Source organism: Panthera tigris, chromosome B1, assembly GCF_018350195.1.
Source record: "Panthera tigris isolate Pti1 chromosome B1, P.tigris_Pti1_mat1.1, whole genome shotgun sequence".
Taxonomy (NCBI): Eukaryota; Metazoa; Chordata; class Mammalia; order Carnivora; family Felidae; genus Panthera; species Panthera tigris.
The window spans coordinates 87,264,363-87,408,541 of NC_056663.1; the positions used below are offsets into that span (position 1 = coordinate 87,264,363).

Consider the following 144,179-nt stretch of genomic DNA (forward strand, 5'->3'; position numbering starts at 1 on the left):
GGGGAGGGGCAGAGGGAGAGGGAGACACAGAATCTGAAACAGGCTCCAGGCTCCTAGCTGTCAACACAGAGCTCCACTTGGGGCTCGAACCCACAAACCACGAGATTATGACCTGAGCTGAAGTCGAACTTTTAACCAACTAAGCCACCCAAGCGGCCCGTATAACCCTGAATTTAAAAGTGTTTATCATTTCCTTGCTTTTTTAGGAATTGTGTATTTGTATGTGTGTGTGTGTGTGTGTGTGTGTGTGTGCGCGCGCATATGTGTGTTGTGTGTTTGCTTTTTGAACTTCACGAAGACAGTATCATATTGAGTGATTGTGGAGACTTTATTTTACTTAACATTATGTAAGCTTCATCCATGTTGCAAGCAGTTTATAGTCTCATCATAATCACAGTCCGTTGTGTGAAGAAAACATAGTTTTTAAAATATTCTCCAGCAAAAGGAATTTGAATTGGTTTGTGATGTTTTGCTTTCTGATTGTTCTTGTGGACATCTCATGGTGCACGTCTGTAAGCCTTTCTCTTAGCTAAATTGCTATGAGTCGAATTGGTGGGTTGTAAGGTGTGCAAATTGGCAGCTGTACTAATCTTTGAAAGCTTTTGTAAGACTCACCTGGAAAACCATGTTGATCTGCGTTACTTTGTTATGCTTTTGCAGCTCTCCAATTTCTTTAGTAGTTACAGTGCCATTCAGACATTTTGTCTTCACAGGTGAGTTTTGTTAAGTTGACCTTCTCGAAAAACTTGTCGCCTAGGTTTTCATTAAGTTTGAATAAAGTTGTTGATAATAGTCACTTACTTTAAAATTTCAATTGCATTATTAGTATTTTGTCTTCTTTATCATCCATATTATTTACGTATTCCCTGTCTCTTTTTATGCCTCAGTATTCCTGGAAATTTGCTTTTATTTTGTCACCCTTCAAAGATCTGACTTTCGGTTTATGGAAGTTCACAATTACATGGTCGTATTCGATTTCATTATTTTAATGATCTTCTTTACTTTCTTTGGGCTTGTTGTTTGTTTCTAATTCTTTATATTAGACACTTTTTAATTTTGTAGTCCTCTTTTCCAACATGAGCTGTTAAGGCCATACATTCTTTTCAGTGAGGCCTTAACCCCTGTGTCTAAATTTAAATACAGCATTTTGATTTTTATTAATCTCTACAAAGTTTAAAATTTCATACCATGCATTTTGTGACCAATGAGTTCTTTTTTTTTTTTTTTTTTAATTTTTTTTTGTCAACGTTTTTTATTTATTTTTGGGACAGAGAGAGACAGAGCATGAACGGGGGAGGGGCAGAGAGAGAGGGAGACACAGAATCGGAAACAGGCTCCAGGCTCCGAGCCATCAGCCCAGAGCCTGATGTGGGGCTCGAACTCACGGACCGCGAGATCGTGACCTAGCTGAAGTCGGACGCTTAACCGACTGCGCCACCCAGGCGCCCCGACCAATGAGTTCTTAATGGGGATTTTATTTTTTCCTGCTTTCAGCTTCTAACTTAATTTTGTTGTGGGCAGAGAACATGACCTGTATGATGCCTTTCATCTGAAAAGTTGTGGGGTTTGTTTTATGGCCTAGTGTGTGGTCAACTGTGGTAACCCTTTCACATGTATTCAAGAATAATGTGTTTTTCTTCTGACTCTATTTTGAATGAGACTATGTTAGCCTAGGGTGGGTGAGGAAGTTGGGTGAAGTTTCTTCATGTCTAGGCATAATGTAGGTAAATTGCAATCAAATTGTAGATTGTATACTTCTGAGATAAACCTGGCCCAGATGTGGTGGTTTTGGCACTTACCCAGATTAGTTACATGTAGAATTACTCAGGATTATTTAGGTCAGGTGAGGTCTGGAGAGTAGATGTCATGCTAACAGAAAGTCAGGGGGACCTCACTCATTTATATGTTATGTTCTGCAACCGGGCAACTAGAACCTCCATTGGTGCTGGAGAATATAGCTGAGATCTCTAAGGAATGTCTTGAGTATACTTGCTTCCTCCTCTATGCTTCAGGTAGGTAAACCTCATTTGATTCTTCCAAATGGTGCTGGAAGTGGCAAATTTCTTACTGCCATTTGTCAGTAAAGTAGTCATGTACCTAAGGTGGTACACATTTTCATGTTTCTTGCCAGTTAGATTTTCTTTTCTGTGTATAGTTTGATTAAATCATACCTTTGTTTTCCTTTTCTTATAGATTTGCACATATCTTTATATATTCTGACCTTGAAGTCTTTCTCTGATGGGGAATATAAAAGATCTTTCAGATATGGCCTATTTCTACATTTGTGAAGACTTCTACAGAAAAATTTCAACTCACTGTGGTAAATTTAGAAATCTTTTTCTTAATTTTTAAATAAGTTTTGTAATTCTACAAATGTTATTGAGAGAATACTATGTGCTAGGTACCTGATCTTAGGTAGAGAGGAGTGAACACAATAAAGTCCCTACTCACATTTTAGCAGTGGTATAATTTCTATGATGACAAATAAAGCAGGGTAATAATATAGAGAATATCAAGCATCAAGTATGAGGACTAGTACTCTATATCTGGTGGACAACGATGGCCTTAACGATAAGGTGACATTAGAGCAGAGACCTTATTAGGTGAGAAAACAAATCATGTAGATATCTGTATTGTGTAAGAAATCTGTCACTAACTGGTGATACAAAATTTACTTCTATATATTCTTATAAAAAAGATATATATTTTAAATTTGCTTTTCATTATTTAGGGATTTATCTGTCTATGTGTGTGTGTGTGTGGGGGGGGGGGTGTGAGGTAGGGGTATCATTTAAACTTTTTCTGCACGGACATCTTTTCCTACACTGTGCCTTAAATAGGCCATTCTGTCTCCGCTCTTCTGTAATGCTGGCTGCCATATGCCAGTAGCTCCATATATAATTAAGTCTTTTTTATAAACTCTTTGTTCTCTTCCATTGGTCTACTTATTATTATTATTATTTTTTTTTTTGGAACTAACATCACATGAATCGAATTACCTTGTTATTGTAATAAGTCATGATTTCCAGTTGGTTGAATCCTCTTCTTACTAACACTTTTATTGATTGTTCACTAGATGGAAACAATATATTTTTCCATATATTAGCTTATTTAGTTCTCTGCCGCAGAGCCATCATTTAGCAAGTTTCAATTAATGATACTATTTAAAAGATTATATTTTATAATTCTTTATGCTTAGAAATGTAAACTTTTTATATAATGGTTTCCTATACAGCAACCTTACTAAAACATTCGTATTACTTTTAATATATTTATTGGTAGGTTCTCTTGGGCTTTCTATTTATATAATAATGTCATCTGTGAATAACAAAGATTTAAAAAAAAATAATTCTTATACTTTTAATTTCTTTTTCTGTCCTTTTCTTGTTGGTTAGAAATTCCAATAAAACATTGAATAGAATATGTATGTGTTTATTTTACTATATATGCATATGTAAAAATAACATATATAAAGGAAATGAAATTTACAATTTTTAGCATCCACTAATTACATAATTTAATCATTGCACTGATTTTTCATTGTTAAACTAACTTTATATTACTGGGATAGCATGACTTGATTATTATGAATTATTAAATACATTGTTGACTATAGTTTAATAATATTTTTATGATTAATGTGAATACTTTAGCATGCACTTACCTGTTTCAAGTAAAACTGGACTCTCATCTTCTTTATTTTTACTGTCTATTTTTTGATATCAAGACTGCACTAACTTATAAGAAGAGTTGAGATTTTTTTTCTTTTTTGCTACTTTGGGTAACAGTTTGCTTAAGACAGAAAATGTGTTCTTTGAATGTAGATTTTCCTACAAAATTACCTTATATTTTCTGTTCATTTCTCATATGTGAGTTTTCAAGCTGTTGATTAGTTTCTAACTCTTAAAGAGGTCAAAATTTCTATTCTTGAGTCATTTTGGTAATATTATAAATAATATTTGGAAACATAATTCAAGATCATGTGAATATTCTCTTTCTCAACACGGTTTCACCCAGTGGTGATCTTTATCTGAATCAATTACTGCATTGAATTGAAAAATAATTGATTTTCTAATTCTTCACTCTTTTTACATATTTTAGCTGTGAGTTGTTAAAGAAAAACTTTCCTTTTTTTCTCCTCCCTCTTCTCTCTTTCTCTCCTAGGAAAGCTATACCATCATTTTTTTTTTAATGATTTAAAAATTATTTAAAAATTTATTTTTTCTTGCCATCATTATCTTTCCTGATGCTCAAATTATTCCAAGTTTGGCCAATAAGAGCTGCTTCAAGAAAGCTTCTCTTTTTGATCAGCTCTACTTATCATTGAATACATCCTTGATTTATGGAACTGCATTTCTCTCAATATGAGTAAGCTTGAGCATCTTTTCATATGTATGGAGGCATTTGTATTTCCTTTTCTGTGAATAATTTATTAATAGCCTTTGCTAATTTTCTGTTGCATTGGATATCTTATTTTCCTATTGATTTGTATAAAATTATTAAGTTTAAAGAGATTAGATCTTTAGCTGTAATATTAAATATATCATACCCATTTTAGTTTTTGACTTTTTGATTTTTTTGTGACATGGATTTTAAAATTTGTATCTTCTTAATATCATCATTTTATGGCTTCTGAATTCTGTGTCTGTTAGATAAACTTTCTGCACTCTTAGATTCTATAGGAATTATACTATGTTTTGTTACAAGACTTCTGTGATTTCATTTTTACATTCACATACACCCTGGGACTATTAGGATTTTATTTCTGTTTATGGTGTGTAGAACTGATTCAACTTTATGTTTTTCTAAATAGGTATCTAGCTTTCTTTGCATCATTATTGAATTGTTCATATTTTCCTCTCTGGTTTGAGATGACGTTTTTATCATGTGATAAAGCTCTGAATGTATTTAGGACAATTTCTGTGTTTTATATTCTGTTCTATCACTGTATTTTTAAAGTACTGATGCCTCATTTTTTTAAATTTATTTATTTATTTTGAGAGGGGCAGAGAGGGAGGGAAAATCCCAATATCTTTTTATTTGATCAAGCTGATTTTTTTAAATATAGGTTTTACCAATTTCTTGTTAATTTCATTATTTGGTTTTAAACTCGTTATCATAAATGACATAAGTACTTTGGTTATTTTATATAATTGTTTACATATATACATATATATGAAATCTGCTTTTCTATGGATTTATTTTTATTCATTACCTTACATGTACTTTGATTATAGTAGGGATTTTTCATTGTTGTTAAACATTTTGTTTTTTCCAGTAATTATAAAATAGTGAGAAATTTTCCTTTTGATTTTTCATGTTTTTAATGTATAAGTTCTTTTTTCTTATCTAATTGCAGTGGCTAACAGATAATGGCCAAACAGATAATGTTGCAGTGGCCAAACAGATAATGTTAAATGATAACAGTGACAGTGAATTTCTTTGTTTTATTCCTGACATTAAGGGGAATGCTTCTAGTGTTGTCAAATACCAAAGAGTTTGTGCAAGGCAGTGCATCCCTTTCCAACTGGTTTTATCCCAGTTCATCTCAGATGAAAGTCTTAGTAATTGCAATACAGCAGCCTGATAGGGGCTATTAGGACTCTACTTGCCACTAGTCTTGGGGTCCTTACTGCCATTTGACAGGTGAGTGAGTAAACTACAAACCTCTTTCTTAGAGTTTGCATTATAGACTACTTTCAATACCCACCATCTTAGGTCAGATTCTCCATAAAAATACTGTAAGGTAAAGAATCATATGCAAGTGATCTACTAAAGAATGTTTTAATGACTACTTGTAAGGGAATACAGAAAGCAGGTCAGAGAGAGAAAAGAAAACAAAGATACAATTTCATGTAAAGTTCCAGCCTGATCCTACAGGAAGAACTCTTAAGACTCTTAAATAACTTCTCTAAGGAAGGATTACTTATTTTTTGAAATTTTGGTAGGTTTTACATGTAAAACAAAGGCCTAGTTTTTTCATTTTTGTTTGTTTGTTTTTTGGTGTTTTTTTTGAGTCAAGTATATCCTTGAGTACCACTTTTAATTGTTATTCAAATTTTCAATTTTTTTATTTACTCAATTTTTATATTTTTTCTAGTGCCATTTCAGAGTCCAATATTTGTTTTCCAGAAATATGTCCATTTATACTAGGTTTTCATATTATTTGGCACATAGTAATTATATCTCTTTATTATTTAAAAACTCTCTAGCTCTCTAAGATAGTTTCTCTTTTTCATTATAGATTTAATTAATTCCCTAATTTTTCCTTGCTCACTTTTGTTAGACTTTTATCTGTATTAGTCTTTACAAATAATTAAAATTTGCTGGTGGAAATGTTTCCTATTGCCTTTTTATTCTTACCTCCATGCCTCCTAGAATTATCATTTTTCTTCTTTGAATATAGTCTTTTTCTCTCAAATTTCGTGTTGGATAATTGGCTTATTTGCCTAAATCTTTCTTTTTAATTTTTAAAATTTTATTTTTTATTAAAAATGTTTTCATGTTTATTTTTAAGAAAGAGAGACAGAGTGTGAGCAGGGGAGGGGCAGAGAGAGAGGGAGACAAAGAATCCAAAGCAGCCTCCAGGCTCTGAGCTATCAGCATACAGCCTGACACAGGGCTTGAACCCATGAACCGAGAGATCATGACCTGAGCTGAAGTCAGATGCTTAACTGACTGAGCCTCCCAGCCGCCCTTAATTTTTAAAAATTTTTAAACATTTTAATCCCAGTATAGTTAACATACAGTATTGTATTACTTGTAAGTGTACAATATAGTGATCCAATAATTCCATACATCACTCAGTGCTCATCCTGGTAAGTGTAATCCCTTTCACCTATTTCACCCATCCCCCCTTCCACCTCCCCTATGGTAATAATAAGTTTGTTCTCTATAGTTAGGAGTCTGGTTTTTGGCCTATCTCTTTTTTCTTTCTTCCATTGTTTTGTTTCTTAAATTCTGCATATGAGTGAAATCATCTGGTATTTGTCATTCTCTTATTTCGCATAGCATAATACTCTCCAGATCCATCCCATGGTGTTGCAAATGGCCCAATTTCATTCTTTTTTATGGCTGAGTAATATTCCATTGTGTGTACATATTATCTCTTCTTTATCCGTCTACTGATGGGCACTTGGGTTGCTTCCATAATTTGGTTAATGTAAATAATGCTGCAATAAACATAGAGATCCATATATCTTTTTTGGATTAGTGTTTTCATATTCTTTTTCAAAAATTTTTAAAAATATTTATTTATTTTTGAGAGAGAGACAGACACAGTATGAGTAGGGGAGGTGCAGAGAGAGAAGGAGACACAGAATCCAAAGCAGGCTCCAGGCCCTGAGCTGTGGAGCACTGAGCCCAGCATGGGGCTCGAACTCATGGACCATGAGATCATGACTTGAACTGAAGTCAGACGCTCAACCGACTGAGCCACCCAGGCGCCCCTAGTGTATCCATATTCTTTGAGTTAATACCCAGTAGTGGAATTACTGGATCATATGGTAATTCTATTTTTAATTTTTTAAGGAACCTCCATACTGTTTTCCACAGTGGCTGTGGAAATTTGCATTCCCACTAACAGTGCATGATGGTTTCTTAATATTTTGATTAATGCAACGTACAGCTTTAAATTTTCTTCTTATAATTTTTTACTGAGTCTCACAAATTTGAACATATATCTATTATTTAATTTTAAGTATTTTGTGATTTTTTATGTTTCTTTTTTAATGTAATGATAAATTGATAATATATATACACACACACATATAATATAAAGGTAAATTGATAATATATGTATACACACACACATATAATACACACATATATGTGTGTGTGTGTGTGTGTGTGTGTGTATTTTTAATTTCAAGACATGCAAGATGTATTTTTTTTAGTTTTACAATTGTTATTTTTAATTTTGTTGCATTATGGCAAGGGTGTATAGTATGCATGTTAATTCTTTGGAACTTATTAGGATTTCCCATGTATCTTAGACATGGTTTTTTTTATGAAAGCTTTATATATACTTCAAAATGATCTGTATTTTCTATTTGGTGGACAGGAAGTTCTCTATAGAGCTACTGTCCTAAGGTTGTTAATCATATTCTTCATATTTTCTGTAGTTATGCTTATTTGTCTGCTTGGTGTGCTTTTGAGAGGATATCATAAAATTTCAACTAAAATGTTTGTTTTAATAAATTGAATTTTTATATAAATAAAGTACAAAAATATATGTGTACAGTCCAGTGAATTATCTCAAAGTTAAAAAATGAATGTAATCACTCCACAGGTTAAGTAGCACATTACCAGGACCCTAGAACTGCTTTTGTGCCCTCTCTCAATCACTAGAATCCACTTATCTACAAAGAAAATCATAAGAGTTCTTACCCATAGAGTAATTTGCTTGTTTTTAAATATGTAAATTAAATCATATAGTATGTATCTTATTTTGCATGTCTCCTAACATTATATGAGAGTTATCTATATTGTTGTACACAGCCATTGTTCCTCTTTTATTGTTGTCTTGTATTTTGCTGAATAAGTAAAGGGATACATCTATCCATTCTACCCTTTATGGACATTGGTGTTATTTTTATTATTGGCTATTATAAATAAAGCTACTATGAATATTTTCATCTATGTCTTTTTGCACATGGATATCCTGAATTTGGGAAATGGAATTTATTGGTCAAAGAATACATGTATGTTTAACTTTAGTAGATTATACTAAACGATTTTGCATAATGAATGCAACAGTTTGTACTCCCACCAGCAGATTATTGCACCACACTCTTAACACTCTGGCTGTTGTCACTCTTTCTTATGTGAGCCACTATGATGATAGGAATTAATATCACATTGTGATTTTAGTTTTAATTCCCCTAATGAGTAGTATGGTTTTGCAGTTTTTTTAAAAATACATTGACCATTTTATCAACTGTCTGTTCATATTTCTTGACCATTTTCTATTGGGTTGTCTGTCTTTTCCCTATTAATTTGTAGGTAGGAATTTATTATTTATTCTGAACATGAGATCTTTGCCAGTTGCAAATACTTTCTCTTATTTTGTGGTTTGCTTTTTTACTCATTTAATCATGTCTTTTGATGAACTGAAATTCTTAATTTTACTATATTTAAATATATCTTTCTTTTATGATTAGTACTTTGTATGTCCCTTTTAAGAAATCCCTGCTTACACCCATTGAAGAATATGTTTTATATTTTCTTTTAGATCAGCAGTGTCTATTAGAACCATAATGTGAGCAAGAAATTTATACCACATATATATTTTTAATTTTAAGTAGCCACATTAAAAAATAGAAAGAAACAGGTGAAATTAATATGAATAATACAATTATTAAGGAGATTATTTTGTTCTTTTTTTTTAAAAATAAGATTTCAAATTCTAGTGGATATTTTACACTTACAGCACATCCCAGTTGGACTAGCCACATTTCAGATGCTGATAACCACATGTGTCTAATGACTATCATATATCATATACCAACCCAGTTTAGAAGCTTTAATGATATGCCATTGCCATTTACATTTAGCTACACCATTCCTGTTGCTGTGTGTGTGTGTGTGTGTGTGTGTGTGTGTGTGTGTGTGTCATGAAGTAGCTTATCTAACAAGGAAACTATGTAGCTTATAGGATTGAAGAAAGATCTTCAGGATCTAGAGCCAATCTGGGTCCCTTAGGAACTATACCTGGCCTTGATGATGCTGGGATTTTGTAAGTGTCTCTTATCTCTGCATATTCTCTTTTATGTCATGAGGATTTACTAAACATGGCAGGACACATGGCCACCAGTTGTTCTGGGTCATATCTTTACAACTTCCAATAGTTGAGAAAAGATAAATCTAATTTTGTTTAATAATATCCTGGCTCAGGTCACATTCCTAAACCCTCCAACCAGGAAGGGTATTTTTTTAACTTTTTTTTTTTTGAACGTTTATTTATTATTGAGACACAGAAAGAGAGAGAGACAGAGCATGAGCATGGGAGGGGCACAGAGAGGAGGAGGCACAGACTCTGAAGTAGGCTCCAGGTTCTGAGCTGTCAGCACAGAGCCCAACGTGGGGCTCGAACTCACACACCACGAGATCATGACCTAAGCCAAAGTCGGACGTTTAAGTGACTGAGCCACCCAGGCGCCCCTAGGATTATTTTTGGCCAAGTCATTACGTGTCCATATTTATAATCATGAGACAGAAATTATTACCAGAAAAGGGAAGCTACCACAGTATATCACATCTGCTTCTTATATAAGATAATTTAGAGATCTGGGGTTATCCATTGTATACAAAAAGCACTAAATAAATATTTGTAAATAGGGATAACCTGGGATAACCTCCTGATTTGACAGGAATGCTTAAAATAAGGACTGAAGCAGGTAGAAGAATATAAATGCATTTGCTTGGAATTCGTTTTTATGATACACACATATTTGAAGACTATAAATTTTTAGTTTATAAGTTTAGGACTGTTGATTATAAGGGTTTGTTAATATTGAAGATAACTTAAAATTTACTGTGTAAATTTTCTGCAAATTTGTGGGTGGCTGGAAGAGGTATGCTCATGTCTGCAGCTTTGCAGAATTTTTGAATATGACTTTCTTACATGACAGTAATAATCCTTTTGGCCATTAGTCTGGCTTCAAGTTTTCTCTGTACATATGTTTAAAATACTGAAAAGGAGGAGAATGTTATTTAATATTGAAAAAAACATTTTTTCTTCTTTTAGAATTTATCTAACTTCCTGTCTCAGTGGGATCTTAGTCTCAGCTTATTAATTCAGTCATTTAGCACAAAATTTAAAATTGAAGTGTGGTTTGGTGTGAGGTACAGATAAAAAGTTATTCTCTGGGATTTCCAGTGTTCTACTTTTAAGTCCTATTTCTTCAGCACTAACCTATTCTCCTTTTGGGGAAACAAAAGCCTCTCCCTTCACTTGTGTGAGGGGAAAAAAGGTAGGGAGGAGGAGGAGGAGGAGGGGGGGGAGGGGGAGGATTTTCCTTTAGCTGTCTCTTTTAGGGATATCAACAAGGTTAAAAGAGGGAAACTACCCATTTTTACTTTATGAAAGGCATAACGACAGGGAAAAACTATTTGGGCTGTATAAAAACCCTGACTTGGGATACCTAAAGCAAATTATATAGGAATTAGGTGGAAAATATGAAAAGGAAATGATACAGCTGCATTTATTTGGATGGTAGAACACTGACATGGTATAATTTTCTCAGGTGCCAAAATAACAGAAAATGGTTCTGACCTTCTTTCTCCACGCTGCTTTCCTAGTGGCTATTTCTTTCTTGCATCCTCTGGACCTCCCACCCACCTCATCCCCCACCTCTTGCACACAAGTTTTTTTGTTTGTTATTCTTGTTCAGACATTTTGAAGTATATTTAATGGTGTTTGTAAACGTAGCTTCAGGATAATGATAAAGTCAAATTCTTTCCACTGCATCTAAAACCACCTACAACTACAGCCAAAAGTGATATCTAGAATGAAATCTGGCCATTTGCAACAATATGGACAGAACTGGAGGGTATTATGCTAAGCAAATTAAGTCAGTCAGAGAAAGACAGATACCACATGATTTCACTCATATGTGGAATTTGAGAAACTTGATGGATGATCATAGGGGAAGGTAGAATTCCTTTTCTGTTGGTATTTGTTTTAGGGACACTAGATTCAGAAAGTTAGTAGGGTTTTAAAGTGTTTTGCCTTTCTTACCATTTTAAGTAAACATTTTAATCTCAGCTTATATTTTCAATTCATTTTAAATTTATAATCATGATATAACAATACTTCATACATGTTAGAAAAAAAATCATACCTAATATCATCACCTTCCCAAACTATTATTCTATGTGTTCCTTTTTAAGTTTTTGCTATATGCATAGTTTTATGTCATTGTAACTACTGCTTAATTTTAAAATTACTTTTTTTTTTTGGTAATTCAATGAAACAACATGCAAATGAAGAATATGTATCTTTTACTTTAGGACGACACCTAGAGCTGATGAGAATCAGAAAACAGCTGTTTTCTGGAGTCACTGTGATTTTTAAATTTGTCACACTCAGGTAGTGACTTTAAATACAAGTTTACTACTGGTAGCAAGAAATAATTTTTCTCTTTTAATGTTGAGTAAGTCTCACAGTTGTATGTCTGACAGCAACCATACAGAATCAGTCTCGCTTGACTGTATTGTTCAGAAACCCAAAGTAAAAAAATAAAATAAAATAAAATAAGCAGAAAACATGAAATCTCAAAATGTTTTGTTATAAAGAATGCAGCTTTGGGTTACGCTCTATTATCAAGACAGCTGCGCGTGACATGTCTTTATACGTAAGTTAAAAAAGAAACTCCTCGCAAAGCAGTGATCATTTCCTGTTTCATTTTTCATTTTCTTTTCGCGCGAAGAGCTTTTGTCCCTCACTAGGAGTTGCTTTAAATCTCTGGGAAGGTCTGTTCCGAATTTACTCCTCCTGGATTGGTTAAGATCCCTTTTAAGTGTGTGCTTTGTTCTCTGAAAAGCTGAGGTCAGTTGAGCAACATGCTGCTAATGTTTGGGGGGGAAAAAAAAAGAGCTGAGTAATGCTGGAGCCTTCTCATGTGGCTGATGCAAACCTGGAGAATTTGCATCATCATTAAGCTGGAATAAGTTGGTGTGACAGGCAGGAGCTTAAATACCAGCCCACGAGGAAGCTGAGCTGGTCTGTAATGATAGGGCGGTAGCAGCAGCCGCAGCCGCAGAGGTAGAGTCGGAGGTGGTGGAGGAGCGAGAGCACCATGAACACACAGGTGTTTCTGAGGAGTAATCAGAGAGCTGTGAAGGAGAAAAAGGCACCTTTGAGTTTTTACCTGTGAACACAATAGCCCTGAGAGAGACAATCTGAAAGCAAAGAGGAAGAGATTTGGTCAGTCACACCAAGAGAGACCAAAGTGGAAAGTTTTGGGTTTTGTTCTTGTTTTTGTTTGGTTTTGTTTGGTTTTGTTGTTGTTGTTTTTTTTTTTTTTTCCTGTGTTTCCTTTTTCCCCGCGTGTCACTACAATGGTCAAAAAGCCTGTTGTGTCCACCATCTCCAGTGGAGGTTACCTGCAGGGGAATGTTAATGGGAAGCTGCCTTCTTTGGGTGGCAAGGAGCCACCTGGGCAGGAGAAAGTGGTGCTGAAGAAGAAAATCACTTTGCTGAGGGGCATCTCCATCATCATTGGCACGATCATTGGAGCAGGAATCTTCATCTCTCCTAAGGGCGTGCTCCAGAACACGGGCAGCGTGGGCATGTCTCTGATTATCTGGACAGTCTGTGGGGTCCTGTCTCTGTTTGGTGAGTGCAGCTTCTTCTCTGGGGGGTATGTCTGTGGAGCCGGGCAGTTTGCTCTCTGGGAAAGCAAAGAGTACTTTTTAAGGAGTGAATGAATGGCAAAGGCTACGCCAGAGGCTCTGATTCTTGTTGAAGTATGCGAACTACCCAAACACAGCGTCCACTGTTGGCAGGATCCTGCATTCCACCGACTTGCTTCCACAGCCCCTACTCTCTTCCCCTGACTCCGACAGACTCTTTTCTGACTTTTCCCTGTGGCCATGAGAGCAAAGGCTCACTTTGATGACCCGGGAAAATAGATGCGAGCTTTCTGTACCGGGCAGTGGTTCTCAGTGACTTGTGTTTGAGGGATCTTGGCAGCTGGCCCGCCGAATGAAACACCTGTGAAGTGAAACCCGGCATGGCCTATTTAGACACAGAGCTTAGTATTCAACAGAAGTTTGACAGTGTTTTTATTGGCAAAATAAACCGCGGGTGGGGGGGGGGAGGGCAGTCTTCTTCTTTTTAATTTTTTAACTTGGCGTGCTTGTCCATTGCTGCTATTATTTCAAAAGTCCTTGCTGTGGAAATGCGTGTGGCGGCACATAACTCAATTCCTGTGATAAGTGGGAATATTGCAAGGGTCTGAGCGCATTTCAAAGTTTTTCAATCTCTCGTCTCTCCCTGTCACCCCTAAATGTTTGCAACATGAATAGTAAAACCGGAACTGAGTGTTAGTTTGCTGTGCTTGCCCAGATCTACTTTCTTCATTTATAGTTCACTGGGTCTTCACGGACGTAGATAACTTGCCCGCCTGTTCACTGAGTTAACCTGCACAGAACTAGTAGTAGAAGAATGACTATTAATTTTGCTTCAAGTTCTAGATCTCTTTTGTTGATCTGATATTGACAGCAAAGAGGTAATAGATACCTTTCACGGGGTGCGCAAGTTACTAGAAAGCTACCCGAGTTCCTTACAAAGGTGACAAAAGCTGGTGAATGGTCAAAAAATAAAATTTTATCTACACTATGGGGGAAAATGTCCAAGATGTATCTGCTCTTTCGTGGCAACCAGTATGTTTTAATTCCAAAAGGCCCTGCTCTTTAAAGGTACTAACAGAAAGCTTTGTCCTAACTCTAGGACTAAGTACTAACTCTTGGTCCTACATGTACCAATCCATTCATTCTGAAGGCCTTGTGGTGTTTTAATGCATTGGTTTGGGTATTCATCTAGAGAAGTCAGATTTCCATCAGGAAGAAGTAAAATTCATTAAAACAACGCTGTGGTATAGAAAGATGTGTAGAAGAATTATTTTAGGTTTTTAAAAAGAGTTGGTGGTATTCTGTATGGTTCTGGCATGTACATTTATAGACAAAGAGAAACATATTCATTGCTCTTCTTAACTGACTTTGTGCACCCTCAGTCTTTACTCTTCTACAAGTACTTGTAAATTGAGAATAAATCAATGTCTGATAGGAAAAACCATAACCAATTTCCTGGACTTTTCATACTTCTATACATGCAGCTCCCATTATGTGATTCGATTTTTATACATAATAAAAGGTTATTCACATATAGTAAAATGAATTGCTGTGAGGATTGAACTAGTTAAAATGCTATTCCACTAGGAAAATATGGTTCTGTGTAAGTATATCAACTCAAGCAGAAGCTCAGGAAAAAAAAAAAATGTTAAAAGGACTAGCTCAGGTTACATTTGAGTTGATATTCTTTGATTACTAATCCCAGGGAGCATGCTCCTGTATTAATCTTCTTATCTGTATTTACATTTTATTTGTCACTTAAGTTCCTAGGAGCTTTTTGACAGGAGTGCCTTCCTAACAGGAAGCAAAGCAAAATGTAAGGAAAACAAATACTTTCTCTTAGAACTCTAGAACTCGGGAACTACGAGTAAAGAATCTGTATATTTGGTTTACAATTTTTTTAAAGCCAGGGTCAATACATGGATTTTTACATCTTGTTTTGAACTTTTTTCATCTGGGTAAAATGGTTATGGAGCTTGAGACTTTTAAATGAAAATCTCATTCCTCCCGAACTCAATTTAAACCTAGGGCAACTGTCCTGGAGTTTTAGCAAAGCAAACACAGGTCTAGGTATTGATTGTCTGGCAATAAATTCTGAGGTACTTAAGACTTTCCAATAACATTTTATATGGGAAGCTCTTTTATACAGGCTACCAACATGGCGACTGGTTTCCCCCAGAGTGAATTGCAACCAGTTACAATTAGTTACAAATAGGCAAACTATATTAGTGGTCCTCAAATATTAATCTGCAGACTAGGTGTTTTAAAATCATCTGTATAGGGATGCCTGGGTGGCTCATTTGGTTAAGCATCTGACTCTTTTTTTTTTTTTTTTTTTTTTTTTTTTTTTTAATTTTTCAACGTTTTTTATTTATTTTTGGGACAGAGAGAAACAGAGCATGAACGGGGGAGGGGCAGAGAGAGAGGGAGACACAGAATCGGAAACAGGCTCCAGGCTCCGAGCCATCAGCCCAGAGCCTGACGCGGGGCTCGAACTCACGGACCGCGAGATCGTGACCTGGCTGAAGTCGGACGCTTAACCGACTGCGCCACCCAGGCGCCCCAAGCATCTGACTCTTGACTTCAGCTCAGGTCATGATCTCATGGTTCATGAGTTCAAGCCCAGCATGGGAGTCTCCTTGGGATTCTGTCTCTCTCTCTGCTTCTCCCCTGCTTTCTCTCTCTCTCTCAAAATAAATAAAAAACTTAAAAAGATAATAAAATCATCTGTACAAAATTTAAAATAATAGACTTGTTTGGCTCTCTCTGTTGGAGAGTTTGGACTGACTTGGTAGCGAACAAATTGTAGGGTATGGCCTTAGATTCTGTTTTCGTGTGTATGCTTTTGTGTGTGTGGAAATTTACTCTCAGGTGATTCTGATACAGAGCTAGGTTTAGGAATAGGATCAACGATACTAAGATATAACTGAATATCCAAATTTTATACATGTTGACAGTTCTGCATGAAGCTTTACTATAATAATTTCCCACACTTCTAGTCTCTGAAGTAGTTCAAGCAAAAATCTGTGTTACATTTGAGTACTTTGCAGAATGAATAGAATTTTTCACGTAGTACCAAGATGTATTTTTCATTTTCTTGGTAGTTAATTGCTCAAATTAATAGGCATATTTCATGAAGTATTCTCAATGTATCAGGCCCAGTACTGTCCTTGGAGCCCAATATCGCATTTATAAACACAACTCCCTTATGAGGTAAGAATTGAGATCTCATTTTATAGATAAAGAAACTTACATTTGGGGAGGTTACATAACTTGCTCAAGCCCATGTGGATTGCATTGCTAAATGTTAAGATGGCTAAATGTTTATAATTAATTTTACCTAATATACATAAGTTATAGCATCTCGTTTTATTTTTTTATTTATTTATTTAAAAAAATTTTTTTTTTCAACGTTTTTTTATTTATTTTTGGGACAGAGAGAGACAGAGCATGAACGGGGGAGGGGCAGAGAGAGAGGGAGACACAGAATCGGAAACAGGCTCCAGGCTCCGAGCCATCAGCCCAGAGCCTGACGCGGGGCTCGAACTCACGGACCGCAAGATCATGACCTGGCTGAAGTCGGATGCTTAACCGACTGCGCCACCCAGGCGCCCCTAGCATCTCGTTTTAAACAGTATGTTCTTTTAACTACTCAGAAGTGTAGTCTTCAAAAAATATCCAAGAAAATCTTTTCTAGAAATAGAATATTGGAGTCAAAATTCATTTTCTTGACAAACCATATCCTACAAATTAAATGAAGTCTTGCAAGGCCAAGAGTCTATACTTTTCTGAAGCACAAATAAATTTTGTTAATTTTGATGTGCAACAGAAATACCATTTATTAAAAGGATTCTTAATATAATAAGGTCAATTTGGGATAATTCCTTGTCTTGGTGTGTAGTTCCTTTAAAAATAGGTTGGTATTATTGGCATCTATCTTCTCTTTTTCTCAGGTTTGAGATTCATAATTCTTAATAATATGATATTATTTTAGAAGTTTGTCTTTACCATTTCAAATAAAATTACATTGTTTGAACAGAATGAACTAGATCTCAACCATGCGGAAGTTAGAAAAGGAATTTGATGGCTCCTAACAATCAGATGACTGTTAACTTCTCTTGAAATAAACACCTCACTCAGACCAAAGGATGTAGTAACATGTTACCTAAACATAAATATTGTTGCATCAACTCTACCTTCGGATGACTAATTAATATTTTAATTTTGTACCTTTTTTATTATGAATACTTCACAGGAGCCTTGTCCTATGCTGAATTGGGAACAAGTATAAAGAAATCTGGTGGTCATTATACATACATTCTGGAAGTCTTTGGCCCGTTACCAGCTTTCGTACGAGTCTGGGTGGAACTGCTCATAATACGGTGAGAGCATAGATAAGAAAACAGTTAAGGAAAAATAAATCCATTCATTACACCCTTCTTTAAATCATCTTAATTGTTTTTAACTGATTAGAAATATGTGTGTCATGTGACTATGTTGTAAACATGTCTATTTCAGGATGTGAAATCTATGATAAGATACCTCTCTCAATGTTTTGAATGCAGTTTTCTCACTGGCAATAGTTCTCAGTTCCTGCCAAACTTTTAAAGTGTCTGATTTTCTTTAATATTCAATTACCTTCTGACATTTCTAGAAAGTATGTTGACTCGAAAGGATACGAAGCATCAAAATCCACCTTGATAAATCATGCGTTTTGACTGGCCAGACAAAATTAAAGGTTATGCTAGTAGGTGGAGTTTTTCTTCCTGTAGATTCCATTGTCTTTTAACTTTCCTCAATTGTCGTGACTAGGAAACTTCTGTGCCTAACAACTTAGTGTGTCACTGAGTTTTATACTTTGCACACAAAAATGACTTGACATGAATGACTCATTTCCTCTTGTTAAGCAAATCAGCGAACTATAGTTGCCAGAAAAAAAAAAAAGCTTTATTGCTGTAAAAAATTGACTTCATTTAAAATCCAAACAAATATTGCTAAGTCACTCTGAATAGCAAATTTCCTTTCACATTGTGGGAAACCTGTGATGTCATGTGTACAGTTCAGAGTAACATGCTTCCTTAAGGTAACTGCTGCCATAAGATGTGACTTACACATCCTGATTGTAGAGCTTAACGGTAATAACTGGAGAAACTTGTTCTTACTGTAAACTTATCAGACATACACAGCTGAGAGCGCCAGCGAGCTTTTATCCTAGTATTTGGGGCATAAGTGGCAAATGCAGGGCTAATAAGTATCGATTTAACACTAGCCATGATTTTTATAGTCATAGGCATTTCTTTTTTAACAAAGAGCTTAGATTGGTATTTACTTCTCTGTTAAGTCTGTTCTCATTTTAGACAATTCTGCATTATTTAAAACTTGTTATAATGAAAATAATATTAAAGAAGTATTTTGTTCCTTTTCTAAAATCTGGGATTTGCTTAGGATGTACCTTCTGCTCTTTTTTGATTTATCTGAATATTACTCTTCAAAGGTTAACCTAAATCTTACCTCTTCCACAGTTAATTTCCTGGTTACCCTAGTTTCTATTTCTTTTCTCTCTTAATTCTTCTGAAAAAAATTCAGTCTCCCATTTTTATTTGGCATTCAACATATCTTGTGTTCTTACTTAATATGTCAGGTGTCTATGTTCTATTTACCCATTGGAACTACAGGCGTTTTAAGTGCATAAGACCAAGCCTCACACTTTTGAAACCATTATACTTCTTAATCAGTGTCCTGAGCATTATAGACAGTAAATTCTTTTTGAACAACAATATTAAAGTCTTTTTGGACAATTTAATTCTTTTTGGCTGAAAGTTTAAGGTTACAATATTTTGGATTTGACATTCTCAGCATTCAAATGAAGACACTTGGGGCACCTGGGTGGCTCAGTCGGTTGAGCATCTGACTTCAGCTCAGGTCATGATCTCACAGTTCACGAGTTCCAGCACTTTGTTGGGATCTCCACTCTCAGCAAGGAGCCCACTTCCGATCTTCTGTCTCCCTCTCTCTACCCCCTCCCTTGCTCTCTCTCTCTCTCTCAAAAATAAATAAACATCAAGTGAGGACACTACTTATTCAGGGTGCTGGGCTGTTAGGATGGTGGGCGCTTTGGAGCCTGATATAGCTGCACCTGAATCCCTCTTCAGCTAGGTATATATTGCATGGCTTTAGCTAATTACTGGGCATTGTGATGAAGGTGATCATTGTGTTCACAATAGCACAGATACAGTGTTCATTCACTTATTTATTCATTCCTTAAACAGCTACTGAATGGTGAATGGTAAGTTAAAGAGACTGTAAGTAACAAAAAAAAAATAAAGAGACTGTAAGTGGAATGACCCACAATTCTTGCTCCCGGGTAACTCATAATCAAGTGTTATTTACATTGCAAGACAGCTGCTTCATGGGGTGTGTGTGTGTGTGTGTGTGTGTGTGTGTGTGTATGTACTGACAGAGGAAATTATCCAGATATACTCTAGAAGCTTTTTTTAAAGGGTTCATATATTCCTTTGTAATAAGAGACTCCCATTGCCTGGTTGGTCTTCTAAATAAACAGAGTAATGAATGACTTGTGGAGTGACAAGATACCTAGGTACTTTAATATTTCTCATCTGCTCATAACACCCAGGATGCCTAAATACTTAAAATTTTGCTTCAGGGTAAATCACTCTTGTCAGAAATAATCTGTAGAACACAGATTTCAAGAAAATAAATATCATATATCAGTACATAGCAGGGTCATTAGATGATTGAATTCACACATTAACCATATATTCAATGTTTATTTGGTTTCTACTTACGATAGATACTATACTAAACACTGGCAAATAATAGTGACTAAGATGGACACAGTCTTGAACTCATGATCCTCAGGGTCATGTGAGGGAAAGAGTTATCAATCAAGAAATCACATAGTGAAGATAAAGTTGCTATTGTGATCAGCACTATGAAAGGGAAGCCATGGGCCTTCGTAAGGGAGTATACTCAGAGACCTCTCACCCAACCGGAAGGGTAAAGGAATTTCCCTGGGCCAAGAAAGACTGAACAAAGATATAGGGTATAAAAAACTACCAATGAGTTGTAGGGGCTCCCGGTAAAGGGTGTTCAGCTCCTTCCAGTGAGAAGAAGCAAACTAAGAGGAAGGGAACACTTAGACTAGATGTAGCCTTCACAGAAGGATTTTGCATATTCTGAGCATGTTTTGAAAGCACTAAAATGAGGTGATCAGATTTTAATTTATGCATCAAAAATTTACAAATGATGAAGAACAGGAAAAACAGTCTTTTGTTGGGGTAAGGGAGAAGAGGGGGTCCTTGGGAAAAGAAGAAAATGAAAAAAAGTATGGTGCTATTGAGTACAAGCAGGCCAAGTTTGGAACGTAATTGTGGTTGGTTTTCTGACAATCTAAGGTGTTGGGCAACTATGAGAAGAGAAGCTGAAAGAGAAGAATGGCATGAGAAATTAGATAATTTCATGAACTTGCCTGTGTATTTAAAGAATATATATTCATACATACATGTATTTAAAGGCACATGTAATTTTCTCATAGAAATATTTGAAGAATTAAAATAGAATGGTTTCTTACCTATTTACTATAAACCTGCACTTATTTCATTTTCTCATTCATGTTTTCTCAGTTGTATAAAATTACAAGAGCATTTTTACTTTTTGACTTTTACTTTGCATCTAAATATTTCTAAGAAATTAAGAATAATCACTTGCCTCTTCACACTTTTGTCTGTACTAGAAAAATAAGAACATAATGTTAAGGACATAAGCATGTATTTTCAATGAATACTTATTAATACTAATTTTTAAATCTGAATTTTGGGGGCCCCTGGGTGGCTCAGTCGGTTAAACATCTGACTTTGGCTCCAGTCATGATCTTACGGTTTGTGAGTTCGAGCCCCGCATTGGGCTCTGTGCTGACAGCTCAGAGCCTGGAGCCTGCTTCTGATTCTGTATCTCCTCCTCTCTCTGCCCCTCCCCTGCTCATGCTCTGTCTCTCTCTGTCTCTCAATAATAAATAAACATTAAAAATTTTTTTTAAAAAAATCTGAGTTTTGTATTCATTTTCTTGACTGGGCTCCAACTCATTAGATCTACACCCTTAACCCATTCATGCTGTGGCTGGAGTTTAGTTGTTGACTTATTTTTTTTTAATGTTTATTTATTTTTGAGAGAGAGAGAGACAGAGCACGAGTAGGGAAGGGCAGAGAGAAAGGGAGACACAGAATCCAAAGCAGACTCCAGGCTCTGAGCTGTCAGCACCGAGCCCAATGTGGGGTTCGAACCCATGAACTGTGAAATCATGACCTGAGCCGAAGTTAGACGCTCAACTGACTGAGTCACCCAGGCACCCCTAGTTGTTGACTTATTAAGAAGACTGCTTCTTGTATAGCCCAGTTCTGCCAGGACCTCAAATAATAAACTAAATTTTTAAGGAAAAAAAAAGTCAAATATAGGAGAGCAGGGGCAAAACTGATAGCACCCAGTCTTGCTTCCATGAATATGTGAAGTGTAAGTTAGCCACCAAAGTTATAGGCAATATTTCATTTGGACTATCTGTGACAACCTAATCAAATGTGGAGTTTGGAAAACTATAGGCTTTCCTATTTAACATGTTCTATATGTTGAATAACATTACCTCAAGGTAGAAAAAGTTTAGCAAAGATGCTATTTATTTTTTCCTTTGTTAACCTGAATATTCTTTTCCAGCCCTGCAGCCACTGCTGTGATTTCTCTGGCATTTGGACGCTACATTCTGGAACCATTTTTTATTCAGTGTGAAATTCCTGAACTTGCAATCAAGCTCATTACAGCCGTGGGCATAAGTGAGTATCATAGGTCTAAATATGAAAAAGAAAAAAAAAAAGAGCAAAAGTGATTGATAACAAAGCTTCTTTAGACATATATGATGGGACTGCTTTCCACATCATGCTCTTTTCCCTTCAGTTCCTTGCCAAATTTATGTTGGAAAATAAAGAAAAGATTAAGGATTTGGAGTGATCCCTGGTATTACATTACATGCCAGTTTTGCCTTGGGTCAATAGATATGATGGCTAATCTTCTGATATAGGCAAACAAAAACCACCTTATTAGTAAAATAACAGTTCTCATGGAGTACATGAGAAGAGAATTTTACAGATGAAAACCCAATTATTTCATGGGTTTTTGAATTAGAATTTTATCCTTTCTCACTGATAACATGTTACGTGATAACTCATTCTCACGGAGTGCTGTTCACGTGTAGGGTGTGTGCATTGTGTTGATATATTTTATACTGTCATCAAACTGTCACTCTCAGTGTTACGGTTTTAGCTGCCCGTTGATGGTCACGATAAAAAGTCTTCTCTTTCATATTCGCTTACTAGTAGCACTTCTCAAATTGGATCTCCAAGTTAGAAATTTGTTCACGTTTATCACTGTGCCCAAATCCTGGATAGTTTTTAAAAGAAATGGAACAGGGGAACATGCACAACATTACCTAAGCGATATGAAGCCAAACCTTTGAATAGTATGGGAAACAATAATACTTCTAGATGCTAATTGACTCAGTTTGAAGAATCAATATGATCGTGTTTGATTAAGTTTGAACTATTTGGAAATAGCAAGCAACGCAGGAATAACTAATTGCATACTTATGAAGAATTTTCAGTTAGGCATGTCTAAGGTGTTTCAGTACAATGATGAAGAGAACAATGTATGGTGAGTGGTTCATTTGCAGGAATTACATGTAAAAATATCTCTAGTGTAGATACATGTATTTTTGAACTTAGGTTCATCCCGGATTTCCTACTTTATCCACCAAACATGTACCCATTCTTCTGTGAAATCTCTGAAGAAAGACAAAGAAAAATACTCAAAGTACATATATCTGAGTTTGGGAGGGGTAATGGCAAACTGAACTCATCATGCCCTTCATGCACACTGTAGATGTGAGACTCAGGGACAAATCATTTAGCCTTTCACATCTCAGTATTCTTACCTGCAGATCCTGTGGAGTCTCAGAGAGTGTTTTGTGAGGATTAAATGATATTCACTGAGACAATGTATGTGTAGTGTTTAGGTCATGCCTGCAATTTATTCAGAACAATTACAAATGGTAGCTATTTATACTCTTGTGGGAAAACATCATTTGAAGTTCCATGAGACCGGGGTCCCTTTTACTGCCATATTTCCAGCCCTTCTCATGGCTCCTAGTATGGCGTTTGTGTTCAATAAATATTTGTTGACTGATTTTTTATGCGGAAAGATCTACGAAATTTTCTCTAGCAGAAAAGTCTACTTGTTAAACCTGGAGGATTACACGTCTTCAGTTTTCTCACGCAGCAGGACAATGGTGGGAAATGAAATACAGTTTGCTCAATGTGATATTCAGAACTAATACCATGAGCTTTTGTGGGATGAACTATCTTAGCATAGTAGTTACAGCTTAGGCTTTGAAGGCAAACAACCTGGAGTTGAAACTTAGTGTCACAATTTCTTAGTTGTGTGATTTGGAGCTAAATATTAAACCTTCTTAAGCATTACTTTTATTTATTAGTAAGATACCTGTGAAAAGATAATCTGTCTTGGATGGCTGCGGAGAGGTGAAATTACGTCAGGTTTTTAAGGCCTTTAGCAAAGTGCCTTGCCCATAGAAAGTACTTAATATATCTGGTGTCCCACTGAAGGATTGGACTAATAGCCATTATTGTAACCATTTTATTCTTGTCCCTCAAATAACTGAGGCAGAATCATACCGTGATTATTTGAAAAGAAGACAGAGGTCATCTCTTTGAGAGATTTGTAAATTTACAATAAAAGTTTTAAAAGGTATCTCTCGTGTGGGCGTACGTATTTCTGAACTTAAATAAAGGTTATGATTAGCACGGGTTCAGTAGATTTTATGTAAACATAAATCTATAAATATTACCTGCTTTGGACTTGAAATGAGATAGATAACAGCAATATATTACTATTTTGGTAAGTCTAGATGACTCTTTTTCCTTATCCCAATGCTATTACACTTTTTTGGAAGGAAAATCTGTATTTTGCAGGAGGAAATGGACACTGTACAGACCAAAATTTTGTCACTATTATAGGGAAGGATAACTACGTGTGTTCTACTTTACCAAACTCCAGTAGTAGAGATTGGTGGTAAAATAGTTCACAAAGCCTGCGTTAATCTTGGATGAAACTAGACATTTTCTTCCATTTTTGCCATTGTTTATAACATCAGCTTAAAAGTTTTGATGTTCCATTTGCAAGCTTGAGGCTGTGAGGAATTGGGTTCCTATGATTTGGAGATTTCACTGAAAGAGAAAACAAGGTATTGTTATGACTCAGTGTGGTAGGTAATGTAAATCGGTGGTCTGTCTGGGACTGTGAAACTAACTTTAAGAAGAATTTAGCTTTAATGGGGCAACCAACCAGGGGTGGAGATGGAGACAGAGAAGGAGAAACGTACCGGGGGGGCAAATCTTTCACATTCCAAGTTGTTACATGTGAGTGTGTGCTAAGGGTGGAAGGTTGGTGAGACGTAGAAAATAGAGTTTAACTGCATGAATTGCTTCCGTGTATTCTTTAGGGAAGGAAAGAGTTTGTGATCATTTGAAATGGCTAGTTCAAGTGTAGAAAAGAGAGGAAACCTGAAAGATCTTGCTACAATCAAGTCACAGAAAGAAAGATTTCAAGTTTTGTGAAATGTTGACCAAGCATTTGAGAAGGGACGCTGGGGTAGGAGTGGGCAGTTACTGAATGCTAATCGATCTGCCCTTTGTTTAAAGTATTGGACTTCCTTGCTGTCAAATTAATAAAAATGAAAAGGTTTTGCTTATCCCAAATCCTTTCCATTCGAGTAAACATGTCAGGCACAGGGAAGTCAAGCTGGGAAATCTTAGGCATTCGCATCAGGTGCTCTCTGCTAGCCCATTGTGGACATTACTCCCTTCTGTGCGACATCATCAAGTTTCACTGTCCTTGTGGCTTTGGTAAAAACTGAAGGATGTTCAATACTTAAAATGATATCCAGTCTTTTGTTCTGGTCTCCTGAAACTATTCCCTATGTAGGTATACAATTCAATGGCAGAATATTATGGTAAAAATACTTTCTTTAAAATATGAAATCTAGTGCCAGATCCATTCCTAACAATCTTCAATCCCAAGTTCCTTCCTGGCTTAGTATGTATAGGTGAGTAAAGAGCCCCACCCTGCTTCTCACACCTTGCGGGAATAATTAGAGGAAGGAAGAAAATAACACCGTGAGTGCATTATAAGAACAAATTAGCCACTTCCATTACTATACGACTGTACTTTCTTTTCCCAAACTGTTTTCCTGCCATCACTGAATTGCATGAAAGAAAATCCAGGACCAGTTCTGAGCTAGCATTTCAAATATAGCTTGTGGAGTGGTTTTGCTTAAATATTCTGAAGACTGGCTATGCCTACACCTTTTTTCACCATAGCTAAATTGCCAAGACAATGAGTTCTTAGGTAGGTATACATGGTATTGATATATATAAGGACTGAAAAATAATAACCATATCCTTCTGGAGGATGACAAACAAAATGTGGGAAATTGCTGCCAAGGTAAACATGAACCTTAACAGCGAGAGGCAGAGCCACTAGGAGTTTGAAAGGACTAGGTATATTAGTGAGATCATGTCTTTGGAGCTATTCCTGCATTATCACCTGTGAGCTAGGGGTAAAAGTGTGGACTCTGAGGTCAGTTTACCTAGGCTCCAATCCTATCTTCACACTTACCTGTGTGAACATGAGCGAGTTAAATGCTATCTCAAGTTTCAGCTGCCCATCTGAAAAATTATGCCAACAATGATGGTGACCACATCATAGAGAGATAAGGATTAAATAACATTATCCACGTAAAGTCTTTGTACAATATCTGCCATATAGTAATAGTTTACAATTATTTGATGCTTGCATTTTTATCCCAGGCATTGAGATCCTAGATCTCTCTGGTTTTTAAAGATGTTTATAGCTAGAGGGGCTTATCCTCTCTGAAATTAGTACGTTCAGGCAATGAATGCTAACAAAGAGAGTGGTAACTCAGGCAGATGTTATGAAAACCAGTGGACTGATCGACTTTAACTCACCATGCAGCATCCCTATATTTTATCGATTTAGCATGAAACAGTCAGAAGCCAGAAGCCAGAGAGAACCTGAACCTGAGAGAAAACCCAGTATACCCAGCTTCAGTAATCTCACTCTGCAAATCCAAAGATAGACTTGAATAGAGAAGTGCAGACAGAAAACCTTGTCAGTCCTTAAATCCCAGTGTAAGTCCTTCACGTTCCCCTAAACATCTTCTTCAGATACAGCTCCCTTCTAAACATGTATTTCTTATCTCCAGGGCCGGTTGGTTGGTGGGTCGGTCAGTTGGTCGGTCGGTCTGTCTGTCTGTCTACCTATCTATCTATCTTTCATTCTTGCATTTCAGTTCTTAGCAGACTGCACTATAAGTAAGTAAATAAAAATGATATATCACGGTATTTTCATTTGGGCAAGAGAAAAAGCCAAAGTTGATATAAATATTTTCTAATTGTGAAATTTACAATTATTATTCAAATGAAGTAAAGCTAAGTAGGACCACAGAACTTACTCAAATTTCTTTTATTACAATGTGGGTAGATAGTCTGTATAAAAACAAAGAAGATATGATGTGTTTCAGAAACACAGAAAGCTCTTGCATTTAGTGAATCCCAAATCCCCTTTTCAATATTGTTGGATAAGCAACATATGTAGACTTAAATTTCTGTGTAAAGACACATGATGAAGCAGCATTTCTAGTCACTTGAGGACCTTCACAGTGCCTCTGTACTTGCTGCCTTGTTACTTGTTAAGCCTTATCCTTCAGGGTCATAAAGGTACATCTCAGCTGGAATTTGGTGCACCAAATAATGAGTGCAATGTCTGCATGTTCAGATAATGTGAGGTTTTGAGAAACCTTTGAGAGAAATCAGTTTTAACCAGAGTTTTTTCTTCAGCTGCCTGAGAGGAAAGCAAGGTGAGATTATCAATTCATAAGATTGCTTTGATTTTTCTAAGAACACTTTGCAAAGTATAAAAGAAAACCCCAAATGCTCACTTTTTTTCTCTTTCAATAGACATTAAGACTTACACTCTTTATGAAAGTAACAAATCCCCTTTCCTCTTCTCAGATAGAGGTTCCAAAAATAAGAATGCCTCTTTCTCTCTCCCCGCTCCCTCTCTTTTCTTTCCCTCTCTCCCTCTCTCCTTTCTCCCATCCACCTTTATTTTCTCCTTCCTCCCTCCTTCCCTCCCTCCCTCTTCCCTTGTCTTGTCTTGCCTTGCCTTGCCTTGCCTTGCCTTCCCTTCCCTTGCCTTCCCTTCCCTTCCCTTGCCTTCCCTTCCCTTGCCTTGCCTTCCCTTGCCTTGCCTTCCCTTGCCTTGCCTTGCCTTGCCTTGCCTTCCCTTCCCTTCCCTTCCCTTCCCTTCCCTTCCCTTCCCTTCCCTTCCCTTCCCTTCCCTTCCCTTCCCTTCCCTTCCCTTCCCTTCCCTTCCCTTCCCTTCCCTTCCCTTCCCTTCCCTTCCCTTCCCTTCCCCTCTTTCTCTTTCTCTTTCCTTTGTACTTTTTTTCCCTATATACAACTCTTTTCTATTGTGGAGTACTTTCAGAAATAGTGTTTCAGGTTTTAGGAGCTCTATTTAAAAGAAAGCAGTGCTCTTTTGTTGGTGGTAGGAACATGAGTCCAGTTTTTTTTTTAGGTCAGTGTTGTCCCTTTAACTAAATAATGCTCTTCATATGATGACTCATTTATCACAGTCATTTGTATAGAAAAAAAGAAAGGGATAAGTGGATGATGAAGTGGGGAACAGAGCTGCATTAAATTATTTCCAACATATAAGTGCTTTATGTTGGAGAAAGAAAAATAATTTTATTTTTTATCCTTCCTCTGACAAAGTAATGCACTCTGCCATTAACAATGGACCTGCTTTTTTTCATGTTTTTAGCTTCAAACATAGGTAAAATATTTCCCTTAGCCTCGCATGGATCCTATATGGGGTTCCAGCCTTCCTGATCATTCTTATCATTACTCCTTTGAGACATTTCTTCATTAGTGGTCTCCTGTTTAACTTTGTGTGGGATCTCCTGATCCCTTATTTTCCCATCTTTGAGATTTTTCAAGAATGAAAATTGCTTTATTGATTTTCACTTTAAAAAGCTGCAGGTCCATTATAAAAATTATTAAATGTAGAAAAAGAAATACAAATTGAAAATTACTGACTATTCCATCATCTATAAATACCTTCTGTTAATGTTTTGGTAAACACTGTTTCAGATCCCCCCCCCCCTTTATATCTCTCTGCCTTTGTGTCTCCATTCATCCATCCATCCATGCATGCATCCATCCATCCATTCTTCTCTCTGTAACTTGCTGTATTGGTCAGAAATATATCATGAATATCCTTTCGTGCAATACATATTTAACTGCATCATGATTTTAAATGGTTACATAACAAATCATTAAAAAAAGTGTACTTTAGTCTTCCTTTAGGGGTCTAGGTTATTTTTAAATTTTTGCCATTACTGTATATGTTGTATGTTGATAACATTTCACTGATTCTAAAATTCTGAAATGAGCTAGTGATTATATGATGCAGTGGAAACTATGGAGATAACCGATTAGTGTAGAATATGAATACTTCCTATTGCAACTTGAATTATAAAAATCCTGTGTTTTGTTTTATCCCCTGAGAAGTATATTCATACATTTGTGTTATTTGCTTAGGAGGGATACACCTTTTTAAAAATAAAGCTTAAAGATAATAACTGCAAATATCAGGTATGAAACAGCTTTGGAGGGGTGGTTAACACTGAGTATTAACTATCAGAAAGAGCATAAAGTTGAATTCCATGGTCTAGAAGAACCTCTAGAAGTTATTCCAGCAGAGGATAGTAGGCAGAGTCTTAGAGTATCGTCATTCATTTCATGCATTCTTCCCTGAAGGTAGTTTTTTTTTTCTTTTTTCTTTTTTAACTAAGGATCCAACTCAATCATTTATTCAATAAAACTGTGTTGATTATCTTTCTGGGTCAAATATAGAGTTGAACACAAGCAATACAGAGATCAAATGTACTTGTTCTAGTCTCCAGATTCTCATGGTCTACCACATGGGAAAAGTGGATAGTTGAGTGCTACTCAGGAAACTAGACAGCATCAGTAAGAAAGGGAAATTCTGCTGGCTTTAGACCCAAGGTGTGTCCTAGACTGGGAACTCTTTTGGACTCATTAACTTACAACTTTTTTTTCCAAGTCCCCAAACACATTTTGGAAGCCTATATATTTTTTTTAATTTTTTTTTAATGTTTATTTATTTTTGAGACAGAGAGAGACAGAGCATGAACGGGGGAGGATCAGAGAGAGGGAGACACAGAATCTGAAATAGGCTCCAGGCTCTGAGCTGTCAGCACAGAGCCCGACGCGGGGCTTGAACTCACGGACCGCGAGATCATGACCTGAGCCGAAGTCGGCCGCTCAACCGACTGAGCCACCCAGGCGCCCCTGGAAGCCTATATTTTTAAGGAAGGTTGAAAGTCAGTCGTTCATGTGCTGATTGGAAACTGGAGAGGAAAACCAAAGAGTGCTAGATAGGGCTAGTTTTGAGAGTGAAGAATAGAGTTGTAGCCAACTTCTGGACATCTCACCCCTTCTTGAGTGGTTCCATACTGGCAGGTGCATATGGGTAACATCATCACAGGAGGAAATAGTCGCCTGACCTACCAAGCTAGAAAGTCATATTCAGCAATTTGATTGAATATTGTGATGACTTCAGGGTTTTGTTAGAAGATACTTTTATCTGATTTTTAGGAAGCTATAATATATGCCCAATCTTACTGACATATACAAAAAATGAGATAAATTTTTACTGTCCATTGGTTTTATTCAAGCATCTCAAACTTCAATGTGCATAAAAACCACCTAGAGATCTTGTTGAAAGGTATCTATTAGGTCAGGGGCAGTGCCTGAGATTTCACATTTGCAAAATGCTTCTAGGTAATGCCAACTTTGCTGATTAATGGATGGCACTTTGAATAGCGAGGTCTTCATGTCTTCATGCCAATGAGAATTCACCTTTTGTAACTTTCATTTATTTGTTTGCAGCTGTAGTGATGGTCCTAAACAGCATGAGTGTCAGCTGGAGTGCCCGGATCCAGATTTTCCTAACCTTTTGCAAGCTCACAGCAATTCTGATAATTATAGTCCCTGGAGTTATGCAGCTAATTAAAGGTATGGACTGGAAAGTAAATGCTTTTTAAAATACGTATCTGCTTTTGATCTCTTCTAGCCCTAACTTTTGCTTGTACTAGCAGAATCCCTTAATTAGTCTCTGCTTGTGGAACTTAGACTCTATACTGTCATCTAATTGATTTGAAAGACGGTTGCATTGGGGTGTGTTGGTATTTACAGCTGAATGGCAACAAGAAGATTAAGACTGGGCCAGGCAACAAAATAAGGCATTAGTGAATTCTCTCCATCTATAAACTCTTTGGAGTGAAACTCAAAGTGGAAAAAAAATTGCAATTAGTTTTAACTACAGATACCTATATCCTCTTAGTTTTACTTTAAAATAGTTCAATAATAGTAATAAAGACTAGAGAAGAAAGGATATCTGGAAAATGATGAAAGATGACCAATAATTCTCTTACTCTATGGCTATTACTGCTTTTATCTTGAGAATAGAGTCTTGACAGAAAGGGAGTCAGATATGGGACTAGCATTCCTAAAAACCAAATATTATCTGACAAAAAAGTTGTAAAACTTAATTTTTATTGTTACATTAACAATAATTAGGAGCTGCTAATTGTCCATTTATGAATAGAAGATCTTAGAACTGTCCTGGCTCAATGTTCGCATCAAATCCAGCAACTTCAGCCAACTCAGAGGAGATACGATAAAGATTTTAATGCCATGGCTTACGCTAAAGAAAGAGAAGACATGAGCTCGCTCTTCCAATTCACATTGGTCCCCATACAGCTAGCCTGCTCATTTTATCTGATCAATTAGAAATGCAGAGAAAATAATCTGTTTTATTGCTGCTTTCTTTTTCTGGGCTAACTCGTTAGTCTTCTGTAAGGGGTTTCTTCCATTTGTGGAAAGTGCAGAGACTCTGAGTTGTTGACCCTACTTTAGTTCTAGTTTAGGTTCCAAAAGATGATGTACTATCCTTTAAAACTAAGATTTTTTTTTCTTTTTGGTGTAATATAAGACTGTACTCTGTACTCATTTTTTTTCCACCTATTGATATATGTATGAAGTGAGGTTTTCCAAAGGTTATTTTATTGCAAATTCCTTAAGAGCAGAGATCACAGTGTATTTTTTGGATCGTTTTTGAGACTTGAAATAGAATGATCTTTTAATTAATACTTATGCTATCAGTGCTTAATGTGAACAGGCTTCCTCTTCTAGTTCACCTAGTAGAGAAATACCATAAGAATATTACTACATTTAAAGTAAATTTTAATATTTTGGAGATCATATTTAGCAAGTGTATTTACTCTATTACTACAAAATGTTGATTTTCTAACTTAATCACATATTTTTCACATTAATTTGAAACTCTAGGAAGAGAAAAGCTTTATTGATACAGATTATGCACTTATTTCCACTCTAATAAGATCTTGAAAATATTTGTGTGGTCTATATTTATTTATGAGGATTTGGTAAACTTTCCTTTGAATATTAGGATTTTCATATTCCTGAGACCTCTGTTATGCGGCCAAAATATTCCTGAAGTTTAGGAAAGCCTGTCTTTTGTAATATTTTAAAAATGACATTTTTTAGGATTTATGCTTTAGGACCTGGTCTTTAACAAAGTTTAGTTTCTCTTCTTGATTATTCAGTACTGTACTCTTAGAATATTATCTCTTTTGGCCAAGGAGACAATAGGTCATGATAAAAGAATATTCAATAGATATTTTTATCTGAGCCCCAGTATTTATATTTCCCTTCTATGAGGTATTTCTAAATTCACTGTGTCATTTTTTTTTTTAAATGAACTATATTTTGGAACTGGACACTTTGAGGGAAAAATTATTTAGCACACAATTCAACTTTCTTTGTTTTTGGTCTCAAAACTCATACTTATTATATTAATATATATTGTTGTCTGGGCAACCCAGGTAAGAATTGAGATTTGAATGAAGAGAGAGGGTCGTAATCACATCATCCAACTTCCATCCTCCTTTTATTTACTTAAGTGAAGACCAATTTTGAAACAAAGTCACATTTCCCCTCTGGGTGATCTCATTTGCTATTTTCTTTGGGAAAGAGACTTTTTTTGTATTTAACTTTGAATATTGGCTGAATAAATCTGAATTTTGGTATGGTTTTTCTTGGTAGTTATCCAAAGATACACACAAAAAAGGCCCAGTATCATTCATGAAGTAGGGAAAAATGTTAAGAATTAAAGCATTCAATCCACATGTTAATGCATAATTTGTTAAAATCTATCCATTTTAAAATTTAGTATAATTCCTTTTCAGTGTTTGTAAAAGGAAACTACGTCATTCTCTAAGACGTAGTATTAGTGGACTTTCTCCATAAAGGCCAGACAGTAAATATTTTCAATTTTACATGCTATACAGTCTCTGTCACGACTACCCAATTCTGTTGTTGCAGGGTGAAATCAGCCATAGACTGGTAATATCAATCCTAATACACAAACAAGTAGGCCTAGCTGTGCTCCAATAAAATTTTATTTAACACGGAAGCTTTGAAAGGCCAGATTGGGTCCACAGGGTTTACCAACAATGGTGGATGCCTAATAGATTACAGGTTGAAAACAGAAAGAAGAAAGAAAGTTAAATGATATGAGAAGGTGGTTCTTGGATTTTTTTGCTACCTCCTCATTGAGAGTAGACCTGTCGATATTTCTTTCCAAGTATAGAAGACAGAGCAGTCTGCCAGCAAGATGAGACACTTTGGCATGAACATTATTTTGAGTTAAGAACAATCCAAACACAGTAGGTTCAGGAAAAACTTTTTACCCCATCCTGCTTATACCAGGAAGAGAGCTATTAACAGAGATTCTTTTTTACTTAAGAGACTCATCTGCATAACAGGGCAACTTTTGTTTTCCAAACATCTCCTTTTACCTTCCTACAAATGTCTTTCTCCCCTTTGTATCCTCAGAATGCTACCCCTCTTCTTAGCTCATCTAAGTGTCATACTGTCTCACTGTCTTTGGAATCTCCATGTCTGTGGAGGTTCCCATATGTACGTTTACTAAATTTGATTTTCTCCTGTTAATCTGCCTCATGTCAGTTTAAGTGTTAGTCCAGCTAGAAGGATATGGAAGGGCAGAGGAAATTCTAGCTTCCCAACACAAGCTTTACATTATCTTCATTTAAAAGAATTCTACTATACTCCTATGAACTATAGCTTACAGAGTATTCTTTAGTCTTCTTTCATGCCCAAACTCTAAAAGAGCAGAGGCACACTCAAACAAGGAAATGGTTTTTAAATGCTATTTTCCTCTTTGCTATAATTTTATTAGAAAAGAAATGTGAAGTAGTTAGTGGTGATCCATGTACTTTTGGGCCTCCTTCTCTAGAACGGATAAAGTATTAATAGATAAATCTGGCAACGAGCAGGGAGTGAGAAATCTGGACCTGGAACAGCATAGTTCATCCCCAACCCTCCCATTTCTTTCCCCATGTTTATGGCTTATTCTTTGAAAAGTCCTAAAATCTTTCTATTCTCATTGCAGGGCAAACACAACACTTTCAAGATGCCTTTTCAGGAAGAGATGCAAGTATCATGGGGTTGCCACTGGCTTTTTATTATGGGATGTATGCATACGCTGGCTGGTAAGTTGATATCTCTAGATCTGGTGGTTTGTATGGTTCATTAATTCCTTCAAGTAGTTTGGCTAAGTGCCAAGCAAGGTGCTAGACAGTGTGAATAACCACAATCCAGCACAATCTACTTTTTCTTAAAGTGAGAAAGATGGTGTGGCTCCCTCCACCAGGGCAATTACTGTGCATATGACTTAACGTAAACATAACTGAGTTTTTCAGTCAAGGTGACTATTAGATTTAGCCTGGTGTTGTAAAAAAACAAACAAATGTGGGCCTTAATGTTACTGAAAGATCTATCACAGCCATTAAGTCAGGAAACAAATGGGTGAGCCCTGGTGCATGTTGCCAGGACCAACTGCTCCATCCTGGTGACTCCTAAGGGGGCTGGACAAATTGAAAGTACACCTCCTGGGCTGAGCTTGCCAACACTGTTGCCGAACAAACTTGGATAAACGTGTCACAAGAGAAGCCAAATGCAACGAGGGTTTGGAAAAGAGGAAGAGAGAAATTTGTTTTGGGTGCTGGCAGCGGGGGGAGGTGACAAGCTCAAGCGTTAACAATCCACCTCTCCACCGATAAGAAGGACACCTAGAATTTTATAGGGAGAGGTTGGAGCATCTGTGCAAAAGAGCGGACAGTGGGTATGTTTTCAGTCCATGATCATGGGTAGGGACTGGGATGTGTGGGGTGTGGTCTTCTAGGCATTCCGTTGCTATCAGGGCTTTTCTGGTCTGGTGGTTAGAACATTCTGGTCATTGCAAAATGTCTTTGTCAATGCCTCAAGAACGTGCGATAAGAAATAAGCACAATAGGTTTTAGTTAGAGCATGAGTTAAATGGTCTTATCTATTTCCGGTTTTAACTGCTGGGGTCTATGAGCAAGAGGGCTTGCTGACATTAAGAACCAATACAAATCACTTAGAAGTCTGTATCAGTGAGGACATAACAGTGCCACGGGAAATTAAAGATGAGTTCTTTGCTTGTCAAAAGGCCTTTCAGCTGAAGCTCCAAGGTTGTTTGTGAATAGTGATTAATTGATTTTTCTCTGCTTTCCCATGAGAATGAAATAATTCAGATATAGAAATAAGTAAGATGTACCCAGGAGGGAAAATGATACTCTAAAGGCAGGGTAGGAAAACTAAGATAATGAAATTAGGCATACTAGATAATCTACATTTTACTGGTTCTTACAAATTCCTTAAAATTTCCTCCACATTTGAAAAATAAAGTATGCAGCAAAAATGATGAAAATCACTCTGCCATGGGTACATTGCCTTTGTGCTTTCCAACTGTGATAACCATTCTGGTTGAAGCATTAGAACTTTGTTTCTAATTTATGCCTTACTTTATTCAATAACTTGAATAACAATACTCATGGATAAGAATGGGATTTTTCTCTAATTAAATTTTATCGATGTAAGATTCAGTTGAAGTGACTATTACAAGAAAGCCCACCAGGTAGCAAAGTATTGCTTAAGCATCAAAATCTTTGCAGTAAAATTAAATTTCACAGTTTTGGCATAAATAGTGGCAAAATCTCTTTATTATTATTATTTTTGGAGCTAATAGTTGTACAATTTTAGCTATGAGAGTGTTCTGTAAACATAAAAATAGTATCAGGAAACCACACTAGCTCAAAAATTATGTAACTGCATTACAAATGCAAATAAAATGTACTTTCATTCCTTTACTTTTTAGATTTGTACCTTCCAGCTAATGCATGGAATATAAAGATGTATTTCAAAATAAATGGAATGTTTACCATATAAATCTCAATGAATTATGAAAATACAGCATTAGAGGAAAATCGGGAGGGTACAGGAACTTAAAAAAAAACTTTAACCTAGCTTTTGAAAGACATTCAAAGATTGTAGCTCTAAGGAGTATAGTGTAAAATATTTGTATATTCAAGAAATATTCTTATAGCCATTGTGTGTGTTAATCTTGAATCACACAGTATATTTGAAATCTTTTTATTTTTGTCCAAAGCATAATGTGATGCTGGGCAGAGAGAACAGAGTTGTGATCACAGGGTTCGTAGCAGAATCAACTATTCTATGGCCATTCAGCTTGGATCAAAGCTCTGGTGCCCTGGGGCAGCAGCCAAGCTACTGGGAAGGGCACCCGGAGACCAGAGTGAAGTGGGGAAGTGATAGAAGCTTTCAGCTAGAGCCAAGTGTTGGGAGCCCAGCAATATTCACTCAGGAATGTGGAATGTGGAGATAGTCACAAGGGAGATTTGATTAATTCTATTGAATGAAGTTTCTTTTGCCTGTGACTACCATGCGTCTGTTCCCACGGAATCTTAAAATACTCTTCTACCCAACTCACTCTCCCACTACCAGCACCAAATATTCGGGTCGCCCGCTTCATGTAGAGCAAACCTTCTCCACTTCTGTAGGCTTTTGAGAGCTGATCGATTTCTCCATTTCTCTCACTCTTTTCATCTTGAATTATCTTATTATCTGAATATTTTGTTTGATTGGTGCTGAACCCCACATGTGCCTCTCGTTAAAAGGATTTAAGAAAGCAATTTAGGTGATACGGATCAACTTTCTTTAGCAATGCATGAAGTGGGCAGTCTCCACTTTCAAGAGTCCAGAGAAGTGCAAAATGGGATGGAAGACAGGGAACTTTTATAGGATGGGCTTAAATTAGAATTAATTAGAATTCTTAGAATTGTTTCAAAGAATAAGGAACAAGAAAGAGAAAGATAGAAAATGAATAAGGAACAAGGAAATAAAGATAGATCCCAGAGTTGGTGTTTGGGGACTGAGTGCCCTATCTTGGGCCTAGAAGTTTATTTCAATTTCCGTTTACAGGGAAAGTGGGGTTTACGTGAACTTTTGTTTATACTTTTACGCATATAATCCTCATATCCACTCCCTATTTTAAAGAACAGAAAACTGTTGATTTTCTCATATTCTTAAGGGATCAATTCTAGTACTAGAAATTAAGGCCAGGATTTTAAATGGAATGTTATCTGATACAAGTGGTTTGTGGAGAGACAGATAAGTAACTGTATTTCTATAACAAGGTTTTTATGCTACCTGAATGCTGCTTTGTGGATAGGCAGAAATAATCTGGTTGTTAATCTATGGCCATCAGTCTTAGAAAAAGGAAGCTATGTTTAGAAGAAACAGTTCTGTCGGTTTGGAGTTCCAGAGGAAAAGTTAATATCTGGCTGTAAATGGAACAAGATGGAGACTAAAAGAGTTCACAGAGATGGGTATTTATTCCCTTCCCAAATGTGATCCTGCCTCTCTGACCTCTGTCTGTCTTTCACGGTATAATTACAAGACTAGGTGGTGGAATTATAAATGAGGCACTGTAAATGAGCCTCTGCTCTCTGTGCTGCTGCTGTGACAACGTTTGATGCAAACAAAAAGTGTGGGGGGCATTGCAAATAAGTCAGACAGAAGCAGCCACTGTCATCAGAACTCAACCACCTAGGGTGTAAGTAAAAGCAGCAAGACCTTTGTTGTCCAGGAGGCCTTGCTCTGTTAGCAATTCAACTCCTCCATGGTGAATGGGAAAAAGATCCTGCCAAACCTTGGGTCTGAATAAAGTAGGCTTTTGGCCATGAGGAGTGCAGAACCTTTTTAGAATGATGAAAACTCCTTCACAGAAACATGATTAGGGGGAAAGAAATCATTAACCCAGCCAGGTCACAGAGTTGGGTCAGAGCAACTTTAATATCATTGCCAATGTCTGCATTCAGAGAGATAGGTCTGCCAGTGTTCCCTGTGGCCCAAGGGAACTCAACCAATTTCAGTCCCATATCCTGATCCAAAGCTAAATATTGCTTGGTGGGATTTTTTTTAAACTGTGTAATAGAAAGTTTTCCGGTGTCTTTCTTCTCCCTTTTAAATCCTGTCCTCTAGTGGATTTAGTCTTTCGAAAGCACCTGCTGGGATTATTTTGTACCATTGTGTCAAATCTAATCTAAAGAATAAGCTTTTTTTAAAAAATAATTCACATAGTTGGGTACTGGGATGCATTCACAGCTTTGTGGTGCTTTTTATACACAATTATGGAAGAGCTGAAACAATAGATCTTGTGAACATTCTCTAGAGGCCTTGAGGAGATGTACAGCAAGGAGAATGCTATGGACTCATTGCTGGAAACTAGGAGAGCATAAAGGTGTATTTCCCATAGGATGTGAATGTTTGGACCAAAATAGGAAGCTTTCTCCTTTGCACCCCCACCCAGCCTTTTCCTTTTCTCTATTCTCTGGAGCTATGGCAAATATTTCAAATTGTGGCCTTCCCCCCCCCCCCCCCACAAATGTTTCCTTTCTTGCTGTAAACATTGTTGGAAAACACCAGTTTCTAAAACAACTATTAAGAAGGAACTGGATATTTTTGACGTGAGAAGCCTGGAAACCTCTCTCTCTCTCTCTCTCTCTCTCTCTCTCTCTCTCTCTCTCTCTCTCTCTCTCTGTGTGTGTGTGTGTGTGTGTGTGTGTGTGTGTGTGTGTTTTGTTTCATTTTGGGGGGATTTTTTTTTCTTTTTTTCCCCTGCATGTTCTTCCTGTATTTCCCATTGCTTTGGCCTTATAACAAACACATGAAATCCCTCAGAGTGCATATTCCAGATATAAGTATTGATTGTTACTTGCCTTCCTGGTATAACTACAGCCTCTATTTTTAGAAACTTACTCTCCAGTCATTAAAAAATATCCTTGGCTGCTAACTTTTTAGATCACCTTTATTGCTACTATTCTGTCAGCTATTCAAATGTTTCTACTTAAGACACAGTCCTTAAAATATTAGATGTCTTCACCTTGTTAAAAGATAAACTGAAGCGTATTAAAATTTTTAAGACTTTATTTGAGCAAAAATCAATTTGAATCAGGCAGCATTTAATCTAGCAGATAGAATGGAGCTCAGAGGAACTGTACAAAATGAAAGACTTTTATAGGCAGAAGGGAGCAGGAACAAAGAAGTTAGTGTAGGCGAAAAAGCAGTTGGTTTTTGCAAGGTTACTTTCATTTAAACGATGGCAGAGATCTATCAGGCAGATTACCTAACTAGTACTAATCAAGTGATTCCTGAGTGGCTGGTTTAAAGTTCCATTACTGGGAGAGTTGAAACTATAATTGCCTTGGTTTGGTGTTGTGGAGCTTAGCATAAGTGACTCCATTTGGAGCTTATTGTCTAGTGTTTAACAACCATGAACATCAACTTTCTACTTGTGAATTTAGATGGGTTTTTATAAAGATGGGATAAGACAGGTTTTCTCATTCTTGTTTTAAGCTATGACATACTTGATATTAAAGTCTGTTGGGCTAATATTCTAGCCATTTGGTTTTAGGTTATAGAAAATTCACACTTATAGACCCAAGCTTCTGTGTACCTATATTAATAGCTATTTTATCTTCCATGGAATAAGAGAATAGAAAAGTGTTTTGAAAATATGACTTTTTTTATTTTGTGGAAATGCTCTAAATGTATGAAATGAAGAAGAGAAATGTCTTTGTCTTCATATGTTTAGCTCTCCCGTTATGATCTCTTAGCTTTCCCATCTTCGCAATCAAATTATCTACATATGCTTGTTTGAGGATGGAGTCTGCCTTGGTCATACATCTTAGAACCTTGAAAAAGAACTATAAGGGCTTAAAAGAGTATCCAGCAATCCCTTTAGATTGGAAAAAGAAGTCAAGGTTGCAAGGTGGTAGACATTTCTGGGTGGGGTGAGTAGAGTCACAAAGTCAAGGAAAGGAATCTGAATTTCTTTCTCTAGGGCCATAACTTTAGGGGGATATTTGTAATCCTATCAAACTTGAAAGTGAACTATTTTGTGCCTAGAATACTTTTTGTCATGTAAGGGACCCAGAAAAGCGTTCAGGACTTGGGAAAAGTGTCCAAAATGTTCTGCTGTTTAGTTATCCACTTATAGTGTAATGACTGTATGTCTAAAAATGCAACTTCATAGTCTTGTGACTTGAGGTATCTGGATAGGCACATACCAGAAAACAGTGAATTGAAAGGAAGAAGTGAAGATTAAGAATCTATTATCTTTGATCCCGTTGTCAGTTCCTACTTGCCCTTGTGTGCAAGTATGAAGCCATGAACTCTAAAACTGAGAAATGCTATTGTCACACTTCTATTGTCCTATAAGCTTTGATTGACCTGCCACCACTACTAAAATCTGGATTCCTGAAGCCTAAGGCCATCTGGTACTTAAAGTCTGTTCTCACTACCCCTGACACACTTTAGAGCTGCAAAATACTAAACTGTGGCTTCCACCCCTGTGCTTGTGTGCTATACTCAGTCTGGAATGTTCTTACACCACTTCACTAGGGCTAGACGTTAAGCATTTTTGAGGACTCAACTTGGGTGATGGCTTCTCTAGAAAATCTTCCCTGACTTGCCAGTCTGGGTTAGACCTTGCCTCTGGCTCCCATGGTACCCTGTGCACACTCCAGCACTGGCTCCTATGCTACATTGCACAAGTCTATGCTCCACTGTATATACTATGAGGTCCTTGAGGAGAATTAGTGTGGATTTTCCACTTTGTTTTCCCTAGTGGCTGACACGTGATAATCTCCTATATTGCTGGGAATGCAAAAATGGAAAAAAATAGTTTGACTCTAAACATACATCCACTTGTTGACTCAGTGATTATATTCTGAGTATTTGCCAAACAGAAATGATTGCCTGGTCCCCAAAAGAACATGCATAGGCATATTTATGGTATCTATTCATAATAGCTATATATTGGAAGTAATCCAAAACCATCAACAGTAGAATGTATAGTATAACAGTACAATAGAACACATCAATAAAAATAATGAATTATTGTTACATACAACAGCATGGGTGAGGCTCATGAAAATAAAGCTCAGGAAAAAAAAGCCAGACACAAAATAATAAATATTGTATAATAGTTATACAGGCAAATATTAGTCTAGTGTGATGAAACAAAAAAACTTAGCAATGGTGATAAAAGTCAGAATAATGGTTGCCTTTACAAGAGAATGAAAGAGATGATATTGACTAGAAAAGGTGATAAGGAAACCTTCTAGGGTTCTAGGAACGTTTTATCTCTTGATCTTTTAGCTGGTTCCATGGGTATATAAATATGTAAAAATTCACCAAATTATAGATTAAGATTTATGCACTTAAATATTCATATGTTATACCTCTGTAAAAATATTAAAAAATAAAAAATAACTGGGGAAGCCTGGGTGGCCCAGTTGGTTAAGCACCTGATTCTTCTTGATTTTGACTCAGGCCATGATCTCACGATCGTGAGATTGAGTCCTATGTCAGACTCCATGCTTAGTGTGGAGCCTGTTTGGGATTCTCTTTCCCTTTCTCCCTCTGCCCCTCCCCCACGTGCTCTCTCTCTCTCTCAAAATAAATAAACATTTAAAAAACAAAAAATAAAAAAAATAAGAAAAATAAGAAATATGGCTTAATAGAAAAATGATTTGTTGGGGCTTTTGAGTATTGGAGATTTTCATCTCACAATAATTATTTGTTTATAATTTTTTATAATTCTGAGTTTGATTGTAGATATTTAAAACTTGAAACTTTGGTTTATAGTCATAAAATATATTGGTAATTTATAATTCATTTATATCTTTTTAGGTTTTATCTCAACTTTGTTACGGAAGAAGTAGAAAATCCTGAGAAGTAAGTGGCCATATTTATTCTGAAATATTTATGAGGAATAAAATGTAAGATTATAGAGTTGAAAAAGTAGACCTAAAGAAGATCCTTAGTGTGGGCTAATTAACTTTATCATCATCATCATTATCATTATCATCATCATTTTCTCAGGGAGATAAAATTTTATTTGACTTTGTTACAGATTATATGTAAACAACTTTATTGTATATTCCACATTCAACACTAAATTATCTGATAACCTGAAGATATAAAGTTATCATATAGTTATGTTTTAGATAACCAATTTCATAAAAGTCTACATATGTTACGTATGTTAACGTATGATAAGTCAGCTGCCCACAAATGTTCTGTAAGACATGAGCTCCAAAAATGGATTATTTCTAATAATTCATGTGAGTTTTTTCATAACTATTCTATTAAAGAGAATAATGCAGTTAATGAACAATTAGTTATGAAAGCCTAGAAGTGACTGTAGAATATTATAAGAACTTACAAATTTTAGTAGCTAGATGATTGCTTTTACTTTTTGTTCCTAGGTAATACTTTTGGTGATTAGGTAATTTGATGATGATCTATATAATATTCCTAAAATGAATTATTTTTAATTCAGGACTTAGACAAATGAATTTTGTGATTTGCATACAAACGCTTGACTTTATACAGCAAAACAGCATAATCTATGGGCAGAAGAGGGAAATTTTAAGAAGTACAATGTAAGATATGGACAGAATTATAAAGTAATTTAATTCATCTGACATTGATTTTACACCTACCCTATTTCAACCATTGTGGTAGAAATTTCTTACATGACGATAAAACTTATATTTAAGATTTTATGGTCTAGTCACTTAGTCAAATGTGTAAACAAATGAAAGTAACATAGTATGATGCCATCATAGATTATTTACTCATCTGACAGAGAGTAAAGGAGGAAACACTTAACTCTGTCTAGGGGGATATACCTATACCGAGTCTCAAATGATAAACAGGTATTTTTCAGGGGAGAAAAAAAAAACAGGAAAGAATGAGAGAGAGAGAGAGAGAGAGAGAGAGAGAGAGAGAGAGAGAGAGAGAGAGAAAGGGGAAAGGGAGAAAGACTTCTGAGAAACAAAACATGTACAAAGATGAGTCAGTATAAAATTGCCTAGACATCAGAGACGAGGCTCAAGTGTTCACCATTCACTTTAAGGTAGACTGAGAAATCCTGGGACTATGTCTGTCTGTCAGGAGATGGTAAGCCAGTTAGATCTGGCGAAGTACCACGTCAGAATTTTGAACACGCACACCAGCAACTAAGGTTGAAATGACGTCTTATACCATCTGATTCAACCGTTACACAAGTCAATATGTAATTTAAACATGTGAAAAGTTTATTTTATTGAGAAATATGAGAAATTTATGATAGTACTTTCATATTTAGAACTGGAATTGTGGTACAGTACACGCATTTACCGGGAACTAGTATCTTCTAGCATTCCTTTGAAATGATAAGCCACTTTCTGGCTCTAAATCTATTGATGACACAGATAAATAGGTTGCCCTGTTTTTACTATTTTTGAGAAGTGTGTAAATGGTAACACAGAGAAAAGGCTGTTCTTACTAGATTTTATATATGTAAAATATTTATTGGAGTTCCATTGCAAAGAAGAGATTACTATGGTTTATGTCTTTTAAGTTTAAAGGCATTTTAAAGAGTCTAGTTACTAAAAACTAGTATTAGAGAATATTTCTTATGTAAAAAAAAGGCAAACTGTAGGTTTGTGGATGTGACCTATAATGTAACATTTATTGTATGGTACATCGATGGCATAGAGATAGCTCATGTTCTCCTGTAATGGTATTTAACGGTTTAAATATAGGTCTATTTGCTGTGTATACACTACTCTTGTGTATATTGAATATATTTTAAACCTATTTATGCCATAATTACCCTGATCTGAACTTCTGATGTATTCTACAAGAATAGTATGCTTTTCAAGATTCTCTCTTTCTTTCTTAAGGGTCTTATTTTCACACATTGATAATGTCTGTGATTATGTACAACTACTAAAGAACAGTGATGTATGCATTCAGTGGTTTTTTGTTGTTGCAAAGAAGTTTCCTCATCTCGAAAAGTGAGAATAATTGTAGCGCTTACCTCATTGGGTTGTGGCGATGAGTTAATACGTATAAAGTACTTAGTTTTGGGACTGTACTTTTTAATCACTACATAATTGGTTGTTGTTACTATAATTATATTTCCTGATTGTAAGAACAACATAAAATGTTACTCACATAAGAGTATTTCCTAAGCAACAATATCCTAGCCAATTCTCTTCAGTGTTTTTGAAAGAAAAATGAAAAGTATTTCACACCTGTTGAAGCCTGTTCTATAAACTTTCAGCACTGAAATTGAATATGTATTTTATGATCTCTCCTATTCTTATGTACAGATTTCATATAACATTTTATATTTAGAGAAAATAAGACATTTATAATAATTTAAAAGTAGCTATCAAAACTGATTTAGACTGATTATTATCACTGGTTATACCAGATGAAATGTTTTCATTTTCTGGAAATTATGATTTTGCCAACTTCATTAAATATTCCTAGAATACTTTTAATTTGATATTTTAAGGTCTCAAACTAAGGAATTTCTCCGGAGAAATTAAGTAAGAATCTGTGGAATTTGGGATCGAGATAATTAATAATTGCTAATACTTAAGGTGAAGAAGGAAACCTCTGGTACCTTTTTGTTCTGTTATACAAGGTACTCAAATATTCAGTTTTTGTCTGAATGATTCTGTGTAAAATTTAGCTAACAAATTTATTTTCTCAAAGTCAGAATATGAGAAATCCACAAAATCCCCTTAATGAAAAGTAAAGATTAAATTTGTACTGTGTATTTATCAAACCAAAGAAGTTCAAGCTTTTAAGCAACGTATTCAGTGTCTTAATTTTAAAAAATAACATTTCTCTATAAGGTTGGCAATCAGTCCAGGTCTTTTAAAACTAAATCTTATTTTTTAAACACAAAGAATGATTTGGGAAGTATTTATGGTTGAACATAGAGAACAGATGGTAAAATTATGTGAACCTCATCCAGATGTGTAATTTGTATTATTTTGTAGGTAGATACAGCTCCAAAATGTATTTAGTTACAAGGGAGAGTAATTAGAATTCCATCTCCTTTGTGACATGCCAAGATAAATGTGTTTCCCAATCAGTCACGGGTGCATGTGTCCAGGTGTGCTGCAACGTGTAACTTTCTGGCAGCTGGTGAAATGAATCATCAGCTGAACATACAACACCTTTTACTATCCTTCTCCACCTAGGCAATAAAATTTTGCTACAATTGTGCCCTAATAGAAAAAGTGATCATTAATTTAGATCACTGAAAATAACAATGTGATTTCAAATATATAGACTGTAGAATGAGGTTTCATGATCACAATGGACTGCCCTTTACATATACTTTAATTTCAGTGGCGATTTTTTCAGATTACCTAACATCACTCTATGGAGTTATTTCTGAACTGCTATTATGAGAATGACTTATAGAACAGCTCCCTAAGTGTTATCACAAGTGAGAGGTAAACTGAGAGATTCATGGAATCAAAATAACTAGCTCATGACTTCTTTCTTCTGTTAGGTCTCAGTTCCTCTTTAAAGCTTTTAAAGCACTAATCCTAAAAATTGGGGCAAAGTCCCTGCTATATGATTACATTTATAAAGTTAAAAATGTTGCCGGTGTCCTTTTATAATGTTTTCTTCTCTAAGAGTGGCTTTAGATATATGGGAGTAGCAATCTTTTAAGAGGCATTTAACATATTTATGTAAAATGACAGTAATTATCACTGAAACTTTTGTAATAATATAAAAATATTACATTTAAAAATTATCTATAGCATGGTGGCTGACTCTCTAAGAGTAAAAATAGTATTTTGCGGAGTTGGAATGTCCAAAGTTTGGATCATGAAGGTGATAGAATCCCAAAGAATCTCTGAAATTTAAAATGCCCCCCCAAGAAATGAAATGGGTAGTAGTAATGATTGGCAATGTGTACATTTGTTTTTAAAAACCAGTGTTTTTATTTGCAAATATAATGAGTTTTGCCTTATGACATTATTTGTGTGGCGACAGTGCAATCTATCATTGTTCACAAAGTTACACAGTGCAAAGAACATATCATTGAGATGTATAATGTTTGTAATCCTGCCCTTCAATTGATAAATCATGTCTTGTGTTGATGAAAGCCAAGAAATGAATTGCTTTTCTTTGACCTTGGGGGTCTGAGATTAGTCAGTTTGTCTATTAGACTTGTTCCAGTGTTCTTCTCACTTCATTTATTCCTTCTGTCTTGAAGAGTTGGAAATAGTAGACTTGGTGAAAGTCAGTAAAGCTTGATATCATCAGTCATTTTTGAAGAACAGGCTATCAGCATGGTCTGAATAATCAACTTTAATAGAAGGTTTAAATAATCAGAGTGTCATGTTTAATTAATACTTTGCCTGCTTTCAATTTATATTAATTGATGCCTGAAAGTCATTGCACCTTGTACCAACGATAACTTGGAAGAGAAACTTGGCTTGGGAAAAATGCCCAAAGACCTTTAAGGCAGTGTAATTGATCAGACTGATTCATAAATGGTCGATAATCACGTAATTTATATTCAGTTCAAATGTTGCCATTCTAAATTCTTAGTATATATGTTTTTATTCCTATTGACTTGTATTAAGCCAGTGTAAAGGCACTTATTAATAATATCATACTGTTTTATCAGGCCCATTGCTTATAGGACATGTAAAACTGGTAACCTGATTAAAAAAACACGGCAAAGCAAAACAATCTAAAAATCTTGTCCCAATGTGCTATAGCTAATTGCATGACAAAACATTAAAGGTTGATTTGAGGTCTTTTATTTTGCATTTTTGGCATTTTAAGGATGCAGTTTTCTGTTAGAGGCAAATTTCATCTTTATATGCTTTATAGCTTTCTAACAGTTGCTAGAAAATAGCATATAATGTCTTGACTATGTATGTGTAGATTATAGTAATGTTATGATTTTTTATTACAAAGCAAGGTTCTCTGCATTCTTAGACCATTTCTAGAGTTTATTTTACAAATACTCAAGTGATATATGTTCTTAAGGTATATAAACTAATTTCCCAGAAAATTACCTCACTGTAAATAAAGGCATTTAGAAAAATCTGGACTAGTAAGCAGAATTAATTTGTAAAAGTATTTGCTGGAGGAATCTCTCAAAAATGATTCATTCATTTTATGCTAATTGAGTTAATACATAAATTGAATTTATACCCAACTTAACAAAGATTTCTTTGGCAAAATGAGGCAGCACTTTATTAATAACAATAAGGAATTGTTAGAATTATCTTAATATGTGACAGTGCTTCTCTTTAATCATTGATAATTGATACCTAAGTTAAGCTCATTCAGTTTTGTGCATTCCTTCTGGAAATACATGTAAAAAGTTTTGTGAATCCATTTTTCAATATATTTCAAAATATGTGTACAATTATACTGGTTGAGCAACTGAGGCAGTTGGTCGGTATCTGGCCAGACGTCACAGAGAAGAGATGGTTCTGTGTTCAGAGAACAAGGTTACCAAGTTACTCTTCCTTGCCCTTGCTCAGTCTAAAAATTTCTCACTGATGGGACATGTAGTTGATATTCCCTAGGATCGAAATTCTTGCATTTCTCAGTTTCACATATGTCTTTATTAAGGATGCTAACCCCATTGTGTGGCCAAAAAATTTGAAGGTCAATGCTTTTGATTGTTTTACATCCTTTCATAGTACTTGTATCTAAATTTGAATTTGAATTTTATTGGAGCTTATATTTTGAGTTTAGAATCATGAACTCATGTTTTAGGTACAATAACAGCGGCTGTCTTAATTTTACTTTATGTTTCTGTTTCCTTTCATTATTTACAAAATAAGAGACCACAAATGGTATAATGAGTAGAATCAAAGAATTTGAGAATTAGAGGGGACCTTGAATACTATGTAATCTAGCTTTCCACCAGATGCATGAATGTCTTCTATAATATCTTTTAACAGATGTAATTCATATAACATAAAATGAGAAACTGACTATAACTTCCCTGAGCTGGGCTACAATTATTTTTAACTTTCACATGTTGATTAGGAACCTGCTAATTTCTATGACCATTTTAAGGTTTGATGAATGTTGGTTGGGTGGCATAAATAGAGTAGGGCAAATGTTTTGACTGTAATAGGTACAACCCAGATGAGAAATTGAATGACATTAAGTCAGAGGTTACAGAGTTAGAATCCTTTTATCTGAAAGGAACTACTTTTGCAATCAGAAGTAAACGTCAGTCATTACATTGTCTCCTGTTTTTGAGTTCACACTTTAGCGACTCCCCTCATCCATATTCTCATTTATGGAAATCAGCTACTTTTCTCTGTGCCTGGATTTGAATATTAATGTTTGTACCCATAAAGTGGCTCATAAATACCTTTTACATTCTGGGTTATACTTGGTGAAAAACTTCTTAGACCACTAATATCTAGTCTGTGGCCTGCTGCTTGGCATTCATTCAGATACAACGTTGTTTAAGATCCTCACAAAAATAGAATACCCTGTGTTGTTCCTTAGGCACAGAGACAGTATGCATCCAGGCCATTATATCTGCACTGGCCAAACACAAGAATGGTTTTGTTAATTTTGTTCTAGTCATTATCAAACATTGACTCAGTTTATCGATCTACTCAGGAAAATGAGCAACTTTTGAATTTGTATAGGCACAAGCTAAAACAGTATTGCCAATGTAAACATCTAAAATGAGTCAAATGAAGTCGAGACTTTCCAGTAAAGAAAGATTTCCTTCACTTTTATGAACTGTGGAAATATTTACTTACTGAGTCTTTGAAAAGAGTACTCATTTAGAAAATCAAAATTCTAATACTGTCTCCTCTTAACTAGCTGTTTGACCTTGGGCAGGCCTCCACGTTGCTTCTGAATCTTTGTTTACCAGTTTTAAATAGAGGGTGATAATCCCCATATTAAAGTTCTCATGGGGTTGCGAGGATAAAATATGTGAAATTCAAAAATGTTAATGAGTTCGGCAAGTAATACACAAATGCCATCTGCAACCAACACCCATATTCTTGAAAGATTACAATATTCATAATTTTTGAAAAAAAAATGAGAGGATTAGCATAATTGTTTTATGAACAGGGGTGCCTCTTCTACACACATGACCTATTAATCAGCTTGAAAAGTTGTTCTGCATCATCAGCAAAGAACCCAATCATTAGTAGTTAAAAGGTTCAAAAGATGATGAGAACTGCTTTTTATTTAGTAGTCTCTGATCTCCCTTAGGTGGCAATATGCTCACTCATCATAATCAGAATATATTTCTTGGCAGAATTTTTTTTCCTTCGAAACCAAATATTTGTATGCCCACACCCACACTGTCACCGTCACACTGCTGGCTGATGGTGCGGATATAATGGATGGACTATTTGTACTTCCACTGCAGCGACTTATTTTGAGGTTCACGATCTTACCAAGAAACTCCTTTATGAAATCTGCCAAAGAAGGTTTTGACCTGAGTGGCTGGTGTCATGTATTTAAATTTTTATTTTTATTTCCGGCAAAGAAGCTATGGGATTGTTCTAAAACAGGAGAACACAGGTGTTAGTTTGTGCCCCCCCATATGTTTTTTTTTAAGATTTATGTCTAATTTAAAAATGCACAGCCTTCATTAAAAATATAAACAGTGTTTGTTGTCTGAGTGATAGATGGATTACAAGGTAGCACTTCAGATTATTTTTAATAAGATGATGTATTTTATTTCCATTCCTCAGTTGAGAAAGTTAAAGCTTTGAGAAGTGAAGTAACTTTTCATGGCCCTGTAATTAGTACATGAGAAGATTAGGATTATAATCCATGTTTGATATAATGTGATATAATGCATGGATTGTTTGGATTCCGAGCTCATACTCTTTCCAGCATGTCAACTAGTCTCTTTGAGAGGCAAAGCAGAAGTGACCCATGGGTGTACAAAGTGTTGTAATGACTAAGAAAGTAACTTTGCTGTGGAAGGGGAAGTTGGAAGAAGAGTAAGATTTACAAAGGTAGAATAGAGAAATAAAACTATTTCAACAGGGGATGGGCACACACAAAGCCATGGTTTCAAGGAATAATGTGTAGACTGCTCTAGCTAAAGAAAAGATTGTAAAGAAGAGAAGAAGGCAAAATGGCGGTACGATGTGGATGCTGGTATGGGATGAGCCTCCATTAGAAGAATTTTGGACCTGATCCAGTAGCCAATGGGATGTGGTGAGTGGTGGTATGGTACAAGTTTTTGGTCTATGAAGTTGTGTTTAGGGAAGATGAACCTGATGGCAGTTTCAGTGGATTTTCCTTTTTTTGACATATGTACAGTTTAAGGAGAGTTATAATCCAAAAGGTCACATTTAAGTCTTGTTTTATGTTTATTTTCAATAAAAGCAAATGTCTGTGAAAAGTTAATTGCCTCCTGGACATAACCCATTATTACAGTCAGACATGGTGGCAAATCATGTGATAGAATTTTCTGGCAAATAGCATCATAATGGCCACATTGTCCCAGCTCAAAGATATGAACTAAACTGCTTAGAGAACATGGATGAGTCAACGTGGTGTTCATATACTCTTGAAAAAATAGAGTTGTCTTCTTTTTTTTTCTTTTAATGAAAAAGATCGGATCATTTATTCTCTATGCCAGAGGAAGAACAATTGAAATCAAGTTAAATGAGAAGAAAGTTCATTTTCAGGTAAAATTATATTCAAAAGTATGGAAACAAGAGAATTGCATTAGGCATTGGAAATCCCAAAATAGAGAAAAAAAGAACTTACCATTTAGCCATGATTCTATAGATACTGAGGTGGAAAAATGAGGCAGACCAAGTTTGCCTAAGTTTGCTTCTAATTCTATATTTTGGTTCTACATTTAAGTCAGTGAATATATACGAACCAATGTGGGGCATCATGTACTGTGTTATGGTCTGTGTTATTGGCGAGGGATGTCACATGCTAGGGAGATAAAGGAAACCCTTTCTTAAATTTTAAGGTCAGATAGAATCCTAAGTCAAATTTGGAAATATTTCAAACAAGATGTGTCAAAAACCTGACTTTCACATATTAGGTATTCGAGGGAAGGGTGGGTTAAGGAGGAGAGGGAAATAGCAATGCCATTACAGGAGAAGATTTGGGCTGGGAACCAACAAGCACAGTGAGATTCACGTTGGTGTTGTGGAAAGAGCTCTGTACCTGGAGTCTCGTGACTAAAGTTCTAGTTCTGGTTCTAGAGTTATGTAATTTTGTGATCATAGCTATATTATTTATCCTCTCTGAGCCTCTGACTTCTCAGCTATGGAAAAAGAATGGTAGAGGATCAAATTATCAAATGTGTGTGATGATGAATCCTGACTTTTGTTTATTGTTCTTTATAATATGTGCCTAGAAGGTATAAAATGGTCTATAAACCTGTGTGCTGCAGGTTGTTGTTAGTACTAGTCTTTTTCTATGTGTTTCTTATTTGTCTCAAGAGTCTAGATATATATTATGAGGGAATTGCCTATGTAAAGAGGTATCTTCTCTGATAGGTCTATTACTTTAAGCATTAGACATTTCCAACAGTCCAGATGGATTTATTTATTCATAATAATAAATATTTTATGTTGCCTACCTAAGGAGAAAAAAGAGGGAGAGGGAGAGGAAAGGAGGAAAGAGAAAGAGAGAGAGAAAGAGAAAGGGGGAGAGAGAGATTTGTCATAACTTTAAAATATAGATATTCATTGCTTTAGCCATCTGTTAAATGGATATTCTAATGCTTACCTTGCAGAGTTTTTATGAGAATTAGAAATAATATACCGATGCTTCTGACAATACTTTGCTCAGTGAGGACACTTATTTAATGATAAACCATTTACTTCTTATTTTTGTTATGAAACATGTCATTGGCTCATTTGTAATCAAAGAGGGATTATCAGATCAGGATTTGTGAATTTGGCCAAACTGTTTGTTTGTTTGTTTGTTTGTTTCTTTCTTTCTTTTTCTTTCTTTCTTTCTTTTGCACTAGTTAAATGTTGGGTTTGAAATCCATCATTATAAGGTAAAAGACACCCTTGTTTGAAATACTTTGCCACGGGAATCACAAATTCTCTCAGTCTCAGAGTTAGGCATTTCTAATCTCTCATACTGGAGGTTGTTTTTCAAAAACATATAGTGCTTTGTTGGTTTTCTAAGGAGACATGCTCATAGCTTTTAATGGTCAGATGGTTTACCCGGATAACTGTTTACTACTGTGTCATTTTCTCATTTGTCCCTTTTCTCATTTTCTCTCTCTCTCTTTTTCTCTCTTTTAAAGTTAGATGTGTGGAACAGATAGGGAGAGCTATCTGTGGCAAAAGCTTGATAATAATCAATACTAAAGCATAATAGTTGAGAATGCAGTGATTAAATACCATGGCCACTGTTTCATATAGTGAGATATACAATATTACAGGGAAGATAATTTATGAAATTAAGTCTGTGGCATAGCACTCAGATATTTCATAATATGTAAAACTAAAGCTTTTGACATATATTCATTTATCACAAAATAAGAGAGACTAAAGATTATAAAGCATGACTTTGTGAGCAGTCATTTCTAGAGCCTCGTTGGTTGCCTCATCACACAGCTTTATATAGACCCCTCATATCTCACTTCCTCCAAAGTATCTCTCCTGTTGGCCTTTCATGATGTCACCTTTTTATTTTTCCCTGACATTCTACTGTCATGGTCATTCTTTTAGGGATAGATAGCAAGGGATGCGAAGATGTCTCAAAATTTCCAAGTTGTTTCAGTTTTCACGTTACCTGTGTGCACATAATAACTAGTTCTCCACTCGTTTCCCTTCTTCCATTCACATGCTGGCATGGCTGGCCTAGTTTATTAGACTAACTCACTGTTACAATTAAAAACACAGTGAACTTGACCTTGAGAAAATATATCACAAAGGCCTGGGATTTTTGAATTGGGAGGAAAGTAGCCATCAAATTTCCTATCCCTTTCATTGTAAAGAAAAAGAGTTGAAGCCAGAGAGATGGATTAATTTGTCTGTGTTTACATTTGTTTATATTTAAAATACTGATCCCTTTCTAGTCCTCTTTTCAAACATTTAGCCTTGTTGACTACAGATCTAAGAGTGATGGATATGGCAAGATTGTAGCCTCGAAATTAGCTGGGGGAAGAATGTAATCATTAGGAGTGACCTGTATGTTATTTGAGAATGGAACAAAACTGCTTTTTAAAATGTATAAAAGCATTAACATTTGCCTGCATTCGACTTTCTAAAGCTGTTTTTCAAACACGTAATGAAAGGGGTCCTAGGCTAGCTGAATTAAATAATCTATTCCAGGTCGTTTATTGAAGGTCATTTGGTTACAAGATTAAAACAGAAACTTTATGACTAGGAAATGCTGAAATGTTAGGATCCTGTAGGGAAATAGCTACTTTTTATTTTCTCTAACATTTTTTACAGATAAAACTGATTCTTAAAATAGTTCTGATATCTCTTTGGGGGGAACAATATTTAATTTTTCTGTATTGATATTGTCAAACAATCAAAATCTCACTTCCCATATTCTGGCCTGAGGCAAGCAAAAGAGAAATTGATATAGAAGACACGATTAACTTCATTTTGAGCCAGAAAATGACAAAAGAAATGAGTGAGATAGATAGCAAGAGGAGATCATGATTCGAAAAAGCTGTTTTGTAGCTGCTCAGGGTCTGGTGGAAGAAAGGTTAAATGTATTTTAAATGTATGTAAGTGTTTAGCTATTCGATCCTCGTAATGCCACGGCCTCTGGCCAAGGAGAGGTGATCAGTGGCAAATGCTGAGAGAAGACAGCTGCAGATTGAACTCAGCAACATCCCTCCCTGGTACACGGAGCCCTTTGTCTTTTTGGGCCACAACCTGAACTCTGAACTGCAGTGAGAGAGACAGCTTCAGCCTCGATATGTAGGTGCTTTCAAACCATCAAGTTTATGATGCAAGTCTGACCAGGCAGGGCCAGAGTTTCCTGTTCTCCAAAAGACAGGCTACTTCTGCTCCGGTGTTGCTGTTTCTAAGGCATCTCCCTGCACACTTCCCTCACCTCTTGGCCCGGCCTTCCCAGCTCCACATCTCCCATCCAAGAGGCAGCCCAGAGCACGGGACATCCTGACTATCTTGTTCTCATATTTCTCCTAACAGACACATCTTGTCCCATTTTTAAGTGTATAGGATACAAATTTCCACCTAGCAGTTACGGTCAGGTGATCCATTTAATCAACTAATTGAAAGGAAGCTTCTTTCTATGTATCCTGTACCCTATTAGAAAAATTAAAACTTTATGATTTTCATAGTATTTTTTCATAATGGTGTGTGGTCTTTCTTCATTTTAATAATAAATAATAGTTAAATTTTAAAATACCAAAAATTATGTGGAAGAAAAGTAAAACCACCTATTAGGTCATGATTACATAAAATAAAAACACTTGTTACTCTGATGTTTTGCTTCCCCTCCCCCCGTGCGTGTATGTGCGTGTGTTTGTTCCATGCACGTCTGTATTGCATTATATTACTTGGGATAAATGCACATATGCATTTTTCTTTGTAACTTTGGCATTACATTATAGATTTATGTGTTTGTTTACTGTCTGTTTCCCCTATGGGGGTCAGGGGGTTTACTGACACAGGACTCCATCTGTGTCATTCACTGTTGTATCCCCCGCAGCTCGATGGCACCATGAAGTCTGTCTGCCTCTAGATTTGCTCAGCTTTAGCTCTTTGTTTTTTTAGGTTTATTATTTATTTTTGAGACAGAGAGAGAGAGAGAGAGAGAGAGAGTGAGTTGGGGAGGGGCAGAGAGAGAGGGAGAAAGGATCCCAAACAGGCTCCACGCTGGTCAGCTTAGAGCCCGTCAAAGGGCTCCATGTCACGAACCATGATGCTTAACTGACGGAAGCACCCAGGCACCCCAAGTTTTTTGCACTTATTATTCATCTAGACCTATACTGCTTTTTTTCACTTAATGTCATTTCATTGGATTTTCCTAGATCTCTAACATCCTTGTAAACGCCATTTTTAATGGTGGTATAATATCTCATTGGGTAGGTATACCAACAATTACTCATGTTTCTGGGAGCATTAAAATGCTTCCAATTTCTTTTAGGGTGAAAGTGATGTATTATGCATTTAATATAGAAATCTTTTTGTATATTCAATTATTTTTTTAAGAAGATTGCTGAAAGGGAAGTACTGTGTCAAAGGTGATGGACTCTCAAAAAAGTCTCTTTTTGTGTTGCCAAGTTGCTTTCCAAATTGGGTACATCCGTTTCCTCACTCAACAGCAATAGTTAAGAACACTTAATTAGCATTGACTATAATTTACAAAAATCTTTGTTAATTGAAAAGCAAAAGTGATAGCTCATTGTTTTAAATTACATTTTTTAAATCACATATAAGGCTTAATACTTGTCCCAAGTTTAGTAGCTGTATGTGATTGCCATTTTGAGGCATGAATATTTGTAATTCAACAGAATTCTTTTTTTTTTTTAATTTTTTAATGTTTATTTTATTTTTGAGAGAGAGAGAGTGAGAGAGAGACAGAGTGTGAGCCAGGGAGGGACAGAGAGGGAGACACAGAGTCTGAAACAGACTCCAGGCTCTGAGCTGTCAGCACAGAGCCCAATGCGGGGCTTGAACTCCCAAACTGTGAGATCATGACCTGAGACAAAGTCGGATGCTTAACTGACTAAGCCACTCAGGAGCCCCAACACAATTCTTTATATATTATGGGTACTAATTGCTTATTATATTGATTGCAAAATTTGGCCTCAGTTTTTCATGTAACTAAATTTTCTTTATGATTTAGCTTATAGAACTTTGAATTTATATGTACTAATTTAATAAGTTAGTATTTATATTGATTACATTTAAATATGAGTTTTTTAATATTTCTGTATATTGGTTTGATATCATAAATCTTTATTCAGCCCTGGATCATTTAAATATCACTCATATTTTCTGTTTGTTTTTTTCTTCTTTTTGACATTAAGCCTTTTAACTTATCTGGAATGGATTTCTTTAGCATGACATAATGAATGTAGGCTTTTAATCACCCCCCCCCCCCACCAGCCAGTTTTCCAATATCCTAGCATTTACTGAATAGTCCTATCACCCCTTAGTTTATGATATTTACTTACTTAGTTTATAATACTTATAAAGTATGACAATTGTTATATATTGTTTTTACATTATATACTGTTGTATTTCAAAGTGATCTATTCTGTTCTACTTGTCTTTCTATTGATACATCAGCCAATTACTATACAATTTTTACTGAAAGTTTTAATATTGTTATCTGGACAGAAAGATGGCCTTAATTATTACTTTTTTTTCTCTGAACAAATTAATATAAATAATAAATTCCCTGAATAAATTAGTATAACATATTTATACGGAGGTGGCTTTTCATGAATATGAGGAAAAACTGTATCATTCTTAGAAATTTAAAGTTCATAATTTTCAAAATATCTTGGTAGCATTATTTTACAATATAATTTGCCCTAAATAAAATTATTCTACATGTATGGTTAAATCCTTTATAGTCCCAAAATTTCCTTCCCTGTATCCTATAGTTAATTATTAATTTGTTTTCTTCTTTCAGATTTTGAAAATACTAACTAATTAAAGTAACCTACAAGGCATCTGCCAGTGATATGAGTCTTACTTTTCCCCTTTTGGCCTTTCTTTTTTAATCCCTGTACTCTACTAACAGAGTACTTTTTATAATGATTTTCTGTTTTCCAGAATATTTTTTAACTGAATACCAAATACCAAAATATTAATGGAAATATCAGTGGAAACATGAAAAAAAAACCATTTCCTTGTGATCCTTATAATTGCTGAAACTTCCCTATATGGGATTAAATATGGATGAAGTTAATTATTTTATATATCTCCAACTAGTTGAATTTATATTCCTGAGAAGAAATCCCTTACCACATAGGTTATGAACATGGTAATAAACACAGTTCCTAAGCAAACATACATGAAAAAGAATAAGATACTTTTTTTTTCCCTTGACATCTTTCTTACCTTTGGACCAAATACCTGTTGGAAAATATTTGAATCATATTTTTATGCATCTTTTAGATGTTTACTACTTTTTTTGCAGGATGAGAATGGCAATGTTGGATTATTTAATTACTAGCCTTTGTTTTCTCGTGCTGGTTTCCATTCCTTTGGTATATTCTAAATTTATGCATAAAATTCAACACAAAAATACACTTGTGTTGCTCTCTCAAATGTAACAGTCAACCAGGAAGCTCAGTGTTCTGACCAGAAGTGTGAGCTGACTGCTCTAATATATTTAGAAATGAGTCTTCCTTGAACTCCTCTCCCTTCCTCATTGACATCATTTCAGCCTGTGTTTCATTTCTATTGGCTGCTTTGTCTAGATTGTGAGGCCTGATCCCTCCCATGGTTCAAACACCCTGTTTGTTTGTATTGCTGACGCCCCACTGATGGCTGCCAGAAGATTGTGCCGTGCTGTGTTTGTGTTTTATGGGGAAATGTTCATGTGTGGCTGCTGTGTTTGATATTAAATCTGAGATGAACTTCAGGAGGTTTCCTGCTTTTTATTAAAAATGATTTTGGCTAGGGGCTGTGTTATCCTGTTCATAAATCAGGTGAACTCAGAGATTTAATAATTTAGAATTCTCATGAGGGTTTGGTAGAATAAATATTTCTTTTCTGTGTTAAAGCTGCCTCTTAACAATTTTTCCCCCTTTTTTCTCTTCATGGCTTGATTTATTAATTTTTTTCAAGTCTTCTTTTGGGAGGATTGTGCAGTTTTGGTCTCATGGCTGTGAAAACAAGGTAAAAGAAAGAGTCAAAATGATAACATAGTTTGGTTGAAGTAATTTAAATTTATAAGTTTTATGAGTCCTCCCATCACTATTGTAAACAAACTTCTATTCAAAAAATTTCTTAAATCCCAAGTTGTATCTTCCGAAATACTTATCTTCTCTCACTGTTTTAATGAACCACATGTCTTAGAAATAAAAGATTGATAAAAAGCAAAAAGAAATAAAAACAAAAAACAAAACAAAACAACAACAACAACAACAACAACAACAACAACAAAACCCAGAAACCAAGGAGGCCAGGAACTCTCTCCCTATGTGGTTACAAGCTACACAAAAAGCAGAGGTATCTTTGAGGATGATGAACAGTCCTGGCAACAGCTCTAAACAATGTTTGCACTAGAGATTTAGAGGCAATACTTTGAGGACACTTCGTAATGCTCAGTGAATGGCCTCCATTTCTTTGTAGGATTTGGTGTATTATGAATGCATAAAGATATTGAAAAAACTATTAGGAGTTAGAAGACGTTTTGTTTTGTTTTTCTTCATATTGAAAATGATAGGGAATGGGTAGTTCTGGCATTGGGGGAGGCATACTTAGAAAAAGGAGGGAAGATTTCTCTGAGGGGGAGACTTGATATGAGCCTAACTGACAGGAAGGAGGCAACCATGTTAAGAATGGGGGATGGGGAGTCCTCTGTGTCTTCTTGTTTGAATTTTAGATTCCATCCATGAGAGAATAAACTTTTTGTTGTGGTTGATGTCGTTATCCCTGTACTTACAATGTCTGGCATAAAGAAGATATTTGATAAACATTGATGAAATGAATGAAGTCTTTATAAAGAGCTTGATGGATGCAAATGACAATATTGCTACAAACGTCCTCCTAAAATTCAGATGGTTTTTAAAACTATGTTCGCAATGAAGTTTGGATAAAAGCTGAGGCATAAAATATAGTGATTTGCAAAGACATTCCATGAGTGTCTAGGATAATATGACCTTGTAATGTGGCCTTCCAGAGGTCTGACCTGATCCACAGATACCATTTTAGGATCTGGAAGAATGGACGGACCACTTTTCCTTTAAATGATCTTTTGTAATGATCAATTTTTTCAGCCAGGCTGACACTTTGAAGTTTTAATGATGGAAGGTGCTTTGATGTGCTGGTATTCCTGGTTGAGAATAGAATCATAATCTTCAGTGTTCAGGAGAAGAGATTGTAAAGTCAGCATCCTATTTCTTCCTCTGAATGACAGAACAAGGCAAAGGCAGGCATTTCCTTAGAATGCTCTGGTACATGAGTTCCACTGAGTTTTTAAAGTGTTCTGTTAAACAATCTCTATGGATTAGCTTTATTTGCCAAAGTGGTTGAATAATGAACTTTCAAGTAAAATGGACTTTAGACTCTATTAACTCAATACCCTCTTTAACCGTTAAGGAAGTTTAAACCTTGAGAGATCCAGTGATCTCTTGAGTCCCTTGTTATAGTGACTGGAATGTGACTAGACTCCACCTTAGGATTGGAGTCCAGAAAAATTTTCAAAATTCTATGAAGTTAAAACAAAATCAAAGGTAAAACTCCAGAGGAAAGATGTTGCTAAAAGAAAATTTACACCTGGGATGGTATGTATAATTTTTTTCTTGGTTGTAGGTATTTGGGGAATAGGGCCAAGAGAGAAATTATGAAGGAGAGGGTGGGTAAATGTCAGGATGACTTTAATTTTCCTAGTCCCTCAGTCACTGCCCAGTGTATCTGACTTGAAAAAATTATCCCTAGTGAGAGGTTTGCCTATGAATGCTTGTAGTCTAAGAAAAGGCGCTAGTAAATATAAACTAAAGCACAAAAGCTTGTTGTTGGAGGGGATTAACTTTTGAGCAGAAAGATAAAAGATCATGAAATTTCCATTTCTGCTGAGCGTATGAATCTTTGTGAATAGACAGCCTGCGGAGAGGAGAGGGAGGGCTTGCGGGCGATTCTGCCGTTCTGTGGACCTCTGTGACCTCTTCAGGGAGCTATGAACAGTTCCAATCTGGCGTCTTCATCACCACTTTCTTGACGGTGGCATATTCTCTCTCTCAGCAGGCGAGCCACTTAGCCCCTCAACCCTACTTCTTCTCATCCTTGCCTCTCCCTACTGCTCTATCAGGTTGTTGTGTCATGTTCTCTGTGGCCCTACCATGTGGATTTGCCGCTTACTAAAGCCAGGCCATAGCTATTGGCTCCTCTAAGAATTTTTCCTACGGGACACTGGGGTGGCTCAGTCGATTAAACGTCTGACTCTTGATTTTGGCTCAGGTCATGATCTCATGGTTCGTGGGATCGAGCCCCGTGTGGGGCTCTGTGCTGATAGTGTGGAGCCTGCTTGGGATTTTTTCTCTCTCTCCTCTCTCTCTCTCTCTCAAAATAAATAAATAAACTTAATTTTTTAAAAAAGGATTTTCCCTCAATCACCCTAAGAGTATAAATAGGGACTTGTTGCAGTAAAAAAAATTATTTTAACTTTATAGGGTCGAATATATATACACATACCTATATAATCAGTCACATATGGCTCCTTTATGAAACCAATTCATATATTTTCAAAACTGTACTTTAAGAAGCCAGAATTGGATCCAAAAAAATTGATCCAAAGACATAATATGACTTGTAGAGTGTAGAGCAGTGATGTTAAAACTATTTGAGAGCCTCTGTTGTGTGGCAGAATATCAGTGCATAAAGTAAGTAAAAGAGGACTGATCTGGTTGAAGCGAGTGAGACTAGGGGGGGCGTCTGTAATCTTACCAGTTGTCCAGTATCTGTTCTGACTCCCAGAACACCCAACTGGAAACTCAGTTATCTACCTGACCAGCAGATATCAAAGTGAAATTATTACTAATAATTAGATTTGTCACTGTTGGTCGGAAATGTTGCAGACAATTTTTGGTGTAGAAGCAGTAGTTTTTCGTCATGGATGAATGTCTCCAGGTTTACCTGTTCCATTTCTTATCGTGTGACTGATCAGAAATGTGACCGGACCTGATTTATGCACAGAGTAAGAGAAATAGTATCAGTTCCTTCTAAGATATGTGTTTATGGCCTGAGTGGGTTTTGACTCTAATTCCCATTTACTGTGCCAAAGTGGGTATATTTATTTTATGTTGCCTTGTTCTTGGCATAAGATTACATTTATTTAACATTGCACTGTCTTATTATATGTCCTTGGTCAAAACAAGAGGCAATTGTGCTCTGACCTTTGTTGAATTGGTGGCAACTGGCAGAAGTGTAGGGGATTTTGTATTTTAAAGTAGAGAGCGGTGGGGTCTATCTTTGCTCTGTTGAATAATGATGAATTTTCCCTATTGTACTGTTTTCAGATATGAATGTTTTTAGTTGATTTTTATAATTTGGGACCTTATTTTAAGGATTTTATATCTTAATTTTATATATTATACAACAATATAATGTAGGATACAATTTGGTGATGACCAATTTTAAGTCTTATATGAACTAATTAACTGAGATCTTGATATAATGAGCAGCCTTTCATTCCTTTGTTAGGGTAATGCCAGCTGCTACAGCAAACAAATGACAAATTTTCAAGGACTTTAAAAAATCAAAAATTTCATTTTTGATTTCCAGTTGGTGTCCCTCGCTAACCGGTGGGCTTTCCTACGCATGTTGATTCTGTGACCTCGCTTCCTTCCTTAGTGTGGCTTTGCCACTGTATGGATTCTCTGCAAATGGCTGTCCATTAGGGAGGGGGGTGTCAGGTCAAGTCACTTATAACCACCTTGGCCTTTACTTGCCACATCAGTCGACACCAAGAATGAGTCCCATTCCCACCTAGATACAGGAGAGTCTGGCAAATGTAGCCTGTCCGGGTAGCTGCTTCTTGGGAATAACTTCTGCTCTGGAAAGAGGGACACAAAATTGTGGTAGGGAGTTAAATGTTTCAGCCGTACATCTGAATCTTGGGAACTCCGTTATGATAGAACGGTTCACTGAAATGTTGTATTCTTCTAGTGTATGTCAGGCCAAATCCTGAGGGAAATAATGAAATTTTAAAAGGCGGGTTGTAAAAACAGTGTAGCAGAAATAAGAATTGAACATCAGTGTGAAATTCATTGTTATTTAAATAATGTATCTTTTTGGTAGTTTAATTGCTAACATCTTATTGGAAACCAATTTTGTTTTTGTACGTTCAAATGTGCCTACTAATATTGTTATGCTTACGATAAATACTAATAACTGTAATATATCTAGAAGACATACCATAAATCTCTAGAAAATGAGAAAAAAATGAGATGTAGACAATGTTAATTTTTTTTGTATGAAACTCAGGCAAACGAAAATTTACTCTCAAGCTACCTTTTGCTGAATAATTTTATTTAGTGATGAATTTATTCTAATAGGATAAAAAGGGTTCTTTTAGGGATTAAATGCTTATACCAATTCTTCTGATTGCTTATCACCCTATGTTTCTGAGTTGTAAGTTTCCATGTTCTTTTTTCTGTTTGGTTTCGCTGTACCTTTCTCCTTACATTTTCCCATGAGCCTTCTTCAGCCCTGCAGGCTTTTAATCTGTGTCTGTTCATTTCTTACGTCTCTCTACAGGTCTCTCTGTCTTCTCTTTCTGTTTATGGAGTTCTTCATCTGTGGACAATGGAGAATGGGGAGATTTAGATTAGACCTCAGCGGTATTGAAATTTAAAGTGTCTCAGTGAAAACATCCATAGCCTTGCTGTGATACTTATTGTAAGGAGCAGAGGGCAGGTGTTTAATGCCTGAAGTCAGTGGGATCGCCGTGTACCTTTATATGACAATCTGCTTGTCACATCTCTGTGTTCATCCTTGGCCCAGAAATTGTCATTAAGTTAGAACATGAACATGGTTCTTCCTCTTGCTACATTTTTTTTCAGTGACAACCCACACCTTTCCCCCCACTACTTACTATGTTTCCTCAAGTGCATTTCTTTCATGTTATTAACAGCCCGATTCCCACTCACAGTGGATAAGTAGAGATACCGCGATAGCACTAAATGACAATGAGGCAAAATCATTGAAAACACACAAAGGAATTTGTGATTCCAGCCATCTGTAATCTAATTGTTTCAAGTCCTGGAAAATTATCAAATACACTTATTTGTAATTCAATCCCTGCTAGAAATGTCAGAAATCACATAGCCAGGTAGTACAATTATGTGTCCAGGGCTCTTTGGAGAGTTCGGTATGAGCAGGAATCAGGGAGAGTGTATAAAAATGTATACAAGAAAAACCATGTGAATGAAAAATATGGATTGATTTTCTTTAAGGTATACTTTTTACTTATCTTTTTGTCCATAACGTATGACTGAAGTTTGAGGAGTGAGATGAAATTAACAGCAGTGTGTAAACAGAGTGATTCAGCAAAAAATAATTAATTAATTCATCAGTGGATACAAAAAAGGGAAATAAGAGATGGTTGAGTCATTTCTGTGTCAGTTCTACAGAAAAGCTTTCAAGGTCTTCCTAGGGCAATTATAAGGAAAGTGTGAAACAACTATGATTCTAAAATAAAAACTTGGAATCAAAAGGTACTTAATATAATTTTATTTTTTATTATTACTATTTTTTTAATGTGTATTCATTTTTGAGAGAGAGAGAAAAAGCATGAACAGGGGAGGGGCAGAGAGAGAGGGAGACACAGAATCTGAAGTTGGTTCCAGGCTCTGAGCTATTGGCACAGAACCTGATGTGAAGCTCGAACTCGCACACTGTGAGATCATGACCTGAGCCAAAGTTGACACTTGACCGACTGAGCCACCCAGGGGCCCCTGGTACTTAATATAATTTTGAATACTTGGTGTTGAGATGAATCACAGTTATGTTTCAATTATATGTAAATAAATAGTGCCTTGTTTATTAATAGAATTAAAATATTCTGAAAATTAATGTTTTAGTTTTTTTTTCTATCTCACATATTGAGAAGTTTACCATTTTCTTGTTCTTCTTAATCCTTCCTTTTCTCCCTCCCTCCTTTCTCCTGCATGTCACCAGTGCATGTGAAAATATTAATGATTTTTAAATAGAAAGTGTGAAGCATCAATCACTTCTCGTAGAAGATTCTTGAACACAAAAGAGTAGGCTTTAACAGAACTGACTGTCATCATGCCCAGTTCCACGGCTCAAAGACAATTTTAGATGCCCTAGGATCAGTGAGTTCTGTGGTCCCCACTGTATGTATCCAACACAGGGGATTGTGTGAAACTTATTTTGTTTCACACAAATCTCAGAAGATTTTGGTCAAGTTACAAAACAATTTTAGGACTATCCCAAATTCAAGGGATTACCGAATTACTCATATGGTTTGAAAATCAGAAATCCCTGTAACCTTCAGGTATCCTCAGGTATCTGGAGAATCAAGCTAGATTTACTCATTCTGTGTTTGTAGCAAGAGTTTTTGTTTTTAGCCAATGCAAAGCACTGGAAACAATGGTCATTTCTGACGCTCTGTCATACAGTTGCAAAGCATATTAAAACATGCGTTCTATGCTGCATTATTTGCAAGTTTATTTGTGATCACTGTTTGGTGCATGAAGAAATACACTTGGCTTAAAATGTGTCTCATTGTTACATTCAGCCTTCTGATATTTGTGCTACTTATATAAAATATATCTTTGTCAGCATGTAAGAATCCTAGGGATCTTATACAGGGAGGTAAAGTAGGGACAAAGCAGCCATGATATCATGGCAGGATATACCGTGAATGTGAAACTTGGAGCTGGAAGGTTCAAGTAGCAGCCCTCCCACTTAGGATTTTTGTGGCCTTGGCCACAGCACTTAACCTTTATGAGCCTTGGTTTCCTCATTTGGAAATGGTGGGAATCATTTCAGGAACCTATTTCATTCGGTTGTTGTGAATTTTGTTTGTTATTTGTTTATACTCTCTCTCATTCCACAAAGGATTTGAAATGGCATGTGTATATTTGAAGATAAAACGTATTTGTCAGTGCTTTGTAGATTACACAAATGTAAGCTACCAGCCATTACTTTGGGGACCTTTTGGGTTCCTGGGGAAGTCTATTCCTTAGAATGAAGCATTTTTAAGCAGATGTTCCAGACAGTTCTATTTAACAATTTCAAATAAAACAAATATTTATCCATGTGTGACATAGACTGGTTATAGGTGCCAATTTAAAATAAACCCACGGGAAAAGAAGACTCTCCAAGGCCTTTTGGCTGAAAACTAAGTGCAGCTAATAAAATTATTGGATTCTCACATACTTAATGGCCCTTAATTGAGAAGGTTATGTACAATGACTAGAGGTCTTAAGGAGTAACGCTTCAAAATACATTTGTGTTTTGTTAATCATCACAAACATGCATAAACATTTGAAAAAGGGCAGCGCTCATAGGTGCGAGTCCTTTTTCTTCAGCTTAAAGACAATGCTTTTGTTGCACTTAGAGTTGAAGGATACCTCACAAGAACACAGAGGCTTTGAAATACCAGTGGTCTGCTAGTTCCTTTAATTCGTTTTATTATCATGTGCCATTTGCCTTAATCTGGAGTTGCTAACCGTGCTTATCTGCCCTCTGCATCTAAAGCCTCCAGAAAGATTGCTCTGGCATGGCCTAATAGCTTTTATCAGCTCACCCAGTGGCTCTTAAGCTTTGATGCTTGAAACTCAGGAGTTAACCACACGGTGCCAAGCCCTTCTGAATACGTCAACTGCTTTCCTCCGTAATTGATTGCTGTTTATGCCAAGGCAGCCACAAACCCTTCTCCTCCTTCCCTTTGTCAAAGTGAAATGGAACCTAAGGACAGAAGATAGTGGCTCTTTTGCCACACCCCCTCCGATTCTCATGGCCTAATTTGCTCAGAGAGGAATTACTTCTGGACATATGCATTGCCACAAGGTTGGACCCTCTCCCACTTTTGTCTTCTGCTGTAAACGCCTTTGATTTTTCGGTCTAGTCTCTATATAGTATATCTGAGCTGATAGTAAAATTGTTAATAATCTATACATTTTGGCTTCTCTGGCAGACATGCTTGCTTTTCATCCTTTTCTGTAAAAATGGTCTAGGGAAATTTACTTATTTAATTTTTTAGAGAGAGAGAGAGAGAGAGACAGAGCATGAGTGGGGGAAGGGAGGAGGCACAGAGAGAGAGAGAGAGAGAGGGAGGCACAGCATCTGAAGCAGGCTCTAGGCTCTGAGCTGTCAGCACAGAGCCCAATGTAGGTCTTGAACCCACAAACCGTGAGATCGTGACGTAAGCCAAAGTCGGATGCTTAACTGACTGAGCTACCCAGGTGCCCTTGTCTAGGGAAATGTATTAAGTGAGCCTCTATTGTCTTTTAAATCTAAAAAATACCCCATTTCTAAACATCGAAACTTCCGAAAACATTCACTTGACATTCCAGTTCATGTTGCACAGAAAAATTATAAAAATCATGGAATAAGTTTTTTTCCCCACCCTTATAGTAAATAAAGCTGCATTTTCAATGACTACATGAGAAATACAGGCTTGAGAAGAGTTTTGCAATAAATGTTATATTCAGCAATTATGATTTCTCTGAAAATGAATAGTTAAGAGGCCGAGGGTCCACATGCATGAGAGAGAGAACGCTTTAGTGGTTAAAATGCTCTGACTTTAGCTAGGATGGATCAGCTGAATTCTGGGTTCCCATCTACCAGTTGTCTATCCTCAAACAGTTATTTAAACTCTCCAAGACTTCATTTCCTCACATATGAAATGGTGATGATGTTCCTAACTCACAGGATATTCGGGAGATAAAATGAGGCAAATATGTAAAGCACCTAATAAAATACTGGGCACATAATACCCAGCAAGTTAATGGCAGCAGCTATTGCTGTGATTTTTGTTGTTGACAAGCTGAGAAAAAAAGTTGCATTTTTTTTTAGTGTTCCTTCTGCTAAAGTCAATTTAGAAAACTTCCCTCAGACATACCATAATCTCTAAGCAGGAAACAGGCAGCCTTGGAAGAGCAGAGTTCGGAGACTGGATTCTATGTGGGGAGGGCCACAGCCCAAATCTCAGACTGCCTTCTCCCTGCTAATTTGTAGCATCATATGATGTGACTGTACCGTCCTGGAGAGGTTAGTTACTCCTCTGCACTTAACAATGTCACCTCAATTTTTATTAACAGGAACTTTACACTTCTTAATCCCATTCTTGCAAGGAAAAGAGAACCTTTTCCCCCCCTTCTCCCTCCCACTTCTCTCCCCCAGAGAAAGAGCTTCACACACCATTTGGGATGTTATAAAAATGGAAAAGACTCAAGTTTAAAATAATATAGCGAGTGGTTGAAAAGCTGCTCATCTACCTTCACGTTCGCCTTCTTAGTCCTTTGCGTTTACATGTAGCCTTTCTTTCAAAGAAACAATTCATCTTTCATATGTCTTATGCCATTCACTCCTTTATATCTAATTGGCCCAGTGATTTCCTCTGCTTAAATGTAGCATTTATCAATCACAACTAGCAATGCATGTTATGGTATTAACAGAAAATTCCACAGGACCCTCTTCACGCTGGGGAAAGGGAACATCTGCTACTTTTATATTAGGATGCCAGGATTTAGAGGTCAATGTGTTTCCCCATCAAGGCTTAAGGCTTTGGGGATCAGGGGAAGTGTCAGGCTCCAAGCAGCATAATGAATGGCAGTTGCTGACTGGCGAGGTTTGCCTGTTCTCAACGGGGGATAGTGCTGTTCAGCATAATGAGCTGGGTCTCTGTGTGCTAAACGTACCCAGCTTGGGGAGGGAGGCAGACTCTGCCTCCCCCACCCCCCACCCCCACCTCCAAGTTCCGAACTGTATTTTCATCTTGGAAGAAATTATATTGAGATCTTCATTAGTGGCACCCAGCAGGGTTAAGGCTCCATGAGGGCTGATAAGCTCTATGGCTAAAAAACCCATCAGCCTTTGTGCAAGGAGCTGAAGGTTTAAGTTGCTTGAACTGGAAAGAGTCTGAAGAGGTGATTATGTTAAGCAAGTAATGTGTATCGGTAACATGGAATCAAATTATTAGGGTCAGTAACTCCTGGCTTTCCCAGTGCATTAAATGAAGACATAACATTGCATTTGTGCCGGGTTCTTCTTGATGCCACGAGTGTCAGCACTGACCGGTCATATGTACTTCACTGCATGTCACCTCTAATTTCATGGGATTATCTGCACTGTTGCTTTAATAGATACTCATGATCTTCAGCTTCCTTTGAACTCACAGCAGGGCAGTGCAAAGTCATTATTGTGAGCACTTCTGTGCTTTTTGTGTTACATATAAAATTATCATTACTATCATTGAGAAAGGGAGATATATCTTGCTCTCATGCTTCCAAAAGCGTGCAACTTACTTGCTGACGAGGGAAGCTACCGAAGGGGAAAAACTGAATGGGAAAGACCTTTCTGAAGGTTAGTGTTAGAAAGGTATCAAGGCAGTAACTTAGTATTAGAGAGGTATAGAGGACCATGGTTCTCAAAGAATGGTCCCCTGGCCAGTCACATGGGAATTGCCCAGGAACTTGTCAGAAATGCAAATCCTACTGAATCAGAAACTCAAGGTGGGTTCAGCAAACTGTGTTTTGAGAAGCCTTCCAGGAGGTGGCTGTATGCTCAAGTGTGAGAAACACTGCTATGGCATTTACGGGGGACCAGAATGGGATAGACCCATTTGTTCTGGGGGTAGAAAAGTAGAGAAGACAAATGAAGTATCTGCTCCCATGGACCTTATCAAATTACAAAGGAATATGTAGTACTTCTCCCCAGTAAAACACACATACAACAACAGATCCTGTAATTATCGTGTACACCATTTTAGTCTTTGTCTGAATCAGCCTGCTATCCTATCGTCTTTGCTTTCAGAGAATGACTAACAAAAGATGACTAATAAGCAATTCCTTTGTGCATTTCAGAACCATCCCCCTTGCAATCTGTATATCCATGGCCATCGTCACCACCGGCTACGTGCTAACAAATGTGGCCTACTTTACGACCATTAGTGCTGAGGAGCTGTTGCTTTCAAATGCAGTGGCAGTGGTAAGTCCAAGTTGGGAACATGCCAATTTGAATTTAGGTTAATGAGTTGATGCAATTTTACAGTAGTTCCCTCCAGCAGAAAGTGTTTTGAAATTCAGTAATCTTTTCTTGACCTGAATGATAATGAGTATATAAAAAATTTAGAACACACCTTAGCAATTCCATTTAACTGAGACAGCCAAAGTCCTATATGGTTTCCTGCATTGTTCGTTTCCTGTAAAACATTTCCACATATACGTGCTGGGAAACGCATTTCCACATGTGCATGTTGAATAGAAGATACTTTTGCAACGTGACTTTAAGGATAGGTGGGCAGTTACTGAACTTAAATGAATGTATTTTTTGGCATGCAAATTGTGATTTATTCTTTATTCTTTCCTGTTCATAAACTTTTCAAATGCTGAGTTCAAATCTTTTTTCCAAAGCACCACTTAAGAATTTCCAAAGGACCATACGTATTTGTTTTTTCTAGTATATCCTTTTGAATACCAGTAATGGGATATTATTAATTTTAGGAAATACTGAGTTACTCAAAGTTAAGCAGATGTCATTGCTCTAGCACTTCTCAGAACACTAAAGATGCTAATGTGCATTTTAACTCCCTAAGAAGTGGATACTTATAATTTTACAACACTTTCCAAAATTTATTTGACCTCAGGACCATCTTTGCTCTCAAAGGTCATGTTACAGGAATGTTATTCTGTGACACATACTTTTATTTTGTATCAAAACTTAGCTGGTAAAGGAGCATTTATTTGTGACCTCATAACAATGAAGGGTGAAAATATAACTTCCCATCGCTAGATGTCAGTTCCTTTTAAAATAGTCACTATTACCTCATATCGGCAACATCCACAGGGAACAAATTATCTCATTTCGTGTGAACCTCCGTGCGTGTTCACTGTATTAAAGCAAGACTTTGCCACTGCTGTAAGTCCTAACAGACAACCAAACGTACAAAGTTTGCTAATGTCGGGTCAGTCATCTCATCTTCCCAGACAAAGGGCAGCACTTACTCTTTGAGTGCAACGTGGCCCATTAATTACATAGCACCAGCTGCATCAAGGACAACTAAAGAATCCCACATAGTGGTTGTTGGGTTTTCGTTTTTTGTTTTTTGTTTTTTTTTGAAAATACATCCTTCATGGAAATTTGCAGTGTTGCATATACTATGGCATGAAAGGAAATTTTGGAAGTTTTGTTTATCTTTCATATTTTCTGTGGCTTGATCTTCTCAAGCTTGTATTTGTATTCTAGCCTTTTTATGGGAAACCACAGAAGGAACTGGCAGATCCCTGAGAGGGAGGGAGTGACTCAATACAGAGAGATTCAGCTAATGTGATTATTCTAGGCACAAGATTTTTGGAAGTGGTCGTATATAGGTGAGATAAGCGATTAAGTCATCAATTATTTCTCAGTATATTTTGTGTCCTAACAGGAGGATTGGGATATGAAACAAGTTATCTGTAATACTTCTCAGTGTACATTTGTACCTCACTATAAAAATGTGGCTTTCCAGGTTGAAGAGAAGGCATTGAAGGATTTCTGTCTCCAGTGGGAGAAGTTCTGAATCGAGCTTTTTTTTTTTTTTTTTACTTACCAGAATCAGAGATGATAGACATCGTAGTTAATAAAGATTCAATAAATGGATCGTTGCTTTTTGAAAGTAGAGAGAAGGTGCTTATTTAGACCTTTGGCCATAGTTTTGCAAAAAGCAATGCCACGATACTGCTTTTGATTATGGTCTAAGAAGTTAGCCTGACCCTCACCACAAAAAAAGATTATAAAGCATACACGTATCACCAGACTAAAAAAGAAAGTCAGAGAGCGAGTTTGGACTAAATTGTTTCATTTTATTCCACTTTCTGGCAGAGCATTAATTTGCTTCGTTCTGTCTCTCACTAGACCTTTTCTGAGCGGCTACTGGGAAATTTCTCATTAGCAGTTCCAATCTTTGTTGCCCTCTCCTGCTTTGGCTCCATGAATGGTGGTGTGTTTGCTGTCTCCAGGTGAGCGAGTTCAAGCATTTCCAGAAATGCATTTCTGTTTTTGAGATTGGATGTGATAAGAGTAGGCTTAAAAAGAAAAGAAATAGTGCCTCCAAACCTGTTGTTTTTAAAGAGACATGTAAGATCCAAGTCCTCGTCCAAGTATCAATAGCATGTCTCATTCTGCCCAGTAGAGGGCACTGCTTGTCTACTCATAGCCTACACTGAAGCCTGGCAGGGAACTTTTTTCTTTTTCTTTTCTTTCTTTTTCTTTTTCTTCTTCTTTTTTTTTTTTTTTTATAGTATGTCTACAGAGTCTAACAACAGCATTTTATTTCTGGTGATAAAATCTCTGTTTCTCTAAAGGTGACAGGAGAAAAAGTAAAGCAAGAGACGCCAGAAATCACTACCCCACCACGTGCGTCCCTTTTGTTTTGTTTGATGCAAAAGTCCCCTTTATTTTAACATAAGATTAAAATCCAATCAGAAAAATACAAATATAAGGTCATACATGTGCATGTCTGTGCGCGCGTGCACGTGTATGTGTGTGTAGGTGTATGTATTGGGCTGGATTGGATTGACAGCACGCATACAATACTAAGAATCTAGAACTAGATTCACCCTCAGCTATTTACATGTAGGGAGAACTATGCTGAGTCGAATGTTGCTATTGTTTCCCCTCAAAGAATAATGTAATGTGTTGGTAGATTTTCTGAAATTCGAAGTCAGATTTCTCTTGATTCTCTGCCTTATCTGAAAAGTGAAACCGAAGTGATCTCCTAAGAAATGACAAACCATATGGTATACAATTAGATGCAAGTGTTCTCTTCGGTTTCTGGATTTTTCCCTTTGAAATGATCAATTATCCAGTCAACTCCATCCACATTTTTCTCCCATCAGGTTATTCTATGTTGCGTCTCGAGAGGGTCACCTTCCAGAAATCCTCTCCATGATTCATGTCCGCAAGCACACTCCTCTGCCAGCTGTTATTGTTTTGGTAATGCATATTAAAAAGTATACCTAGATAGAAGCTTGAATAATGGGTTAGCAAAGAGGAATTCAAACCAGACTGTAGCTAGTGCTTTACTTTCTATTCGTTGCTAAATCGGATCTATATATATCTTGGTGGAGAGTGAGAGGCAGGATATTTTCCATCGCTTCCCAGTATTTCTTATTCAGTATTTCTGATGTGTATTTGATGCTGTGGGACAATAACCACATCACTTCTTTTGCACCTTTGTAGAAATGCGTGAGGTCTAAGGGAAGTGATTACCTTGGCTTCTGTCATCGACACAGAGTCTCACAGAAAAGAATGTAGAACGAGTCCCATTTCTACATACTGAAAGTGGAGCTAAAAGCCACAGTCCAACAGCACCAAGATGTCATATCATAGGCCCCTTATAATGAAATGCACGCAAAATTAGAGGCAAAATTGGATGAAATCCTAGACAGTGCAGTGATTCTGTGATAAAAAAGGGAAATATTTGAGTGCACCTCTAAAGGGAAGAAATAAAAGCACCAAACCTGAGATGCGAGTTATAGAATTCATCATGCAGAGAAAAGTAGTTGTGAAGGGTCGGGTACAGAAGACTGTGCAAGGTATAAAAGTCCTCAAATACCCATTGGCAATGTTATATTCACTTTTACCTACTACTTTGTAACATTTTTGTCAAATGGAATCTGCTGTCAGGGAGCAGAGTAGAATACATTGGACACTTTGCTCTATGCATTTAATCTGTTTCAGAATGTTTCCTTGAAATTTCTTTGTAAAGTATGCATCCTCTCTGTGCGGAATCTGGAAGTTAACGTCACTTGTGGGAACAGAATGTATTATTCGGTGAAGAGGGCTTTCATTTTAAGCCTCTGCTATCAGTGGTGCTGTCCTTGGCATGTGCAGCTGCAGAGACATTGCTAAGCTGATCTCTGTGCTTCATTCTTTTCTGCAGTCTTGAGGGTCACACATGGCAAGCACACGGGCAGAGTTAAGTGTGGAGGAAGAAAAGGTCAATATTTTGCATTCGGGAGACGGCAGAATCCCCTAGAAGTGGCTGTGTTTCATGTGTGTGCATAGCCAAGGGCCTCTCAGAAACCATTTACAGAGCCCTCTGCGCGTTTTCTAATTGGTCACACTTTTGATCTGGGGCATTAGTTATTTACCAATCCTCTCAGTCTCTAGATCTTTAAATTTAAGTCATTGACTATCCGGTGTTTTACTCTTTGAAAACACATTCTCTTCTCTCAAATGAAAAAAAATAAATAAATAAACCGACTAAAAACTAAACATCCACATAAAATTCTCTCTGATTAAGTGGTAATGGTGTTCTTCTCACGCTGCTACTGCGTAATGGAGTATAAGAGCAGAAAATACAGAATATCAGTGTGGTAGATTATCAGTATAAATAATCATGAAAAAGATCATCATAATTTGTAGTGATGTTATTGTTTGTTATCAGCTGTGTTCTCTCTTAACTCACTGAGTGTGGTTTTTCTCCCCCTCCCCCCAGCACCCCTTGACGATGATAATGCTCTTCTCGGGGGACCTCTACAGTCTGTTGAATTTCCTCAGTTTTGCCAGGTGGCTTTTTATTGGGCTGGCGGTTGCTGGGCTGATTTATCTCCGATACAAACGCCCAGAGATGCATCGTCCTTTCAAGGTAACCTCAGTAATCTTGATGGGTTTACATAAATCTTTCCCCTAATACCTAGTCCTCCCTTAGTCATAACTTGATGATGAGGAACTTGGGCGGGGGGCAGCATCCTCTGGAATAAAATGCTTAACTCTTGCAGGCAGTGCCTTCTTATCGGATTTATTTTAGCTTGGAAAAATAATTCAGCAAGTTGTTTATGTGCGGTGCCTAACTTTATATGTCACATTTCTGAAAAGTGGTAGATATATAGGACATTTGTCATGTTGCTTTCTCTTGAATGTGTCTAATGACCTGATGTGTTCAAAGTATGGGATACTTGTGTTTTTATGCTGAGTAATTGTGGATAGCCATGCTGAGAAAGACAGAAGCAGATACATATGGAATCGTCACTAATTGAAACTCTAAAAAGGATGCTACTTTACAAAACAGGCACTTTAAGTATTCTTAGATGTTATGACTTGTTATGTTGCTCTTCTTATACATCCTAGAAGGTATATTCTAGAAGGAATAAAAATGTAAAATAAAGAGGGAAAGTGAAGATGAATCAACGTATCCTTAATAGAATACCCTTTACTGTGACTAAACATTTCCTTTTGCGAGAGTTGATGAATATGTTTCTCATCTCCTTTAGCCTTGAACGTTCATGGATTGATTTGACCTCACTATCTATTTGCTTTTAAGAAATAACACAGATAATGTTGTCAGTCATGTTGTCAGAATTTGTTTCTAATTACATCCATTGCCTAATGCTGGCAACATCTTTATTAGCGGTTGAATAGGAGTTGGTCTGTTTTATTCCTGTCAGTTCTTATTGTGAGTCTCCCAAAGAAAATCAATATGCACTGAAAGGCTTCAACACGTAACAAGCAGCCCGTGCTCTTGACTCTACATTCAAGCAGATTCTAATCATAATTATCAAAGAGCCAACCTTTTAAAATCAAAAACATAAGTCACACTGGTACTTAACTAGTGAAACAATTCAAAGAAAACATCTCTCATGAAACATACTTCATTATCCTAGGTTTGTTTTTTTCAAAGATTTTTTTAAAAAGATTTAAGGGAGTAGGTTTGCTACATTCTCTGTGCCCTATTAAAGAGCTGTTGCTATTAGGGTAAGGTGGGATGGTGCCTGTAACCTGCTCACATGACCAGGGGGGATCATCTGATCGTCTGACTTGACCAACGCACTCTTCTTGAACCCATCTTCTGTCTCTGGAACTGTTTGAAGTGACTTTTTTTTCCCCCTTGTGCTGTGTTCCAGGTGCCACTGTTCATCCCGGCTTTGTTCTCCTTCACATGTCTCTTCATGGTGGCCCTTTCCCTGTATTCGGATCCATTTAGTACAGGGATCGGTTTCATCATTACTCTGACTGGGGTCCCTGCATACTATCTCTTTATCATATGGGACAAGAAGCCCAAGTGGTTTAGAAGACTGTCAGGTAAGACTCTTACACAGTTTCAGGACCTCTTGAGAGACTATATTGTAGAAGACCCGTCTATGTGTACATACACACATGCACCTTAAAGTTAAAAGTATGAGTAAGGCAACTGCTAGTTTAAATACATTATTACATGTTAATTAGAACTAGGAGAAGAAGCAGCAGGAAGGATGTTTAGGGTAGAGCCACTCAATCCTTTCAGGATATTTAGTTTGAGCTGCTCTAATCACTTCTTCAGAGAGCTTTTTTAGATAGAATTTTATCAGCAGTTCTATAAATGACCTAATTGCTTTCTCGAATCCCTTACTAACCTAATTATTTTTTACTCTGGGTTGAGCTCAGCTTATTGATTCTATAGCATAACCTGCTCTTGCTGAGTGATAGGGAGTTAGGCAGAGCCCTGCAAAGGCCTCAAATATCATGATTACGACACAACCCTATTTCATAGGCATGGGGAATCGCTAAAGGGTCGTAAGAACAGCAAGAACAATGAAGAGAAGAATTATACCTCACATTTATGTTGTGATTTCTGTGTGTTAGCACATATATGACCTTATTTAATCCTTGTAACAACCTTCTGAAGTAGGAAAAATCATTATCTCCATTTTCCAGATACTGAGTTATACAGTAGAAGAATTCGTATAACTTGTTCCAAGTCATGCGGATATTAGGTAGACGAGCTAGAATTCAAATTCAGGCAGTGCTGTATTTTATAAAAATCGTTGTGGGTACAGTGAGGATGGATTACAGAGGGTCAAGGCTGAAAGGGCCCACGATTGGTAATTACCATGGTAACCCTGCATAAGGACTGAGAAGGCTCTGATCATGGATGGTGCTGGCAGGGTCCAAGAGAAAGTGAAAGATATTAAAGAGGAAAACCTAAAAGGTCTCAGGGACCAGGTAAATTGCAGGGAGAAGAAATATAGGAGAGGAAATATTGGGGAGAGTAGATAGAAAGGGTGCTTAGGACAGCCTCTGTTGACAGCCTACCTATCTGTCAGGGCTCTGCTGAGTGAGGTTTTTCCTTACCTCATCTTGTTCTGTCTTGCACAAGCGCCATATGTGAGATGGTGCTTATTAGTCCTATGTCTGATGGGAAACAGGACTCAGGGAGACAGAGAATTTATTTTTGAGTGTAAAGATTTTAAACCATTGAGCCAGGATTTGAACCCACATCTGCTGGACGTCAAAGTCCATGGTCTTTCTAGAGTGGGCACCTGAAGGACACGAGAGAAGTGAAAAATATAGCCAGAGGAACAACCATGTTCTTGCTACTGAGTTAGGGGAGTTTAGAAAACAACTTTTGTTCTCACCCACTTGAATTTACTTCTTTTACTGTAATTAATTTTTACAAACCTGGTAAAAAGTTCAGGGAGATTTCTGATATCTCTGATAAAATTGTGAACAAATAATGTCAGTGTTATTAAAACTCAAAAACAAACAAACAAAAAAAAAACCCTGCAATAATATGTCTACATATTGACTCTCTAGTGTGCTACAGAAACTCATTTAGAAGTCAGCCATTTAAAATAGACTTTTGATACTACTCTTTATTAGCTTTTAATTGGTATTTGGTATATTTAGACCTTACACTGCTATTTATATCTGAATTTTGTTTTCTAGCTGGTAACACTATTCCCTGAAGAGGTATTACTATAAAAATTGGGTTCCTCAAGGCTAACACGGGCACACTGATTGTCTAGCAGGGTATTTAAGCTCGATTTCTTGTTAGATCACACCAGTTTTCTGTGGGATATTTTTAGTTCCGTTTTCTCCATGGTAGGCAGCAAATATAGAAACTTTTCTGAAAGGAAAAAGAATCTTGTTGAACAATAACTACCATCCTGATGACCAACGTTTAAGACGAATTAGCGTTCATCACTGTGAGGACTGGGTCTATCTCAGATCCTGGCCAGAGACAGTTCACACCCCTGAGCACCATGGAAAAGCCAGAGAACTGAAGAGGAAAGAGCTAGTACTCCTACAGTTGGGCTATGATGAGAAGGAGTATGATGAAAGAGCCAACTCCATGCTTTCCCCCACGTAGTAGGGATTGTGTTCTTCCTGTTGGGAGGCAGGCAACCCTCAGTGCCCTTTCCTGTTGCTAACATGCGCGTATTTTGCACCATTTCTTTGTCAGTGCATGCCAGCTACCCACTTTTCACACTTGACCCCTCTTTGATGGTTTTCCACGCTCATGTGATGTTGAAGTTTTTTGTTGTTTTTCTGTCTCTAATGATGTTTCAAACATCTCCAAGGACTCCAAATTTAGTGTAGCCGTTTGTGAAAGCAGCCGCCATGCAGTAGTCCCCTAATGGTTATTTGGATCTCAAAAAAGCCATTAAGTCTTACCAGGGAGCATGGCAATTCTGCCTTTAAACTGTGAGCCTTGTAACCCTTTATCTTTATAGCTGCCTTGAAAGTGAGTAGCAAAAACAACAATCCTCCATAATTTTGTTTGATTTTCCTCTTAGGCGGCATTCTTGTAGTAAAATAAAGAAAATTCATAATATTTATTGCTGCGATAGCAAGTATTTTCCTCGCCTTTGGCCAAAACAAAACACTCATACACAGACACACAAACAGCAGAGTCTTGCCCACTACCTTGCCTCTTTTCCCAACTGCCTCCTCATTAGGAAAAAAACTCAGTGTGAACTTGGAGAGCATCTGTGATTTGATATCAAATTTTTGTTGTTGTTGTTGGGTAACATTCTTTAGACCTTCTGTTGTCATTTATTTTCACCCTAATATACATGAACAGGTTAGCCTTCTGAAATGATAGTTGATCAAAATACATCTTTGCCTAAGGTGCTTCCGCAAACAATGTGAGGTGACCGAACAGCCTTCAGAAAATGGTGAAAAAAGCCACGCGGTACAGATAGCCAGGAATGTTCAGAACCAGAGGATCTGAGATTTTCTGAGATTTGATGAATTTCTCTGGCCACAGGATGCCAGTGTTGAACCACATTTTGTTTGATAGGATTCCTAGGGTGAAAAGAAAATGTGCTCTTAAGGGAATAGTCAGATACACAGAACACATTTTTCTGCCATCTGTGACAGAGTAGTGAATTTTTCTGGGTATTTTTTTAAATGTATTTATAGAAACATGAGCTTCTCACCCAAGGAAAATGGGGCAGACACCCCACTGACTTACTCAAATACATAGAGGTAGCTAGACGTGGCCAGCCCTGGCTAGGGCCAGCAGCAGCTGTTTTACTTGGCTGCCCCTATTTATCAGCCCAACTGTGTCAGGGCTGAGATGAGTGGGGCGACCGGAAGTTGGTCCCTCTTGTCAGGGCAAGATATGGAGGGTAACTGTATTTAAGCAACATCTTTGATTACGAAGAAGGGTACTTGGGAGCACCAGCAAAATGATCCTAGGCCATCTTTGTAGACAATGACTTTGTAATTCTGGGGTTCTAAAATCATATGCTTCTTACAGTCACGATAACTTCGTTTATGATACCTCCTTGAAAGCTGTGTAATGCATTTGACTGGCTGTTCAAGAAGACTGCATTGCCATATTTTAAATTAGTTAAGCTTGCCTACATTGCTCAGGGGCCCAAACCATCTTCACTGTAAGGCTAAAATGAAACCATGCATGAGAAATGTTTTGGAAGCTGTTTTTTTTTTAAACAAAAACAAACAACAACAAATAAAACAAACAAACAAAAAACAACACACATACTGTTATTTTTACTATGGCTTGTGGAGAAGATTGGTTTTGTGCTAATACTTCACAGACTTAGCCCGTTTTGGCTACAGGTCCCCATACTTGTACCAAGTGTTCTTGGGTAAATCAGCTTTTGCAAGGTTAGTTGTTTCAGCTGATTTCAAAAATGACTGAACATGAAAAGTAAAGCTAAAAATACTGCAATTGCTATTTGCTCTTGGGGCTTGCAGATACTGAAAACACCAAATTCAGACTCACTGGCTCAACTTTGTTTGAAAGGATAGTGTCATGGAGTTGATTATCTCCAAAGGCAAAAGCCTTAAATGAGCATGGATGCAGCTGAATTCCACTTGCTCTGCATCTTTTCTGGGCAAGCAGGAAGCTTCTATAGAGGGTTACTTGGGTCTGCTGAGTACCTCTGTCTGACCCCATGGATGTAGATGACCTAGAAGGAGAAGATGGTTTAGCTCTAACAGCTTACTCAGGCCAAAATCAGTCACTTCTGCCCAAACCTCCTTTATGATGACAATTATTCAAATTTTGAGATCCCAGGAGAGAATATGAGAGTCAGAGGAGAGAATGTAACAGAACTGATTGAACACGGAAGAAGGGAATGGGTGTGCAGAACCAGAAGACAGATTCTTTGCCCCTCTGTGTGCTGCTGAATAGAAGATCTAAATTGAGCTTTCAGAAAGGAGAATGTCACACTAGCAAAGCATCAGGATCTCTAAGTTGTTCTCCTTTTCTCTGAAACTGATGCTGTGTTGTGACATGGATAAGTAAGAGGTCTAAGAAAGCAAAGGGTTGGGGGTCCCAGAATGCAGAAACAGACTTTTGGAAAAGGCTTTTGTTCAGTGGATAAATGTGAGTAGGCAACCCTCCCCCCGCCACTCCCCCCACATGCACAGAAGTGAGCGCGCGCGCGCACACACACACACACACACACACACACACACACACACACAAGCCAGTCATGGGAGGAAGAGTTGGAGAGGATGTAAATTTAACCTCACTGCTTTGCAATCCACTATTGCAGATGCCTGAACTCTCCTACTGTTTCAACCTACCAGATAGCCCTGGTTCCTTCTCTGCTTACAAAAGCCATATATCCCATTCTATTGATGGATACTTACCTTCCCACAATCTATTTTTCTTGGGTAATTTTACCACTTCCCTTTTCTGTAAACATGGATTTTTATTACCCTTGAGCACTCCCTTGTGTTCCACACACATCTCAGTATAGAATAGGCTGTTAACAAATGTAATTTATTCAAGAAAAATTTACATGGAGTTTGCCATTTGCCAGAACTGTGCTGGGCTCTTTATAATTAATGTATATTATAAAAATTAGTGCGTGAAGAAAAACAACTTTGAAGAACACTATTGCAAAGCAAAGGATAAAAAAATATACCTTTTGCCGTGACATGAAATACTGCTTGGAAGGGACTATTACAGTTGACAAGTCATGAAAGAGGAGAAAGATTGTATGTCTGGATGAGAGACGATGTGGGTCTGAAACTATCAAGAAGATCGGCTCTAGAGGCTCCAGCATCAGTAGCAGTTTGAAGAGGTTCTGTAGGGATTGATTACAAAGATCAGAGATGAACAAGAACTAACACGCTGAGAAACTAGCATTGCTGAGTTCTAGGATTGCCAAGATAAAACAACCTTAGAGATCATCCAGCCCACTAGTTTCTATATTTTAGTGTCTAGTAGAATCACAGATTTCTGGGCCCCACCTTCAGTTTCCAATTTAGTAGGTCTGGAATAAGGCTTTGAAAAGTTGCATTTCTGGTATATCAGCCTATGCTAGTGATCCCAGTCCAGTGATTACATTTTGGGAACTACTTTCTAATCTAAGCCCCTTCTTTTAGTTAAGTTGTTTTTTTAATTGAGTTATACTTGACGTTATGACATTGTATAAATTTCAGATGTAGAATGTGTTGGTTTGATACATTTATATATTGCAATATTACCACACTAGCATTAGTTAACGCCTTTTATCGTGTCACATCTTTGTCATTTCCTTTTGTTATTGAGAACAGTTCATATTTAGTCTCTTAGAAATTTTTACAATACAATATTGTCGACTATAAGCACTATGTTTTGCATTAGATCTCCATAACTAAGTTTGTACTCTTAAACAATATCTCTCCAATTCCCTGACCCCCTAAACTCTGGCAATCATCCTTTTACCATCTATTTTAACAAGTTCAGTGTTTTAGATTCTATAATATAAGTGATATTATACAGTATTTGTCTTTCTCTGACTCATCCCACTTAGCATAATGTTATTGCAAATGGCAGGATTTCCTTCTTTCTCATGGCTGAATATATTCCATTGTGTGTGTGTTTACGTGGGTGTGTGTGTATAATCACATCTTCCTATCCGTTTTTCTGTTGATGAACACTTAGGTTGTTTCCATATCTTGGCTATTGTGAATAATGCTGCAATTAACATAGGTATGCATGCAGATATTCCTTTGAGATATTGACTTCAATTCCTTTGCACAAATCACCAGGAATAGGATTGCTGGATCATAGGTAGTTTTATGAGGAACTGCCATTATGTTTTCCATAGTGGGTATACCAATTTACATTGCCACCAGTAGTGTATAAGGGTTCCCTTTCCTTCACATCCCCACCAATATTGGTTATCCCTTGTCTTTTTGAAAAAAAAAAAAACATCTTAACACGTGTAAGGTAATGTCCCATTATGGTTTTGGTGTGCATTTCCCTGGTGATTATTGATGTTGAATACCTTTGCATTTACCTGTTAGCCATTCCTATACCTTGGTATGACATTTGAAGAAAATGTCTATTCAGGTTTTTATTTGGATTATTTTCTTTTTTGCTATTGAGTTGTAGGTGTTCTTTATCTTGGATAGTAGTCCCTTAGCAGATGTATGATTTGTGAATGTTTTCTCCCATTCAGTAAGTTGTCTTCTCAACTCGTTGATTATTTCCTTTGCTGTGCAGAGCTTTCTAGTTTAGTATAGCCACGCTTGTTTTAGTTTTTGTGGCCTGTACTTTTAGTGACTTATCATTGCCTAGACCAATATCAAGGATCTTTTCCCCTATGTTTTCTTCTAGGAATTTTATGATCTTGGGTCTTACACTTAAATCTTTGATCCATTTTGAGTTAATTTTTGTGAATGGTGTAAGGTAGGGGCCCAAGCTAGGGTTTCATTCTTTTGCATGTGGATATACAGTTTTCCTAGAACAATTCATTAAAGAGACTCTCCTTTCTCATTGTGAGTTCTTGGCATTCTTGTCAAAACTTAGTTTGCTATATATGTAGGGATTTATATATAGGCTCTCTATTCTGTTCCCTTGACCTATGTGCTTCTTTTTATGCCATTACCATACTGTTTTGATTACTGTTGCTTTGTAATATGGCTTGAAATCAAGTATTTTGAGGCCTCCAGTTTAATTCTTCTCTCTCAGGATTCCTTTGGCTATTCAGGGTCTTTTGTTATTCCAAACAAATTTTAGGATAGTTTTTTTCTATTTCTGTGAAAAATGTCTTTGGAATTTTGATTGGGATTGTATTAAATCTGTAGATTACTTTGGGTCATATGGACATTTTCACAATATTAATTCTTCCAATATAGGAACATGAGATATATTTCCATTTATTTGTATCTTCTTGAATCTCTTTCATCAATGTCTTATAATTGTCAGTATACAAGTATTTCTCCTCCTTGGTTAAATTTGTTTCTAAAATATGTTATTGTTTTTGATGTAATTGTAAATGCAATTGCTTTCTTAATTTCTCTTTCAGATAATTTGTTGTTACTGTATAGAAATGCAACTGATTTCTATATGTTGGTTTTGTATCCTACAATTTTACTGAATTCATGTATTAGTTCTAGCAGATTTTTAGTGGAGTGTTTAGAGTTTTCTATATATGAGATCACCATCTGTGAGCAGAGATCATTTTATATCTTTCTGATATGAGTGCCTTTTATTTCTTTTTCTTGCTTAATTGCTCTGGCTAGGATTTCCAGTACTATGTTTAATGCATCCTTGCATCCTTGCATCCTTGCATCTCATTAAGCCTACGTAATGATAGGTAAATGATCCTCTTATTAGGTTGTTGAATTTTATTTGCTAATATTTTGTTGAAAATTTTTGCATCTGTATTCATCAGGAATATTGGTCTGTAGTATTTTTTTCTTATAATGTCTTTGTCTGACTTTGGTATCAGCATAATGCTGGCCTCATAAAATGAATTTGGGAGTGTTACTTCCTTTAGAATTTTTTGGAACAGTTTGAGAAGGGTTGGTGTTAACACTTCTTTAAATGTTTGGCCAGTGCAAACCATCTATCCCCAGGCTTTTCTGTGTTGGGAGGATTTTTACTAGTGACTCAATCTCCTTACTTGGTATTGGTTTGTTTAGATTTTTTACTTCATGGTTTAATCTTAGGAGGTCATATGTTTCCAGGAATTTATCCATTTATTCTAGGTTATTCAGTTTATTGGCATATAATGGTTCATAGAAGTCTCTCATAATCCTTTGTATATCTGTGGTATCAGTTAAAATGCCCCCTCTTTTTTTATTATTTTAATTTTTGAGTCCTCTTCTTAGTTAATTTCACTATATTTCTTAATTTCCCTTTTGATTCCTTTTTTGACCTATTGGTTGTTCAGGAGAATCTCTACATATTTGTGAATTTTTTAGCTTTCCTCTTGTTATTGATTTTATCTTTATACCATTGCAGTTAAAAAGATACTTGGTATAATTTCAATCCTCTTAAATTTGCTAACAAGGTTTTGTGACCTATCATGTGATCTATCCTAAAGAATGTTCTGTACGTGCTTGAGAAGAATGTGTATTTTGCTATTGTTGGATGGAATGTTCTATATATGTCTGTTAGGTTCATTTGGTCTAAAGTATCATTCAAATCCATTATTTCCTTATTGATTTTCTGGTCTGGGTAATCTATCCATTGTTGAAACTGGAGTAGTGAATTTCTCTACTATTGCTGTCTATTTCTCCCTTAATAATTGCCTAATATATTTAGGTGCTCCAGTTTGGGGTACATATATGATTAAAATTATTGTATCTTTTTGATGAATTGATCCTTTTATCATTATGCAATCATCTTTTTTGTTTCTTTTTACCATTTTTAGTTTAAGGTCTATTTTGTCTGATATAAGCATAGCTACCCCTGCTCTCTTTTGGTTTCCATTTGCTTGAATTATCTTTTTTCATCCCCTTACTTTCAGCATGTGAATGGCCTTATGCTTAAATGTGTCTCTTAGAGGTAACATGTAGACAAATCTTGTTTTGTTTTGTTTTTTTTTAATCCATTTAGCCATACTGTGTCTTTTAATTGGAGATTAAGCCATTTGTATTTAAAGTAATTACTGATCAATAAAAACTTACTACTGGCTTTTTGTTAATTATTTTCTGATTGTTTTGTAGTTCCTATGTTTAGTTCTTCCTCTCTTGCTTTCTTTATGAGTTGATGATATTTTTGTAGTGGTTTGTTTTGATTCTTTTCTCTTTAACATTTGGGTATCTATTATAGGTTTTTACTCTATGGTTACCATGAGGCTTTCATAATACATCTTATATTTATAGCCATCTATTTTAGGCTGGTAACAACCTAACTTCAATTGCATAGTAGAGTTTTACCCATTTACTTGCCTCCGCCACACAATTAATTTTGATGTCCCAATCTGCATCTTTTACATTGTGTGTCCATTAACAAAATATTGTACCCATAGCTACTTTCAACAATTTTGTCTCTTAACCATATTGCAAATCTCAAAGTCATTCACACAATACCATCGCAATACGAGAGTATTTTCAGTTTGACTATATATTTACCTTCACCAGTGAATTTTACACTTTCATATGTTTTCATGTTACTATTTTTTTTTATCTTGAAGAACCCTCTTTAGCATTTCTTATAGCCAAGTCTATCGGCTATAAATTCCTTCAGCTTTTGTTTGGTAAAATATTTACTCTTCTTTATTTCTGAATGACAGCTTTTCTGAATGAAGTATTCTTGGTTGGTGGCAGTTTTTTGTCTTTTGGTTTTTTTGTTTTGTTTTGTTTTGTTTTTCCTTTGAGGCCTTTGAATATATCACCCCATTCTCTTCAGGTCTGCAAGTTTTCTGCTAAGAAGTCCGCTGATAGCCTTAGTGGGGTTTTTTGCCCACAGAAGGAAATTCTAGTTAAGGAGTCCCTCCTTGGCACCTGGTCTGACATGCTGGCACTCAGAGCCCCCAGAGTAGCATTGGAGCTGGCATCCTCAGATTAGACCACCGTGCCTGGAACCTGAGGCATAGGTGTGCTTGCTGTGGCTGTAGCACTGATGTCTACAGTGTGGGCGTCTGCAGATATCCCATGCAGCTGGTACCTGGGTCTCAAAAGTTCACCAACCGTGGCTCCTGCTGGCAGGAGGGAATGCAGCAGTGCCAAAGGTCCTGGCATAACAGAGTGCAGTGGTGGCTTGGGCCCAGAGGGGCAAAGTAGCACAGCCTGAGGATGTGGTGAAAATCTCAACTCTGGCACCAGTGCACTCACAATAGCAACAGCATAACTCTGATAGTGGTCTGTTAAAGGCACATGTTGGGACCCAGGGATCCGGGCACAGAGCAGTAGCAACACTGCCTTGGCAATGACATTTCAGAACTACAACCAGAGACCTGGGGGGGTAGGGTTAAGGGCAGTGGTAGCCTTGTCCCAGCAGTGATGGATCAGAGCTCTGCCTTGAAGCTTGAGGGGTAGGGCCCAGGGTAGTAGCAGTGCCCCTAGCGATGATAGGTCAGAACTGTGACCTGGAACCCACAGGACAGGGGTCAGGGAAGCAAATGCCCACCTTGGCAATGACAGTTCAGAGTCCTGGGATGGGAGTTCTCAGAGCAATAGTGGAACAGCCCCAGTAATGGTAGCCAAAGTGTGACTTGGGACACAGGAAGTGAGTGACACTTAGGGTAGTGGCAGTGCCCCTGGCAATGATGAATCAGAGCCAGGACCTGGAACCTGGGGGCAGGGGGCAGGACAGTAAGAGTCCGTCTCTGAGCAGCAATGACAGTTCAGAGTCTTGACCTGGGCGAGTTGTGAGGGGAGGGCTCAGGGCTACAGTAGCACAATCCCAATAATGATAGCCAAAAAGTAGCTAGGGACTCTGAGGTTGGGGCTTAATGGAGGGGAGCTTGCCTGAGTAATGATGGTATAAAGCCCCATTCTGGGGCTAGAGTGGGCCAAGAAAAGTGGCAGTTCCAGTTTAGTGCATGGTGCTGTGCCGTGGCACCCAATGCTTGACAGCGGGGTAGGTACATCAACAGCCAAAGCCCGCAAAGGCCAAGTCTCACCTCAGCAGCAGCCCCAGCCTCAGAGAGCAGATGAGGAGTGGGGGCACTCTAGGATGCTGCATCAGCTGGGACCAGCATCACTGAGGACTGTGGGAGACCTCAGTAGCAAAAGCTGCAGTCATTCACAGGATGAGGCTTGCTGGGGTCCTCCAGCTTCTGACTGGGGATGGGGTGATACAGGCAAAATGCTTTCTCTATATTTCTATGTAGACATCAATTTTTGAGCTCTGCCACACTTTTGTTCCTTTTTCTTTGTTGTTTGGAAATCTCCCTGAGCTGTTTTCTTCAGTTTGTAGCTGTTTATTTATTGTTCTTGGGTCTCTTCAGTTTGTGTGCATGCGTGCATATGTGCATGTGTGTGTGTGTGTGTGTGTGTGTGCACGTGCGTGTGTGTGTGTGTGTGTGCGTGCGTGTGTGTAGAGGCAAGTGTTAGGACTTCCTAGCCCTCCATGCTGCTGATGGCACTCCCAAATCCCTCATTCTGCAGATGAAGTAATAAAGCCCTGAGACATAAGATGTTTTACTCAGTAATATTCTACAAGTTTGAGACTGGACATTACAGTATGAGTCAGTTTGATTTTGCTGAGGAATTGGCTGTAATCTCACAGGTACTAAAACAACAAAACAATTTTAAACCGAATATGAAGTGTAGTTTTGAATGCTTATTTATATCTTCCTTCTGTTGCCTCAAAATATTTTCGGCTTCCTGGTCTATGAATTAAAGTTCCTATTTGAATACAAAATATTAATGTATTCTTGCTGAGAAGCCATCATGGGAAGTTGCAGAAGTGACAAATAAATTAATTGAGCATGATGGGATTCTAATGAAGTAAATAATTCTTGAAAGCGCTCTGTGAAATAGGCGGTTGTGTATTTTCAGTATTCAACCCCAAATAATTCTCATGTTGCTGTTTTTATACATTTCTGATTTCTGTACATTTTTAATTTCTCTTCTTTATTCCTTTGTAGACAGAATAACCAGAACATTACAAATAATACTGGAAGTTGTACCAGAAGAAGATTGTCATAAATTATGAATTAATGCATTTGAAATCTTGGCAATCTATGCTTGGCCTTGTTTCTGCCCAAAGGGCTGAAACAAAATGTGGATCTTCACTTCATTTTATGAAAATCCAGAAGATTTCAACTTTGGTGATGGACTAAAGGAATCAGTTATTTCTATTTGTATCTTTTAGTGTATTCAAACTGGTTTCTAAGAAATTTAGTTATAACTCCATGTAGTTATAGAAAGTGGACATGCAAGCCTTCCATGAGCTCACATGATTTTTGAATCCCTGATACCTATATGAAGTTAGAGGAAAAAGACTACTGCATGAAAAATTACTTCAGTGGTCTTTATAACATATGGCTAAGAACCTTCAAACTGAACACCAAGATGTTTTCTGTATATATGGGATCTATAACAGATAATTTTTTGCATACTGTAGTTGACTATACTGTGAAAAGTGTTTTCTATTCTTCTGGGGGATAAAAGGCATGCGTCATCATTATGGACCAAGCAAAGGAAGAAATTTATTTCACATCAGCATTGTATTGCTTCCCCATAGATACTAACTTAGATACCATCTTGTAATGAATTATACCCAGAGCATTTTGAACAAAGGGCAGGGGTGATATGCCCAATTTTAATGAATACATTAAAGAGCTTCTAGGGGCTATTGTTCATGAGAAAAATCCAGGAATTATGTCTAAAAGTTATTGATAATTGATGATGTTAGGGTGTTTTCACTCATTATCAGGAAGCTCCATGGTTATGGGCCACTTTATTTTCATGGCAGCCCATTTGATCAGGAAAGGATGTAGCATCTTTCTTAGCAATACTCAGTTTGGTATTAAATACCAGTTTGGTACTAACACTAAGCAATACTCAGTTTGGTATTAAATCATCTTAAGCACAGTCACTTGTTTCGCTAATAATTGGCCCCTTGATAACATATCTAAACATGTGCATTTTTGAATCTTCAAATTGCCATGTCCATAAAAGACAGAAATCACCAAGAAAGAAAATACCCAAAATATTATGTCCAACACTATAATCCCATCTATATGCAGTGTTAGTAATTATGAACATTTTTTTAAAATTTCATAGTTATTTTTACACGGTGATAAATTTTGACAGTTTATACATTTCCTTTATATATTTTATATTCTGTTAAAATATCTCTTCAGCTATAACTGTCCAGATTAATTAGGAAAAGGCATATATTTACATAAAAATTGAGGAAGAAAATGTCACAGTTAAATAAGTTTTACAACTGATGTTTCTAAAAATTTCCCATTCTTTATCTCAACTTTGTCAGTAATTTCCTCACCTTAATTATCATTCAACTTGCAAAAGAGATAACTGATAACAAATTCACCGAAAGGTGAAAGTGTGTGTGTGTGTGTGTGTGTGTGTGTGTGTATTCAGACAGGTGTTTTAATGCTAAGTTTGGAAAATATTGCGGAATTTTCAAATAAGTGTCAAATAATGGTAGAAAGCATAAATTATTATTTACATACAACCAAGATCAAGTAGTCCATCATACCTGAGTATGTTTATCCGTTAATTTTAAAAGTAACAATTTTGGAAAGAATTACACTGATTAAGATAATCAAGAGCTGATAGTTCATAAACAATTGACCAAAGTAGAAATTATGATTTATAATATGAGGCAATTCCAATTCACTAATTTCAATTTTTGCTCTTGATAACAGTTAATACACATCCAAGATGGACATTTTTTTTTCAGCCAAACCTGTGTTTGGGTCTCTAAGTGAATTCATAAAAATTCCTTCCTTCTTCTCTTACCATATGGTTTTCAAATTTTGATCTGTAGTCTCTGCTTCCTGTATCCATTTGTCTGTATCTCTCCCCACTATATTGTTACTGAGGTAAAAACACATTTTCTTTATTTTCCTTTATTATTATTATTATTATTATTTTTTTTTTTTTTTTACAGTTTAGGCCCATATATATAAACCAAACTCTTCTTGAGATTATTTTTTCCCTAATGAAAAGAAAACTGATAAAATCTCATGGAGAGGTTTGCGTAGTTCTTGATTATTCTTGAGAATAATGTGCCTATATCTTACCGTGGCATATAGGTCTCATTTTGTTTATCTTTTTTTAAATATTTTTTAATATAACATTATACAAACTGACTAGGATACGTATTCATTATTTTTTCCATCATTTTCAAAACTGATTTTTGCATTGTTAAATTTCTAATGCTACCGTCATAACATTTTAACCACAGAGAAAGTCAGCCAGTAGTTTTTTTTAAAAGTGATGAAGATTAAGTTGTGCTTCAGCTTACTGTTAGGATACATCACAGCAAGATGCAAGGTTTCTGAAATCAGCAAATTGATATTCATTAATTATTATTCAGATGGTATCACATCAAGCCAATTCTAGTTGAAAACTCACCTGCACACTAAAATGTATATTTTTATTTGTGGTAAATAAAATTTTCTTTCTCATATATTTAAAATTATATATAGAGAGAATTATATATAAACCATTATATGCAATATACTCATACCAGTGTGGATATTCAAATGTTTATATACATATTATGAATTTATTATAATGCAAAGAGTCAAAGTGGCCCATACAGTTTAAGACAACTGATATACTCTCTTTCAAATGTATACTCTTTGGAGAACATAGTCTCAAGTATTTCATTACGAATTAAACAGATCTAGTAAAGACTTCTAAAACTACAACAGTTTGATTAAAAAATGGACTGATTCTCCTTACATAATTTTGAATATTTCAGTAAATGTTTTTGACTCATTTTTAAACATGTTGGATTATTTTCCCGAGATTTTTCTTTGATCAAATGAAGAAAACCGGACTATTATAAATGATTCAGTTACCTAGAAGTAGACCTTGTTCTTGTCTCTAGGAGATTAAAGACTTGGAATAGAAAAGATGGCAGAGTCCATACCGAACATAAATGTTAAGTGTGCACACGCACAAATACACACATGTGTTTATACTGTATCTGCCCCATCCCTGCTGGCACAGAAGTAGGACAGGTTCTTAGGTTACATTAGCAATGCATAGCGGTTTCTTGAACACTAAAATATGTACCTTGAAACAAATTTCGGGATTATTTTATGTGGCTAGTAGAATTGTTTCTCCAGTTGCTATTTGATAGATTAACAGATGGTTAACACGAGTATAATTACTTAACATAATTTTTTTTATGAACTGTAATCAGTCATCAGGAAACTCATTATTTTCTATTTATAGATGAATGTAGTGCTAACCAAGAAAGGGGGCATCTTTGATCGATAGTGGATTTCTTATAATTGAGGTATAGGTTATGAAAAGATAGAATACTGAACGTCAGAGTAGCAGGAAATGACGGATAGCACGTGACTGGAAGTGATGATATTTTGGTGTAATTTATCGTGCAGCATAGTCAGAGAACTATTGGATGTTAATTGTTGTGGAAAGGTGGATATCCCGAGTAGCTAATGGGATGTAGCTTCAGTGCCCTCACTTAGACATGCCCCTTTCAAGTCTGTACCTAATTTTGCATTAAGAATTTCTCATTAATTTTCTTGACGGAGATCAGAAAAAGTATATACATTTCTGGCCCTACAAAATCTGCATCTATCCCCGTGAGTAAGGTAAAATGACTTCCATTATTTTTTCTATTAGAAATACACATGGGCCGTTTATAGAATGTTTTTAAATAAAGTTTTGAGTTAATTTAAGTATCTATATATAAAACTACAAATGAGTGTCTCATAATATATATTACTTGATATAAATGGAGGGAGTTCATTTTTGACATTTTTTTTTTACGTTTCAGTTCTGAGTGATAGAAAAACAATGAATGGGGTTTTCATTGTTACTCTCTTTCTTAGTTAGGAAAAAAGAACTCTCGAGAGATTTGGGATTTGAGTGCAGATGAGTAAAAGACTGATTTTACTTAAATGTAATCTTGCTTCATTTTACCCTACATGATATGCTGTATGTTGGTGCTGATGATGTTTACAGAGTCGCATTTTACTTGCTAACAATTCAAAGTCAGGAATTAAAGTATGACATTGTGTAACTGGCAAGAAGCTTGTGGTGGATATAGAGTAGATAATGAGTCATCTTGACAGCTTCTGTTTACATACGTTACATATAAAGTAAAAGAATTGATTACCTATAAGTGTATTTTAGGTTTATTTTCTCATAAACAGTATTTTACATGTATCTCAATATATATAATACCTAAAAGTGTAACCTCTAGGTAGTATTATTAATGCACTTAAAAAGGTATTTTAAGAGCCAATTTTTGAAGATAATCCTTGCTTCTTTTTGTTGCATTTTCAAATTATTTGGTTTCTAAAAAATGTTTGGCCTATATTTAGATCCTATACAAAGTCACAAAGGCATAAATCATGGTCTCACAGAAAGTTCTCCAGGTTTCCATGTTGTGAGATATTGTCCTTCTTTAGAACTTCCTAAGGATATTAGCTTGATATTTTTGAATCATTCTGGGTTTTTTTTAATGGATCAATGATTTCCTTTATTTTGTCACATTTTGGCATGCTATCCTTTCGATGGGAGTGAGTCTTAATTTGAATTTATACAATTACCTAGATATCCTTAGTGTGAAACTACCACGTGGCTTACATTCCGGAAGTCCTCATTTCTCATCTCTTTGTTACCATTGGCTTTAAAATATCACTGGGAGGTAGTTATATGAAATAGTTATCTGTTACATGTGTGTATTTCAACTACTTGGATCAAGGGTACATTTATGGTATATATCTCTCAAGAAAACTGTGGAGCAGTAGGCATCTGAGAGCCATGCAGATGGGTGCACTGGTTTGAAAGTGAACATACTTGTTTTTCCCTCAACATACACACTACTGACTTTTTTCAAGGCATGACTTTCAAGTGAATTAATTTATTGGTTAGCAGACTTGCTTGCCGAGTCCTTATTACCTCTTGAAGCCTCTAAAGGTCATGCCGAACGCTAGAGAAACAAAAAAGACTAATGCACAGTTACGTCTTTTGCAGAAGTGACTGTATTTTGAGCACCTTGGGTGACAGTGTATTTTGCACAGAGTCTTGTGGGAAAACATTAGGCTTTTGGGTGTTGCATCTGTGTAATTGGTTGGGTTGTGAGGGATCTGACTTGCATGAGGATTGTGAAGATAGACCTCACTTATCCTACTAATTAACCGTCTTCAGCACTTGCTCAGAAGCTCATTTGTAATCACACCTGGAGGCAATGCAATGTGGTTCCCTGGTTCTAGGTTTGAACTGTCTTATTTCAAAGGATTTCTGATTTATTTTTTCCATAGAATTTCTCCTTCATTCCAAATTTCCATATACTGACTAATGCAATATAAAGAAATATTATATTGAAGTAAAATAATGCTTTGGGGAAATAAAACAGATTGTTTCAAATGAATGTATGCTTTTCACAGAATAGAGGTGATCTACATGAAACTGTGTGTTTTAATGATTTCAAACACTACCATATAGCACTTTTGAATTGCTTTGGAAGCAAAAGAACAATATATATCTAGGGTTATTACACAAACCACAAGAATCCTCCAAAAAATTTAAGTAGTCTTGTATTTTTTTTTATCCTCTCCCTGGAGAAGTTTTTTTTACCTAATAGTTTCCCTTTAGGATTATTACTAATGCTGTAAATCTGGATCTAAACTTTTTGATTCTTACATCTTGAAAACCAGATTCTTCTTTTGACACTATCCATGTACAGAGAGTGAGATATGGCTTTACTCTTTTAGGATATTTGGGGCCAATGTTATTTTGAACACAGGCATGGGCCTCAAGTTTCTATTTCTTTGTAGATGGGTTGCAATACAACAGTAATGAGTTTTCAGTGGTACCCTCAACATTTTGAGAACTTTGCAAATGTACGCATCTGTCGTGTTAAAAGCGCATTGCTTAGTATCATGAAATATAGTGTCTTTCTCTGTGCCAAATTGGTGAGCAGACATGTAGTTGTGTTTTACTAATGCTGAAGTTGGCTACCTGTGGTTTTATAATAAGTACAAGTCAGAAAAAGGCAAGACAAATGGCCTCTCATACTGAATGCTTGGCGAACTTAATTTGTCCTACTTTTCTGACGAAGCTTTGACTCTAGATTTCATGGAACTTATTTTTTTTTTCTACTTATCGTAGAGTGGATTAGATGGTAGTGATGCACTGGTAGAGATAGTGTTTAGTTATTGACTCAGAATTCATTTCATGATGAATTTTTTGCGTCTTCTTATTGTATGTGTATCTGTATTTACTTTATAGGAAATGGGTTTAGTGAGCTTTGTGTTAAAATCTGACCTAGTAATGGTGACTTCTTCAATTATCAAGGGGTAGAAAATATGTGTGTTGGTATGTTTGTATCAACACATTATTAGGTACTGGATATGAATGTATTTAAATGCCTCTGACATTCTACGGCAAGCATCAATAATTTGCACTCATGGAATCAATTAGCCCAGTGAAAAATGGTAGAGTACTCTGGAGGGTTGTGCTGGCAGCCATCTCTTTGATCTATGCTTAAATTGTAATTTACAGACCAGCTCTATCCCTTAACTTGAATCTGGAATTCATCTGTCGTGACCTTGTACCATTCCCCTAAGTAAGGAGCAGGGGGAACAGGGTTTGGTCTGGTGATCTAAAGTACAAGAACAGAGAAATCCAGCTGAGGAAGAATGAGCCTCAGTATCCTAAATGGTCCTCATCTGTGGTGGGGTTTCTTCACTCTGGCGTTACGATGATAAAACTTGGTAGAGGGGTTTGTGCATCTTTTATACAAATTTTATACAACGTCTTATATTTATAAATTCTTAAATAACAAAATTCCTTTTCTGCATCTGTATTCCAACCATATTAGGGGTACTGATTTTTTTAGATATTTGATATAAAAATATAAATGGTGTAAAGGGACTTTCATGTGTGAATTGTGTTGTGTTGCTTAAGGTTCTCTGGCACTGATGCCTATGCCATCATATAAGCATCATATGTGAAATAAAATGGATTTTTCTATAGTTTAATGATTTCCCTCTGGGGAGAGTTCTGCTGCAGCAATCACACTGCCAGATGAAGTTTATGGGCTATTTGTATAAGTGGTAAGATACTATGAAATAAGAGTGCTTTCATCTGGTAGAAACATGTCTTGACACATGTGTTTTGGATGGAATAAATTTTGGTGCAATATGATGTCACTCAATTTTGCAATGAATTTAATTTCAATTGTATTTATGTATATGCATACCAGTCATGCTTCTAGTTGCTTCAACCTTCATATATGTATTTTTGTCCATATTTTTACTTGAAAATATTTTAAATGGAAATGAAATAAACATTTTATAGTTTGAATAATAAAAGTCCTGCTTTGCTTTTTTTTTTTTAAATTTTAAACCAGTATACATCCCAATAAATCGAAGGCTTTCATTTTAATGATTGAATTTATCAATCATTGACTCTGATTGCCCCAGGATGTTCTTTCTGAAACACAAATATATTAAAAGGCTTCCATGGTTTCACATTTACTTATTTATTTTTCTGGCTGGATAAAATCCAAAAGCCTCTGCACAGTGCAGGACTTTCCATAATCTTCCACCCTTCTTTCTCCAGCTACAAATGACCACTTCTAACCTTCTCTGCAGCCATATTAAATGTTTTATCAGTAGTTTAACAGCAACAGCAACAAAAAGATGCTATTATTCCATTCGACATACTGTGGATTCTTACAGGAATTCTATTTTCCTCCCCCATTCCTATCTTCTGCTTTCCACGTAGCAAATTTCTATCCAATGTTCAAGACTGAGTCCAAAAGTCACCTCTTCCAGAAACCTTCCCCAAGACTGATCCCAGAATACCTCCACCATCTTGGATGCACCTTTTTTGTAGAACTCATTACACCAGTGTAATCAATAGACTTGACTCCCTTCTCTGCCTAAATTTGAAATGGTGTGTGTGTGTGTGTGTGTGTGTGTGTGTGTGGTTTTTTTTGTCTTTCACTGACTAAAGCATAATAGGTATTCAATGTTAATTAAATTAATGTATTCAGTGAATGAATGAATGAACAACTTTTATTCATTAGGTTTCATGATAAGCTTTTCTTAAATGCATTTTTTATTACCTCTAAATTTAAGTAATCCATTAGATTCTATGGAAAGAATATTTCTATGGAATACCTTAACTTCAGAATGTAAGAAAACTAGAGAGTTTCAGTCTCTGTCCCCTCTTCCACTCTTCTCCCATCTCATCATCTCCTCCACTCCCCTCCCATTCTCTCTTTTTCTCTCTTCTCCCCCTGTTCCACCCCCAGTTCATGTAAGTAAGTGAGTCTTGATGGAGGAAATAAACAGTGAAATGACCTATACTACAAACTTTTCCTATGAAAAGACATTTAGGCTTTTATATTTTCAATAATATATATATATATATATATATATATAATTTATTTGTTTCTATTTTCATAATAATAACTTAAAAAATGCTCAGAAATGTAGAGCAAAAGGAACCTAAAGTTCTGATGACCAAAACTCTCTTTGAAGTAGACACAGGAGATTGAGTAACATTTTCCCTGGTGAAATGCTTTGGGAAAACAATAAAAATATTAAAGTAATCACTTTGGCGCCTGTTAAATTTAAACAATTTTGAAAAGAAATATAACCTATGGGATATGTAGATGTACTTACTTTAAAATTAATGAATATGACTGGATATGTGTTTAATAAAATATATGGAAAATTGAGAGAATACATAATGTATAATAATTTGCTTTTAAACGCTCATTAGGCTATTACATATGCTGGTTTAGGTTCACAAAGACTTTTGCTGCTGAAACACATCTAAAATTTTTCTACTTGAATTTGTAGCCTATGTCTAACTTACAAAGATTTGAGATCTTTATAAGCTGTAATAAGCATTACGTAAGCTGGGATGGGGTGGGTGAGCCATGGATAACTATTGCTTTTGCCTCCACATGCCCTAAAGATTATATTTGCAGACTTCCTAGAGCCCTGACTTTGACAATCAAGTCTTCATAGCCATCTTGTTGTTTTTATAGTCTTAAGCCTAAGAACACCTGGTCACCAGCAGGCATGGGATAATTCTCTCAAAAAATGTTTGATGTTTGAAAGAATTCAGAAACAAAAAATGTAATTAGGATTCATTACCTTTTAAAACTTAAGCTTTGAAGATTTATTAATCTCTGAAAGATGTGAAGCAGGACTTCAAAGTTGTTAATTCAGGTTAAATACTACAAAAATTGAAACACCCTCTGGCTATAATAAAATAACTAAGTATAAATGAGTATAACCCTAGAAAAGTGTGAGCAAGCCAGTTATTTTCCTCTCACTTTAATTTTTCGTATAAGAAAATCTTGCTTTTGTCACAGTAATTAACATTGTAATTATACAACAACATGTTATGACCATCATTCCTTCCATTTCCTAAAAGCTAAAGACACCATAAAGATTTGTTTCATTTTCTGGATTCTGCCTTAAACTTATGTTTACTTCTTACCCCCACATTGCTGTGTTTCTTTCACAATTTCTTGCTTAAGGAAGCAGTGAAAGCAGAAACACCTCCCCAGCCATATAATGGGTAAGGGGTGCAAGAGATAGAAAACGGTTAGCAGTTTGTATTGTGTCTGCTTCATGAAGTTGGGGCGCTACTTTTTTCTCCTAATCGTTCAGATGTATTGATAACATTAGGGCCTCGGGTGCCATAAACAGTATACCCAGATGTGATCTAGTCCTAGGACGTTGGGAAGGCTTTCCTGAAGATGCAGTATGAAATGATATTGAAGGATGGGTGAGCGTTAGCCAGGTAAAGTGGAGGCTGGATGTGGAATGTTGTAGGCAAAGCAAACTGTGTGATAAAGGGCCTGAGCCAGAAAAAGTAGGGCTTGTTTAATTAAGGAAATAAAAGCAAGACCAGTGCAACCAGAGCACGGAGACATCAATAATGCACCTCTAAGAGAGAAGTAATTGTGGAGGACTTATTTGTCAATGTTCAAGATTTTTGTTTTTACCCAGTATAATGGAGATGGCAGAGACAAATGAAATTCACTTATAATATGAGCGTTCAAGTTTACCAAAGTTTCAAATCTTATCCTCTCCTAAAATCCCTGAAAAGAATCATTTCAAATAGTAAACAATCATTTCCATTTACTTCTTTTCATTTTATTTTTTTCATATTTGAGAAAGAGAGAGAGAGAGAGAGAGAGAGAGAGAGACAGAGCACGAGCAGGGAAGGGGCAGAGAGATGAAGACAGAATCTGAAGCAGGCTCCAGGCTCTGAGCTGTTAGCACAGAGCCCAGTGCGGGGCTCGAACTCAGGAGAGGTGAGATCGTGACCTGAGCTGAAGTTGGAGGCCCAACTGACTGAGCCACCCAGGAACCCCTACTTCTTTTTTATTATTGTTATATTCTATCCAATTAGTTTATATCACCAAATAATAAGCTTGAGACATACACTTTGCAGGAATTACATAAGCAACAAATACAGGAAATCTTTTTTTTTTTCCAGAAATTTTGTTTTCTCTCCTTAGCATGTTTTCCCTCCTCTCCTCCAAGTTAGATTACCTCTGACCCACATTGCTGAGTGCTCACCAACATTTATCTCAAGGACAATCTGTGATTTTTTTTTTTTTTTGAGAAATATTTTTCTGGTGCTATAGTTTTTTAACCTAGTGATAATTTCTAAAATGTATTTTTTTGCCCAAATGAAAATATTTAAAAAAATACCTTGCATGACATATTATTAAACAGAGTTACTATCTTAGAAGAAAAAAAATTCTTCATTTGAATGTAATGTTTTAATATGAAAAATGCCAATAATTACTTCAATTTTTTCCTGGTTCTATAGAAATAGAATGAATTTTTAGTTTTTTCTACTCTTCATAATTCACAATGTATGACAAGTGACTTTCCTGGCAAGATAACCTGAATTTTGTTTAAAGAATTAGAGAAATAAACATTATTTGATATCATTTTAAAAACGCTTACGTGGAAAACAGGGAATTATCTGATATCCCTCCCACCCTAGCTTCATTAAGATATAATTAACAAATAATATTGTATAAGTTTAATGTATATAATGTGATGTTGTGATACATGTATATATTGTGAACATGATTATCACATTAACATTAGGCATCACATCCATCACCTCACATAGTTACCACCTTTTTGCAGTGACAACTTTTAAGATTTACTCTCTTAGCAAATTTCAACTCTACATGTTCATTATCCATTCATTTGCCATCAGGCACTTAGGTTGTTTTTATGTCTTAACAATTGTGAGTAATGCTGTAATGAACCAGGTTGTGTAGCTATCTCTTTGAGATTCTGATTTCACTTCCTTCGGTTATATCCAGAAGTGGGATTCCTGGGTCATATTATAGTTCTATTTTTTTTTTTTTTTTTTTGAGGAATCTCTACACTGTTTTCCATAGTAACTGTACCGATTTACATCCCTACCAATAGTGTGCAAGGACTTTGTCCACATCCTCACCAATACTTGTTATTTCTTGTCCCTTTGAAAAAAGCAATTCTAACAGATGTGAGGTGGTATCTCATTGTGGTTTTGATTTGCATTTCCCTGATGATGAATGATGAGCACATTTTCATGTACCCATCAGCCATTTGTGTATCTTTTTGGAAAATGTCTATTCAGGTACTCTGCCCATTTTAAAAATGGATATTAAAATGGATTTTTTTGGGGGGCGCCTGGGTGGCTCAGTCGGTTAAGCGTCCGACTACAGCTCAGGTCACGATCTCGCAGTCTGTGAGTTCGAGCCCTGCGTCGGGCTCTGGGCTGATGGCTCAGAGCCTGGAGCCTGTTTCAGATTCTGTGTCTCCCTCTCTCTCTGCCCCTCCCCTGTTCATGCTCTGTCTCTCTCTGTCCCCAAAATAAATAAACGTTAAAAATAATAATAATAAATTAAAAAAAAATAAAATGGATTTTTTTTTGCTATTTATAGGAGTTTCTTACATATTTTGGATATTAGTCCCTTATCAAATATATGGTTTACAAACACTTTCTCCTATTTCACAAGTTGCCTTTACATTTTGTTGATTATTGCTTATGTGGTGCAGAAGCTTTTTTGTCTTAATGGAGCTCCACATGTTTAATATGCTTTTGTCACTTTACTTTTGGCAATAAAACTATTGCCAAAACCAATGTCAAGAATTATTTTTTATTGTTTTCTTCTAGGAGTTTTATGGCCTCGAGATTTACGTTTAAGTCTTTAATCCATCTTGATTTAATTTTTGTGAGTGGTTCCAGATAGGGGTTAAATTTCATTATTCTGCATGTGATTGTCCAGATTTCCCAGCACTATTTATTGAAGATTGTCTTTCCCTATTGAGCATTCTTGGTTTCCTTGTCAAATACTAGTTGGCCGTATATGCATGAATGTATTTCTGGGCTCGATTCTGTTCCATTGGTCTATGCAACTGTTTTCATGCCAGTACCATACGGTCTGATTACTAAGCTACATAATAAAGTGTGAAATCAAGACGGGTTGTCCCTCCAGCTTTGTTCTTGTTTCTCAAGATTGCTTTGGCTATTCAGGATCTATTATGGTTGGTTCCACACAAGTTTTAGAATTTGTTTCTATTTCTATAGAAAAATGCCATTGAAATTTTGATATGGATTGTATTTGATATGATTCCATTTGATATGGAATTCTGATAGGGATTGTAGATTGCTTTGGGTTGTAGGGACATTTGACAATGTTACTCCCTCTGATCCAATAACATGGGGTATCTTCCCATTTATTTGTGTCTTCTTCAGTTTCTTTAATCATTGTCTTACGGTTTTCAGTGTACACATTTTTCATTGCCTTGATTAAACTTATTCTTCAGTATTGTTTTTGATACTATTGTGAATAGGATTGTTTTCTTTATTTCTCTTTCAGGTAATTTGTTGTTAGTACCTAGAAATGCAACTGATTTTTATGTTATTTTGTATCCTGCAACTTTACTGTATTCATTTATTAGGTCTAATAGTTTTTTGACAGAGTATTTAGAGTTTGCTGAATATATGATAGTGTCATCATCAGACAAAGAAAGTTTTACTTCTTTTTGATTTGGATTACTTTCATTTCTTTTTCTTGCCTAATTACTCTGGCTAGAACTCCCAGTACCAATCTGAATAAGAATGGTGAGAATTGTTGTTGGTCTTAGAAGAGCTTTCCACCTTTTACCATTAAAGGTGACAGCTATGGTGTGTCACATTACAGCCTTTAATAGGCCGAGATATGTTTCTTCTACACTTAATTTGTGGAGAGTTTTTATCATAAAAGGATGTTCAATTTTCAAATGCTTTTTCTGCATTTATCGAGATTGTATGATTTTTATCTTTAATTTTACTAATGTGGTTTATGGCATTTATTTATTTGCTTATGTTACACTGTCTTTCCATCCCAAGAATAAATCCAATTTGGTCATTATGTATGATCCTTTTAATGCTGTTGAATTTGGTTTGCTAATATTTTGTTGAGAATTTTTGAATCTATGGTCATCAGGCTAGGCTCCCCAGCCAGATGGTGCCACTAGCTAGACTCTGTGTTCAGGTTGAACGGCAGGCTGGGCTTTGTGATTAGGCAGTCAGTTGGCTGTGATCCACTCTTTGGCAAGGCCTGTGCCTGGGGTCCCTAGTCAAGCAGGGTTCCCAGCTGTACCTTATGGTTGGGTGGGACTGTTGGCTATGCTCCATGATTGGGTGGAGCTACTGGCTGGGCTCTGTGCCTGGAAGACACCACAGGTTATATGGGTAAATACTGTTGGCTCAGGTCCAAGTCTGTCTGGGGTCGCTGGCTCCCTTGCGGACAAAGCCAGAGGTTAAGCTCTGCAGTCGGGCAAGTCTGCTGGTTTGACTCTGCCTGAGAAAGGCCCCAGGATGGGCTCCACAGTTGCCCAGAGTGTCTGGCCAGGCTTGCCGGGCAGGCAGGATTGGAGACTATTCTCAGCAACTGGATTGGGCACTGACTTTCTTCCCCGCCTAGGAGGGCTCTAGGATGTGCCCTGAAGTTTTCCACAGTATCCCAACAAAAGATTTAAGTCTTTGAGTTTTCCTCTTGATTGGAGGAGATGTATAAATTTAGGTATTGTATAGCAGAGGCCAGTACCTGGAAGAACAGAACTATAATAGTATTATAGTCACACAGTGCACAGAGATAAGAAATAATAGTCACACAGAGCACACAGATAAGAAATGGAGAGAGAATGTTGCCTGGTTTCCTGTAGCTTTCCAGTTCAAAGTTTGTAGTTTCCAGTTCAAACTGCATTCCTGATAAAAGATTCTTTAAGACATGGTTATTTCCTTATCATGTTTCCTCTTTTACTTTAATTACTTGAATTGGTATTTGTTCCTTACAGCCCAAAGAGTTTTAGATAATAGGATATAATACATCATCACAACCTTTAAGGCTGAAAAGTATGTTTTTGACTGCTTCTGGGAGCAGAAGACAATACAGCAATCATCGCTGGACATGTTTTCAATTACCACCTACCTGAAACCACAAGGCCAGGGTAGCTGCCAACTTGAACAAAATATGAGACATAGAGGCTAGCATCAATGGACTACCATACATTGGGTCATCGTCCCAAACAGACATTCATCTTAGATCCAAATTCTCAGTAGTTTCCCATTGTGGTTTTCCCTTTTAATTCCTGTCTCATTCCATTCCTCCTCAGCTCGTGCAAGCTTGCTCCCTGGAACTATGCTCTTCCCTTTTACATTTTCTTCAATGGAAAACCATCAATTCACATAATCTTCAACTGCCAATTTTATTTGCTCATGCAATCAAAAAGTATCCGTTGAGTAACTGACATTTTCTAGGCACCATGCTTGAGTTAGATTATGGGTGCAAAGTGCAAAAGACATGTTTTCTGAACTCAAGTTTCATTTCTATGTAGAGTACTCCTAAATGTGATGGGGTAGGGGAGAAGAGGTGGTTTGTTCTTATACTTTATATTTACTTCCATGTGGAAGGAGCCATGTTAGGGAAACACTCTTAGCCTCATTCTAAAGGAGTCGTGTCCTAATTTTACTGGTGAGCTTGGAAAGGAAAACAAAAAACAAAACAAAACAATACTAATTATGTGTGTGTCTTTTCTCTCTTGGGAGCCATCCTGATCTCAGAGGGCATTAATTCCGCATGCCGCTCCATGCCCTTACAGAGTCAGAAATCCTTGGGAAGAGGCCAAAAATGGTACAATGCCCGCAATGGGATGGGCAAATCTTTCTAATCCTAGAGTTCAATATTAGAACGTCTACTTGCCCTTAGCTATGAATCACATTCTTTTACATTAGCTGTATCAGCAATAAAGATGATGTTTTTGTGCCCTTATCTGCCTTAAAATCTTCACTTATGTTTTCTTGATTTATAATTTAGGCGGGGAAGAGAAGTGGTATTTATCAGCCTCCCCAAGAATATTAACAATGTGTGTCTCGAATCCTCTCCTCTCACCTGAGCTCTTGCCTGTAATCTAATGATTAGGAGCTGTGTCCAGATGGAACTTTCACTACCTCAAATTCAGCACTTCATAAATGGAAATGCGCTCAAATTTCCAATCATTTCATCAAAAGAAATTGGGGGGGTGGTAGTAACTCAGGGGTAGAGCATTTGACTGCGTAAAAAGAAATCATGAGTTTACCACCAAACCTGCCTACTTCAGTCCCATGCTCCTTTATTCATCAGCTCATTCAGGCTTGAAAGTTAGGAGTTCCCTAGGATTCTTCTTCGTCATCATCCTCCATAAACCAGGCACAAACACCTGTTGTTTTTTTCTCCTGAATTTCTAATTCATCTGCCTTTTTATCTCCAATCCTAATCTAGACTTTATTGGATTATTGGAAAGCTCATCAGCTAGATTTTGCTGATCCCAAACTTTTCCTCTCAAACTCTAGCAGAGCTAATGATGTAACCTTGCTCAGTAGCCACTTTGACGATATTATTCCCTTCAGAAACACCTTCGATGGCTTCCATATTCAGATCAGACTCACTTTCCTGGCTTACAGGCTTTGCTGTAAGTGGACATGATGCAATCAACGCCTCTGTATTTACTACCCTTGAATTTACTCAGACTTAACTCTTGTAAACCAAAAGCATGGTATGCTTAGCATAAATGTCTTTTCTCAAATTGCAAACCACATACACACATCATTGAAAATCAACTTCTCCCCTCTGGACCATCTCCTCCAGATGCTGAAGGACCAATGCAAAGCCCAATACTCTTGACCTTTAGTGCATTTACAGTTATAACACTTAGTTTTACATTTAACCACATACTGTATTAAATTGTATGTTTCTGTGGCTTATCTTTCTTCTTTATATAAGCTGAATTACTGTGAGTTTCTAGGGCTGAAGAATCATTGTATATTTTCCATACCATAACATTTATTGTTAACTATACAGCAGATACAAAATAAATATTTAATGACTGATTAACTTACAAATTAAAAAAAAAAAACCTGTCTTCACCTAAGAAATGGTTTGATTTAATAGCCTGAAATTTAAGAGTGATTTGATAATCAGAATCTCTACTCTGACCTCTTTGACTTTCTGTGTTGCTCTAGGCAAGTCATTTTAGCTATTCTGAATGCATTTTCTTAATACAAAATGGAAATAAGACTTGTCATCGGTCTTATTCATAAAGAGTGGTGAGGAGTATCCTAGTCAATGCAAAGCACATGGCTAATACAAAGTTTAATAAAAGTGATAAATAACACCTATTACAAAATTGAACCATTGTTCAATTTCTTCTGCCCTTTCAGTTCTTTGATTCAATATTCTCTCACTAAAATCTGAGAGCTTTAATTTGAGAAAGTGTTTTACTAATAATCATAGACTTTCTACATTAACCTTTTCTTATCATTAGGCACACCTGGATGATATCAAATTATTCTTTTAAGGAAATCAATATATCACTATAAGTGCATAGAGAAACATCTGGTAATGAAACTTCAGATAAGGGAAACCTGGGTGTGAAAAATGTTTATTAGAGCAAGATAGTAAAACAGGTGGCCCCAACTTAAGTTCTCTTCACAGAAAGAACAACTAGCAACGACCCATAGATAAGACACCTTTATGAAGATCCTAGAACCTGAGGTTGGGGCTGACGCAGCCCCTTGGATGACCAAAACCAAGAAAAATCACGTTAGAAAGGTAAGAGGACTGATTTTGTTTTGATTGCATCTACTTTCCAATAGATGTTGTCAGTGCCACACCACACGTAGGGGGTCCCCCTGCCCCCTGCCCCAGCCTATGATTTCTCTAGTGGGAAGAGGAAAACCCAAAGTGGACACCCAGTTTCACCAGCGTTCTGAAGACACTTTCTATGAGCCCCATTTAGGTCTTGCCTCACAGGGAGGGATCGCCAGGGAAACCTGCTAGAGATGGAAAAGGGGAACAAGGCTCCTAGTCACGGGCATGCAGACCTTGGCAGACAGTGTTCCTGTTGGCAGAGGTGAGCATATGCAGACCCAAGCTGGTGGTCCTGTCTGGCCATGGAGCTCGGTCAGCAGTTCTGTCCAGTTTGGAGCCAAAGCCATCAGGCTGTCCCAGTGGCAGAGCATATTCTATTGCCCCACTCAGACAATAAAGCGAGCTAGCATCCATTTAACTGATGGACATAGTTTCTACCTCCACCCAACCACTGAGACCCAAATGTTTTGTCTGGCCAGGTACCTTGAGAAGCCACAAGTCTTTTTGGCACAATTATAGGTAACATCTGTAAAATTTAACACCAAGAAGAATTCAGTAATAGCCCTCAAGTCCCTTCACAAGTGAAGGGGTAAATGGTTTTTGAGGTAGCGGAATGCCCAGAGATTGTACCAACTCGTAAAGGTTTCCTGTAGGTGCATATATACTGGTCCCCCTCCCATACTCAGATGTACATGCGTATAGAGCATGAATAAATCAAGAAATTGGAAAAAAAATAGGAAGCTAATTAGAAGTAAAATCAAATGCAGCCAGAGGTAAGATAAAAACAATTAATGCTTAACAAATGTATACTGTGTGCCTTTAGCACTGCTCTGAGCACTAAGTATATACTGACTCATTTAAACCTCATGACAACTTTATGAGGTCCACATTATCAGGAAGCAACTGAGGTAAGTTGCAGTCAAATAACTTGTTGAAAGTCACATACAAAGCGTTTGGCACATTTTAGATGTCTTTAAACAAAAACATTGAAAATCATTCCAATCCTCCAAATGCCAAAAGTTTTATCTTTTAGTCTGTTTGTGAAGTATTGAAATTTCCTTGCTTACTGGGCAAGAGCAAAGAAACTTCCATCAATAAGAGTATTGATGATGAGTTTTACTGATTCTTTAGGATATCCATAGGTCACGGGACATACTAGTGTTGATCTGGACAATTCTTACCTAGCTGCAGGGAGATGTTAGGAGTAGAAGCATAATTTGTGGCATTCTCTCACCACTGAAACGTCCTGCTAATAGTAAGGCAATTCAGGCCAAATTGCAGGCATCATTGCTACATCCTTTCATGAAGCTAGTAAAAATAATTTTACTTCTTTTTAAAAAAAAATGTTAATGTTTGTTTAGTTTTGAGAGAGAGAGAGAGACAGAGCATGAGCAGGGGCGGGGCAGAGAGAGAGGGAGACACAGAATCGGAAGCAGGCTCCAGGCCCCGAGCTGTCAGCACAGCTGACAAGTTCAAGCTGTGGGGCTTGAACTCACGAACTGCAAGATCATGACCTGAGTTGAAGTTGGAGGCTAAACCCACTGAGCCACCCAGGTACCCCAAAATGACTTTACTTCTAATTAATGATTCCAGATTCCTCTTAGTTTCTTGGTCTCAGAGTTTCTTTCTTTCTTTCTTTCTTTCTTTCTTTCTTTCTTTCTTTCTTTTTCTTATTTTACCATTTTTAGTGGGAAATTTTAACACTTCCTCAGAAGTTCCTTAGTTCAAACCCACAAGACAGTAAGATACAGAATGTTTGAAAATCATGGGGCACCTGGGTGGCTCAATCAGTTAAGCAGCCGACTGTTGATATCGGCTCTGGTCATGATCTCACCATTTGGGAGATTGAGCCACACCTTGGGCTCTGTGCTGACAGCATGGAGCCTGTTTGGGATTCTCTCTCTATCCCACTCTCTCTGCCCCTCCCCTGCTCATGTGCTCTCTCTCTCTTTCTCGCCATCAAAATAAATAAACTTTAAAAAAATGTTTGAAAATCACAATTATATATAAGTAATCATATATTTACATATAATTATATTTATATAATTAGTTGTATATGTTATATATAAAATTATATATATGTAATACCCATTAGGCAAATATTACTTTTGAGTATCCATGGGCCACTCATAAAACCTGAGTTTCTATTGGGACTCAATGAAAACCTACTAAATCTCAAGGAATCAGTATCTTGGAGACTATGACAATAATATAGCAAATTTGGAAATCAATAATAAAAGGATAGCTTTAAAAAGTTTGTGTATCTTGGGGCACCTGGGTGGCTCAGTTGGTTAGGCGGCCAACTCTTGATTTAGTCTCAGGTCATGATCTCACGCTTCTGAGATGGAGCCCCGCCTCTGGCTCTGCATTGACAGTGTGAGCCTGCTTGGGATTCTCTCTCTCCCTCTCTCTGGCCCTCCCCTGCTCATGCTCTCTCTCTCAAAGTAAATACACATTTTTTTTTTAAAAGTTTGTATATCTTAAAAATAACCTGCTAAGAAACTCCTGAGTAGAAGCCATGTATGAAATACTTGGAAGGAGAGGATAGCGAAGAAAACAACAATCCAGCCCTCTTGGGTTGCAGCGAAGCATTCTAAGCAGGAAATTTAGGAGGCGAGGGGAATGTAGATGTCGGTACAGCAGAAAATAACAAGCACAGTACATCAGGACGGCGGCCACAAAAACAGGAGATGAACTGCACCCACTGATTGGGTGAAAGATCATGAACTGAGGACCAGCCCAATAGTATTTTTAAAAGATAATAGTTTTGAGTGAATTAACCATAATAAGGCAACAATGTGTTCCACTAAAATCGGTTTTTAAAAAGGAAGGGAAGTTATTTAACAAGAAATTTAATGATGTCAAGGCACTTGACAGAATGGCGCGTCCCAGTGAGATCATTGTCAAGGTGTGTTGCAAAATACCCCAACTTTTTCAGTTATTTATGCATCTGAGGTTCATAAAAGAGAGCATAAAATAAAGAAGAATAAGGATGGTTAATCTATTTTATCCATAGACTAGTGCTATCTGCTATTTCACTGTCCAGGGAATTCACACTATTATTGAGGATTCAGAGTAAAACCAAGTGTATAACAACCTTTCTGGCTTCTCAGATTGCCTGGCAGAATTTCTGACCTAATAATTGGAAGTTTCCATGTGGTGTGATTTTTAAGTACTAATATCATATGAATCACAAGATATTCTCCACAAAGTTTTTAGAAGTTTATTTATTTATTTGATGGGGGGGGCAGTGAGTGAGTAGGAGAGAGGAAGAGAGAGAAGGTGAGACAGAGAATCCCAAGCAAACTCTGTGCTGTTAGTGCAGAACCCAAAGCAGGGCTCAATTTCACCAAACGTGGGATTATGACTTGAGCCAAAGCCAAGAGTCAGATGCTTAACCAACTGAGCCACTCAGGTACCCCAGATATTCTCCACAATTTACCTGTAATAACCTTTTAGCCGCATGATAAAATAAATGTGGCAATGGAAGATCATTTCACTGACTTTCATTTGAGTTCCAATATGAATATGGATTTTAAATTACTGATTTATCCAATAAAATCTTTTTCCTTCATTCACCAAATGGGAGTCTTATCTCCATTATACAAGTGCAAAGGTAATTTATGCTTTTAAACTGGAAATTGACTATTGCAACCCTGATTTGCTTTATACAACGTTTCCTGTCTTAGCTGAATTTTCCAGGTTATAATAAATGAATGATTGTGATGTTTTATAACATACATTAAAGTTTCTTTTACTGGTGGCATATGTTTCTATCATAGTTCCTCAATATTGTTAGTTCTATCATAGTTCCTCAATTTGCTGTTAAATAAGTCCCTTCCCTTTGCTAGAAAATGATTTTTATAAATGTGCAAATTATGTAGTTTAATTCAAAAATTTAATTCATTCAACAAAGAATAAGCAACCACAATGTGCCAGGTTGAGTGCTGTGTAGTTAAAGATAAAGCACAGTTTTTCTCAAGTAATTAAGAGTCTGGTGATGAAAGAGACCCATAAACAGATACAAGATAGTATTTTAAGGGCCTTATAGAGGCATGCGTGGGCATTAGGGGAGCATTTAATAGTAACACCGAATTCCAGTTAAGGAGAATAGAGATGAAATCCTGGAGGATTGATTCATAAACTGAGCATTAAAGGTGATGTGAACAAAGGGTCATGGGAGGGTTGGGATTGTGGAAAACGTTTCAGCATGTGCACTGCCATCGTGCAACATGTATAGTGCCAAGGAGCAGGACTTAGAGATAGAGATAAGGGGATGTATTCATTTCCTATTGCTGCTATAATAAATTACTGCATACTTAGTGGCTTCAAACCACATGAACATGTTATCTTACAGTTGTGGCGGTCGGAAGTCTGAAATGGGTCTTACAGAGCTAGAATCAAGGTCAGCAGAGCTGTGTTCTTCCTGGTGCTTTGGGGAAGACTCTGTTTCTTTGCCTTTCCTGGCTTTCCTGCATTCCTTGCCTCATCGCCACTTCTCGGCATCACTCTGACCTCTGTTTCTGTTGTCACATCTCCTCCAGCTGTGACATCCCGCCTCCCTCTTGTAAGGACTAGGATCCCATTGGATCTGGCTCACCCACATAATACTGAATAATCTCATCCCAAAATACTTAATCGCATCTACAAAGTCCATTTTGTTATGTAAGGTAATATATTCACAGGTGTCGGGGACTGGGACGCAAGTGTCTTTGGCAGACCCTTATTCTGTCCACTGCAAGGAACACGTTAAAAAAGTATTGAGGAGGACTGGTCTCTTACGAACATGGTGTGGGATGAATGAAAAAGAAAGTAAAAACTCTCAGGTGTTTAAACTTATCTCACTTTTAGAAATGTTACCAACTAAAATGGAGAACACAAGGGGTGCCTGGGTGGCTCAGTCGGCTAAGCCTCTGGCTTTGGCTCCGGTCATGATCTCGCGGTTCATGGGTTTGAGCCCCAGGTCGGGTTCTGTGCTGACAGCTGAGAGCCTGGAACCTACTTCAGATACTGTCTGTTTCTCTCTCTGTCTCTCTCTCTCTCTGCTCCTCCCCCACTCATGCTCTGTCTCTCTCTCAAGAATAAATAACATTAAAATTTTTTTTTAATAAAATAAAATGGCGAATACTGGAGGAAAAGCCTTTTCCTCCATGTGGAGCATGTGGAGGTTGAGGTACCTGTGGAAGCCAACAGGAGATTTCCAGCAGGTATGTTGCTATCCGGACCCGAAGCCTGGAGGAAAACTGTACTGGAGGTTTAGATTTGCATGTTCCCAGCCTCCAGAGAGCAGGGTTGGATTCATGTTGGATGAAAATACACAGGAAAAGATTGAGAATGAGAAGCACAAGAATGAGAAGCTAGCATTTAGAGGTGTTTGGAAAATGGGCAGCTCTCCATGTTGGCTGGGGAGGACTTGTCAGAAACGGAAAATCAGGAGAAGAGAGTATCTCGGCAGCCAAGAGATAGAGCAATGGTGTTGACACTGTGCTCCCCCAAAGTCCCACTAGGTGTCACTATAGTTCATGGTAGAGAGAGGAGGGAGTAGATGGGACTCCAAGCCTGTCACCAAAATCAGAGAGGCTGCTTTTATTTGAGTTATTGGTCTGCAATATTTTTTCATGGGGTTTAATTTAAGTGAGGGGTTTTGTGATAAAACTGCGTTTATGTTTGGAAAACCTCTAGAGTAGAGAGTTTGAGGTAGAGTGAATGATGAATGTCACATGGTTGTTTGGCTGAGCATCCTGTGAATGTAGCCAAAAAACAGTGTGGCTACTGATTACTTTTATCAATCTGGGTAATTGATGGTGAGTGCTATCGGTCCCCTGGGTTCTCAGAGCATCTTTACCTCTCATGGTCCTTTCCACACTCTATTTTCATTTTTGTTTTCACTCCTCTGTGTATCCCTCTCTACTCTGTAAACACACTCAACATCATACCAGTGACTTTCACCTTTGTATTGCAAGTGTAAAAAGATGAAGGAAAATGTATTCGCTAGACTTTGTCTTAAGGAGAACACTGCCTGTCTTCAGGCAGAGGCGACAGACCTCATAAGCATGCTCAAGCAAAACAGGATGCTCCCTAAACTGCTATGCATGAGAAAGAGAGATAAATGTCTTGTTCCTGAGGCAAAAGGAGAGAGAGAGAAAAGAAGAAAGAACAAAGAATCAAGGAAGAAAGAAAGATCCAAAGAGAAGGCAGATTGTATGACACAACTCTGTCATACAATTGCCTAAATTGTCAATAATGTTTGGATGCTTATAAACCCTTCTCTTCAATAACTGATAAAAGCTATGAATTTTTGGCTGAGCTAATGTAGAGCAAAATAGAAGCAGTGTGTGCGGAGGAGGTATTTGAAAAAAGTGCCACGAAAATGTAATATACTGAGAATTTGAAGCTATCACGAAGAGGCTTTGTACTATAATAGGCCAAGGGTATTTGAAATGGGACATTTTAGACCCGTGTTGCCCAATAAAAGTATTATATGAGTTAAAAAAGCAAGCCACATATGTAATTTTAAATGTCCTTGTAGTCACGTTGAAAAAGTAACAGTAAGAGTGGAATTAATTTCAAGAATAAATTTTATTTAACAAAATATATCCAAAATATTTTCATGTAAGCATTCAATCACTATAAGAGTTATCAATGAAATATTTTCCTTTTTGGGGGGACTACATCTTCACAACCTGATGGGCATTTTACACTCGCAGTGCATTTGAGTTTGAACTAGCCGCCTTCCAAGGGCTATTTCAATAGTCGCATGTGGTTAGTGGCTTCCATATTGGACATCAAAACTCTAGGTCTCCACAATATAGGTAGTCTGCAGCCAATACTAAGATTTCATTTTCATTTCTCTTCTGGAACTGCATCTTGGATGGTGCTTTGTCGTCTTCCCACTTGGCCTGTCAATGATTGCTTATGGCAGTCTGTGGAGTTTTAGAGATTGGAATCTATGCATGTATGGGCATGGCATCAAGGAAATGTCAAAAAAGCTATTTAGTATAAAATGCAGATATTTCATAATTAAAATAGATTCCTTCTGTGTAAGCAGTGTCATAACATACATTAGTAGTGACCTCATGTATAATCAAGGCCAGAAGTTATTCTGATATGATGAGGAAGCACCGGGAGCCACACTAGGGACCTTAGACTTCACTTTGCTTTGCTTATGCCATGGGTAATTTTAAAACTCAAAATTATTACTAAAGCTTGAAATTCTTTTTTCTTTTAAATTATGTTAATGTTTATTTATTTATTTTGAGAGAGAGTGATAGTGAACAGGGAGAGGGGCAGAAAGAGAGGGAGACTGAGAATCCCAAGCAGTGCAGAGCCTGATGCAGGGCTTGAACTCACTAACCGCGAGATCATGCCCTGAGCCAAAATCGAGAGTCAGATGCTCAACTGACTGAGCCACCCAGGTGCCCCTGAAGCTTGAAATGCTAATTCATGTAAGTCTGGTTTGATAATTCAGCCCTTTGTATTTTTTTTTCATTAAGAGGGTAGCATATTTAATATGGAGAAAATGAAGTCTATGAAGATATGCCTAATAACTTGGTTGCTAATACAGCCCTAATTATTAAGCAAGTACTTGATTGTTTGGTGGAGCTTACTTCAGCTAGAGTGGTGCAGTCCTACCCGGGAGCTACTAGCCACAGATGGCTATTTAAATTGTAATTAATTAAAATTAAATAAAAATGCAGGGCTTCATTTGTACTACTAGCCTTATTTAAAATGTTCAATAGACATATATGACTAGTAGCTATTCTATGGACAAGACGAATATCCAGCACTTCCAACGTGGCAGAAAGTTCTGTTGACCAACACTGCTCTATAACTTAGAGGTGTGATTGAGACATAGAGTGTCACAAGTTAGAGAGAGACTTGGTTTTTAGTTAGGGCATTCCAGTAAAATAGGCAGAGATATTAAGAATGTAACAAGAAAAATAATTTGTTTTGGTTCTGAGAGATGAAGGAAGGTTCAGGAAAGGGGAATGTTCTAATGGGGAGAGACGGAGGGAATTGGGGAGCCAGGTAAAGCTATATGTTCTGCCATTTGTGGGCACTACGTGTTTAACAGCATTACTGAACTTGAGACTAGGCCAACGTGTGTGTGTGTGTGCGTGTGTGTGTGTGTGTGTGCGTGTGTGTATTTCCTGTTAAAACAACTAAGTTTAAGTTTCAGATATGGATCGGTCTGGATGTAGATGGTACCAAGAAAAATAAGGCTCTGGAATCCTAGCAATTGTGAGAAAGACCTTGACTTTACTAGTATTTTAGAATTTGTGATTCAGGCCATATATCCAGGTTCCTAAGAGGCACAAGGAAGATGGATTTAATATTTTGATTATATTAGCCCATGATGTCTAGCAAGGTGTCTAGCATTAAATAAATCCTCAATAAAATGGTTGAATAAATGGATTAATCCAGTACCAGTTAATTGCCTTCCTTGAAGCAACTTTTGTTCATAGACAACTATTAGTGTATGGAAGGTTAACACAACCTAATCTTTGACTTGCTTTCATTTTGCAGTGACAGTGTAAATTTAGATTGATGGCAGTTCGGATAGAATTACTTTTAGAAGCTGAAAGGCAGACAACCTTGTACCAGAGGCCCCTTAACCTTTGGAAGTCTATAGTGTTTCTTTGTTAGATTTACTGCTGCCTTCAAAACTCTGAGGTAACTAAGTATGCACTAATCTGGAGCACATCTTCTTAAACTATGGAATAAACCTTATAAATTGAAAAAGACTTTACAGACACCATCAAGTTGAAAAATGCAAAAAGTAGATGCTATGAAGACATTGCCCCTTTTGACACATTCCAAGAAAGACAATTCTGGAAGTGCATCTCAGTTTTGATCCCAGGAAACCAGTCCTGAGGTCTGATTTAAGTGCCAAAATTGTCTTGTCTGGAAGCTGGTTTAAATTCAGTGTTACTAACTGTATAAAAAAGACTTCATTAAGTTGGCTTTCATTCTATTTATGCCTTTGTCATTTCCTTCAGTGTTTAAGTGAAAATAACACATAGGAAATCATTGCTGACAGGCCTAGAATTTATCTTCTATTATTTATTGTGATGGTCTCCTCTCCACCCACCATTACATTCTAACAAGTCAAATATCAGTTAAAGGGATGTTTAAGACCCTGTAATTCACAGCATGGTATCTGTTTTGACTATAGTTAATGGCCAGCACTTACTCCAAATGAGTTAAAGCATATTATTGTGTAAGCATTTATTTTCACTACATTACTGCCTTGATAAACAGTTTCCTATTTGTCCACTGCTTTTTCTGTTCTCTTCTAAGCTTAAACCTCAGGATGTAACCAGCTAATGAACAGAATGAGAGCCTGCACCAACTAGATTGATAAGTGTATGAAATTGCTACCACACTGATGTGCATATGTGTGTTTATCCATTTGTCAAACACATTTTTATGCATGGCCATAACTAGATGAGACTTTTCTCCCTTCAACTAATCCCCTCAGCGTGGGTTTCTCTCTCATAGAGAATGACATCACCATTCATCTTATTGCTCATGTCAGAAATCTGGCTATCATTTTTGACTGTTGCCCACACTCTGTCTCCTACACACATTACATTTGGAGACTGTAGATTTAATTGTATAGCATACAAGATAAGTTGAGCAAAGCTAAATTATCTCCCTTGACCCCCTTTTAGAATTATGTAGATTGCATAAATATGTACCATTTACAGGTGATTAATTTTAGAGACCTTAGTTTTTCTTTTATTTACATTACCTTTCTGTCTCACAATTGAATTCATAGTGACCTTGGTTTTGTGAAATCACATTTTGTTTAATAGCTGTAAGTTATTGAATGAGAGAAATAGGAAATGGGATATATTAAAATATTGGCTTTTACTGTTTTCCTTCAATTGTCTTCCAAAGAATTCTGATGAGACCTTGGCCATCGATGTCAAATGTAGAGTAAAACTCAGTCCACATGCTAGAATTAGCTTTCCTCAAATACATGTAAACATTTATGCAGTTAGATCACCCATTTAGCAGCTACTGTTAAGAAAACAGTCCACTATCCTTTCAGTTGTTCCTATCAGAGTCAGAGAAAAACATGTTTTTGCTCTATTGGGTTAGTTGGCTAGTTATAATTATTATATGTATTAGCTCTGTGCAATTTACTGGAATAAGTATCAAGGGAAATTAAGAGAAAATAATGAACATAATATGTGCATATAAGGAGCTGCAGTCTCATGCAAAGGACAATACAAAAAGATATTTTAAATAAGCGAAATCTAGAGTCAACTAAGGCTATAAAATTACATTCAAAATTTGAGTGTCAAAATGAAGATGTTTTATAGTATCATTGGCGATGATAAATCATAGGAGGCAACCTAAATATCCTTAGCACAATAAGTAAATAATGATACAGAACATCACCATTAAAAATGTTGCTTTCCCAAAGTATTTAAAACATGAAGAATTCTCATAATATTATGTTGAATAAGAGTAATGTATGAATCAAAATCAAATAGTGCAAAACCCGAATCTGTGCAGCTTCCAAAAACGTGTCTTTCACTCTTATGTAAAAAAGAAAATCTTTTTTGGCAGGCTCAGTTCTTACAGCTCTGTTTGGCTCTATCCCTTATTATTGGTGTCTTCTGTTACATCCCCCATTGGTTTGTGAAAGCTTTGGCACCTGGCCTGTGTCCATCAGAAGAGGTTATTCTGCCTTGCGGTAATGAACAACACAAAAATCTTGTTAACTTGTAATGATAAATTATTATTTCTCTTATGCTACTGTTTATTCCTCCTTCACTGTTTAGCACTAGTTGTATTCTTGTATTTCCTCTGGAACTCAGAGTGATGGAGACATCTCTCTCTGGAAAGTTGTCACTGCAGAGAGAAAAGAGACAAGGCAAGCCACACACAGGTTCTTAGAGCCTCGGCATCTCATCCACTCACATCACTTCATGCACCCTTAATTGGCCAAAAAAAAGTCCAAGCTCAGCAGAGTGAGTATGTGAAGCATTCTTTCAAGAAGGACACTGAAAAAAGGGAAGTAATAACATTTGATCTCGCAGTAAACAGCGACCTCGTCTATCATTTCTTCCAGTATCTCCTATTAAATAACTTTCACCACGACTCCGATTTTAATGATCCATACTCAAGTCACATCCTATGCTATGGTTTCAGCCTCTCAAAGGAGCTCAAATCCTCTTTAGCCACACAACCTCCTAACTTCTGATTCAAGAAGAGATGGAAATACTTCATTTAATTAGCCCCTAGAGGGTATGTTGCTGGAAGCCAAAGATGCATTATCATCCACTTGAAAATGGTTAGGGGATTTCTTTGTGCTGAACTAGAGTGGTTTGGTGCTGTGGGTCAACTCAAGCATCTTCTTTCTTATAGATGGCTGGACCATTTATATTTACCTTCTCTCCCCCTTTTGGATTTTTTTCCCACATAACCAGGTAGGATAGGCATGTGAAATGGGATAGAACCAATTATCCTTAATAAAAATTGAGGTAACTATTCTTTGTCTCTTGAATATCTTTCTGTCTGTTTTTGAGATGGTGGCTTTTCCCTACATTTACTGTGCAAAACATGTGGCCATTATTTGTGCTTTGGTCTAGAAGTAGAAAGAAATTTCCTATTTTCCTATTTAACACTTTAGCTGCAGAACTTTTAGACTTAACACATAGTAGGTTCTCTCTAAAATGTCGTGATTGTCTCTGTCTTGTGGCATTATACATGAGCTTTCATTTCTCTTATTTTTGTAGTTTTCAAAATTTTACTTTACAACAAACCCCTCACTACTGTCACATTCAGAAAAGAAATACAATAATTATTGTGCATTTAAAAAAATACAATAAAATTGTAAAAAAAAAAAAAAACAACATAAGAAAAAAATAAAAAGGACTGCTAGGAGAGACTGGCATCAGGAAAATCAGAACTAATTCAAGGTCATTTCTGAGTATATATAATATCTAGTTCATTTTTATACTTTTCATAATTCCCAGTGTTGAAAGATATTCATGTGATCTTATGGTGGTAATAGTGCTAGGGACACACTCAAGAAATACTCCAAATCTACACTAGACAAATCAGCCATTTTTTTTACACTTCTGGGGAAAGATAAACAGAGAAGCTACCACCAGGGGAAAAAAGCAAAACAAAACAAAACAATACTGGAGATTACAGGGCTTCTGACTCACACTCCAACATAGAATTTGTGTGAGTTATCTTGAACCAAATAGTTGAACATTTTAGATGTGGTTTGTCCAGCTAAACTATCTAGGTTCTAGAACCTAGAAGTAGACTACCTGTCCTTTCTTCTTACTTGCTTATTGAAGCATAAATGTGTTTAAGAATTTGTAATCAAAAGCATACCCACCAGTAAGCAGAAGAGAGTGCAGGAAACAACATACCAAGCCTTGGCTGCTTGTTTGAATGTTTTCTTAGGCACAGAAAAGTTTTCTATTTTTGTATCTATTTGCATAACAGAGGTAATATAGGGAGAGATAGAGTCAATAGAGTCAAAGACCCGAAGAGATACACACAGAAGGGGCGGGGGGCATGAGAGAGAGAGACAGAGACAGAGAGAGACAGAGAGTGAAAGGGAAGGAGTTACTGATTTTCTCAAGGGTTTTAGGTCATGGGACATTATTTTATGATCCTGGAAAAAAAAGCTATAGGAAAGGTATACCCACGTGGGTTCACTAATAAAATGTCCAATAAAATATCCCAGGAACTGAGCATTTCATGACAACACTTTCTCTTTCTTGAAGAAAAGTAAAACTTGTTCAAAACATTCTGTAGTCAAAACTTGACACAATTGTAGAAGCTAGTCACCCAATGTTGAAATGAAGAAATAGAAGTTAAAATGAATGAATCTTCCGATATTTCAAATGGGTTGGAGGTAGATTCTGGTATTTTTTCATAGAGATACAATCTTTGGCTTTGATTCGTCACAACATCAAATCTTTACCCCAACCAAATGGAAGATTTATTACCAAGTTTTCATGCATACCATTTATGAATAATATTAATAAATCCTAACATGTAACAGATCTAAGGAGTATGTATCTGAATTATCAAATTAAGGATCATAAAATGGACACACTTAACACTTCAAACTTATAATCCTCTGCCATACTGACAGCTTTGCTAATATTTGCATTATTTTACAAATTGCTTTTAGGGCTGCTGTGGTTTACTGGAGCAATCTGTATCATCCTGGCTTCTCTGGCTGTTACACAATTTCCTCTGAAATGCTTCAGAAAATATTTCTGACAAAAATAGTCAGGTGAAATTATGAAAATTAAAACAATTCTAAGGTTGAATCTGACCATGTAAGAAGTGAGTAAAATTTGGGATAAGAAGAAAAGTTAAAGCAATCTGCAATCTCCAAGAGTTTAAAAAAAAACTAGTGTTTTTGTATAAAAAGAGAATTCTTTACCACCTTAATCCATTATTAAAGGTGACCATTCATCCTTAGTAATCAGATCAACTTGTGCTGAAAATTTAGTTCTATATGTGTGAATTGGAAGTGATCTTATTAGTGTTCTAGTACATCAAGTTTGATAAAATCGCCAATCCATTTCAGTTAAGTTTCTATTGATCCACTTAAGAGATCAATTTGGACTTGTTCGATTCTTTTGTCAAGGGATTTCATCTGGCTTGAGTTTAGCATTATGAAATAAATGTGATTTAGGAATGTAAGATGAAATAAAAAAGAATCCAGATGAGTGTTGACAATTATTTGAACTCAAATTTTTGCACTTGAGCATTTGATAGGGTATTGCCATTTAGAAGTCGACTAGAAAAACAATAGGACAAAGAAGTCAGAGTGCCTTTCAAAGTAGTTAGTCATACCTTCCCTCACTTCCACCAGCGATTATGTTTCCCGTGCCATTTAACAGTTTGACATCTATTTGCCAATCAAAATACAGTGTTAGCTTTATTCTTAAATATATTTTACATTTTCTTACACTGACTTCCATTAACCACCTATTTTCTTCATAGCTATTTTTCAGTTTCCTAGAATTTTCTGCATTTCGTTATAATTTTTCTTAGAAGAGAAAGAATGAGTTTTGATGTGAAGATCTTGGGGACATTTACAGGAGCTCCACATGATGGCCATTTTTTGGCTTCTTTCCCTCCCTTCCTTCCTTCCTTCCTTCCAGAATAGTTGTACGAGTGGTCCTAGAAGACAACTTCCCAGAAGTGTTTCTATTTCATACTTAATTCTGTTCTCTTATTCAGAATGGGTGAGGTACTCGTTTTAGCAGGAAGCAGTCTTCAAGACCTTGTCTTCCACGTGGTATAAAGAATAGATGTGTAGGTTTGCAGTGATTCTGCATGTATTACATCGTCAGGGAAGTTCAAAGTAAATGGAGAATAAAGAGATTTAAAGGTAGGGACTAAATGTGGTGCAAAAGGTCAGAGATTTTATTTGGAGACCGACATGCTCTATAATGCCATTGTACCAATTGGTTTTCAGTTAGGCATAAAGGATTTCGTAGAATTTAGAGAGGAAATTAGACTATGGAAAAATATGGAGGCTTTGCTGAGGGAGTGATGTTCTGGAAGAGGGATGTTGGAGAATTAGAGAAGGAGTTACTAAAAAGCATGAAAGTATGGGTACAAGCAGACAGACTGACGCTTGCAGGAAGCCCAAGAAACTAACCCCTCCTGGTAGCCCAACTGGGACCAGATGTGCTCGTACACCACTGCCACAGGTTCTAATGGTGAAAAAAGAAAAAGGAGAAAGAAATGATGAAGAAAGAAAGGACCATGGGCAAAGAGTCAAATGAAGGTACCCATTTTCACTTTATTTTTATTTCAGTTATTGAGATTATTAAATAATTAAATACAATTAATCAATAATAATTAATTAATAATTAAATAGAATTAAATATAATATAATTAAATAATTATATTCAATATAATTAATATTTAATTAAATAATTAAATTATTGTTTAATAATTAAATTATTAAATTTAAATACATTTAAAGCTCTCTGTTAACATACTTCTTCTGTTTGTGGGTTTACTAGATGAAAAGTAATAGATGAGTTAGAAAATCCCACCCTGACATGTAGAGATTTGGGGGTTCAACTTTTTGCTTCATTTTACAGATGAGTAAATTAAGAACTGGAGCTCTTGAGAGATTCACTCAGTATGACAGTCGGGGCAGTGTCCCATCAGTCGACGCCTACCTCAGGGCTCTTTCTGCTCAGCCTTATTCCTCTTTGAAGAGACATTTTGACTAAACTGCTGGTCAGATCTCATACTTAAAACCCTTTGATCCTGTAACTAGCCTTATTGACATTTACCTTAGCAAATCTACTTCTGAAGGCTTAGTCTTAAGAGGGAGGTTGATCTCTTGCTTCCCAAGAGACTGTATTGAAAGGGGTGGGGGACAAATTGCGATTTACTGTATCTTTACAGCACAAGAATACTTACCTTTAACCAATTTCACCCAGAAATTCTGAGAAACTCTTACATACCATAGACAGTAGTAGGCTATATGAAGAGGTACAAATAGGGTGAGAGCGGACCCCTTTGCTTTAGGATGACAGAAGTTTCGGGTGCTTCTACTATTCCATTCTGTTTGCTTGTGTCACATTCAGCTACCTTCACCTTAGCTTGCTAATGATTGAAAATACTTGCTCAAGTTGATAGATTAAAAATTCAGGTCAAATTTGTGCCAGTAGGCAGCAAAAAACAAAGGATGTGAAAAGGGGTTAAATAAACTTGGTTGGTTGTTTTTGTTTTGGTGCGCGCGCGCGCGTGTGTGTGTGTGTGTGTGTGTGTGAAAGATACATAAAGATGGGGGGGGTTCCAGTATTTTCAGACTATTTTAGCATGAGAAAATTTTACCTTTTTGAAAACCAGAACACATTAGGAACCAAAGTCTACCCTACAATTTGACAATTTAAAGTCCAACTCTGCTAGTGTAGTAGTAATGAAAATCGGGATGCCTAGATTTCTGTGCCATTTAATATCCATTTTTTCTTCCATTTTCATGAGCATTCTAAGATCACCTGAACGAATTATAACCGAATTTAGTTGTGCTTATTAGATTATTGCTATTGCTCGGTTTATGTCATGTAAAGTAGTAAGTTGCTAATGCCATCAATTAATAATAGTGATAGCAACACTCGAAAGCTTAATCGATCTTCAAAACAATGTATTGTTTGTGCAACTTACAGTCAATGCTGCAATAGAGACTGTTCTTTTCATACACTTAAACGTCACAGAGAAATTACCTTTCTTTCTTCTTAGCGGTATAGGCTGTTCCTTCCCTGACTTCCTAGAAGTGGCTCCTAGGAATGAATTATTGTCAGCCTTTCAACAAGCTACTGAAGCTGGAATCAATTTTTCAGGAGAATAGTGGCCATTTTACTATCCTGTTTCTTATGCCAAGAGAGGGTTGAGAGCAAAAGTAGTTTTGGGTGAATAAAAATATAACTAATGGAAGTGATACAGCATCAATTCCTAGAGTGGAGTTATTGAAGAATAAATGAGCCAGAAGGGAAGGGTCGTGAATGCACGCTGAACATGCAGAGATGATTCTGTTCCAGACTGTGACATTTGCGCTCTGCCTGATTCCTTCTGCTCCCTGCTTCTGGAAGCTCCCCACACACTCATGTGTTCTTGCCTCTCCGGCAACTCCACTCCTCTTTCTTGTCTGCTGCGGCAGCTAAATTAGTCCCCTGTGTTCCGTCGGAATGGAGTTTGACAAGCACATGGATGCAACTTGACTGGCCAAGAGTTGGATGCTTTATTTAACATAAAAAGCCAAGGGACAAGAAAAGGTGGGAGAGACTCCCAGTGGAAGGGTCCCCACCCTTTCCACGATGATAGTGTTCCTTCAACAAGCTGAAGAAACAGGGTTTACTCTCTGCTTCATTTCAGTTGGCTTTGTGAGATCTCTTCTCTGTTTCATTTCCTCATAGATTTTCTTGATGTTTATTTTAACCATACTTTATAGGGGAGAAGAAAAACCAATTTTGATTTGCCCCGGGTCTGATCCCTCTGCCCTTTTGAGAGCATCATTACACTGAATTTAAAAAGCTTACAAATGGTCAGGGAAGAGCCTAAAGATGATAAAATGATAGGGAAATAGAGCCCTATGAGAAAATATGTTTACAGAAATTGAATCATTTATTATAAAGAAATAAAAGAAGTGCAAGGATGATGAATGCACGGCAGCAAAGATTCCATCCAACGAGCTAACAGGGCATAAATAGAAACATGAAGCAGCTAAATGCACAGGGGATGGAAACGTAAACCCAGAATTGTATTATGGTACCTTTAGTTAGTGAGGCACTGGAAGGGGTTCCCTGGTTCTCACACGTCAGAATCACGTTATATTTCCCAATCACATTTTTAAGACTCCTCTCCAATGTTACCTTTTTTACTGTCTCTTTTGTTGCTTCTTCCAGTTGACCCTTCCATCTAGAGCCCCGAGCCTCTTCTATTGCACTCGTAAACTTCCATCAGTTATTATAGTAGCGTGTATTCAGGTATACAGCTTTCATGGTGACTTTCACGGGGACCCTGAGCTCTGTGAGGATGGCAATCATATTCTTTTAATATTTTCATAATTGAAAATCTATCACAGTGCTTCCCGTATAACTGGTGCTCAGTATTTTTTTTTTATTTTTTTAATATGAAATTTATTGTCGAGTTGGTTTCCATACAACACCCAGTGCTCATCCCAACAGGTGCCCCCCTCAATGCCCATCACTCACTTTCCCTTCCCTGCCCAACCCCTCCATCAACCCTCAGTTTATTCTTGGTTTTTAAGAGTCTCTTATGGTTTGGCTCCCTCCCTCTCTAACTGTTTTTTTCCTTCCCCTCCCCCATGGCCTTCTGTTAAGTTTCTCAGGATCCATGTAAGAGTGAAAACATATGGTGGCTACAATGAGTATTTTTTTAATCAGCTTAAAGAAGTTGCTAGAGGAGTAGTTTGACTCTGAAGCAAAGACTTCTGCGAAAGAGGTTTCACATGCATAGATCTCTGTAGAGCACTAGGAACCTTGCATCCCTGTACCAGCCTTGAGTTTTTTCCTAGCTTTATTTTTTTCTACCATCCTCTCAGCTCCTTCCCCACAATTCTAACCAGCTACAGAGACCTAATAATTAGCAATCAAAATTAACTCAACCCGAAGTTTTAAAACCCCAACTAACGGGAGCAAAAATGAGGACATAGAAGTCGTCTACCACCATTTACCCACATGATTCATTGACTTTTCAATAGAATCTAGGGCACCATATGGATGTGCTGAATGACTGATTCCCTGGGCAAGAAGACTGAAACAGCAACTCTTTGTGCATCTATGGGGAACAAAATAGTACGAAGAATATGTTCATTGTTGGAAACTGGTTCACAGGGCCAGAAAGTGTCCGTTTGTTCAATAATCAGTTATTTTTATGAGCAGTCATAATCACTTTCTGTAAGTGGCAATTAGCAATCTAAGTATCCCGAAAAATTCTCCGGTCCTTATCCTGGGTCCACATTACCTTTAGTAAAAAGCAAAACAGAAAAAAAACACTGATCACTTGAAGTTTGTTTTGGACACTCTCATTGTCTCCTTTTCTTTAACATTCTTCACGTACTACCCTCACTTTCTTTTTGTGAGCATGGCCGCAATGCTTAAAGTACTTCTTCTGCGTAAAGAGCTATTCTTTTTTAATTACTATTTTAGAGTCAGAGGGAAGGAGGTGAGGGACAGCAGGAGAGAGAAAGAGAGAGGGAGAATCTTAAGCAGGCTTCACGCTCAGTGCAGAGTCCAATGTGTGGCTCTATCCCACAACCATGGGATCATGACCTGAGCTGAACTCATGAGTTGGATGCTTAACTGATCGAGCCAACGAGATGCCCTGGAGTTTAAATCTTAAGTCTAATTGAGCAAAGGAAAGGCGTGTTCCCTTCTTAAGGATTTGGGGGAAAAAAATGAAAAGATCGCACGCTTCAATGAACACATGGAAAAGAAAACAATTTATCACATTGGATGAGGAGCATATACGAGGGCACTAAAGTCTGAGCCCGTAGGTGACCACCTCCTCTGTATAGGCAGGTGACTCATGGCATTCAGAAACAAGGAAAATTTTGAAATACTTGTTCAAGTTTAATGGCTAATTCATTGCTTTGAATAATGGGTTTCTTAAAAAAGTTTTTAATCTGAGTCTTCTTGTATCCTGACTACATGAGGGAATGTGAGTCCCGAAGTAAATAAATAGGCTCTGTATGCTCTAAATGCATGGAATATTGACCTCCACTCTTGCCAGCAGTATGGTGGAGCAGAATGGCAGAGATGACTTATGAGGCTAGTCTACTACATTAATTTTGGTGACATACTCTTCCCTTCACAAATGGCTTCGACGTTCTCTGCCTACACAGCAAGTGCCTTCCTCAGAGTCAGCAGTAATATAACATTTGCTCACTTTCCACACATGTAAATAACCAGTTCATAAACAGGCTCGTGGAGAGTTTGTTTGCACGTATTAAAAAAGGATGGACTTTGCGTTTGTGAAATTTCGTATTTAGCGCTGGCCTTCCAATGACTGTTTTTAGTCAAAATATTAAATCTTGGAACATTTTAATTAGAAATGAATTAGCCATTAGATGTGAACTAACAAAAGCAAAATATATGTCAAAAAGGTTTGACAAAATTCTGTAAATCAGCTCCACATCCGAAGTTTTCATCTTGGTTTAGTGGAATAACTACATATTATAAAGGGTCTTTTAAGTGCTGCATAGCCAAGAATGTATCATATTTATGGTTTATTTTCTTGATGCACTCCCATAGCCTTGGAAAGCAAGTTCTATAATGAATATGACCACTCTACATTTCTTACCATCTTTCAGCTCTGTAACTATTACAAAGTATTTTGAAAGTCGAGATTTCTCACCTTTATATATACTTTATGTTAGAATTATGAAAGTAAGGTAGATGGGCAGATGAAAGTTTTATTTATCTTACCCTTTAGAGGAGAAAGTAAGAGACAAAATTAATAAATGGATTCCCTCAATGTTAGGAGCAAATTAGGAGACCAACAGATTTTTCCTGAACCTTTCAGCCGGTTTTGAATTCATTCTACTTTCAAGAAAATGTACTTAAAAGGGTAAATTTCTTTCTTATATAATAATATTATACTTCTGTGTAACATATTTGACTTCAGGATGTCAAAATGTAAATAACAGTGGATCACTTTAATTTTATGTATTTATTATAAATACTGTTGTTAACATAAAAAGTATTGAAAGGGGCTTATAAGATACTATTTATTTTTATAACTTTTTAATGTTTATATATTTTTGAGAGAGAAAAAGAGAGAGTGCAAGTGGGGGAAGGGCAGAGAGAGAGGGAGATACAGAATCCTAAGCAGGCTCCAGGCTCCAAGTTGTCAGCAGAGAGCCCGACGGGGCTCAAACTCACAAACTGTGAGATCATGACCTGAGCTGAAGTCGCATGCTTAACTGACTGGGCCACCCAGGTGCCCCAAGATACCATTTTTATTAATTAAGAAAATTGGAGAATGGGAAAGTAAGTAGGAAAAATGAGATAAATTTGGGGATAATATTTAATCATAAAATATATTTTATAATACGCAATAGACTTTGCTAGGAGCTTGGCTGAAATTTTATCCTTAATCTTTCTGCAACCAACACAAGGAGCATTCAAGGATCATTTTATTTTGGATACTGCAAGATTTTTCCTTCCTTAAAATATAGATTTCAAACACGTACTTCCAAAATGGTGAACTTAATAAAGGGATAATATAGTGAAAAAGGATTGTTACATTAAGAAAAGCAAACTAGGGGCGCCTGGGTGGCTCAGTCGGTTGAGCGTCCGACTTCGGCTCGGGTCATGATCTCGCGGTCCGTGAGTTCGAGCCCCGCGTCGGGCTCTGTGCTGACAGCTCAGAGCCTGGAGCCTGTTTCGGATTCTGTGTCTGCCTCTCGCTGACCCTCCCCCGTTCATGCTCTGTCTCTCTCTGTCTCAAAAATAAATAAAACGTTAAAAAAAATAAAAAAAAAAAAGAAAAGCAAACTAAATTTTAATGAAAACATAACCTAAATTAGTCTTGGTATCAGACTTTTAGTTGGGATGAAATGATTTCTTGGCTGTGCCAAGAAAAACTGAAGAGAATATGAAAGTGGACATTACTATATATCTGTGGTAATATTTATTCCAACATCTTCCATATCCCTTAAGATTATGGTGGATAATTTTATTCTGACAAATTAGCAAATTGGCCCCTGCGGAACTGTAAGTAAATATTGAATATAAGCTGAATGTATCCAGCTATCTCTATAAAACATATTGTAGGAATGCCAATGATACTGGCCAACTAGGAAAGCATCCAGAGAAATATTTGGACCTTGATACCTTTTTCCTTGTTCCATAGATCATGCAAATATTTGTTCCCCATCCAGATGTCAGTTAATATTAACAGTATTTACTGAGCAACAATTATATGTCAGAGTTTGTAGTTGCTACGGTTGATATTTAAAAAGAGCAGATCCATAATTTGTAGTGCATATAATATAGTAAAGATATGAGACCAATACGCCAAAGACTGTAATCCACAATCTGCCTCAGGAAGGCCACCAAGTATTATCAATGTGTACTATGGAGTGGCAGAGAGGCAAAGAGGGCCTCTTTTGAAAGGGTAGAAGAAGTTTTCATGGAAGAGATGATATTTGAGGTGGGTCTCGAATCACGGATGTGCGTGGGACTAGTGGGGGGCAATGTTCCGCGCAGAAAGAATGTATCAAGCACTGAAGTGGCTTTTAGCTCCACTCACATTCTTAACCTCTCTGTCCTGAGCCACCCAGAGAAGCAGCCACCGTAGGAAAAAACATTTCATTTCCCCGCTCCTTTATACAGTGTTAGACTGCGTCTCAATCTCTCCACTTTGAAACACGTCTCCTGTCCTATGTCTGTCCTCCCGGGTCCACCACAGACTCCTTATTTCTGTAGCATTCATCTAAACCAATAACTTATTTAGATGTCTGCCTGATTTTTCTTATCAGCAGCTCTGAGAGATGATCTGACTCAGATCATGCCCTTAGTGGCATGCTAGCTGCCTCGTGATGAGACTACAAGGAGCACCTCTTCCTCCCTATCCCTCTCCCCATCTTCCCCTGAAGCAGGCAGCCAGCACCAATACTTCGGATGAGTTGACTCTGGGACTCTGATTCTCTGCTTATCTGGGAGGCAGGACCAGATAATGGAAACCAGACCAATGATACAGGAACTGCAGGTAATCTGGTTTACTAGGAATAGGAGATTCACTCAGGAGATTGGTAAAACACAGGCTGCAAAGATAATCTAGGTTCATATAGTAGAAGTCTTTGAATGACAGGCTGAGGAAATTGTATTTGATTTGATAAGAAATGGGAGTCCAACAGAGGATTTTGAGCAGGGTCTACTGTTTGCATGCATTGCTCCCTCTCTAGATTGTGCACGTGTGCGTGTGTGCATGTGTGTGTGTGTGTGTGTTTTCCATGATACGCTCCTATAGGGGAAAGGATGGGGTCTATTAGATTTTCTTTACGGTGCCATTCACAACTGTGTGTGCACCAGAAAGACTGTGGTGATGAGGATGATGATGAAAGTGAGGAAGTTTGTTATGCCACAGTGCCTTTCAGAGTGTCATCTTCATAAAAGGTTCAAGCATCCTTGAAAGGGAAATGTATTGCTTATAAAAGAGAGTAGACAGGGGCGCCTGGGTGGCTTAGTCTGTTAAGCGGGCCGACTTCGGCTCAGATCATGATCTCGCGGTCCGTGGGTTCGAGCCCTGCGTCGGGCTCTATGCTGACAGCTCGGAGCCTGGAGCCTGTTTTGGATTCTGTGTCTCCCTCTCTCTGACCCTCCCCCGTTCATGCTCTGTCTCTCTCTGTCTCAAAAAAAAAAATAAATAAATAAACGTTAAAAAAAATTGTTTAAAAAAAAAAAAGAGAGTAGACAATGCCAGCAAAAATGGAAACATGTATTTACACGGTGGAAGTCTTTAGTTTTAACTGGCGGAGACTGGATGGAAACTGAAACAAATCTCAGAGTTTCATGCTCTACTGACAGCAGAGATGTGGTTCAGTTAGCTTCTAGCCGAGTGTTTAAAGGATATTGAAACCCTTCCAGTTTACAGTACATTTGGCAGCTCTCTGTTGGATAATCTTTTTTTATGTGTATTCTGTTTGGAAGTGAATTGTACACCAGTTATTTTAAGTAGTATTTTTTAATCTGCTGCTGTGTTAATTATAGCAAGGACAACGGCAACACAATCATAGACTGATGTGAATGTTTTATTCAATGAAGCAAAGAAATATCCACCAGGGCTGTATAGAAGTTGCAGTGGACTGAAAATAATCAAATATGAATGGGTTTAGGTAGCCAATGGCACTGACAGCTTATGAAGCCGAACACCAGATTTTTTTTTTTCCTGCTGCAGTTTATATGAGAGTCACTGAAGACAGAAACCCTTGGCATGATTATATTTTCTTGTGGAATGTAACTAATTTCACAGTGGAATAATTTTGACAAGAGTTCTTAGTTTCCTTCCATATGTTTTATTTCATTTTCTAGAAAAGGGGTCCTCGCCCTGGCACATTTGAGTGCTATCAAGCACCATAGGAAAACTGTTTATTTTTTGTGCACTCATCAGTGGCGGGGAAAAAAAAAAAAAAAAGAAAGAAAGAAAGAAACACAAAGGGAAGGTGAGTCAGGGTGAACGCTCTTATGCCACTGCAGGCTAGCGCGGAGACCTAAAAACCAAACAAAGCAAGCAGACATCTTGGCGCCTCATCGAGGTCTGAACCAAAGAGACAATTATGGATGACCATGTGCGTGGGGGTTCCATACCTTCTTTCCACCCCTGCTAATCTAACAGCCTTTATTTTAGAGACAGCCTGAGGAGTTGCCGTGTTTTCAATCAACTTTAGAAACACTTGAGAAGCAATAAAATGAGAAGAAGTGGCTGATACAAAAAAAAAAAAAATCAAATTTTCACTTTTTTTCTATAAAAAGATATCCTAAAATTTGTATTTAGGGTACGCCAGGAAGAACACAAAGAACAAACAGATGTGCTCTAACTGATGTTGGATTCATTGAAAGGCCGGTCTCTTACTCTCTTGAATTTTCTATTAATTTACTTCAAAGATATCATTTCTAAACAGGTTTCTGGGACTAGGGATCTTGGCACAAAGGGCCAAGCCAGGAGGCTTTACTCTGGTAAAGCCTATTTTATAGACTAAAAAATGAAACTTTGTTTTATTTTATAGACTAAAAAAAGAAATTTAGGACCATAAATGGTTATGTGGGCCTGCCTCCTCCACTCTACCCCATACACATATATACACGCACGCACAGTCATGACATTTTTTGAATTGTACTCCAGATAGAAGTCAGTCTTCTCAATAATTGCTGCTTGTTATTATTCAGTTTAGCATCACAGAACAGAGGGTGCCTGGGTGGCTCCGTCGGTTGAGCGACCGGCTTTGGCTCAGGTCATGATCTCGCTGCTCATGGGTTCGAGCCCCTCGTCAGGCTCTGTGCTGACAGCTCGGAGCCTGGGGCCTGCTTCGGATTCTGTGTCTCCCTCTCTCTCTGCCCCTCCCCTGTTCTCTCTCTCATTCTCTCAAAAGTGAATAAATATAAAAAAAAAACATTGTTTCAAGTATCATAGAATCAGGAAAGGAGACGCAGAGCCACAACAGAGCAGTGCTGTAAATGCTGTTAAATGTAGCTAACACCAGTTTAATCATTCCAATTTAGCAGCAGCTTAAACTCAGAAGAAAAAAAAAAAATAAGCAGACACTAAAGATTCATTCACCGAAAATTTGTTGCTGAATTTTAGGCACCTGGCATTGTGCTGATGAACAGAGGCCTGAGTAAGACAGCTGAATAAGAAACGATATCTGCTCTTGAGATTTTCAAAGCCTAATAGCAACAACATGTGTGCCTATATGATAGCAAACATAGAAACATTTATGACATAATATAATGAGTTCAATAATAAATGAATAGTTAATAGGCAGCTAGAGAATGAAGGGGGTTACTCTAAACAGAGTTAAAAGCAAATAGCACAAACTGGAAAACATTTGTAGCTCATATAACAGAAAAAGATCCCATTTCCCTAATATATAAAGAGCATCCATAAATGAGCCAGATTACCCAGCAGAAGAATGTGGAAATCATATAAACAAATAATTAATTAAAAAGGAGATACACATGATCCTTAGAACTGTGCAAAGGTACTCAAGCTTAATCATAATAAAAGAAATGCAAATTAGTATTACACTGAAATAAGATCTCTTACCTATTAAGATTGATAAAGATACAGAAGTCTGATAACCCCGTGCTATCAAAAATATGGGTTAAATATGTACTTCACGTCTTTCTTGAGAAGGTGTAATTGCTATACACACATATGTACAGGGCAATGGGAAATGTTTATGAAAATTTCATACTGTCTGGTAGATCAGTTCCAATTTATTCTGTAGGTATAATAGTCCATATTTGCAAAATGACATATTATGAGGCTATTAATTGCTACAGGACTATTGCTCATTATAGCAAAAATTAGAAACAAAGCTCCATCAGGAGGAGACAGATTAAGTACATCATGCAATAACTCTGCAGTAAAATACCATACAGTTGTAAGAAAATGAAGTATTAATATGCACTTTATGTATTAATATAAAACTACCGCTCTCCAAAACATTTAGCATTAAGTGAGAAAAAAGCAGGTGCAGAACATATTGTACAGTATGCAGCATTTCTGTAAAACCAGAGGAAAATTATGCTTATCTTTGCTTATTTATGCATAAGTATTTTATGAAACACAAAACTCAATCAACAAGAAGAAAAATTGGATGACAGAAAACGGTGGTGTAAAACAGGCTCTTCACTGCATGCCTATTTATATTTTTGGCTTTTGAATCATGTGAATGCATTACCTGTCTGAAAAACTAAACACATTTTTAAAAAAGAAAAGAGGAAGGAACATATCATTCCAGTCTGGATGGTCAGGAAAGACTTTAGAAACGAAGTGGTATCTGAGATGAATCTTGGAAGATGAGAAGTTCAAGCAGAGAGGAAGAAAGGAAAGACGATCATGAGCAAATACTCAAAAGTATGAAAATATGTGGAGGGTCAGAAAAGCCATAAAATGGCACTTGGAAGGAAGCTTCAAAGAGCTACGAAGAGAGCAGTGATATATAAAACAAAGGGGATGGAAGGTTCAGGAAGGAGGGCATGATCATTAGCATCAAGAGCTGCAGGGAGGTCACTCAAGGCTATAGCACTCCTGCAGTCAGCCGGCAGCTGATTCTGCTTTTAGCTCTTAACTTTTTGCCATTGGATTCTGTGGTTGACGGTGTTGGTTTTATGTCTAGTTTTGTTAACCAGTAATCTGCAGATTGTTTTCTGTAAACACATCTCTGTTCAAAAAAAAAGCAACAGGAGGCATAACAACAGATGACTTAAAAGATTTAAAAATCTATTTTATGAGAGCCATTGCACATGCCAAACAAATTGTGGCTGGTTACAAAGCAGTCTATCTAAAAGCACAAAGCAGGGGCGCCTGGGTGGCTCAGTCAGTTGAGCGTCTGACTTCAGCTCAGGTCATGATCTCACGGTTCGTGAGTTCAAGCCCCACCTTGGGCTCACTGCTGTCAGGGCAGCGTCCATTTTGGCTCCTCTATCTCCCCCTCCCTTGCTCACTCTTTCTCCCTCTCTCCCAGAAATGAATAAACATTAAAAAAAAATAATAAAAGTACAAATAATGATTTTCCTAGCATTTGGCTTATTAAGATACTTAAAAATATTTGTTGACCGTCATCAAGTGAAGTCACACCATGTGAATAAACCACTAGGGAGTGCAGTATAACATAGGGGATGATGATGAAGATGTTGATGGTGACGCAGTCATGGTGATCACGATAGTACTGGTGATCCTGAAATGAAGTGACATTTTCACTGTAGCCTTGGATTTGCCTTCACACCTAAGCCAGATCCCTCCAGTACTTTGCTTCAGACTTTGGTAAGTGAATAAAACTGGCTGGGGTTCCAAAAGGGCTCTGTGGATTTATGCTGGAAAAATGAGTAGGGTGCATCCGGGAGAAAAAGAGGATTGGGAAGTGTAGACAGAAGAAACAACAACACGAGGAAAGCCGTGGTCTTCTGAAAGGGCCTGATGGGTTCTAGAGTCAGAAGTGGGAAGAGCTGCTACTGTTCTGACCTGGTCATTAACTGGCAGGGTGGGGGCGGGGTGGGGGGTGACACTGGCCTCATCATTTCACTTTTCTCAGCTTCAGTTTAGTCACTTTATAAAATGAGGAGTACCCTAGACAAGATCCATGGTTTTTTGTTTTGTTTTGGTTTGTTTTTTAATATAATTTGTTGTCAAATTGGTTTCCATACAACACCCAGTGCTCATCCCAACAATGCCCTCCGCCCTGCCCATCACCCACTTTCCCCTCTCCCCCACCCACCATCTACCCTCAGTTTGTTCTCAGTCCTTAAGAGCCTCTTATGGTTTGCCTCCCTCCCTCTCTGTAACTTTTTTTTCCCTTCCCCCTCCCCCATGGTCTTCGGTTAAGTTTCTCAAGATCCACATATGAGTGAAAAACGTATGGTACCTGTCTTTCTCTGCCTGGCTTATTTCACTTACCATAATACCCTCAGGTTCCATGGTTTTTAATTTTTCCCTTAGCGATAGTATTTTATTTTTCCAAGAGGACCCTGCTTAAAACAAAACAAAACAAAACACAAAGGAGGAGAAGGGTGGGAGTGGCTCTGAGTGAAGCAGGTGTGGGCAACTCCCTGCTCTCTCTTCTTAGCACCTTGACAGTAGCTTTGGAAGGAAGCGTCCTCACCCATTTGTAAATGACTGACTCAGATCGTCTTATGGCCCCTTCAAGTGCTACCTTTTTAATTGTCCGTGGTTGCAGTATTCTGAAAACACTAATAAGATGAATAGTCTAAAGGTGGAGTTAATATAAGAGAACTTTCTCAGGGCACCTGGGTGGCTCAGTCACCTTGAGCATTGGCCTCTTGATTTCGGATCAGGTCATGATCATGGCTCAGGTCATGATCTCAAGGTTTTTTAGATGGAGCCCCAAGCCCAGCTCTGTGCTGACAGCACAGAGCCTACTTGGGATTTTTTCGCACACTCTTTCTCTCTCTCTCTCTCTCTCCTCCTCTGCCCCACCCCGCTCATGCTCTCTCTTTCAAAATAAACTTAGAAAAAAAAAAAAGGCAAGAGAGCTTTCTCAATGCTCCCCTTGATCATTTTAGTAGTTTTCCAACTTTTCATTGTAATAAAGCTATTCACCTGGATGTTCTGGTGGTTTCGGCTACCCCAATAACTTTACTGAAATATCTACATACCAATTTCAAAATCTCATAACTGAAAAATAGATGGATTGGCAATTATTTATTATATAGACTGCAAAGGCAAAGACAATGTGAGTCATTTAAAACAATCTCATCTTAATATCAAATTATATTTACTGGCACTGTATTTTTCTCCTGCATTATGTTATTCTCCTATTATTCTCTTATATCTGCAAGATGATCAATTATTTTTTTTTAAATTTTTTTAACGTTTATTTATTTTTGAGACAGAGAGAGACAGAGCATGAACAGGGGAGCGGCAGAGAGAGGGAGACACAGAATCTGAAACAGGCTCCAGGCTCTGAGCTGTTAGCACAGAGCCCGACGCGGGGCTTGAACTCACAGACCATGAGATCATGACCTAAGCCGAAGTCGGCCGCTCAACCGACTGAGCCACCCAGGCGCCCCAGATGATCAATTATTTAAAAAAATTGTTTTTAATGTTTATTTTTGAGACAGAGGGAGACAGAGCACGAGTGGGGGAGGGGCAGAGAGAGAGAGAGGGAGACACAGAATCTGAAGCAGGCTCCAGGCTCTGAGCTGTCAGCACAGAGCCCCATGTGGGGCTTGAGCCCAAGAACAGTGAGATCATGACCTGAGCCAAAGTCAGACGCTTAACCAACTGAGCCACCCAGACACCCCAATGATCAATTTAGAACAGAGAAGTAATGTATCAAAAGTTAATTTTCCTCACAGTGTGGCTATATTTCTATTTTTCTAAATGTTTATTTATTTATTTATTTATTTTTAAAAGAGGAAGAGGGACAGGGAGAATGCAAGTGGGGTGGGGGGTGGGAAGAGAGAGAGAGGGAGAGAGAGAATTTTATGCAGGCTCTGCACTGTCAGACTTGAACCCACAAACCATGAGATCATGACCTGAGCCAAAACTACGAATCAGACACTTAACTGACAGAGTCACCCAGGCACCTAGATTTCTATCTATAATTGATTAGGGCACACATGTGAAAGTTCATGAAATTAAAAGCTTAAATGTCATGCCTGGGGCTAAACTTGTAGGCTATATTTGAAGCAGTCCAAATCAGTTTATTATAAAGAAATGCTATCACACAAATAGTTAATGAATCCATATCTCTATCCCTTATATGATGTGTAATTCAAAGTTAGTAAGCCAGCTTCTTGCTTACCAGAAAGATGGATTGATTCTACTACCTAACTGAAATTAATCAACATTCTCAGTGCATTTGCCAAAATGGATCGTTTAGGAGAAAAACTCATGGTGCTCAGTGCTCGCTTTATTCAATAAAATTGACTGGAAAGGGTTAAGAGCTGGTGAGTGAGGACTGCGGTGGCTTTGGCTGCCCTCTGATAGCTTGGGCAGATGTGCATCAAGCCTCACGCTTTACTTCATGCAGGGGAATAAAGGATGTCCCCTCATGTATACGCCCATGATTGGCGCCTGCTGCTGGAATAAATATTGGAATATTGTGCAGTCCTTGTAGTTCCTAGTAAATGATCTGCCCGATTGGCATGTGCTCCAGAAAGTAGCGAGACTGGATAGGAGACAGAAGGGAAAGCGAGAATGATATCAACAGCCTCCATGGGGGATTTATTTTAAAGCCTGCCATCTTGTCAACATTGTTTCAATATGACAGCTGAGGCTTTTGCCAAGTATTGAACATCTGACCCATTTGGCTCATCACTTTAAGCTGTGCGGTGTTCTAAATGGAAGGGCTGACCCTCTGAGAAAACCATACTCTGAATCTGCGTTTGGTTCATCACCAAGTTCAAGATGATTATCTGAAGTTTGTTGAAACCTCAAGGGAGAATAAAATTGAACCGAAATCTCACCAGAGCAAATTTCTCCAGTGATTTTTTGGCCTTTCAGCTTTGGCTTAGAAATGCCATGGAAGCAACCTTTGTCCTCTGGCCATTTGGGATTGGACAGTAGATTACAGATACATCATGTGCCAATCTGGTGATATTCCAGTAGCGAAAGGAATTTATTCAATCATTTTTGAAACGCGAAATAGGACGTGGAGTTTCGTGTCAGGTTTAAGCATTGTTTAAATTGTGTTTCTTCAGCCGACAGACACTTTCATATACAGCAGTTTATATATTTTAGCTCCCAGAGACTGAGATTTTTTTCCTACTAAAACTTCAACAGCAAGGATAAGTCAAATATAACTCTCAGAAATAGTTAATAAAAACGTAAACTTTGGAGTTAGACCTGGGTTTAAATTTTGGCTCTACCATTTCTTAGACAGGAAACCTAGGGCAAGTTACTAACTTCTCTGAACTTTGATCTCCTTATCTTTAAAACAAGGCCCGGCATGGTCCCTTTACAAGGCCTGAAATGAGGATTATACAACCTCTAAGAATAGTGCCTGGACCACAGCAAATTCTTTAGAAACAGTTAATTATTTTTATGTCAATAGAGCGCACAGTAGACATGTAATACATGCAATTAACCTACAAACTTTTTAAAGTCCCATTTGTCACCATCCTTTCCAAGGCAAGGGATTTTGTTGAAAACAATAGTGGCAGGAATGCAATGATGATTTTGGAGAGGGATTATGATACTAAATATTGCCCTTTTATTTTAGAACGTTTTGTAAGGCAGGGATTACATCCTTACATTTCACTGCGTATTGTTGGTATTTGCTATTTTTCCCTTTAAAAATCTGCCATGCACACTGGACTCCATCGGCCAATATTGTACCTATTTTTAAGAAACAATAATTCTTCTCATAATGATAAGAGCTGACAGGCTTTGTTTAGATTGGAGATGGTAATTTAAGAGCTTTTGATCCTCAGACTCCTGTCCTCCTAAATGGAGGAACACGACCATTCTTAGGATTGTAAACAACTATGCCGGGAATGATAATAGTCCCAACTGGCGGCAGAATTTGCACAAGTATTGAACTGGTTTAAAGTGGCAATTGAAGACCAGAATACATCCCCAAGATTGTGACATTTAGGCGGGACGGTGTAGGCCACTTTTCTTCCTAAATGTTTATCTGGTGATACAGAGTAGCCCCATGTAACCAGATCAATAGTCAAGGAGGAGTGGATTAGTGGGTTGACTCACGCGCGGTCAGGTCGTCTAATTCAGCAAACTAGAATGAAAACAATTTAGGAACAATGAATCTGTATTTAAATAAGTAGTTCTAAGAGTTCTATTTTTTACTTCTTCAATATAATTGTATGGCTCTGTCAATAAAATGAGGAGGCAGTAACTAGTCTGAGTAAAGAATATTTATTTTGATATATTGAAAAAGGAGGCGGAATTCAAGCTCTTCCATGGCTTGATATGGGATATGGGAAGTGACAGTGCCCGATTTTCTGTATGACTGGTATTATGTACAGAGTTGATTCCAAAAATGGTGTTTTAAAAATACTTAGAACAAAGTTATTATTGGAGTAATAACTTTTGTGTAGGTTACTTTGAAGAAAAATACCCATTTAAGCGATAGGTAGTTAAGACAAAAAATTTTAAGTTTATTTATTTATTTTAAGAGAGACAGAGACAGTGTGAGTGGGGGGGTGGGGTGGGGGCAGAAAGAGAGGGAGACACAGAATCTAAAGCAGGCTCCAGTCTCTACGCTGTCAGCACAGCCTGATGCGGGCTTGAACTCACGAAACTGCGAGATCATGACCTGAGCCGAAATCAGGAGTTGGACGCCTAACCAACTGAGCCACCCAGGTGCCCCATATGATAGGTAGTTTTAATGCCTACACAATTTTGTTTCTTTATTATGTCGCCTTTATTTATACATCTAGCCTTTCTCTTGAATACTATTCTTGTGCTGCCCATTTTCACTATGTCACTTTATTAGAATATGGAATATTCTGAAAATAGATAATTAAAAACTCATTTAAATTCCATATTAAAAGAAAGCCACTTGCTACTAGTAGCCAGTCATTATGTGGTCCTAGTCCCTCTTAAACATCAGTCAACTTTCATGGGAAAAGAGCACAATGGATGCCTTGATTGTTTTTAGTTTTCTAAAAATAAGCACTTAATTTCCATCAAAGGAAAATGAACATTTTCCCTTCTAAAGTTGACTAGTTAAGTGTACGAGTAATCAAAGCAGCCGACTATGAAGCAAAAATGCAGTTGCTTATGATTTGGTTCATTTACTAAATGCACAAATTTATTTTCTAAACTGCATCACAGGGAATAATATTGAGACTGATCGTAATAAACAGGTCTGTAAGAAGGATGGCCATCAACTGTTTGAAACATGACAGTATATGTGTTTATCAAAGACTCAGAAAAAAGGCTGGAATCTTTCAGGTCCTGTGTACATTTCCCTAGATTTTACTTCAGCCTTTCATATTATATTCTCAATTTTATTCATGTGGGTGTTCTTAGGAATTATGGAAGATGCGGAGTTACCACTTCTTGCTGGCTGTTACATGGTAGGAGATCCTTAGTATATCCTCTGGGTTCAGCCCATGCCTGGAAACATATTGTATGCATTAATCTATTTCCTCCTCTAACCTTTGTCAATACTTCTATCTCCCCAAATACTTGAGGACTATAAAATGACCAGAGTGTTTTGTCAAATGTCTAATCATTCCAATGGCTCCTGGATTATCTAAATTGCTCCAAAGAGAGATTACTATATTCAATAGGAAAATTATGTCATTGTTCTTATTCACCACATATAGACTAATAATGCCCTTGTTCCTTTTAACAACAGCATTACCTTGTTGGTAATTATTTCTTGTAATCTCACCGAAAGGCATTTAAAGAAAACTAATTGTACTCTACCTAGTCTCTTCATAACTGTGTTCTATTAGTTTCTCGTTACATCTTCATTCAATCAGTGCCGTTTTGAATACCGCTCCAGACTACGAAGAACAGCTGGCTACTTGGAAGATTAGGAAAAAAAAAAAAAAAAAAAGGATGACCCAGATTTAATGTTAAGTAAAACTTCTGCATGTCTTGTTTTTTCTGCTCCTTATTAATGTGTATGGCCCCGTCTTCAAGGGGCTTTATCTTATCTCTCATTGAATGATGGCGTTGACCAAGAATGTCCTAATTCAAATTCCACTCAAGTGAATCTTTCAAAAAATGTAATAGATTTTATTTTGTGCAATCAGCTGCTGTGCTTTCTAAAGTACTCTCACGGAGCAATGGGCGCAAGCAACACAGGTCTTGTCTTCCATGAGTTATTATGAAATAAAATGAAATGGTCACAAATTGCGCAACACCACTGGCCTGCGTTTCCTTTATACAAAATTACTTCTCCCAAATACACCCTGTTAATAGTAGGAGCGTGTTTCCTACTTATTTTTCTACCTTTATGTTCTAGTAATTCTTTCTTTCATTTACTCATTCATTAGTAATATTTTCTAGGGAGTCATACTTTCAGGGTGTGCTGTATTATTTTCTTTAACCAACGATCTTGGTATTCCTGTCTCCTCTTGATGCTCCCTCCTTGCAAAAGTTCTATTTCTCAGTTTCAAACAAAGATGAAGAGACAGTGGCCTCCCTGGGCTTTTCAGAATCTCTTTATAGACTGTTACATTGCTCAAAGGATTCTCTCCCCAATCGCTAGTCCTCAGAAATCATGAGCCCATTTTTTTTCTTATTCGTACTTTTAACTGGTAGGTGTTGCTTGGAAAGTTAAATTTCCTAGTCTAAAACTTTCAAGTGACAAGCCTAATAGAAATTTCAAAGTCACTATTTCCATACCACCATATAAAAGGGGAATATAATTAGTTTATTTAAAAAAAATGCAGGCAAATTTGGTCATGGATATTGAGACAAGGAAATAAAGGAAACGTGACAAGTCAAGGTAAAAGAATGTTTTCCAATTAAAAAAAAAAACGATTTATATTCTAGGTCTATGAAAATCCCTTTCAAAATAGTGCAGAGGCCAGAAAATATACAATTATTTCTCTACCCAAAAATGGTGGATGATTGGAATAACTGAGTAATCAGTCCAAAAAAGCAAACACACCCGTATCTGTGCTTTGTTCCCATAAGCCATTTCACTTTGCTATAGCCTAAGGGCTATTAACCTGGAGTCTGAAGTTTTGCAGTACCCTGAATCCTGTTTTCCGTGAACAGCTGACATTTGCATATACTGAACAAAATGACGTTTCAACAACAGAACATATGATCTTGAGATCTTCTCGTGAGGGGTCGATAATGAACAGAATTAACGGCAGTGTTGGATGTCATCGAGCAATTTTCGCAAAAGGCGGGGCGCATTCTAAACTCCACGAGTTGCATTGTAATCAAGCCACTCTTGTAATGAATGCAGGCCCTTAATTTATTGAAACTAATTTTGAAATCATGGTGCCACACATACCATCCGCTGTAGAAATAATTTATAAACATTAATTGCAGGAAAGAGAGGAGCCGTTTGCTTCAAAGAGCCCATCAGCAAGCTGTCCTTCCTGTTTTATCAGTAAGCAAAGCTGAGAGCAAATAACAGATGGAACTGTCCCTTGGTGGCGGCACAGAGCACTCATGAAATATAGCACAATCTTCCTCCAGTGTGTTATGTTTTTAACAGCGGAAGATCAGAAGCAGGCGAGGTGTGGGCTAGGATGAATGACTGCTTCTAATGAAACATCCTTTTCTTCTAGGAAGATTCCGGTAGCAGATTGGGCTTTGGCGGGTGATCTCGGTGGCTTGATACAGTGTCATTACAGAATGCATCTGGAAGATTCTGCGGAAAGAGACAAGCCTCGGAAGACCAAGGTGAAGCTGAGGCCTGATCTGTACTCTTAATGGGTGGTGAAATTCCAGTTCCTTTAAATAGCCATCAAAGACGCCGCAGAGCCTAAGCTAAAGCTGCCCCAGACACTGAAACCTGGGACTCATTTACCATCTGCCACAATCATTCCATCCTCTTGCAATATTTTATTCCACTTACTAAAACTACAAGAAGGTATTCGTGCATTTTATGTGTGTGGGTGTGTGGCTAAAATCTCCTTTTGCATCTGTTGTTTGCATAATCACATCGAAGGCTGTTACCAGGGCTGGGGAAGCTGGATTTAGTATATACTTTCTTTTTTTTCCCCCTAATGGAAAAATCTATCAGCCCAACTTTAGTGACTATTTTGAAACAGCTTTTTAGGTGGCGAGATAGGAAGTGGTCCTCAATTCCACTAGTACATCATTTATTCATGCATAGTTCACTATCGCTCTTCATCAAAGCTTTTCTAAATGTTTTCCACTCACCCCGGGTACCTAACTCTGACTCATTCCTTCAACATTGAACACTGTTCTTATCTTCTGTTGGAGTAAAAAAGATCAAGACTATTTGAGAGAACTCTTTTTATAAACGACTGCAACCTGCCTTCCTTCAACTCACAGCATCCCTTCCCTCATTAATTCTTTCCTTTTCTCCGATGTTAGGTAGAAAATTACCCTCATGAAGTTAGCCCAGACACGTGTGTTCTTAATTTTGCCTGATTCCGTTCATTTTCCATTAATGCCTTAATTACTGAAATATTCAGCTTTTTTCTCTTAAATACATCCTCTGATTGGCTTGCATTTATCCTTTAGAAAGAAACAGAAATAAAGCATTACTTTCAACACTGTGTTGCCCTTCAAGCTACTCTTGCTTTCACTCCCACAAAACTTCTGAAAAGATTGGTCTACAGTTCCTGTCATCAATTTCCTTCATTTATTCTACTCCTGTCTTCATTACAATCCCATTTTCTGCTCCCCCATTCTTTGAAACTGTTCTATAAGAGTGCACAATTCCTATCTACCGAGGACAATTGTCATAGTTTTATACTATTCTGCATCTGAGTGCTCTTTCTGTTTGGTGTAAATCCTCGGGTTTCTACTTCTTAGCGGGAAGCAGGGCTTCATGTTCAAGGATAAAGAGATCAGATGCTCTTTGTACCCCCAGGAAGCTAGGACATAGCACCTAGTACTGGTTTGGCAGTCAGATGGTTCCCACCTGGGGACAGAGGAGAATTTATTCGCAGAGGGGCAGCAGCAGAGCCTGGAACAGAGGTGATGGTGCTAGTTATAGAGCCTCTGGTGTCCTAAATTAGACTTTCTCTCTTCAGTGTTTCCCATTATCTCTCTTGGTTCCTTTCTGCTTTCTGAGCCTAATTTTCCAAGTTTCCCATAATTCTGAAAGCTGCCTAATACTTTTACCATAAATTCCTTTCATCCCTTACTTTTAACATATTTGGTTTATGTTCTTTTGAGTTAAAGACCTCACCGATACAGAGAAAGGTACTTGGGAATGGGTTTAATGTAATGGAACCTTAGGGAAAGTGGGGTTAGGAGTGAGGATGTGGCTGGTTTTCAGACTGGGGCTGAAAGCAATGAAATTCCATTCATCTTCGGCCACGTTGGCAGCCCATTGCATGCAGTGGTGAAAGAGCTAATTAAACACAGCCTACGGGTCTCTGGAATGAAAGACTCCCTTGGAATCAAATGCCTATTCAAGGTAAGGCTTTGGGAGAACCAAGTTGCCACTATCATTAAACAGATAAAATAAAAGACTATAGGGTTGCTGAGAATGTTTTGAGAGCATTGAATAGATGACAAAGGCACATGGTAAGTTTCTCTCCTTAAATTCTTGATTATGGCAAAGACTGAATCTCAGAAACTCTGATAATGCTAAAAGAGTCTCTTCATTCTCTCAGCATCTTTCAACATCCATGTACTTGAAAATGAAACTCAGGGTTTGATATGGTTGCCAAATTATGATAAAATTACCTTTGGTCTTGCTGTCTTCTTGTGTGAAAGTGAGAGCACTGATCAGAAAAATGTCGAACCCTAAAGCATCAGAATCAGACCATGTGAGCTGATTCCAAAGGCTTGCAGTTCCTTGAACTCCTCACCTCCTCTACCCCCACCCTCATCCCATCCCCCTCTGTGGTGGTGTTCTGGACCTGGCTTTTTATGGCTCATGAGGGCGGAGCATTTATCTCTTCCCACTCTGTGTTCAGTGGGACACAGTATTATGCCGACCACTTGAAGTAAGCCACAGAGTATTTTAAATGCTGCAAATCAGGATTCCCCTCCCCCTCTTGCTGGAGAGTGGGTTGTTAAACATTTACCAGCACATCCCTGTTCTTGGGATTTCAGAAGTACTTCCTTCATTATTTGATAGGTGTATCTCTTCTTGCTTGGAGATTGTATTCCTCTTTTCTTAGGGGCTAACTTTGCAAGAGAGAGAGCCAATTCACCCCTTGGAACTGTAGAGGAGAACTTTTTCCTTCTTCCCTTCTAAGTTCTTTGGTTGGTCTCATAGTTAAATTGACATAAGACAGAGTGACAGAAGAAACACACAATTTCATTTGTATGGGAGCCCATAAAAATATAAGACTCAAAGACATGACCAAAGCAGTCAGCTCTCATACCTTTTAGACAAGAAAGCAGTAAACTTGTGAAGAGTTGACAAAAAAAAAAAAAAAAAAAAAAAAAAAGGGACTTGGGCTTGGGGTAACTAATTGGTGAAAAAGTAACAAGGTTTGTGTATACAGCCTCACAGCCCCGAATTTCCTATCCCTGGCTATAAGGATGCCTACTATCTTCCTTCTTAAAGAGGATACTTTCATGTGAAAGATTCAGGGGAACAAATGAGGGTCAGAGTGTTCTTTTTGTACTGTCTGGGTCTCAAGTAAGTTAAATTCAAAATAATCAGTATCCAAAGTGGCATATTTTGGGGTGGTATATTCTGCTCCTCTTCAGAATCTACAAACCTCCCATTATCTCCAAACTTCTAACTACTGGTCAGAGGCTGACATGTCCCAGAGGAGTCAATTGCGCTGTGAAACCTGGATGAGGTTTTCTCCTTTCATTTTTATGATGATAAAACTTGGGACTATACATAAGAATGATAATGACTAATAACAGTGACTGGCCTTGGATAGGTAAAGCATAATTTTTCAAAGTGATGACTGTATCATTCTGAGCTAGCTTGAGTGGGCCTGTTTCTTGGCTCATTTGTTTGACTATAATCTCAATTCAGTGGAGACTGAAGATAGTGAACTTGAGATTCTAGAAATTCTTTAACTAACACAGAGAAGGGTAGTAAGTACTCTGGGGTGAAATTACCATATATAAGTAATCTTTACCCTAATTTGTCCCCCAAGAATTCTAGATCATTACCAAGGTCTTAAGAAATGTATTGGCGAGGGGACTGGCAGCAGTTTTGAGGAGTTTGTTTGTACTGTTCTTCTAGGCTGAGGATATCAGTGGCAGATGCTTCAGTTGAAATGGTTTCCCTGATTGATAGGAGAAAAAAACTGGTGTAGGGCAGTGGAGGTCAAGTGCAGCATTCAAAAGTAAAAGACAAAATTGTTGTGGTGGCCATAGTAGGCAGCAGGTCAAGTTCAGCAGTCAGAATGTTCTGAATTACAGGAAACTTTGGTAGTGGTTGGCTGATCAGGGGTCCCTTAACTGAAATATGTAATAGCACATTAGTCCTTCTTGATTTGTGTTATGAAAACACTCCACGACTGGAAAGCATAGGTCTGACACAGGCCCCCATTGCAGGGAGTTGCTCACTCTAGCCCAATTATCATATTTGAGTTAGCTCCATAAGCAAGAATTACTTAATGATGGATTCAGCAATATCGCTTGATGTGCAATTAATCTCCTTCTTAGCCTTCACCGAAGGCTATTTGTTGGCCATTTACTATGTGGTACAGATAAATAGCTCTTAATCTGCTCAACTCAGTTCTATGCTCTTGGTTCACTCAGAATGGCTGGGAAATTTTGTCCTTTTGAAGAAAGAATTCCAAAGACTGTTGCTCTTGATACCAATGATTTAGCAACCATCAAGAATAACAGTATTACATTGTGAGGGTAATGTGCTTTGAGGAGTCAACATTCACGTAAACATTATTGGGTAGCAAGTGTTATTGTCTTGACTTTGTGACAAAGATAGACTTCATTTCAGGTCATGCTGATACAAAACCATCCTAGAATCTGGCTGCACACACATTTCATGCCAGGTATTATCTATATGTGAAAAGAATACAAACAAGGCATAAAATTCTGTATAGTAAAAATACATATAGCCAACATGCCCTGGGAAAGGGAGATAACTGGAGCTTTGGAGTATTGTTAAACACTGATTCTGAGCTACTTAATTCATGGAGACTGAGAATATCACTGTGGTCTACCGATCAGAATGACAAATTGTACTTTAGGTTATACATTGAGTTTCGAACCGAGTCTCGCTCTAGGTGTTCCAGTCTTGGGGTTATTTTTCTGAGTATATAAGTGGAATAAGTCTCATAAGCAATTGGCAGAGTCCCCCACTGGGTCCCTGTACCATGAATAGAGCTAGCAAGATTGAAATTGCCAAGCTTCTGGACTTGACCTTACCTACTCAAGTACTAAAATTCAAAGTAATATTGAATCCATAGGTGAATCACAGAAGTTAAAAGACATCATCAAAGCATGAATGATGTCCGGGTGAGGATTCTTTTCATGTCTCCATTTAGGCCTATGTAAAAGACATAGAGGTACATTGAGTGGTTATAAATTGTACCCAGTTATCCATTTAATAAACATTTATTCAGTACCAACCAAGTTTCATACTTTGCTGGATGTTGGGTACAATGGAGAAGACTGGCATCGATCAAGATAATTCTATGAGCTCATGTTGTCCGGCATTTGTGTGTAAGTGTGTGCAGGGAAGGTTTGAAGGAGATAGCAGGAGAGATAAGGAAAGTCTTCCTTCAGCAAGTGACACTTCACATGAGCTCTGAGGCAGAGGTAGGTATTAGCTAATCAAAGGGGAAGGGCCAAAACACCACCCGC

At 37.1% G+C, this 144,179-nt stretch overlaps 1 protein-coding gene across 4 annotated transcripts; it reads left to right on the forward strand.

Moving 5' to 3' along the window:
* The first annotated feature begins 12,715 nt into the window (after positions 1-12,715).
* SLC7A11 (solute carrier family 7 member 11) lies at positions 12,716-105,332 on the forward strand. Of its 4 annotated transcripts, none has more exons than XM_042983897.1 (12): positions 12,716-13,339; positions 17,612-17,738; positions 22,081-22,196; positions 30,492-30,617; positions 34,099-34,198; positions 41,787-41,831; positions 68,635-68,758; positions 70,664-70,767; positions 71,647-71,743; positions 73,251-73,400; positions 74,656-74,833; positions 103,905-105,332. In XM_042983897.1, exons 1-12 carry the CDS (start codon positions 13,063-13,065, stop codon positions 103,928-103,930), a joined length of 1,470 nt encoding a protein of 489 aa, XP_042839831.1. In that variant the 5' UTR covers positions 12,716-13,062; the 3' UTR covers positions 103,931-105,332. The 4 variants fall into 4 exon arrangements, with proteins under 4 accessions (XP_042839831.1, XP_007091862.1, XP_042839830.1 ...); XM_007091800.3 differs by lacking the exon at positions 103,905-105,332 and adding an exon at positions 86,809-88,750; XM_042983896.1 differs by lacking the exon at positions 103,905-105,332 and having other exon boundaries at positions 74,656-79,080.
* Positions 105,333-144,179: the final 38,847 nt, after the last annotated feature.

Bases quoted from the DNA above. Each gene is read 5' to 3' on its own strand.
- SLC7A11 (XM_042983896.1), top strand. From the start codon at position 13,063: ATGGTCAAAAAGCCTGTTGTGTCCACCATCTCCAGTGGAGGTTACCTG. The intron at 70,768-71,646 runs GTGAGCGAGTTC...TTCTCCCATCAG, and splicing joins GGTGTGTTTGCTGTCTCCAG to GTTATTCTATGTTGCGTCTC. The intron at 71,744-73,250 runs GTAATGCATATT...CCCTCCCCCCAG, and splicing joins TGCCAGCTGTTATTGTTTTG to CACCCCTTGACGATGATAAT.